Source organism: Podarcis cretensis (genome assembly GCF_951804945.1).
Source record: "Podarcis cretensis genome assembly, chromosome: 7".
Classification (NCBI taxonomy): Eukaryota; Metazoa; Chordata; class Lepidosauria; order Squamata; family Lacertidae; genus Podarcis; species Podarcis cretensis.
The window spans coordinates 61,220,508-61,364,686 of record NC_137176.1 but is presented as its reverse complement, the minus strand read 5'-3'; the positions used below and the strand labels follow the sequence as shown (position 1 = coordinate 61,364,686).

General features: G+C 41.3%; 2 protein-coding genes across 4 annotated transcripts; one reads left to right on the top strand and one right to left on the bottom strand.

Moving 5' to 3' along the window:
• Window positions 1-52,755: 52,755 nt before the first annotated feature.
• On the bottom strand, window positions 52,756-67,380 carry GDAP1 (ganglioside induced differentiation associated protein 1). The gene is made up of 9 exons (XM_079983168.1): window positions 67,295-67,380; window positions 64,204-64,241; window positions 59,593-59,681; window positions 57,260-57,529; window positions 56,280-56,472; window positions 55,076-55,249; window positions 54,625-54,719; window positions 53,590-53,704; window positions 52,756-53,195 (listed from the first exon to the last, which is right to left on the bottom strand). The coding sequence occupies exons 4-9, from the start codon at window positions 57,374-57,376 to the stop codon at window positions 52,813-52,815; spliced, it is 1,077 nt and encodes a 358-aa protein (XP_079839294.1). The 5' UTR covers window positions 57,377-57,529; window positions 59,593-59,681; window positions 64,204-64,241; window positions 67,295-67,380; the 3' UTR covers window positions 52,756-52,812.
• A 10,001-nt stretch (window positions 67,381-77,381) lies between these two features.
• JPH1 (junctophilin 1) lies at window positions 77,382-143,893 on the top strand. Of its 3 annotated transcripts, XR_013840513.1 has the most exons (7): window positions 77,382-77,905; window positions 88,556-89,312; window positions 127,768-127,886; window positions 133,576-134,216; window positions 138,216-138,297; window positions 141,320-141,415; window positions 141,603-141,831. XR_013840513.1 is itself a non-coding variant. In XM_079983098.1 (6 exons), the coding sequence occupies exons 1-5, from the start codon at window positions 77,527-77,529 to the stop codon at window positions 141,398-141,400; spliced, it is 1,977 nt and encodes a 658-aa protein (XP_079839224.1). In that variant the 5' UTR covers window positions 77,384-77,526; the 3' UTR covers window positions 141,401-141,415; window positions 143,227-143,893. The 3 variants fall into 3 exon arrangements, 2 of the variants coding, with proteins under 2 accessions (XP_079839224.1, XP_079839223.1); XM_079983098.1 differs by lacking the exons at window positions 138,216-138,297; window positions 141,603-141,831 and adding an exon at window positions 143,227-143,893 and having other exon boundaries at window positions 77,384-77,905; XM_079983097.1 differs by lacking the exon at window positions 138,216-138,297 and having other exon boundaries at window positions 77,384-77,905.
• The last annotated feature ends 286 nt before the right edge of the window (window positions 143,894-144,179 follow it).

Here is a 144,179-nt window from a genome sequence, read left to right as displayed (position 1 = left end):
GTGTCCTATATTCGGGGGTTTGAACCAATATGGTAAATCCCTCTCTTATTTACCAGAAGATAGTGGCACCACCAAGATCAGTGGTGTAACTGGGGCTGGACCCTGGAGCTGAAGTCCAGGGTTCTGCAGCTCCAGAAGCCTCCAAATGGTGAGCATTGGGTGATGGAGAGGGGACCATGCTCAGGGTCAACACCTGGGTGAGCATGGGCCTACAAGGATTATTCCCAGCCTGGCATCTCCTCTCAGCTGCTGTCAGAAAACATTTGTTGCTCTTCTAACACATAAATGCTCCATTTTGAGGCTGTCAGTGACACACCCTTCAGTTTCTTGTTTGTATAGACTTTCCCAGAAATCATCCTTCATGTTATTAATGGAATTTACCAAGAAGGACCACTTACTGTTTGCCTGGCCAGGAAGCAGCGATTGTGGACCAGCACAACCATAGCTGAGCTGGATGTGATCTTCTGCTCCTTAAGTGGGTGAGGGATGATATCATTTTCTCCTCCCCCAGCTATGCTGGCTGCTAGGGTTCACCTACATTTTTTGTCCCATCCCAGGCAAGCAAGGGGGTGGGATGGCTTGGGCAGGAAACCAGAGGGAAGACTTTGTCCCCCTGTTGTCCCTCTGGTCTGCTTCCTAGGCATAAAAGGAGACCACACCTGGACTTGGGTGCTCAGTGGTCATTGGATTTCTCACCTTCCCACCCTGTGCAGCATGTTATGACTCGGCCTAAAGGTGAGTGGGCAGGTCAAGCTGAAGACCTTGCTGTGGAAACACTTGGTCACCAAATTTGGGGCCAAACAGAAAATTTCCTGGGACAAATTTGGCCTGTCTGGAGATTTTGCCTATCTCATAACAATTCTCCAAAGTTGTTGGTGGATAAGGTATTGGGGTGGATCGTTATTCAAGGTGGAACAGGTGTTGGGTGCCCCACCCCACACACCAAGGAATTGGTGTACCCTATTAAAGGGGGGCCAGGGAGAAGCGCTACTGTCTGGATGTCCAGACAGGGGCCAATGGGCCATAGCACCCCGCAAAAATGGCAATCTTGTGGAGCTCACTCCAATTCGATGTACATCGTAGGGTGATCCATATACCAGGGTCAACCCTGCCAAGCAATTAACCCAATGCCTACACCAAAACCAACTGACATCTGTAATCAATAAAGTTGTGGCTTGTTTAAATCCCAATAAATTGTCCTGTGGTTATTGCATCTTCCCATGCCTTGGCCCACACCAGCCGTGAGCTCACGGCATTTGGGCCGCAATACATATGCAGCGTTATTTGCTGTTCATTTCACATTTTTTCCTCTTCATACACTTCTTGGATGTTGCCTGAAGAAACAGAAGAAACATTTTCATGTCCATTTCAACCCATCGTCGCAATTCTTACAACAAGATTATGCGACATCAGCAGTAACTTATGGTTCATCTGTAAAATCTCTCCCCTTGACATTTTGCTTCAGACTCAATAAATGCTGCATCCAGGCAGACTGACTTTCTTTCCCTGAACTTGATCTGCCAATAAATAACTAGGCAGTTTAATGAAGCCAGCTAGCTGGGGTTTTTTTTGCAGCATGATTCTGAATACTATGTTGGCCAATACCAAAAATTACTCTTCTAATAAGCAAATTCCAAGAACTGGGTTTTGTTTTTTTTAACTATCTAGTTTGTAGTTTACCTCATCCCAAAGTCTTAGTGTTGGCAGTAGAGATACTAAATGCAGATGATCTGACAGGGGTTGGGGGAGACGCTTTTCTAAAATGGTTTCGGCAGTGGTTTTTCACAGGTGTCTCTCAAAGGAGCTAAAAGTGTTCACAACAAATGCAGAAGTTAGAGCTGCTGCATCACAGAAGTTGAAGAATCATAGAATTCTACAGTTGGAAAAGACCCCGAGAATCATCTAGTCCAACCCCCCTGCAATGCAGCAATCCTGTCCACAGGATTGGGTGAGCTTGAAACATCAACCTTCTGGTTAACAGTAAGACACACTGACCCACTACGCCACCAGCAGCTTAGTTAACCTGACAACAAGACTAACAGCCAGTGTGAATTTTCAGAGAGAAGGCTATGAGTTTCTTTTGTTTTCATTTATATCATCATGTAAGGGATGCGGGTGGCACTGTGGGTTAAAATACAGAGCCTAGGACTTGCCGATCAAAAGGTCGGCAGTTTGAATCCCTGCGACGGGGTGAGCTCCCGTTGCTTGGTCCCTGCTCCTGCCAACCTAGCAGTTCGAAAGCACGTCAAAGTGTAAGTAGATAAATAGGTACCTCTCCAGCGGGAAGGTAAACGGTGTTTCCGTGCGCTGCTCTGGTTTGCTTAGTCATGCTGGCCACATGACCTGGGAGCCGTACGCTGGCTACCTCGGCCAATAAAGCGAGATGAACGCCGCAACCCCAGAGTCGGTCACGACTGTACCTAATGGTCAGGGGTCCCTTTACCTATTTTTTATATCATCATGTAGCCCACTATGATTGCTTATCTGATGTTGCAGTGTTATCACACAGAGTGATTTCTGATTGGCTGGGATCACTCCAGAAAGGTGGGGGGGAGTGTTGGAAAATAGTACTGACAAAGAATGAGTGAGGAGAAATAGAATCTGCAAACAGTGGTAGGAAAGGTACAATTTAGATTAAGATGCCTTAACATTTCTTCCACCCAAAAAGCACTCCTTGTAGTTTACAATGGGAATTTTAGGAAATTTATTTAATGCTTCTCTTATAAGCTACTACAAATGCACCACTCCTCACAAATATCCAGTAATATTTTTTTTCTTCAAATGTTGGATGAGGTCAGTGAATCTTTGCAACAATCTACTTTTGTATCTGTGAATTACTGGTATGGAATTACTGTCATTCCTACTGAGTCTCATCAGTTTGCCCATTACTACTTGATACTACAGAGTTTCAGCTCAAGTCCTCTCTTTGAAGGCTCTGAGTTTTGTGATACCACAAGTGGGACCTACAACAAAATGCTGCTGCAGTGTGGAATGATCCTGTTCAGTGTTTCAGACAGACCTCCTTTCAGAATATTCCATATCACTCTCCACTCCCTCCCCCAGTTTTCCATCCATAGCAGAAACTCTTCATTCCATGAGCATACTCATTTGGGGAAGGGTTGTGGGGGGGTTGTGGGGGGGGAGTTATCCATCCTAGTCCCACCCACCCATCCACACAAATATTTCTGCTTTTGCAAAACTTGGAGTTTCCACAATATATCTTCCTGTTTTCTCAGAACCCTATTTTGTCTACATAGCTGCCATAATTCAGCATCTCAGTTCACGATTTTTGTACACAGTAAGCAGGCACTATCCAGTTCTAGAGAGCACTAGGGATTTTGCAACAGCTCAAGGAAGGCATACAAGGCAAAAGTGAGCCTTGTATGTTTGTGGGCAAAATCAGGTGAGCACAGCCCTGCCTAGAGCGTACTTTGAACAGGATGAACAGATCTACGCTTTCATTGTCTCTGTCATCCATTGCCACCTCCATAGCCCCAGACCAAGAATTTCCCTTGGAGGAAGACAACAGTGTGGGGCAGAGCACCTTTTCCCAACAAGAACTGGGATTACTGGTCCCAGATTCCTCAACAAGAAACTGATGCTCTATGCACCATTGCCCTCAGACAGAATATCTACTGATTATTGTCTCCTTACAAGTTCTGCTGACTTGAATGGTCCATGCAGACCAGTCCTGTGCATGTTTACTTACAGGTCTGGTGAATACCTTAGTTTTGGTACATCTCTGCTTAAAGCCGATCAGTTCCATAGACTTCTTTGAGACTTTGGCTTCATTCTGTGCACTTTTTCTTGGATGTAAACCTCACTGAACTAAGAAACAACAGCTTCAAAATAAATATATATAGGATTGATCTGCGCACTTGTACTTTGAGATAATTAGGTGGTGGAAAACACTTCAATTAATTTATAAGGAAGAGAAGCATGGCTTTGTCTCAAAAACTTGGGCCAAGATGTTCTGCCAAAATCTGCCGGTATTTACATTGGCACTACATTTCTCAGGGACTGATAGTTTGACTAATGTCATATTGTTGGTAAGATATGAAAGTGCTCTGTGACTTTTTAAAGAACACTGTGTCTTTTCGTATCGCCTTATGTATCGCTTTACTTTTCCAAAAATGCTGTAAAACACTCATTTGTTCCTAAAGATGATACATTTAGCTGTGCTGAACACTTGCGCCAATATGTTCTAATGGGAATCAATTATCGCTTGCAAACATTTTTGATTCAGTAAATAGACACAAAGTTGTAATGGAATATTGCCTGTGTATGCCACTGTCCACCTTACTTCAGCAGTCAGTCACTCAGATGTCCAGGCCAGTTTAAAACCATCTAGGTGCTGAGTCTGCTGCCAATATGTAAGCAAACATGTTGATAACATAGGATATAAAAATGCACCACAAGCAAAAATGGCAGGTGCTAAGAGGTAGGCTTCAGGGGCCATACCAGACCCTCAGGCTCAGGGTTCACCAACTCAATATGAACTTAAGTGAGTTAAGAACATAAGAAGAGTCTGAGGGATTAAGTCAACGGTCCCTTTAGTCCAGCATCCTTTGCTCACAATGGCCAATCAGATGCCTATAGGAAACTCGCAAGCAGCACAAAAGCAGTCTCCCTCCCTATGGCTTCCAGCCACTGATATTCAGAAACATGAATGCCTCTGACCATGGAGGCAGGGTGTCAGGATGCTGTCAGCGGCTCCCAGCTGGTTGCCCAGGAAAGTATAAAGATAATGAAAAGTTTCTTACAGCCATTTTTTTTTCAATCTTTACAGAGAGAGGCTATAGAACCCAGCCACTTGGATAACGGCACTGTCCCAAGTGAATCTCCATCCTCCATCTCTCCCACTTCCTCATTCATCATTCATCATTCTCATCATCTCCTCCACCCGTGCCACTACGTGCCCTCTGTCTTCGAGCTCTTTGCTCTCCTACTTTTAAGGCTTGCCAGGTTCTGGGAGGTGGAGGGTCTGGAATGCTTTCTAATGAGAACGTGTCAGCAAGGTGTTGCTCTGGCTCTCCCATGATGTCCCAACTTTTCCCCTTATCGGCGTCTGAACTGTCACCTCCCTCAAACCCCTGTTATAAATCTATACTGTCTTTCTCTTCTTACTCCCTGGAAGTGTCAGCATAGGGAGGCGGTCTCCACCATTCCTTCTCTGCCCAGTCACTGACACAGAGCATAGATTTAAGAATATTTAAATTTCAGACTTCCCTTCCAGACAGATGCTATATTGTGGGTATATTCTGCAACATGATCTTTCAAACGTAATAATGGATCAGTGGTGGATCTAGTCTGCTTTAGTTTGTCCTGTGATGTGTCCCCAGTGCCACCTCCAGAAGGGTTACGGTGCAACAAAATCAGAACAAAGAATATTTGTGGTATTGAAGGTTACAGGATTTCTGTAGGAAGATATGGAATGTGCACTTATTGGAAATGAAGCAGTGTGAATGCCCCCAAAAATCTGAAGATGCAAATAGTATTGAAATGTCCTGTCCAATAGTATATGACCACCCCAATAGCACCATGAGCAAAGATCATCGTGAATGCACACAAAAAAAAGATGAAAGGGCCTTCATTCATTATATGTCGTTCATTTGGATCTTTCACATCCAGTCAGTACTCCATGGCTGTCATAGCGCTTTCGCTAATGCAGCAAATATTAGCAATGTGGTAGGGGTAGAGCTCCTGCAGAACCACAGTCCTGACTCTGGCAAATATCAGCGGAGGATGCTGATTTTTAAATTGATTTTAAAAGACAGAACATGTAGTCATGAATCTCCTACTTCTTTGTCTAATTTGGCCGGATACCTCAGATAGTGTTTGGCTCAAGAAGGTCACGCAGTCACTTTTATGGCTGAACTCTCCAAGTGTGGTTCTTGCAGTTCTAAGTCAGACACTCCATCTCTCAAAATCTTCCAGCTTCTAATTTTCATTAAGTACAACAGATGTTTCTCCGGCTAAATGCTATCCAATTCCAAAATCTGTCTTTGGAAAGCTATATAAAACCTGTGTTTCCTTTTAACATTTCCTTAAAATAAAACAAAAAGCACTATAAGAAGGAAAAACAAACAATTGTTGGACACACACTTGTTTCTGTTATATATATTTTTAATACACCAAGACCAGATAGCCTCTTTAGCATCATAAAGGCCAGCCAAAATGTAGACTTTGATCTCAATCTGTTGACAATTCAGTTTTGCTTCCCTTGACATCTGGTCTCCATCGTCCACCCCACCTCCATGCACACGCTATTTCTCGTGCTAGATTTTTGTCTCTGATGGGCATTTTATTTCAACCATTTGCATCACTACAATGTCTGCTCCGGGTGCTCCATGTGCTCTATAGACATAAAGTATGCATAAGCAGTGTGACAGGTAGAAGTGGAGACGAAGTCATGGAGATGACCAGAACCCATGAGATCCACCAGTTGAAGCTAGGTGCAAAAGATCCACACTTAGAATTAAATAATTCAGAGCTCAGGGATTTGTTCTGAGTATCAGACCACAGCTGAGCTCATAATCCTTGCACACAAAAATCATTTTCCCTCCCCGGCTTTCCTCATTCAACAATACCATTTTTCAAGAGGGGTTATTTTGTTGCCACGATCAAACAATTGGGAGTCAGAAATCCTTGCCAATCTGCTTCACATGCACTAGTAGCTCCTAATCTTTTCCCCTTGCCTGCTATATGCTACCACCAGGATCAGGGGCAGCAATTTCTGAACACCAGTCACTGGATAACAACAACAGAAGAGGGCTATCACATCCGAGTCCTACTTGACGACTGTGGGAAGGACTAGAGAGGCCTTTGGCATCATCCAGCAGTGTTCTTCCTATGTTCTTGTGTTCTTGTGATGGTTAGAAACTAAGGGACTACCCTCAGGTGTCTTCAGAATAGGGTACACGATGTAAGGCAGTAGTGGCTTTACCACAACAACACTCCGCAAGAGCTGAGGGTCTGAAACAAGGGTTTCACTGCACCACTATTGAGGGTGGTGGTTCCACCCTGTGTGTCAGGAACATAGCATCCCTCTGGAAAACAAGGTGCTCCTACTATGAATATTATTGTTTTATGTGTGGTCCCCACACTGCTACACTGAAAAATAATTTGAATTACAGCTAAAATTAACACAACTGATCATGTGGTATGTTGCAAAAGTTCGCTCAGAAAGGTCAGAAGTTAATGGAACTGGGTGTGCATTGAACCACCCTGTGCTTCCTTACAAAGCTGTGAAATGCGAGTAGACAATGTTTCACTCTAAATTAACATTTTAGTTGGAGAGGCTGAAATGACCTTGTACCAAAGAAGGCATTTTCCATTCAACATCCCTGCTGTTACAGGACTCGTACAGATAAAATAATGGCCTATGCTCCTGGGTACAATTACAGTCTTGGTAATCATTCATTGAGGCTGCAGTCCTAACTTAATTTATCTGGGTGTAAGCCCCATTTAATTCAACAGGACTTATTTGTTTGTAGGTTAGAACTGTGCTGTCTTAGTCCTGGAAACCTCACTAAATTCCAAAGAAATGCATGTTTTCTTGAATTACATCCATGCTGTTTAGAATTTATCCTGGGTCATTCTTGCACTAGTCAAATTCATGGTGCTTTGACAATGAAAGAAGAAACTAATGAGCTCCATACATTAATCCTCCAATGGATTAATGATTTGCACTCCCTTATCCATATTTAAACTGGCAATGTATTGATGTAAATACATACATATTCCATAAATTTGGGGATTTTACCTTCCATATAGCAACTGTCAACTTTGCCAGGGAAAGGCATTGGGTTGGATCCTTAGTCTAACCCAGGTATGAGAGGGAGCCGCTCCCCTTGGACATGTCAAAATCTCAGGGTACCCCAGTAAAGAGGTCTGGGTTGAAGTTTCCATCTGAAGGTCCAGACAGCGGGTGATGGGCCAAACTGCCATTTATAACAACAACAACAACCATATAAAAGCAATAAGTCTTAAAGAAGAAGTTAGTATACTATTTACTTTTTTTTACTTTTATAGCTATTAATAAATAACAACTTGCTACTTTTGATTAGTCACAAAGTGTGCCTGTCTAAAGTACCACAGCTACTGGGTTGCAGTTTAAGGGATTGGCAATCTGTATAGTATATGGTGGCAGAGGTTACAGTGGTCCCTCAGGTTACAGACGCTTTAGGTTACAGACTCTGCTAACCCAGAAATAGTACCTTGGGTTAAGAACTTTGCTTCAGGATGAGAACAGAAATCGCATGGTGGCGGCACAGCGGCAGTGGGAGGTCCCATTAGCTAAAGTGGTACCTCAGGTTAAGAACAGTTTCAGGTTAAGAACAGACCTCCAAAACGAATTAAGTTCTTAACCTGAGGTACCACTGTATACAGTTTTGAAATATGCTAACCTTGGTGAAAGTGGGAATAAAACAGACTGGTTTTCCACATATAAAGCAGGATAATTCTCCACACCCCACCAGTGTTTCTAAGGTTTCAGATGGTTCTAAGTCTTGCTGAATCAACATCTTCCCAATCTCAACTAGCAGGGAGCTACCCAGGGTCCTGATTGGCCTTTGCCCTTGCGCTGTACTTCTTGTAGCAATTAATAGCCTTCTCATCCAGCAGTGGGTCGTACTGCAAAGACTTATTCTTGCTCATTCAACATGGAACTGGATATGAAACTTTTTCTGAGTTGTCAGTCAGAGAGAATTAAGAAATAGCCTGAGCAGAAGGCCAGTGTAGATCATGCCAAATAAAGCCTAAATCTATACATGAAACCTCACGAAGTCACTTATTATTAAAACACTGCTTATCGCTTCCTATTTGCTCAGGTCCGTTTGATTTTTTTATGTCTTTTCTTGTTCTATTCTAGTTTTAGGTTCTGGATTTTTTTTTCTGCTTGTCATATTTTGCTGTTTGGTTTTAAATTAAATTTGTTTGCTGTGGGAACTAATTTTATTCATGATATTGTACACCATCCGGGAATATTTTAATGAAGAGTGGTTAAGTAATTTGGAATAAATGCTCACCCCAGTTAGAAGGCAATGATCCAATTACTCAAAGCAGATAAATATTTACATAAAATAAATACTTAGCTCTTCAATCCTAATAACACATATATTTGAAAGTGTCATTAAGAGAACAATCCAAGACATGTGTAATCAAATGCTGAGTGGAGTTCAATCGTAACTGTGTATAGGAAGAATGGGAACCCATGGCTCTCCAGATGTTGCTACGGTGCAACTCCATTGCCCCAGACAACTGGCCATGCCAGCTTGGACTAATGGGAGTCCAGTTATATCCAATTAATGTTGAAAAACATCTGGAAGGTCACAGGTTCCCCATGTGTTTTGGATAGCCATCTAAGAGGTGTTTCAGATGGACATCGAAGAAGACCAAGCCAGTCACTTTGTAACTCAGTATGACCTTCCCATTTCTACAATTAAATCACGATGAACTGTCATGCCAGACAAATGGTAATGCTTTCTATTTTTAACCAAGTTTTTAAGATTCGTTGGCTTTGGATAATAGCATTTTCATTTACCTCATACACTGTTCAAACTGCAAGTTGTTCTTGAGCCAAGAGGAATCACAAGGATGGCTTGCAGCAAAAGTGTTGTGTTCTTTACCAGAACATGTGCTGGATACTCACAACATGGGGTCCTCTGTAGCTGTTTTGCCCTCTCCCATCGCTTCGTCAGATAAGATTCTTCTAGCTCTGGAGGAAACAGGCTGGGAGAGAGTGTAAAAAGAACCATGCTGGATCAGGCCCAAGGGCCATCTAGTTCAACATCCTATTTTCACTGTGGTCAAGCAGACACTTAGAGAAGGCTGCAAAAATCACCTGGTTGCAGCAGCACTCTTTACATGTGGGATTCTGAACAAGTGGTATTGATAATTGAGAGGCAAACTGCCTCTGACAGTGAAGCAAGAACGCAGTCGTTTTGACTAGTAGTCACTGATAGCATTATCTTCCATGAATTTGGTCTACTTTGCTTTTAAAGCCATCCATGCAGGTGGCCATTTCTACATCTTGAGAATGGATACCATTGTTTAACTATGTGCTGTGTTTCTGTTGCATTTCCTTAATCTTCCCACATTCAGTTTCCTTGGATGACCTTGAATTCTGTATTTATTCATGCAGTACACAGCTGTTGATCCATAACAATTGGGTAGTTTGTACCAACAAAATTATACTCAGAGTAGACATTGAAATCAATGAATGTGACTAATAAGCAGAGAATGTGACTAATAAGCAGAGACATCACCTTGCCAACAAAGGTCCGTATAGTTAAAGCCATGGTTTTCCCAGTAGTGATGTATGGAAGTGAGAGCTGGACCATCAAGAAGGCTGATCACCGAAGAATTGATGCTTTTCAATTATGGTGCTGGAGGAGACTCTTGAGAGTCCCATGGACTGCAAGAAGATCAAACGTCTCCATTCTTAAGGAAATCAGCCCTGAGTGCTCACTGGAAGGACAGATCATGAAGCTGAGGCTCCAATACTTTGGCCACCTCATGAGAAGAGAAGACTCCCTGGAAAAGACCCTGATGTTGGGAAAGATGGAGTGCACAAGGAGAAGGGGACAACAGAGACTGAGATGGTTGGACAGTGTTCTCAAAGCTACAAACATGAGTTTGACCAAACAGCGGGAGGCAGTAGAAGACAGGAGTGCCTGGCATGCTCTGGTCCCTGGGGTCACGAAGAGTCAGACACGACTAAACGACTAAACAACAAAATAAGCCAAATGATTCACTGGGTCTATCCTGAGTACAGTGGTACCTTGGGTTAAGTACTTAATTCGTTCTGGAGGTCCGTTCTTAACCTGAAAGTGTTCTTAACCTGAAGCACCACTTTAGATAATGGGGCCTCCCACTGCTGCCACGCCGCCGGAGCACAATTTCTGTTCTCATCCTGAAGCAAAGTTCTTAACCCAAGGTACTAGTTCTGGGTTAGCAGAGCGTATGTAACCCGAGGTACCACTGTATAGCTTAGCTGAATAGTCCATATTCACTGGATGGGTTCATCAAGCTTTAGAACCTCAGACCAGAATTGTCCATACAAGAACCTTCCTCAGGGTAGGACCATGTAGCCTAGCAGAGATGGTCCTACTATTAGGCACAGTTGGGCCGCTACCTGATGCAACAGATTCTGCGTATTATGAAAGGGCAGTAAATTGTTTGCCCTAATAATGAACGGGACTCTGTAATTTGCATGATCTCCATGCCCCACTCATCATAACAAAGGTTGTTTCACTGGTATCAAATAAAATGAAACATGTGTGATCACATATTAATGTTTGGCCAATTGGATTGTCAGATGGAGTCAAACATAAGCAGTGAGCAAGACAAATGCACAGTACAGTTAGTGCAGTCCAGCTGTGGTATTGCTAAGTTTTCCTGAAACTAATGCGAACAAAGCTATATTTGTTTTTTTCTCAATGCCTATTTTCATTAGAGCTGCACAGAACTATTCCAAAGCAGAGAGAATTCAAAGGAAGCAATGTCCACTGTTATCTTAGCTGAGATAGATACTGGTATACAAAATGTTTTGCACATCACTATCCATCATATATAGAGGGGCCAGTTCACTTTTCACTGGTCATATTACCTAGTGGTGGGAAGATAATATTCTCAAGCCCTCTGAGACTAATGTTCCATCCACTCCATAATTCAGAACTTTCTTATCTCCTTGCTGTAAATTTATCCTACAAATGACAACTTTTACATCCCCCAGAGTAGATCAGGGCTTTGCTGCCATTCTATCTTGTAAGCCATATAAAGAATCCTTCTTTTATTCCAAGCTCATAAAAATAGTAATGGCACTTTGTGAATCTTGTTTCCTTCATAAATATGCCTCATGCAGCATTACATCTTTCAAAGTTACATTTGGCAGTATCTTAGGTTTAATGAATAGCAGAAAGAGGAGAGGGGAGGAAGCCAATGTCTGAGGTGGAGGGGAGGAAAAGAAACTTCTTTTGTTTTTCATTAAAAATTAAGCAATGTCTGTTTACTAGCTTTGGGATTCGAGAACCAACATATATACAAATTATTATTGTTTTGCATGTGCTGCTTTTGCTTGATTGGTGACATCCTTTAATTAGAAGGACGCTGCTCACTGCAAAAAGAGTCTTGGGTTTCTTTTACTGATGACAGTCACATCTGTGTGCTGTAAAGTATCAAGCCAGTTTTTGTAAGCTTCGGGGAATGTTTATATTGCACCAACACCCCTTATTGAGAGACCAGACACAAGGTTTGGAGTTAACGTGGCACCAACTTTATTAACGTTCCCGCTATTAGAATAGAATCAGAACTGTGTGGGCTCCTGTAAATCTGAGGCACAGAAACCAAAAATCCAATTCTCAGGTTTGGGGAGAGGCCTCCCTTTACTCTGGGCCCCAGAGTAGTTAACTCCCTGTTCCTAGCTGTTCATCACCTTAAGTGTGGCAAGAGAATGCCAACCTCCTCCAGCCTTGAGGCATTGAGTGGTTGAGAAGAACAACCCTCAAGCAGGACTTCTGTCACTGCCCTCTAGACTTGAGGCATTGATGAGGCATTTTCCGAAAAGGTGCCTCAGGATGCTCACTAATTTATCCTTCAGCACTGGTTAACTTAACCCCACACTGTATCCATCACAAGAAAGGGAAAGCCAGCCAATGATCCTTTTTATATATAAAAAAAAACCCATGGTAGTGTGATGTAAACAAAAGGAAAAAAGAAAACCCTGCAGTGACCAATCAGAACCTCAGAAAGCGTTCCTAAATGGCCCCCACTAAATCGTGATGAAAACATTACTCACACTGGCCTAAGGGCAGCTTGGTGGGTGCTGGCCAAGACCAAATGAAACCTACCTCCCCACCAAAACAACCAGTAAGCTTTGAAGGCAATCCTCATGGTTCTCTCTCATGTCAAGGGGCTGAGTGTAAAAAGAGCTCTCCTTCTAACCAGCTAAGCAGCAGGATGGGAATGAGCATGATTGTGGACAGAAGAATAAGCATGCAAAGAAGTGAACATTTGGGGGAGTGGAATAAATTAAAATTGCTAGGATCTTTTCTCCTTGCAAATCTACATTTTGTCTACACTCATATAGTGGGACCAGAAGTAAATTGCATGATTTGTATGCAGGTTTGATCCCTGGCATCTCTTGGTAGCACAGATAAGAAAGACCCCTGCCAGAAATTCTTGAGAGCTGCTGCCCGACAGAGAAGACAGCCCTGGCCTAGGTGAACTAAAGGTCCAAATCACTGCAAGGCAGACTTGTATGACCTAGATGTTTTGAGGTCAAACAATTTGAGAAGTTTTTTTTAAAACCTACCCTCACTTTCTGTGGACAAGGAGGAAAGAACAGCTGGATAGAAAGCATTATTGGAAGGAAAGTGCAAAGAGGAATGAGGACAAAAGTGAATGTGGGTGGGCTGGGTGGAGAAGAAATGTGGGATTTGGAAAACGTTTAATGCTATTTAAAAGAAGAAGAAGCTCGGCAAATTGAAAGGGTCTGGTCCATTCCTTGGTGAAGTCTTTGGGTTTAGAGAATCAGAACTTGTGGCTCTGGCAGAAACACTAAAGGAGTTTTAAAAGCCCACAGCCCGCAAAGAGAAATATGTCTGTCTCCTACCAGTAAGTTTTTGTGGCTGAGCAATGACTGTCCAGCATGCTGGCTCTTGCTTTCCTGTTAACCTGCAAGCCACCTCCTTTCCCAAGATATTGTGTATTCTCTGCTCTCGTTCAGTTGGAATATGTGCAACCTTTAGCATTATCATGCCCCAAATTAACACTGGAAACTCAATAAAGGCCACACTTCAGATGATTGCTCAGAATAAAACTTTTGCTTTGGTTGGCGATTGTTCATTTCATGAGGGATATTAACATTCACCAGTGCTTATTCCAGCTTTAAGATGAAACATAGTTTTATGTGGTATGGTTGTTTTTCTGATGGTTAGGATGATGGCTGCATGGCCTTGGTGATTCTCTACAGACTACATCAAAGCATGATCAAAAGTTGACAAGGCTTGGGAGAGTAATAATTTAGGGGGACCCCCTAAGAGATTATCAATTCCATCAGTCCTTTGTAGAGATTAAGCATCCCCCAAGTGATTACTAAATGCTGTACTAAGTTTTAATCATTAAGAAAGAGAAGATTCTGTTTCAATACATAGTGGTACATAGAAGGAATATGTTAGAGCCAATGCTCAATTTAGAAGGTTGGTATTCTTTCAGCCACAAATTTGGAGGACATGCTTGTGTGAGCGAGGTTCAAATTATATCTAATGTGCCACTGTCATACTCATTGTGAGAAAGTAGGAACTGTACCTTTTAAATACTGAATGCTATCCAATGCACTCATTCCATTAGCAGACAGATTTATGCTTGTACAATGGAACGTGCCTTCCTCTCCTCCTCTCATGAATGCCCCATGTTCTACCCAAAACTGCTCTGGGGGGTTGAGGGGGGTCCCAGAACAGATTTATGGGGTCACCGGGAGAAAGAGTTCCATTGCGCAAATGTGAGCCCTTGCACTGATTGACCAAGTTATTTGACACTATATTGGATAACGCCCAATGTCAGTAAAGGGGTGCAGCGCCTTGTATTACCGTATATTGATAATTAATATGCCACACCTCACACAAGTGTGCTCTCCAGATCTGTGGCAAACATTTTGCTATCATACAGAGCTTTGTTTTGTTTTTCTGCTCTGTGATGCAAATAATAATCAACTGCAGCAGAAATATAATGCAAATTGTTTGCCAAGAAAAGTTTAATTCTGCTATTTGCAAGGGGGGTATACAAGTTACTCTTAGCATTCAAAATTTAAACTTCTTAAATTTGCATAATTAATTTTGGTTCTGGATGTCAGGAGGAGAGACAAGAAATGATGCACCTCTGCTTTCATTGATTGGAAATTCTACACTTTTTCTGTGCTCCCATGAAGGCACAGAATTTCCTGCTCCAGGACGATTTGGAATCAGAATAGTCACAGCAAAAGGCCATAATGTTCCCATATCCCCTTGCATTTAAGAACCTTGGAAAAGTTAGGCTAGTCAACCTCATCAGCAATGGTTTCTTCTCAGTAGCATTTTGAACTGGGGCCATTTGAAGCTCCAGTAGTGCTGCTTCCATCCTTTCTCCTTTAATAACTTCTGAAGTTGCTGGCAGATGCAGATATTACATTTGGCTACCCTTTCTTTGATCACCATAGGACTGTCTGGCTATTAGTACTTTTTGAGCTGTTGCTACGTGCTGAAGCCAGCAATCACGCCTCAAAGAGTCATTCCCAGACACCGTTAAGATAAATGACAGGAACTTCTTGGAGCTTTTGTGGTAAGGTGGCCTACAGCTCTGAGGTCTTCCTTAGGCCAACAGGGCTTCTTTCTACAGATGAGGAGGGCAAGAAAGAACCAGATAAAGGGATCAAGGGACGTAAGTATCCTGGCACACACAGTAAACAATATATAAGGCACTGTTAGTAGGATAAACTTTGATGACAGGACACATGGACCTCTGAACTTTGTAATGAAGCTGTGCAGGATCTTGCCAAGCCATTCAAAGCAATGCTCTTCTTACCATTGTTTGCATTGAGAAGCTCTTGAGTGCTCAGCCAATCACAACAGACACTTTGCTAGTTATGTTTCAAAATAGTTCAAATGTGCTTCTCTCTCTCTCTCTCTCTCTCTCTCTCTCTCTCTCTTTCTTTCTTTCTTTCTTTCTTTCTTTCTCTTTTGTAAAGATCTATTCCACTTCATCTTCCTTGACCTGTATTAAATTCAGGGTAGCTTTGGAAAGTCAAATGAAAAAGAGGGTGATAAATACAGTGTCAATCTGCTCAGGTATTGAAAGCATGTTAACAAAACAAGGGAGGAGGGGTCCCAGGGATGAGAGCACTAGCTGCTCCCCATAACAATTCAAGTCACCTTCCAAGCTTGTGAACCAAGGAGCCTCCCCTTACATCAATAACCCAGATTTTCCAGCAGCTCACCATGAGTACTAGAGTTCCCCATGCTTACCTCAGAATAGTAATAATAATAATAATTTTATTATTTATACCCTGCCCATCTGGCTGGGTTTATCCAGCCACTCTGGGTGGCTTACAACATATCTAAAAGCATAACAAAAACATCAATCCTTAAAAACTTCCCTAAACAGGGCTGCCTTGAGATGTCTTCTAAAGCTCAGATAGTTGTTTATTTCCTTGACATACCAGGGAGGGTATTCCATAGGGAGGGCACCACTACTGAGAAGGCCATGCCACTGCTGAGAAGCCCCTCCATGAGGTTGGCCAGAATGCTAAAAGCGTAAACACTAACAATATATTAAATGCTCATCCAAAAATAATTTGATATGGACCAAGTCCTACCCACTCCACTAAATTCTTATTTCTTATTATGCCACAAGTAGAGAGCTGATGCAGAGAAAATATCTCCAGATTACTCAGCCATGCAAACCGTGACAGTCTGGTAGAATGCAGGGAAGGAGAATTTCAGGCCCAAGGACAAATGCTGCCTCCAACTATCACTATCTGGTCTTCTGGATTCTCCCACTCTAAATACCATTTTTGCCTGGCTGGAGTGTGTCCTTGACCTTTTGCTTGCCTGGATGTAAGATAGAGAGTTGTGTGAGCATATGTGTAGAAAGTAGCCTAGGTAACATATACTTCTTATGCTCTGTGCACTTTTGCCTCTGGGCCCGCCCACCACTGGCTTGTGGTCGCTGGAGGGCTTTCCTGGAAGGAAATGCCCTCAGGCTGAAAAAAGGTCACTCACCCCTGGTATAAAAGAGGCTGTGTTACATCAGGACCAGAGTGACCTGGCTTCGAATCTCCATTCAGAGTGAAGCTAACTTAGACTAGTCAATATTTCTCAGCCTAGTCTTACTCCTTGTTGGAAGGATGAGCGAGAATTGCAATTTATTAGATAGGGCCTCTAGCATGCACTTTGCATGGGTTCCATCCCAGGTCCCATCCCCAGCTGTTCTGACTAAAGTATCCCAAGCAGAAAATCTAGGAAAGACATCTTGCTGAAACCTGGAAAGCTGCCATGGCCCAGATTAAGCAATGCTAGGCTTGCTCATTAGAGCAAAGCTCTGATTCAGTAGTGAGGCAATTCATGTTTCTAGGTTATGGTTGAGAGAGGAAAGCATTTTTATTTTCCTTGTACTCTGGGTCAATAAAATAGTCACTCCAACTGTAACAGGAAACTCCTTGCAGATGTTGAACTTGTAATCCTGTTTGGACCTGCTGTTTACATGCCCTCATTTTTGTTGATAATTGAGCAAGAATGTACAGGGCATCTCTCTTAAGCCGTGAGAACACAAGTGATCATGTAGCATTTCTTCAATGACATCAGCAACGCTTATCCACTTGCAACATTTGTACTGAATCATATGCATATACAGTATAGTTTCCAAGCATCAGAGAAAGTTAGGAAATACCCTTCCAACAACAGAGGCTGCTGGGATGTGCAGGAAGAATAGTAGTCACATCCTTCAAATCTAGAAACAACTATCTGGCCTACAAGGCCTACCTAATGCTATAACCACCCAACCTTTCTCTGTCATTATATCAGTTCATCCCTGGGTCAGGTTCTGGGGCTTTTGTGGGGGGGCTTTGTAACTAAACACATAACTTTTGAAATTAAACCCTAGATTTGCGAGATTCTTTCTAGTCACTTTCTGGCTTCTGACTCCATTATGTTATCTCTGAAACCAGTGGTTCTCGAACTTCTTTCTCTGGGCCACACTTTCAGAATAAGAATTTGCTCACACCACACCCATTTTTTTTTATCAATAAGAAATACACTGGGAAACAAAAAGAAACAACTCCTAGTAATGTTTGATTTAAAATATAGAACACAAGTACGGTACTTTATAATATGATCGTGGGACACCCAGAAAGTATAAAACAATGCAGCTACAAGAGGACATGAATCATTCCCAGAATATAATATTGATTGCCCTTGAGTCTTCCCTCCACGCTTGGCCATTTTCTCCTGCCAGACCAGTGTAGTACTCCACACCCTTTGAAAACCACTGTCTTATGCATCTTTAAAACTCTCTAGCCAGCAATGGATAGACATGGTAAGGGGCTATCAATTTATTTGTATGGAAAATAGGACAGAACCATACTGCTCTACCCTAATTCTACTCAGATAGAAAAATTGGAGAAAGTGGAAATGAAGTATGAACAACTCAAGTGCAACGTGGTGAAGGAAACCCACATCTGGCCAAAGGGTAGGACAACTGCACCTGGCCACAAGGCAGATCTTAGAATTACGAGGGGTCTTGGAGGTCATCAGGTATAACACCCTACTCAGTGCAGGATGCCATGGGTCAGCCCGAGTACTTTTGGCTGTGCAATGGAACTTCTCCCCCCTGTCCTGTTCCCATGTGCACCTAAATGAGAGGGTTGAGGGAAAATCTAATTAAGATTTAGGGGGTGCCCAGCAGGTACACTGGGCAAGAAAGGGGAGGGGGATTTCTGTTGTGCAGCCAAAGGTGCTTGTGGAAGTAGAACTGTTTACTTGGATAAGATCCCATATTCTCCAGAAAAGCAGTCAGAAGTCAGAAGCCAAAAATCCACTACAATTCCTCTTAAGGTAAAAGGCAATGGTTAAGGACCCCTGGAAGTTTAAATCCAGTCAAAGGCAACTATGGGGTTGCAGCGCCCATCTTGCTTTGAGGCCAAAGGAGCTGGTGTTTGTCCACAGACAGCTTTCCGGGTCACGTGGCCAGCATGATTAAACCACTTCTGGTGCAATGGAACACCGTGATGGAAACCAGACCACACGGAAAAGCTGTTTACCTTCCTGCCACAGTGCTACTGATTTATCTACTTGCACTGGCATGCTTTTGAACTGCTAGGTTGGCAGGAGCTGGGACAGAGCAATGGGAGCTCACCCCATCGCGGGGATTCGGACCACCGACTTTCTGACCCTCAGTGCTTTAGACCACCTGCTTAACCCCTTTCTTATATGAAATAACTAGTCCCACCCTTCCAGCCTCATACCAAAGGGAGGAGGGAGAAACATCATCATCATCACCATCATTTATATCCCGCCTTTTCTTTACATCTTTCCCCAGGCATTGTCTGTGGCAGCCGCTAAACTGAGGAACTGCCATCCAACAGAAGTTGCATTGGGCAACTTCATTGCATGGTTTTCAGTGAATGCTGAAGACACACTTCTTCACCCTGGTCTCTGACACCTGAAATGTATATAAAACAGCACCTACCTTAATTTTTATGATTATATTCTGTAACTGTAAGTTTTTTTACTAGTTTTAATGTTGTATTTTAAATTGGTTGTACCCTGCCACGGGACCTTACAGTGAAAGGTGGGGAAGGAACTATATTATTGTTATTGTTATTGTTATTGTTATTGTTATTGTTATTGTTAATGTTAATGTTTCAAGGGTGAAATATGGGGGAGCCAGGAAGTTTTGTATACTGTGGCCAAATCCAGAAGAAAATATATTTCATGAATACCCCATCATTTTCAAACAGTAGCTTACATGAGCCTCCGAATTCCTTCTATTTACCAACACTAATTCCAAGGCTTTTCTATAACGCTAACCATGACCCCTACGTTTAAGGTGAGAAAGACCTCTTTATACAGGACACAGCTTTATTTGTCTTGAATTGGGCCCTGATCCTAAACTTCGGAATTAAACCATTGTGTACCAATTCCCTGCCACGACCAAACTTCTTCCTTCTCTTTCCCTGCCCCTTCACTCAAGCTTTACTCTATGAACTCCAGCAGCTGCTCATCTTTTTACAAAGTGCTCTTCATGCACAGTGCACTGAGGCTTTTATAAGTCTCTGCCAAGATTTTGAGATCTCTCTTCTTCTCACCAGCTAATCCAAAGTTTCCACCTGTATCTCTGGGCTATCCCTAACAATTCCGACCAAAAGGAACTCTCTTTTAGAGTTCTGGCACACATTCTAACATCAAGGCTTCTCCTTTTTTCTTGTCATGCTTCCCAAGAACAAAGGGAAAGTTCAGAACACACTTTTTTCTGTGCATGGAGAGAGTAATTGGAGTAAACAATCAAATGCTGGAGCTGGGCGAGCCCTATTAGTTATTATACAGATGTTATCTTCTAACACAATATTATTTAGCACTCTGCAAAAAAAGAATAATTAAGGACTTGAACTTTAAGAGCACACACTAATTGTATTGTGTTGCACTTAGAACTGTGTGTAGCTCTTGTGTGTGTGTTTTTCCTAACTGAATTCAGGTTTCTTATATTGATATCTGTCCATCTGTTATGAGTCTGTCTTCAGAGTCCTCTCATGATTTCCCTTGAAATCTGTCGAACGAGTTTCAGATTTCAAACTTGATCATGGCAGCTCAGACTTTTGAGGAATCAGACTATCAGCTACTCAAGGGTCTTGCTGTCCTCGTCAACTTCACTGAAGGTAACATCTGAGGGCCATCAATATTAAGCCAGGCTGATGCACCTTCAAATTCCTTGCAACTTTACCTGATGGGCAGCCCTCTGGCAATCATTGCTAGAGACCCTGCTTGAGGATTAAGCGCTGGGCTTCGTTGAATAGGCACCTGCTGTACCGGAGCCCCTGAACTGTTTCCTGCTGTAGTTGTCCTTTACTGCAACCTGGTCCCACCTACCCTGGAGACTGGAGCTGTCCCAGGTCCTGCAATGTGTAAATTTGTCCTGCTCATAGATGCTGTTTTCTCTGAGCTGATTGCCCCCAGACTTTGTCCAGAAACCTATAGACCAGCTTTCTTCAATTTTCTGCCCTCCAGATGATTTAAACAACATCTCCCACCATCTTCAATCACTGGCCATGGTGGCTGGGGCTGATGGGCATAGTAGCCCAAAATATCTGGTGGGCATCAGGTTGGGCATGGCTGCTGTAAACTCCCAGCTTCGCCAGAACATGACAGCATTTCTCAGCTGAATGTGAGCAAAGGGTCAATGGAGAGATGAGATTACTTCATTGCTGTGTGAAAGACAAAACTGATGTGACACTAATTGTATGAATTTGTGTCATTAGAGGCTTCTCTACCATTAAAAATAGCAGCTGGCAGGGTCAATGTGGAAATAGATAGGTATATCCATTGCCAGATGTCAATTGTGGGACTCCTTGACCTTCTAGTCTAGAAGTTGTGTCATGTCTTGACCGCAGTGGCTGCTGTGCCTCTTTCCTAGCTGTCGTGTTTGTACAATACTATGTACATAACAGCTATAAGCCCAGATCTTACCTGATCTATTTCATCAACAATTTTGGCCTTGGAACAGCCTCACAGCAGACATTGTTAATACTTTGTATATCCAGTGATTATGAGTTTTCCTGTTACTTAGCCAATAATGATGGATCTTTCCACTACTTGAGCACAAAAGAAAAATTAAAACATTGCTCTGCTCAGGCAGTGGAAATAAAACTATATTATTCTGTCAGCAGCACTATGCAGCAATACTTTCAGTAATAAAAATATTGATAACTGTGTTGGTCTTATTCAGATGCCTGTTATAGTCTCTGTTTGAAACACCCTTCTGAATGATATAAAGATTTGCCCTGGGAGACCTTTATCATCATTCACTAAAAAGTTGGCATTGTGGATATGTGAATTTCCAAATACATTTTCTTATCCTGCACAGATCTTCTGAGAAAAGCTGAAATGAAGATTTCAGTATTTTAAATAGTGAGGCATCCATAGGTCAGATCTAAATATGTTAAATAGCTCTGAAGCTGGATGGTCAAATATTTGCCTCAGATGCTACATTGGGGAGTTCACGCAATTAAACACAATTCTGTGTGTGCAACCATATGTAACTCCTTGCTGCATTTTAATAGTTAATGTAGCAGAAATTTGTCACTTTATTATAATCAAGAAGTATATTTTTTATTTTAAAAAGGCTTCAGAGCAGACTTGGGTTTTCTCCTCTTAGTTTAAAGGAAAGGATTTTAGATGCAGACTATGAGATTATTCCATTTTCCCTCTTTTTCTTAGAATCATCTTTTACATAATGCCTTCCAGACTGGGACTGGTTTTTTTCATAAACAACACTGCAGAATAGTAACAGATTTGCTGCAGGTTGCTCAAAGGTGGGCTTGGGGTTGGTTTGTTGGTTTGTTAGTTAGTTAAGCTTACAGGGTTTGCCAGCAGCATGATGCAAGGTCACTATATTTTTTTATCACTGCTGGCCAAGCTTTGCCTTTTTGCTTGCAGCAAAGTGTGCTGTTGCCATTTGTTTTGAGCACTTTTTAGGCAAATTTATCCATGAAGCAAAGAAACAACCTTATTTTGACATTTGGCAAGAAGAAGAAGAAGAAAGAATCGTTCCCTGACTCAACAGCAAAAAGTAAACTAATCATCTTGTCCTGAAGGTCTGTGGCCAAACTTTCCAAACCTGTTTGCCTAATCTTAGAAATTCAGTGTCATGCTTCTATAACTGACCAGCATTTTCCACTGTTGGTCTTGTAAACCTATATGTGTTTGAAAATCGGACTCTTTATATTTAAGGTAATGCAGTAAGCCTAGGCTGCTAGTCCTGAAGCCAGAGGCAGCTTCAAGGAAACAAGGAAAAGATAATGATAAAAGGGACAGAGAGGAAAATTAGAATTGTAGAATCATAGAATTGTAGAGTTGGAAGGTGATAAAGGGTCGTCTAGTCCAACCCACCTCCAATTCAGGAACTGCCCTAGAACCTGTTTTAAAATTTCCAGTGAAGGAGAGACCACCTCCTTCTGACTGTCAAGCAGCTCTTCCCATCAGAAAGTTTTTCCTAATGTTATGTTGGAATTTCCTTTCCTGCAGCTTGAGTCCATTGGTTTGGGTCCTGTTCTCCAGATCAACAAAAAACAAGCTTGCTCCATCTTCCATGTGGCAGCCCTTTAGATCTTTGAAGATGGCTACCATATCACATCTCAGTCTTCTCTTCTCCAGGCTAAACATATCCAACTCCCACAACTGTTACTCATCTTGGTCACACACACACACACCCCGCACTTAAATATTTTCTAAGGAGAGTGTGTGGCAGAATAAACTTTCCTCATATATTTCAGTCTCCCCCCCCCCCAAAAAAAAAGTATATCATTTATATTCTATTTCTACCCAAGACAGGGTGGACAGGCCATTTTTACAAGGTGGCCTTTCATATTCTTTCATGGCCTATCCTTTTTTGTATTATATTGCTGTTTGATTTTGGCTGAAGAGAAAAGCAGAGAGAGGCAGAGAGAAATCAGTTTAGATAGGAACAGGAAGTGGACTATTCCAATGCATAAACTGATAGTACTGGTATAAACTGATATAAAATTTAAAAAGAAGAATACATAAATATTATTATTATTATTATTATTATTATTATTATTATTATTATTATTATTTCTACCCTGCCCATCTGGCTAGGTTTCCCCAGCCACTCTGGGCAGCTTCCACCAAAAGATTAAAACTACATTAAAACATCAGTCATTAAAAACTTCCCTAAACAGGGCTGCTTTCAGATGTCTTCTAAACGTCAGATAGATGTTTATTTCTTTGACATCTGATGTGAGGGCGTTCCAAAGGGCGGGCGCCACTTCCAAGAAGGCCCTCTGCCTGGTTCTCTGTAATTTCGCTTCTCGCAATGAGAGAATCGCCAGAAGGCCCTTGGCGCTGGACCTCAGTGTCCAGGCAGAACAATCGGGGTAAAGACGCTCCTTCAGGTATACTGGGCCGAGGCAGTTTAGGGCTTTAAAGTTCAGCACCAACACTTTGAACTCTGCTCAGAAACATACTAGGAGCCAATGTAGGTCTTTCAGGACCAGTGTTATGTGGTCTCGGTAGCCACTCCCAGTCACCAGTCTAGCTGCCGCATTCTGGCTTAGTTATAGTTTCCAGGTTACCTTCAAAGATAGCCGCACATAGAGCGCATTGCAGTAGTCCAAGCGGGAGAGAACCAGAGCATGCACCACTCTGGCAAGACAGTCCACGAGCAGGTAGGGTCTCAGCCTGCGTACCAGATGGAGCTGGTAGACAGCTGCCCTGAACACAGAATTGACCTGTGCCTCCATGGACAGCTGAATAGCACTGGATCCAGACACAGAGCACAATCCTTATTATTTCTACTCAGAAGTCCTATTGAATTCAGTGGTGTTTAGTCTCAGGTAAGTGGAGTTTAGATTGCAGTCTGAGGGCGCATCCACACTTATATTTTGCCCCACATTTTCTAGGCACAGGTTCATGCTTTTCTGGTCAGCATCTGAGCCCTTGGAGGGGGGGGGCTGTCACTTTCTGCTTTTCCCTAGAAAAGCTGATCTTTACTGCTAAATCAGAGCAAATGGCACTTTGGGTTTTCTGCATATTTCTGTTTACTCCAATTCAGTGATAAACAGTGGGGTTTCGTGGGGAAAATGATGAGGCAAAAAAGGAGAAAGAACTTGGAAATGAACCAGAAAAGCTTGGACCTGTGCCTGGAAATGTGGGGGGAAGTATGGATGAGCCCTTAGAGTAGATCTTTATCTGTATGATGTCATTGTAGGTTGAAAGAATTTAATTTTCAAAAATTGAAAAAGAGTTGATCTACTGAAATCAATGAGACTTAAGTAAGCCATGATAAACATATTTATTTCACTGGGTCTACTCTAAGTATGACTAAGCCATCTGGATCAAATATACAAATCACAACTATGGACCTTATAATTTAACCTCTATCTCTGAAGGTTAGTTCAGTGTATCCCAAAAGCTTGCTTCCAGCAGAATAATGGATCCAGTAAAAGGCATTATCTCATGTCTTCAAGGTTTCAGATTTACAAAACAGCATTTTATTTGTAAGATAATTTGTAGCCCACCCTCCAGAGCTGATTACAGTCAATAAATTTGTATGTACTGCCTTTATATTCTTGCAACCCTTTTATTGTACTTGAGTAAACAGAACTTCTAAATAAGGTAGTTGAACTTATCAACAGATTATTATTTTTTTCATTTTATGGAGACTGTTGGCAGATGTTGGTTTTTTAAGCTAGCAAGTATATCTCTAGAGGATGTAGCTCATATTACTTTAGTACTGTACCAGTGTTTTTCTATCAGTTAAAATAAAAATCAATTATGTGGAGCTGTTTGCACTGAGGGAACTTTGGGTGAACGAGAAAGCTGATAATCTGATGTTACTTTTGGAATAATGTACAAAAGCACAGCACTTGGCTTAAAATTCTCAGCTCAATAACACAAGAAGTGAACAGGTTGTTCCTTGCATGACCATAGCCAGAACGTTAATACTCTAGGAACCCCGTCCATTTAAACAAGTAAAGTTTAGAGTTCATTGGGTTTTTTATTATTAAATTATAGGAGGTTAACTTTTTTAACTACCTTTGGAGTGTTTTTATTATGGAAAAGCTGGTTTCAGAGTAAGAAAATATTACTTGCTTGCTGAGGACAGACAAACAGGTAATCAGGAAGATATCTAGGTCTATCAGGCACCCATTCTACAGAGAGATTATACGATATTTTGATTCCATACTTTCTAGTGCTTTTCCTCATCACTTTCCTTACTGCAAAAGGTCCAATGTTTTTTAAAACATGGAGTAGGAGGAGGGAATTGCCAAGGTGTAAAGGGAAGGGGCTTTGAGCAGGTGTAAAAGGAGAGGGGTGGCAAGGGGTGGAGGTGAATAAGCGTGATTGGAGAGCAATACAAGCAGGACTGCAGCACCTAGTAAAATATAAAGATTAAATAGTCAAACCAAGCACAACCATATTCTGACCTTCAGACAGTAAACAATGGACAATACACCTGACCTGGCAGGGCTTAGGTAAAAATACAGAGGAACACATCAGAGTTCACCTCCTTTAAAGCAGTCTTCCTCTACTTGGGACCATGCAGATATTTTGAACTGCAAATCGTATCAGCCCCAGCCAGCATGGTCTGTTATGAAGAGAACCCTCTTTGCTCCTCTTGCTGAAACACACTAACATGGCTAACCCTCTGGGAAAGAATCCCCATGTAAAGTGAACAGGAAATATAATAAATGCACAGCATTTTTTCATCATTCCTGCGGGGTGGAGCCAACAACAAACCTGGCAGGCTACAGTTTTATTAATGCATCAGATATGAAATACTTTAATGTGTCAACATGTTAAGAGGTCTGCATAGTGCATAGTGGTTTTATTCATATTTTATTGTCATTTGTAAGCCATCCTTGCCCCCCAAATGGTCCAAGTGGAAGTATACACGTTTTTTAAAAGTCCTGTCCCTTTAAGCATTTGCCTGAGGTTTATTCTGTGCATGCTGCTCTATTTAGGGGGCTCCTCCTATAAAACAGGGAAGCTCTGACATTATCATGTATGCCACATTGTGCTTGTAAATTTTTCGCTTTCACAAACAAAAGATCAACTCCTTGTCTCCAGATTCTCATTTGTTTAAAATTGTGTGTCTCTCTCTGACACCAGGGGCTCAGGGGGGGAAACACACACACTGTAAACGTTTCATGCAGCTTCATTCTAGAAGGTTGGCACCCCAGCCAAGATAGAGCTGGCTCTCTTTCCTTCTCCTCCTTTTTTTGGAAGCAGTTATGTTGCATGTTATGGTCCAGTTGCAGATGGGCTCCTTCCAACACTCTTCAAGAGCTGTTGGCTTATTTGCCTGTACTTCCAAGATCTCTGAAATCACCCACAAGGCCATTTGTTGCACAGGAAGGATTCTGAATGTTGAAGCATACATTGCTCTGCTCAAAGAGAAGGGAAGGGACGAAAATGCAGGGGTAAGATTAAGAGAGGTGCAATATGTCCTGGCAAACAGTCATGTTTCTTGCACATTAATCCAAAATTCAAGTAGATGATGTGCTGTTTTGAAATACTTTCCCCCAGCTGCCAAGACCTGTATTTGACAGTTTGCTAAAGCCATGAGTATTGTATTTAATTATCTAAATAGAGGAATGCTATGTCTTAAAATTAAGACTTTGGGAACAAAACAGAGAGGTTTAAAAGGAAATGGATTGTCTCAAAGTAGGATGACAGTATGCTGGACTTCCTGGATATTACAGCAGTGCTAAGCACACTAGCAGATGAGTGGATTCCTTTTAAGTCAGTGAGTCCTATTTCTAAGGAACAATGCTGAGGCTTATTCCCATCAGAGCATCGTTTTCACCATGCCACCAATGAACTAGTGATGCAATTGAGTTAGGAGCATTTGACTTGCACATTCTTTTTGATGGAGGACATCTGGTGATCAGAGTCTTGGAGGTTAAGCCAAGGAGGCTGGTTTCAGATCCCAGTTTTGTCATAGATTCCAGGAGTGATAATTGATTGTTTGTTTGTTGTTTATTGAAATCTCTTGTAATCTCTCTCTCCAGCAATCAAGGCAGCATTCAGTAAGACATGAAACAAAATGAGCTCCACAGCAATGACAACAATCTGAAGAGGCAGCATTGGTGAAAACAAACAGATATGCCGGCTAAACCAAAAGCCAAAGGAAATGAATGCCTCTTGCTCCTAGCCCTGCTGAAGTTTAATAGAGAGCAGGAATTATAGATAAAGGGAAGTACATGCTACAGTGTTGAGTGGAAGACCCACAACAGAGGGGTTTGAGGAGGCCTGAGCTGGTGGTGAAAAGTGGACATGAAGGATAGTATAGACAGAAGTGCTATCTGAGATTTGTGGAGCCTAGGCCATGGACACGTTTATAAGGAAGCACCAGGACCCTGAATGATGCTGTCAAGAAATGGGGGTTGAACTAAATGGTTCTCGCTGTCCCCTTCAACCCAGTAATTATATATCTGTAGATTTGATTCTGCAGAAAAAGAAACTGCTAAAGAAGTCAAACTGGTTAGGGAAGTTTAAGCAGGCATTCAACTAACCAGGTGTGCTATGAGAAGCCAGTGCAAGGTTTCTCACTAGCACAATAGGGCCTTCCTCACCTCCCCAAAACCTGCTCTGGTGCATTAGAAGATCCCCAGAACAATGTATGTTGGGAGGAAAGGGGAAATCATTCAATCTGACAAAAAGGAACACTGGTCAGAAGAATGCAGTTTTATATTTCCTCTTTAACAAGTTCCCCTTTGTTGGTGGAATGGGTCTTTGCAAAACTAAAGAGACGGCCAAGCACAGGTAATGTTTTGCCATGGAAATTAAATAGCTAGAGATCTTTTTGGGAAGGGGATAATGTCTCTCTTTCTCCTGTCTCCTGTCTTCCTACCCCACCCAACTGGAAGTGCTTCTTTGTTTTGGGGAAAGTTATGTGCTTGTATAGGGACGCAGGTGGCGCTGTGGGTTAAAGCCTCAGCGCCTAGGACTTGCCAATCGAAAGGTCGGCGGTTCGAATCCCTGTGGCGGGGTGCGCTCCCGCTGCTCGGTCCCAGCGCCTGCCAACCTAGCAGTTCGAAAGCACCTCCGGGTGCAAGTAGATAAATAGGGACCGCTTACCAGCGGGAAGGTAAACGGCGTTTCCGTGTGCGGCTCTGGCTCTGGCCAGAGCAGCGATGTCACGCTGGCCACGTGACCCGGAAGTGTCTCCGGACAGCGCTGGCCCCTGGCCTCTTAAGTGAGATGGGCGCACAACCCCAGAGTCTGTCAAGACTGGCCCGTACGGGCAGGGGTACCTTTACCTTTACCTATGTGCTTGTATAATGTGAATTTGAATACGTAGTGCTCTTGTGATTTTGCATTGTGTGCTTTGTTAGCACTTGAATGTTAAGCAACAAGGAAGGTGTATCTACAAATGGTATTTGCTATATATGTGGCATTCATCCTGATTGACAGAGGCTTGCAAATTGGGAGTTCTCTTAGGCCTGCAGTTTGGATTCACCTTTGGAACTGCAGTGGATATACGGTACATTAAAGCACTCATATATCTTCTTGAGTAAAACCAGTGCTATTTTTGCTATTCCTCTTGGAATGGCAATAGTGCCTACCTGAGAGGTGCTGGAATTGAGTTCCAGTGAGTTCTGACTGGAAAAAAGCCCATTCCCAAATTTGCTATTGACCTACCCTTCACTTGATCCATGATCTGGGAAGAAAAGATAAATCCCTTTTTTCAGGCACTGTTGTTCCAATTTTCCCCTCCCACCACTCAGTGTTGTCTTGATGCTGCAATCCTATACCATTTACCTGGGAGTGGGACCAACTGTGGGACATTCTGAGTAGACATTATAGGACTGAGTTGGTAGCGTCACATATTTCTTGGTCTGAAGTCCAACAACTTTCCCACCATTAAAAAAAAAAATCCATGTAAACATTCAGTGTGATGGGTGTGTCATCTCCTATCTTCAACCACAAATCCACAGACATCTAAACAAACCTTACAGACCATTGGTGGTCCACGGACCACACTTTGTGAACCTTTTCTCTGAAAACCATGCTAGTCCTTTGCTCTGATGTTTAATGTTTTGTTTCTCCACCTTTTATATGTTTTACTTTGGGTTATCAAGACCTGCAAGAGAACTGTGTAGTGAATGCAGAACAAATCAGATTGGGGTGGAAGGAGAGAGAAAAGAAGATAAGAAAAAGAAATGATGTAATTGACACAATTATGCCAAACTGTTTATTAATGGCTTCATGGTTACAGTATGAAATCAATAGCATAGCATGCATACTTGCTCTCATGTCAGTGCCAGTATTTAATTAGTTGTGGTAAAATGTTCAGATTGAAGGACACGGAGCATACATTTTTCTGATGCCAGATATATTATTACTCTAGGATCGAAGTTTTAACAAGGCCTTTAGTAACCTCATACTTAAAGCATTTGTTTTGGCAGAAACCCTGCAGCTTAAAGTATATGTTGGAGAGATGGGATTTTAAAAATATACACTCCATAGTTTATGCATAATCACTGAAATCAAAATAGCCCAGCATATTTCTTTGGTTCACAACCTAGTTGTACAACATTGCTATTTACTGTGATTTACTGTTGCTTATGTAACCTTTATTGCCAGAGGTCAGCGATTTTCAGATGTTCTATGAAGAGGAGGCAGTCATTTCTCTTTGCCCAGGACACATGTGCCAGCTCCAACTCTTTAACATAGAAATCGCTGATATACGGCCCCAATCAATGGAACTCTTGTCTGTCTGGTGCAGATGACATCATGGTTCCAAAGCAATTGACGGGCTACAAGAGTCTCCCCACCTTCCCTTGCCAGTGACATATTATTCTGCCACCTTCAATACGGTCTACTCTGCCCAATCGCTCTAACCCTAAATGAGATGTGTGTGTCATTGTCAAAATATGGGCTACTGGAGACAGTAAGAAATCATCCTTGGCCTGAGAAAATTGAGCACACACCAGTCAGCCATGTATCCCGCTATTGGAAACATCAAGTGAGTGATTAAATAGATGTGGACATATATCATGCTTTGCCAAAGGCATTCCTGCTTGGTTTCTGAGAAGGTGAGATGCATATTTTCTGCAATGCCTAGTGTGGAAGGAAAAAAATAATATGTTCAGCTGTTTTACAGATCAAAGAGCAAGACAGATATTTCTGGGTCAATCCCAGAAATATCTGCAAAACAGTTAACTCCAAGAATCAGTCACCCAACTAGGGATTTCAAGCTATAGTGACTTCTCTCTCTCTCTCTCTCTCTCTCTCTCTCTCTCTCTCTCTCTCTCACACACACACACACACACACACACACACAAACACACACACACTCACTGTCTCTTTCTTCTTAATATTTTGTAGGTGCAATCCAAATATAAAATAACACTTTCAAAGGCCACAGTCCAGACGGTCAAGGCAAGTGCCCTTCATTCTTGTTGAAAGTCAAGTAAGGTCAAAATAATCCCACTCCAACATCATGACCGGAGTATCAGTAGTACGAGGCTTCCCAAAAGACAATAAATCGAATGCCAAGAAGATGAGAAGCATCTTTTTTCCAGGCTTTACTAATATTTCCTCAGAATATTAGAAGAAAGGGGATTTATTGGGTCAGATTCCTGGATGACAATTAACCTCTCTAGATGTTATTGGATTTGGAAGCAGTTCTTAAATTTTCCACCTGAAACAGTGAAATTCTGGGCAGTCTTCTGCTGTTAGTCCTTAGTCCTAGTCAGCCATTCTTCTAAGGGCAGAGTGGGGTCATGTTTTCTGGACCTGCCTCCAATGTCAAATCCTTATTTTCCACCCCACCCACCCCTACACCATCCATGTATGGGGGATGTTCTAAAGGGGGGAGGCTGCTGTACATACTTAGGAACCCTGCACTATTCAGAATAGCGCAGGGTTTTAAATTGTACAGGACTGTCTTTAGGATTTAAAACACAAATCTTTCCCAGTCCTACTTGGAGATTTTGGGGATTGAACTTGGGAATTTCTGCATGCAAAACCACTCAGCTGCAGCCCTTCCTCTTTGGAGATGAATTACCTCATAAGCAATTTCCCTTGAAATGAAGAATTGTGCAAAATAACCAATGTGACCTCCAAGTTCAGTGTTTTGATGTGTTGTATATGTTGCTTAGTAGTTTAAAGAACTTGGCAACTTACACGGCAATTTATCTATTTTATTTTATTTTGGTATGTTTTCAAAGTTGTAAATAATGTAATGGTGCTTGCTGTTATCTCAGTACGGTAATTCCAAACTTCTTCTTCTTCTTCTTCTTCTTCTTCTTCTTATTATTATTATTATTATTATTATTATTTCCCCCACAATCAGGACTCAAGGTGGTTCACACACACACAAAAAAAGATAATAACATTACCTCTTTTATGCAACTCTCAAAACTAATACAGTTGATTTTATTAGAAACCACTCTGTTTCTCCATGATACAAGCACGATTGTTCTAAAATGAATTCCTATACTGTATTAAAGTTGGATATTGCAGTACAGTATATGCAACTTTACTTAGCAACAGCCGCCGCCAGAGGGAGCTCAAAGATAGAGTGACAGCAAACATTCATTCAAACAAAATCCAGCAAGGGTTAGAGTTGGTGATGAATTATGGAGCTACATAGAATTCTGCCCCATATTTGAGCTTCATTCCTGCCAATTTGGAGAAGGGTTTAAGGAGCTTGTGGTTGTCGGAAGAGTCGAGAAAGAGAATCTCAGGACTGTATTGCAGCATATCTATTATTTAGTCGAGGTTCATCCATCAAAAGTGAACAGGACACTCCCCCAGCAACGCCATCCAGCATGCCTGCCTTCTTCTTATAACCACTCCTCAGCTATCAGCTTTCTCTTCCTTCCTTTGTGTCCCCCTTGTAGAACTCAACAGAGGAGAGGATGGGGGCAAACCTAGTATGAGTTGGCTGTGCCTGGCTATGGCTCTACCTTCTTTTGGCCTGCCAGTTCCAGTTAGCACTAGTCACCACTACTATTATTTACATATTTCTGATATGTATATCCTGCCCTTTCTCCAATAAGGCTTTCTCCCACCATTGTTGTTGTTGTTGTTGTTGTTGTTTCAATTTAGATCCTGCCCTTCATCCCAAAGGAGCCCAGGACAGCAGACACAGCAACACCAAAATTTATCTTTACCCTGTGAGTTGGCTTGGACGTTAGCACTACCTAGGGATTTGTATCCAGGTCTTTCAACACATTCAACCACTATACAGTGGTACCTCAGGTTAAGTACTTAATTCGTTCCGGAGGTCCGTTCTTAACCTGAAACTGTTCTTAACCTGAAGCACCACTTTAGCTAATGGGGCCTCCCGCTGCTACTGCTGCTGCTGCTGCTGTGCCACCACTCAATTTCCGTTCTCATCCTGAAGCAAAGTTCTTAACCCGAGGTACTATTTCTCAGTTAGCGGAGTCTGTAACCTGAAGCATCTGTAACCTGAAGCGTCTGTAACCCAAGGTACCACTGTAGCAGGAATGGACAATCTCCCCCCAACCCGCCCCCATCAAGGAAAATCTTTCAGGGGTTGCATGTTGATTGTGAGCCTGGCTAATAGCCACAGCCAAGAAAAATATTATCCCCTCTCCCTACTCACCTCTCTTTCCCCCCACTCTTCTTCTTCCAGGAGTCTGTCAGAGAGGGGACAGTTCACTCTTAACAGAACTGACTACTTGCAGAGGACTTTTGGAATTACGCTGCAGGCCACAACAATCCCTAGGGCTACAAACTACCTATCCTTGCACTATGCCACCAGACTGCTGTTCTTTGTGCAAAATTGCAGCTTTTAGTCAGTATGTTCCCAAGCAACAATCCATTTGTTGAAAGATATGCACATCTAAGAAAACGTACAACCCAATTCAAAGTGGTATGTGTGCACTGATGTATATGTAAACTGCTGTATGTTCAGCAAGCATCCCATTTAATCCCGGTGGATGGAACCAAACTGCCATTGCAAAGAAATAATATGTGAACGGATTGCTCTTCCAGCTGAAATGAATGGCAAAGCTATTCTGAGAAACACAGGTGTGTTTGAACTTATGGATCAGGAACAGATCACTTGACTGAATTGGAAACTTTCTGGATATCAACCATGTTTTCTACAAAATGCAACTGAGATGATTGCTACTTCAGTATCTTGAAAATGACATGCCTACTTGTCAACGGTGAGAAGGAGCTATTTAGCTATTCATCTGAGGTAGTATTGCACAGGAGTGGGAAGGCATGAGTTAAGTTAGTTTCACCCTTTGTCAGAGGCTCACTCGGAAAACAATAGTCTGTTCTTAAAGCTAATTTTGAGGCCTTGAGCCAGGAGCCACACAATAAATTTGTAAACTCCCTAAAGAGGAGATGTTGCCATTGAAATATGCTATTTTTAAACGATTTGGTCATTTTAATTTCTGCAGTGACTAAGTACCTAGATAGACAAGGAAAAACAATGTTTTCAATAGCTATCCTCATTGGCACCATATGGTTCATTTATTAGGAAAGAAACCCTCAAGTTTCAGGGTTCTAGGCCAAAATGGGTAAGAGCCCATTGGCACAGAAATCAATCCTAACTCTTTTTTATTATTACTGCCCCAGAGCATCAGGTTATAAACTGCTGTCAGCAGAAGGTTTTGGGTTGGTTACAACATTCTTCAGGGAACTGTTATAGGCCTCAAAGTCAGAGACCATCAGCCAACCAAGAGCAGCAACAATTACCTCAATGGTTCTTCCTGCTGAACCACAGCACGATTGTGATTAAACAATAATTGCAACAATGACAGCTCAATGGGACTGCTTAGTATTCTAAAAGGTTTCCATAAATGCAGATTAATTGGATAAGGTTGTGAATTAGGAGGCCAGTAATTCAGCCTGTGTATCTTTGGTGCCTGACAGGTTCATGGAATTATTTGCAATGTTTTCAGAAAGCCCCAGGGTCAGCCCAAAGCAGTGCCTTGATTCCCAGCCTTCCAGTACCAAATACGATGCTTATTTGGGCTGATCAAATATGTTAGATATGTAGGAGTCCTATAAATATGTAGTATCAGATCCTCTGGGCATTTTGGTTTATTTATTTATTTTGTATCCCCCATAATTTTCCTCTATGGAGCTGAAGGTGGTCACATGGTTCTCCTCATTTAATCCCCACAACAATCCTGTGAGGTAGGTTAGGCTGAGAGGAGTGACTGGCCCAAGGTCACCCAGTGTCAGGCGTCAGGGAATCTGATCTCTTCCACGGTGGCAGCCAAGGAGCAGATAAACAAGAAGAGTTCTTACCAAGTAATTTATTCCATAATTCACAGAGAGACACGAAGAAATGCAGTCTCCCTAAGATAGTGGCATTGCTCCGAGTAAAGTCCCATCCCCTCCATCTCTCCTATTCTGTGTCACCCCTGTGTTGAGCTTTCTGCCTCTGAGCTTTCTATTCTACTACCCTCAATGCCCGCCTAGTCCTAGAAGCACTGGTGGAGGAACGGGGGGGGGGGGCGGGGAGAGCCCACCGCCCCCGGCACCGTCAGGGAGGGGGGTACCATCGTGACTGCCCCCCCAAACATGCGCCGCACACCCCACCACCATGCCGGGCACCACACCGCCGCCTGCCCTCCGCCCCCAGTGCCAGAGCATGCAGCTTCACCACTGCCTGGAAGGGGGGGTCAGGAATGCTCTCCAAAGACACTGAGTCTATCCACTGTCTCTCCCCTGATATTTCTTCTTCCTGCTGTTCCTCTCCCAATATTTCCCAGCTTCTCCCCTCTGCAACCTCTGAACCTTCTGCAAACCACTGTTTTAAATTTATACTGTCCTCCTGTTCTCAGGAAGGCTCAGGAGAAGGGGGGCGGCCCCCACCATTCCTCCTCAGTCCAGCCCCTGACACCCAGTGAGCTTTATGTTGAGTGGGGATTTGAACCCTGGTCTCCCAGTTCCTAGTCCAACACTTCAACCACTACACCACAATGACTCTCAATCTGAGCCCCAGGTTGTTGTTTTTTATCTCTTGCCTTGATCCATGAAACAAACATCTGAAGGTTGGGTGCTTTCTGCCGGCGCAAAATTAGCCCACATGTGTGTCTTTGCTCACTCAGTTGGGCCAAATTCATACATTTCTCACCTGGGGACATCCTAGTAAATTAAAGATCTGTACAGCACAATGAATCCATCTCCCAAGGAAAAGACTTTTAAAATTAATAATATGCAGCGCTTTTTTCTTTAAAAAAATGTTTAGGGGTACTCTCATTTTCCTACTCATATTGAAATACTGCCTCTCAATGAGGCCAAACTTAGATTCACAAAATGTTTAGGGGTTTGTGTACCCCTGCGTCCCCCCAGAAAAAAAAGCACTGATAATATGCAAAACACATATGTGCATTCTTCCGTAAAATATATTATAATGAGTTTGGAATTGGGCTGGACATCTTCTTAGGTTCCCTTCCAGCCTTTTTGGTTTTATAGCTGTAAGACTCTAGCCTGCAGGAAAGGGGGACTGCTAAAATAATCAAACCAGTCTGTTTGCTATGTGAATAGCCTGGCCAGGTCCATTAACTATCTGCTTTGTAATGTAAGCTAGGACAATGAATTGCCACAGAACCAAGCCAGAGATCCTTCTAGAAATTGAGCAGAGGTGGGGGCATGTGTTCCTTCTTCCAGTCCCTGGTTGGAGGCGATGTCGTTGAGGTATTTCTGTGTGAAGTAGAACACAATAAAGAGCAGTATGCTGATGACACTCAGCTCTATTTCTCCTTTAGTTCTGCAGGTGAGGCAGTGGAAGTGCTGGACCAGTGTCTTGCCTCAGTAATGGACTGGATGAGAGCCAACAAACTGAAGCTCAATCGAGAGAAGACTGAGGCACTGTTAGTGGGTGGTTCCTCAGACAGATGGCTGGATGGTCGCCTGCTCTGGATGGGGTTACACTGCCCCGAAGGAGCAGGTTCATAGCTTGGGGGTACTCCTGGATCCTTTGCTGTTGCTTGAGGCTCAGGTGGCCTCAGTGGCCCAGAGTGCCTTCCATCAGCTTTGGCTGGTGTCCCAGCTACGCCCCTCTCTGGACAGGGATGGCCTAACTACTGTTGTCTATGCTCTGGTAACCTCAAGGTTAGATTACTGCAATGCATTATACAAAGGGCTGCCTCTGAAGATGGTTCAGAAACTTCAGCTGGTGCAGAATTCAGCAGCCAGTTGCTCACTGGGGCAAGGTGGTTTGAGCATATTACACCAATTCTGGTCCAACTGCACTGGCTACCATTAGTTTCCGGGCCCAATTCAAAGTGCTGGTTTTGACCTATAAAGCCTTAAATGGCTCAGGACCACAATACCTCAAGGACCACCTCTTCCCATATGAACCTACCCGGACCCTGAGATCATCTTCTGAGGCCCTTCGTGTGCCCCCTGCGCGAGAGGTCAGGAGGGTGGCAACACAAGAACGGGCCTTCTCTGCAGTGGCTCCCCATCTGTGGAATGTTCTCCCCAGGGAAGTTTGCCTGGCGCCTTCACTATACACCTTTAGGCGCCAGGCAAAAACTTTCCTTTTCAACCAGGCCTTTGCCTGACTTGATCTACATCCTATACCCTGTTTAAAAATGTTGGCTCTTTGGGGGGTTTTTTATTGAGTTGCTGGTTTTGTTTTGATCTTATGTATTTTATATTTTATGTGAACTGCCCTGAGACCTTCAGGTATAGGGTGCTATAGAAATTAAATTAATAATAATAATAGCAACAACAACAACAACATGGGTAGTCAAGGGACCGAGACTGGAAGGAGGCAAAAGCCTGAACTAAATCCAAAATATGAAACATCTCACTACCTGGATATTATTAAACCAAAATAAAATAAACACATGATAGACAGCTGTTTTTGAAGTCATGTTATATCATTTTATCCTTTGTCCTTAGCCCTGCAGCATATAAGAGCAGCTACCTGCCTATGTTAGAACCCAGGCCAGTTCAGAAGTTAGAACAACCTTTTATTGTATATTTAAATTGACTGCAATAGCATGGTCTGTATATTTTGATAATAAATCAGGTTGTTTAAAGTGCAGCCGGTGCAGTTTGACTCAAGGGGAGTCAGAATAATCACTACCTTGCCTTTGGACTTTTTCACCAAAATATGGTAGAGTACTATTGTTCTATATTCAGTAACATGCCACTGGGCTATTCTACTGTGGATTTAATATCAGTGTGAGACACTTAGGTAAACTGCCCAGATAAACTGCTAACCTGGGCAAACCAGTTCTTTGTTTAATGAATAACTCAGTCAAGGTATAAATTACAGTAAGTATATGCCTTGTAACGTAAGCTAGGGCAATGGGTTGCCCCACGGAAATTAAATAGGTGGAGATCCTTCTAGAAAGTGAGCAGAAGAAAGTGTGCCTCCCACCCCCATCAACAGTGGGTTTTTCCTGAGGGTACTCATGGGTATACAGTACTGGCACCTTTTTTTTCTAGAAGAAAAGCACTGCCCACACCCTTAGCTGTAAGTAATGTCAGCAGGGTGTTTTTGTATGAATGAGAATAGAAGACCATTCCATCTCAAAACTGGGCCTGGCTTCCTTTCTGTGTATAAGAACCTAAGAGCTGGATGAGGCCAGTGGCCCATCTAATACAGCAGCCTGTTCTCACAATGGCCAGGCAGATGCCCAGGACTTGAATGCAACACCAGCCTGCTATATGAATCCAGTTCTATGGCATTAGGGAGAGGAATTCTCCTAGAATCCTAATAGGAATCTGTTGGACAATTCATGTTGTGAGCCTTCCATCTCATGCACAGCCTGTCTATATGTTGTAAGCAATGGCATCGGTTTCTCCAGAGATTCCAAGGAACCTGGGACCCCTGAAGCCTCCCACTACTTCGTGACTGGGGTGTGCAATATAAATAGAGTCATACACACACACTACATGCAAACATCTCACAGCATTCTAATATCTGGCTGAATAATGGATTGACTTGTCTCCATTGTAGCTCTGTTGAGCAGACTGGGAAGCTGTCCTCATTCAACTCACAGTGCAATGAGCCCATTGCTTTGCTCTGGAACAGTATTTACTTTTACTCAATACTGCACATGATCTTGTTGCTTTATTGCATAACATCAGCTCTGAGCTACAGGTCCATTGCATTCTTTAAAAAAAAAATGTATACACGTTTCAAGTGTGTTCTCAAAATGTCAAGTGTGTGCACTCCTAAAATAAGGACTCAAGACAACTGTCAAGTGTTTGTTGATGTGTGAATGCCCCTCAACTAACCACTTCCATAGGATTACAGAGTTTGCATGACTTCAGGGTTTACCAATGCATTTAAAATTTTGATTTGCCTACAGAGCTTGGCATTGCCTTCCAACGAGTCTGTTTAATCCTTCCCATGTTAACTAGCCCCAGCTGTTCTTGCTGGCTCACGAGTTATTCTTTCTGAACTTGGGGTCCTTCTACAAAGAGCTGGACCATCCCTGGAAGACAATTTGCAAATTATCATTTATCATCTCTCTGTCCAAGAAAGTGTAACTGTTGATAAGTATCAGACTGCATTTTAAATGGCACATGTTCTTGCTCTCTGCTCTGAAAGAGGGTGGGTGGTGAAACAAACATTATTTTATAAGAGTATCCTAAGGCATAGTAAAGTGCAGTGGTTAGACCTAAACCCTGGCCCTTCAAGAGATCCATCATAGCAATTATTGTGTGAATAGTTTTGGTGCTGGGGAAAACCCTGTGAGAAAGAGATCTCTAGTAAGTTTAGAGGTATAAAATGTAGAACCTTCTTTTAGGTTTTAGTAGAACTTTCCTTAGAAAGAAATCTACCCTGCTTCTGACAAATTTTGAGGTATTGATTATTCCTTTTTATGGCATTTCTTACCCACCCTTCACTCTAAGGTCCCAATGCAGATTATAACAATATTAATGTACTAATAGAAAAGCAGATCATTCCAAAACAAGGAAAGCCATTCCAGACATAGGAGAACAAATTGCATTCAATAGAAGAGTTGAGTCCCATAAGACAAAATACCTTGGTCAAAGGCCAGGGTAAAGAGGTGTGTCTTCAGCATTTTGTGAAAGCTGTACAGTGAAGAGGCTGGTCACACCTCTGTGGGGAAAGAATTCCACAGTTTAGGGTCTGCCACAGAGCCAGAACCCTCTCCCGGACTGCCATTCCCTGCACTTCAGAACATATAGCTTATATGGATGCAGATATGCAGCCTAATTCACCCCCTGCGTAACTGTCAAAGGGCACGGTCTAAAGCTCTTGGATAGCTCGGCATGACTAGTGCTGGACTGGAGCCCTAAGCTTTGCACAGATGTATTTCATAAACCAAAGTTTGCAAAAATTGAGATCTAAGACATATGCACAACACATGCAAATGACCTATTTCCAGAAGCAAGCAAGCATATAAACTGTTACTGTGCTCCACACAAGCAATTGTATGCGTTATGGAAAGCACTGTGCATATTAAAAGCTGCAGACTTTCTGTAATACCATGTTCACATGCAAACGTTTGCCTTTGGAGATAATCTACAATTCAAAGACAAAAAATGAGCACAGAAAATATTCACTTCCATGCTTCTGAATAGGACTTTTCTGACTGGGGTTGGAAACCTGTGGTCTCCAGATGTAGTTGGACTCCAACTCCTATGAGCCCCAGGCAGCACAGCTAATGGTGAGGGATGGTGGGCGTTGGGACTCCAGCAACATATGGGAGCCCACGGATTGCCCATCCTTCCTGTAAAACAACTCAAGTAGTTGCCTTGGGGGGCAATATTGGGGGGGGCATAAGAATATAAGAAGAGCTTGCTGGATCACGACAGTGGCCCATCTAGTCAAGCACCCTATTTTCACAGTGAACAACCAGATGCTTATGGGACACCCACAAGCAAAACCTAGGGATCGTTCACACTTCTGCTTATCCCACCATTTTCCCCCAGGGAAACCCACTCTTTAACACTGAATCAGAACAAACCTCAGATGGGTTTTCCCTGAATTGACATTTGTTCCAATTCAGCAGTGAAGAGAGGGTTTTCCCAATAAACGGAGTGAGGCAAATAGAAAGCCGCTTGGACCTCTGCCTAGAAAGCATGGGACAAGTGGAAAGCCAATCAGATCCATGCCTTCTAGGCACAGGACAAGTGAATTTTGGACAACCCCCTAAAGCACAACAGCATGCTCCCCTCCAGTAGTTTCCAGCAACTGATATTTAAAAATATACTGCTTCTAACAGTGGAAGTAGAACATAACTATCAGGGTTAGCAATCATTGATGGCCTTATCATCCGTGGATGTACCTTGAAATGTTCCAGATGGTGCCAAGATGCAACGCTCAGCAGCAAATGTTGTGCTTCCTCATCTGCTGTGGCGCTGCAAAAGGTTCTGGGGCACACCAAATGACCCATGTGGTATATCTGCTTGAGGTGACAAAAATTGTTGGGGTACCCCCATTTTTGAAACTGACAGTGAAAATGCTTTGGAAAGAAAATTTCCATCTTCTCAAGATGTGGGACTATTTTTGAAGTCATTCAACAAATTGCAAATTCCAGCTGATCTAATTGGTTCTGAAAATGGTGAACAACCAAAGCAAAAACTTTGCACTACAGAGATATCTGATAGATTTGTGTTTGAAAGGGCTCAGAAAAGTTGCCTAATTACCACATTTAATCATTTACAATCAATTATACATTGTATAGTGAATTAAAGAATGGTGGAAGGTGTTGTGTGGCTTCTATCATTATGCTCCGTCAGGGTCAGGGTGAGAACTGAGCTCATTTTTGGCATCCTTTCAAAAAGTCCTCCAAAATGGCAGTTTGCGTGTGCAGACTTTATCTCTGCAAATGTATACAGTATAGAATTGTCTTCTTTAGGAAAATTCACTTTACTTTTTACCACCCTGTTACTTTTTGATGTTAATTCTGTGCTTTTCTGAAGAGCAGTCCTATTCCCAGAGCAAACCATTTTCTGCACATGGCGTGAGCTTTTCCGGCAATGCAAATCGCTTGTGACTTGCACTCAATTTAGTTTCCTGGCTGGATCTTGCTCAATATCTAAGGGAATTATAATTTTAGATGAGGATCGTTGGAGCTGTCTGTGCGTTTATATAGAAGCGTCCAAAATAAATTCTCAGGAATAGTAAATAAACAATGTCACAGAATCCCTGTTTTTCAATTGCCACTAATATAGACTCCATTTGGCAACTTGGATTGAAACAGGACTCCTCAGGTTGAGTTTCATTTATAAGCATTTTGTCTCTGTTGTATTCATAAAAATCCATTGCCCTTCTATTTTTCTATGCCTTTTCCCATAACGATAAACAAATAATTAACAAATCTGTTTTATTAGCAGAAAAGAAGTAATCTGAGCTGATGATTTACTGGACATCCTTCCCATCTGGGGAGAGTCTAAATAAATTGATTATAAGCTATCCCATGTTGGGGAGGGAAATGTTCTCAATAATCACTGCAGTTGATGGGATTTTTTCCACAAAACAATAATTTCATCCTGGTGGCCCAGTCCTCAAGAGTGCCATTTAGCTGGGATGTTGCTCTGCCATGCAAATTTGCTTCAGAAATGCCAGCATCACTGGCCATTACCCTCCACCCCACAAAAAAAAACCAACCTTACACAATGTTCTGGATTAGTGCTGTGCTCAACATTTCTCCTGCTTTTTTAAAAAAAACCACCATTATCCATCAATTTATGAGAAAGGAACTTACATTTGAAGATGTAAATTTCTGCAAAAATCTTGCCCACGGGATGAAGGATTTCTGTAGTGCTCACCTTAGTTTCAAGATGGCTAAGGGGTGTTTATGAGTGCATTTCCTTTCATTCTGCATTCTGGAATTGGTGGGGAAGATCTGCCATAACCTCTACATTCAATGAAGGGATAGTATTTGAGAAAACTCATAAATACATGAATTTTAGCAAGGGCTGGAAATAATACCAGCTAGCTTCCTCATGAGGTCAGCCTGGCAACAGCTCACTTGAAGAAACCAAAAGCTGATATTCCCTGGTTTGCCTGATAATGGCAGTGCTTTTTTTTCTTGGGGTACTTGAGGGTACACAGTGCTGGCATCTTTCTATCTAGAAGAAAAGAACTTGTTCAAAGTGCATCACTTACTATAACAACTTCATGGTGAGTACCGGCACCTTTTTGTCTAGAAGAGAAGCACTGGATAATGGTAAGCCACTGGAAAGACATCAGACTCTCTGCCCAGTAGATTTTGGAGTAGGATTACCATTGGCAACAAGGGGGAAAATGCCTCTGGCAATGGGCTAGAGAAAATGGGCCAAGGAGACTGACAGGGTACTGAAAGTGGAAGGGGAGGAGTTGTTTTCTGCAAGTGTTGCTGGGAAGGAGGAAGTGAGCAGAACTCCATGTGGGAACTGAAGGGCAGCAGCCATGCTGGCTGGCTGGAGCAGGCTGTTACAGAAAGACACAGGGGTGGCACTCAGGATGCCCCTGAATCCAATGCTACACTGCTGGGTAGAACATGCAACTCTTGAGATGCAAATGCTGTGAAGTCTCTCTCCATAAAAACTCAGGTTAAATATGTGTGAACAAAGCAATATTTCATAAAGAAGCTAGTGTCCATTGTGCCTCATTTTTTCCCCAAGGAAACACAAACACCGGTTAAGTACCAAGCTCCCTGGAATCTTGCTACTGCTCAACAGAGATTGAGGGGTGGTTGGGCAGAAACACTATGCTCTCTAAAGTGGTCTGCACTCTAAAGACTTCCTGTGTGCCTGTGTTGCCAGGAAAAAAAGTCATGGCATCTCCAGCTGGGTTTTCCTGTAAGCCCAGTAATGGAAACTGACTACTGTGTGTTCATTGTTTTTGTTTTTAGGTGGTATTTTTATTGACCATCTTTGCTAGGGAGGATGGGAAACATATTTTAGCAACATCTGGAGGGCCAAAGGTTCTACATTCCTGAACCCTATCTTCCTATATACATAAAAATGTAAGGCTGTCATCACACAGCCCCCATTAGATTTGTAGCGCCACATCACAATCCTGGATTTGCATGAAGAAAAACCCAAAAGGCCAAGAAAAATAAGCTTCATGGTTACATGAAGTGGGAAGGATATCAATGTAGGGTTTGTAGAGGCGAGGGCTATCAATTGCTATTAGCCATTATGGCTATTCTCTGCTTCCACAGTTGGAGGCAGAAATGCTTCCAAAATTATAAGAGGGGAGAGTGCTTTTGTGCTTGAATCCCCTGCTTGCAGTTTCCCCACAGGCTTCTAGTTGGCAACTGTGAAACCAAGATGGTGGACCATGGGCCACTGGCTTGATCTCACAAGCCCTTCTTGTGTTTTTATGGTCTTAATGTTGGGGAAATGGCAGTGGGGTTGGCAAGCAAATGAGCTGGGACACCACCTAGTATATCTATTTTAAAAAAACCAAATGTGGCAATTGGGTAATGAAGCCTCTCACGTACAAAGAATACACTCCTGCATTGCATGAAGTGAATTCAAAACAGGGGGTGCAAACCAGATGTATTACTAAATGTATCCCTTGGGACTGTGTCAGGTTTTTGTTTTTTTTAAGTCTTTTGTTTGTTTTGTTAGCTGTTAAGTACTCCATGCTGAAACTTTTGCTGAAACTTTAGCAATGTGCCATTATTTATTTTGATATTCTTCTCACAAGCATTTCCTGGAAGTTTTGAGTGGATCTCTCTACAAAGAAATCAAGGCCCTTCTCCCTGTGCATGACTACTGCTAGTACAAATTTTAAAAAAAGCTATAAACTACAGGATTTTACTTGACAGCTGAAATCTCCCATTTATAGAGATTAGAGGTCTAGGGAAAAAAGCTAAAGTAAACTGTAGCGTTCTGCTGTCTTAAAACGCACAAAACACAAAATTTATGATGCTGTTCTGGAGACAATCCTAAACATACTCCACAAACTCTTTATAAAAGGAGTCATTTTCCCAAAGAAATAACTCTGTGTTCCAAAAGTTTGGTTCAGTACATGATGCCCATGTTCAAAGCTTAAATGAGTTAAAAGCATCACAGTTCTATGCTTACCATGCAATCCCCATTTTAAAAGAGACTATTATGTGGCTCTTGATGAATTACAAACAACTGGGCTGTTTTTAAAGGATGCTTTTTTCATGTGATGCTGTACTTTATGGTATAAATACCATCACAAGTCACATTCAGGCTTGTTGTAAGCAAATTCAGAAGGGGGGGGGGAGGAAACGAAGTTGCGTGAACATGCTCCAGATCTGATTATGGAAGCAGGAGATGTTCTGTGTCTCACTGAATGTTTTACCATCACTGAAAATTGATTCATTAGGGATGTTGGTGGCTTTGACAATTCCCCCAAAGACAGCATTCTGTCTGTCTGTCTGTCTGTCTGTCTGTCTGTCTCTCTCTCTCTCTCTCTCTCACACACACACACACACACACAAACTACATATTGTGTCCTTTTTCTTTAACTTTTAACAAAAAGGAAGAAATGTTATGGCTTTGTCCTTAAATGTTAACCTACAAGAGGGGTGAAAGTGACATGAAACAGCCTAGAACGATATTCTGACATTGCACAGGCAGGTAGAAAGTTTTGGTTCTTTAACATCTCTTTTCATTTTAGTTGTTACACTCCAATGATGCTGTGGGGGGAGGGGGAATTTGTAGAAACCTCTTGAATTCAGCGCAGCTGGATATGAGTCACATCCATTACTCTGCCCACTTTTGCACCTGACCCCACACCTATCACTGGCACGGTGCCCCTGGAAAGTTTCCCACATCAGGATGTGGCCTTCCAGCTCAAAACAATTCCCCACACCTGGATTAAGTGATTGATTTGTGGACTGACATCATCCCCAAGCTTTCAAGTGACAGACACACCAATTCAGTACACTTGACATCCGCAAAACTTGCCTGATGTGATATGAGCCTCATGGAGAACAGTGCGAGGACCTCCAAGAGTTGGAACTGGATGCCCTGGGGGAGAGCCAAGAGCGGGACCCCAATACAGTGGTACCTCAGTTTGAAAACAGCCCTATTTAAGAACTATTCTGTTTAGGAACTCCACAAAACTGGAACTTTACCTTGCTCTAAGAACATAATCCGAATGGTGGAAGGGCACTGGCAGTGGGAGGCCTCATTAGGGAAAGTGTGCCTCAATTTAAGAATGGTTTCAGTTTAAGAACAGACTTCCAGAACAGAATAAATTCATAAACTGAGGTACATGTCTGAGCCCAAGGAGGGGAACAGTTTAACTAGAGAGTAAGGTGCTAAATACAGAGGAGGTTTGACAGTGAAGCAGTGCCAGATTTACGTATAAGCTAAACAAACTATAGCTTAGGGCCCCACTTTCTTGGGGGGCCCCAAAAAATTTAAAGGGAAAAAAAATTTGATGAAATACATATTTTGTTGTGTTCAAATGGCTTTAGATACCTATTAGGTCCATAAATTACCATATAGCATATAGGTAAAGGGACCCCTGACCATTAGGTCCAGTCGTGGCCGACTCTGGGGTTGCAGCGCTCATCTCGCTTTACTGGCCGAAGGAGCCAATGTACCAATGTACTTAGTCATGTGGCCAGCATGACTAAGCTACTTCTGGCAAACCAGAGCAGTGCACAGAAGCGCCGTTTACCTTCCCCCTGGAGCGGTACCTATTTATCTACTTACACTTTGACATGCTTTCAAACTGCTAGGTTGGCAAGAGCAGGGACTGAGCAACGGGAGCTCACCCCGTCACAGGGATTTGAACCTCCAACCTTCTGATCGGCAAGCCCTAGGCTCCGTGGTTTAGATCACAGTGCCACCCGCATCCCATATAGCATATAGTCAACACAAAAAGCAGTAACAATTTGTTGTTTACAAAGGACAGCTGGACATATAAAGGGCCCTATTAGCTTCAGTAGCTTAGGGCCTCATCAAACCTAAATCCAGCCCTGCAGTGAAGGGTTCTGCTCCTGCGATATCAGATGCCTCTAGCCAGGCACCTACTAGAGTGGAGACACTACTGCTTCCCCTGGCATTGAGGAGCCTTCCCCTTTGGGGGAGGCAACAAAGTAAGTTGGATACTGAGTCACTGCCAACCCCACCTCCATCACCCAAGGCATGAAAATGCCAACACCAGTGCGAACAAACCTCAGAGATTCAACCCACTCCAAAGAGTGCCTGTTTGCTTGCCTAGTCTGGAGACTCTACCCACTTGCCATATTAAGAGCTGTCTCCTGCCCACTCTTCAAAAGGAAGCAGGGCAAGGGAGCATGTTGCTGTTGGATCAATGTCTTAGCTTGCAGTTAGCCATGAAATTCACTTGCTGTCCCCACCTTTATGCTTCCAAACGATACTGCCCTGTTATTGTTAATATGATTTTGCAGCCCTGCAGCTAAGATGGGAAGTGACTAGTCCACAAGAATTTTTAAAATGACCTTCATTTGTGGAACAAAAATGGCCGTAGAAGCAGGGAAAGAAACTTTATGGCTAGCTGGAGAGGTAGTAGCCAAAGGTAAGAAGCCCATTGCTGTTGAGATTAAGGACACAAGTTACTCTTATTTCCTCTCTTTTTTCCTATTGCGTGTTATTGTTTGTGACTGGAAGATGGCTCAGGCCTGACCAACCTGTATATATGTTCTTGATAAATTAATGTACTCTTTTAATGAATTGCCGTGATCTGACTTGCCACAAAGAGGCACTTCTATATGCCTTTATGAAGATGTGCTGTATTGCTTTGGTGATTCCCTAGCCACTTCCCTGTATCTATTTTCAAAACACAAGGAGAAAGTAACATCAGCAGCTGCTTTTAAAAAGGTCCCAAAATTCTGCGAAGCTTTCCGGCAAATGTAGGCTTGGAAAACACTGCCATCTGGTGGTATTTTGGTGTGTGTTTTTCAGAGAAGACAGTAAAGGTCACAATAAGTGAAATGACATTGTACACCCAAGGAATTAACTTTCACCGTTCAGAAAAGTAAACACCTTAACACAGAAGGAAATTGACTCTGGACAGATTTAGAAAGCATGAGAGAGGGCGCATGAAGTGTCCACTTTCACTACTGATAGTCAAATAGTAGATTTGCCATAGCAGATAATATTTGAATGTTGCATTTCAGAATCACATCAATATGATGTGTCATTGTGGCTGTCCAGTTCCAGAGTTTCTGCTATGCATATGTATAGCAGAATGTTACAATACAGTAAGTGCTGATTCACTGCAGTATATTAGCAAGAATGTTAAAGCAAAATTTCAGTCATTCATAAGGGCTTTTCTCCGGGAGTTAGGTCCATTGAAAATAATTAAGGTTACTTCCAACTAAAGCCAGTTAGCACTGGAGGGGAAAGATGCTACATATAAACAGTGTTGTGTGGTCAAATTAAACTATGTTTCTGCAAACAGAGCATATCCAGTTCATCAGTTTTGCCAAAATAACTGGGTCATGGAGTTAAATTATATTCATCTGTTTCTTACTGCCTCCAAATGTTTCCCAAATAAAAAAAAGAAAAGAGTGTTTCTCATTATTGCGACTGAGCAGAGACTCAGAATATATTGTTAAATCATTATTTCTATGAAATAGTAACCAGAAATTTCAACAAGTGAATTGCCATTTCGGTGTTGACAGTAATTTTAAATTGGCAGGGTGGTACCTCCCTGATTACATCTGGTACCTTGTGAGTTGATCATCAGGTTCCATAACAACTGTTACAGAGACAATGGCCCATTCAAATTAATGGGTATAGGCACTCAAGAATTTAACACTCCAATCCTATTGAATTTTAGGCAACAAATGTTTACTTAAGAAACAAGAGTTTCTCTGTGTTTGATATTTGGCTGGAATTTAGTTCCATCTGGGATTTAGTCCCGTCAAAACTAATTTCTTAATGTCTTTAGATGAGGTTAGAAGAGTTCAAAAAGTTCCGAGGAAAGGCATGATGCCAATAAATTTGGCATTTGAAAGAAAGAGGAAAATGCTAGATTATTGGTGAGTTCCTTTAGAACAGTCTGGAGATGTGATTGGTGAAGGGACTGCTCATGGAAAACTAAGTCCTGCCCTTTTGCAGGCGTTGAAGAGTATCAATAATATTTGTTATTGTTTTGGCCCATTTTCATATACAGTGGTACCTCGGGTTAAGTACTTAATTCGTTCTTGAGGTCCGTTCTTAACCTGAAACTGTTCTTAACCTGAAGGACCACTTTAGCTAATGGGGCCTCCTGCTGCCACCGCAGCGCCGGAGCACGATTTCTGTTCTCATCCTGAAGCAAAGTTCTTAACCCGAGGTAATATTTCTGGGTTAGCGGAGTCTGTAACCTGAAGTGTATGTAACCTGAAGGGTATGTAACCCAGGGTACCACTGTATGACTATTAGAAATGCTTTCCAGTTATTGGTACAATATGAAGCAATAGGCATTGTTGTGCCTTGAACCACTGTCCACAACACAAAACTTCATTTGAGACTTCATTTGAAACTTTGGTCATTAGGTAAGGAAGATGGTGGAGATGGATTCTTCATAGAATTATAGAGTTGGAAAGGGCCATGAGGGGTATCTGGTCCAGTTCCTTACAATGCAGGAATCCTCTGTCCAATGAGGGGCTCAAACCCACAACCCTCAAATTAAGAGTCTTGTGCTCTACTGACTGAGCTATCATCTAGATAAGTATGTAACCTAGCATGTGGTGCCTATGTGCCCCTCCACACTGAGATTACATTGGAAAGAAGCCTCCCATTGTAACCAATAGAAGGCTTTTCTCAAGCCTAATTGCAGGACAGTGGTGGGTTGGGGGACTCACAGATGAGATTGATTAACTCTCCCCTCTGCAGCTGTGACTGCCACTCCCACTGTCAAAAATAATCCTCCGGTCGCTGCATTAGGCTTCCCAAAAGCCTTTTACTGTAGCCAAAAGAAGGCTACCTCATGCCTAATTGCAATGGAGAAGAGGCTATTTTGGAGGTACTAATGGCTGCAGTGCTTGTGCAGTACCCAGACAGTTTCTCCAGATTGTAAATGGGCTCCAAAAAGGTTGACAACTCTTGCATTATATGCTGACTTGGCTGAAAACCAGTATGGTCTTATGTGTCAGCTCGTGTATCCATGGCCAACACTGGCAGTTTCCCACAGCTGTTGCATGATGATGATGATGATGATGATGATGATGTCAGGTCCCAGAGAAGGTTACAACACTTTAAAATACTGTATTAAATGTTTAAAAGTTTGCAAAGAATACAATCACCAAAAAATAGGGAAGGTCCTAAAACTACACAAGTAAACCTCAAGCACTCACAGAACAGGCTGCCCAGTTGGAAAGGCTGGGGTGCTCTCTCCTAAGTAAACCTGATCAGAAGCCCTGGTATATAGAGGGCCAAGAAATACAGGACCTTGAACAGCTCTGAGTGAGCCCTGCTGGCTGAAACGCTATCCTATTAAGGTAGATGTAGAAAGGTGTCACAGCAGTGAGATGAAGCCAATTGGAGCCTTATGCAGACTGACAAAACCTGTGGCATGGTTGCCCCTGCCCTTCTAGAGGAACCACATGGGTTGTTAAAGGATGTATAGTAGTAGAATTTGTGCTTCAGTATTGTACGTGTGTGTGTGTTTGTGTGTGCCATATTGCTTTAGAACTGTGTATTAATAAAGCATTAAAAATATGTCCTGAGTCTTTCTTGGGTCAAAAATAAGAGGGCTTCATGCTCTTGGGCTGCCTAAAAAGAAGAAGACACTGGGCTGGGTAACATACACTGCAAGGTCCCAGGATCATGAGCCATGACACTGCTCATCGATAGAAAGAGAACACTATACCCAGCCTATCTCAAGTCTTTGCTTTCTGCTGCTTCAGTTTCTGTGTGCCTGCAGTACAAGAAGACAAACTGGTCTGCCAGCAAGGTCTCTTTCAGAACCCCCAAAGGATGTCACTTGACAGTGACAATCCAGCCAAACCACAACCCGCCCACCTAGAATGGAATAGGATATGTGACCAGCTAGCCCAAAATGAAATAAACAGCTGTCAGGAGTGGGATTTTTAAAATAGCTAAATGCTATCTCCTTTTCTGATTCTAATCATTAGCGAATTAAATTGGAAGATGTAGGGATGGGATCCCAAGTTTTCTCTGTAAACTTAGTCAGACATTGCCATTTACGCACTGCGACTTCTCAGATTTCCCTTTCCAATTGCATCTCCCTTGGCAACTCTTTGTCAGCCATGTGCTTATGTTCTGCTTGCAGGTTTACCAAAGGCATCTGGCTTGCCATTATGAGACTAGCATGCTGGACTACATGGGCCATTGGCATGATCAGCAGGTTTGTCTAGGATGAGGAGCTTCAAAAAGCAGAGCATATGTAGGAAAGTCAAGTTTGATGAGTTGAAGAAACAACTGACTAACAGTTGTGTGTGTGAAACCTAAGTTCACCAATGAAACCTGTAGGTGGCTTTAGAAAACTTGCAATCTCTCCACCTAAGCTGTCTCATAAGGTTGTTATGGGGCTACTGTTATATCTGGGAATAATTCCCATATCGAAATTGGTGATATTTACTTGTGGAGGTAATATAAGCTCTTGGAAGGAGGGTGGGTGCCTAATAAAACAAATATATGGTGTCATGCCTTAACAATGCCCTTTGTTAGAGCAAAGATTAGTGCAACTGAACATGGGGTACTGAACAAAAAGGCTTGGTGTAAAAATGCTGAGAAAACTTTCCCTTGGTTTTCGCACATACAGTCTGACAATGCAATGTTTGTGATCTGAAAACGAACTCTTTTCTAAATCAAATTTGCTGCAGGAGGGCGGGGATTTGCATTTCCCTGTATCATATGGCACAGTATGCTTTCCTTGAGTCATCTGGGTTTGTTTTACTCAAAACAAATCATTTGTCCTGCAGCCACCTCTGACACAGTGCATCTTGGTTCAACCTGCTTTATTTATGTAGCCTAAGGGTTACATACATATGTGTGAACACTTCCCCCTCCAGGGGAAAAGGTTGGGTAATACAAGTGGCTTCTTCTGATGTCCTCTGGAGATAAGGGCTCCTCCCTTCCTTATATTTGGAAGACCTGTGCCACAGAAAAGAAGATCCTGTCCCAGGGTTGAATTCAACTGAGTCCTACTCAAAGAAGACCCACTGAAATTAATCAGCCAAAGTTAGCTGTTTCCATTAACTTCAGTGGGTCTACTCTGAGTAGGATTAGCAAGGGATATCAGACCCCAGTGCCAGATAGCCTTCACACCCTTTCCAGATCTAAAATATAATTACCCCACACTACTAAGACTTCATAACCAAACTGCTGGTTGGTAAACCAGTTTTAATCAGAAAGCAAAATACAGTTGATTGGACACAAATCTGTTTACAAATGTTTATGTGTGTGTCTTTTCTGAAGAAATTATATTTGTGGAGAGGACATTTTCTGAGGCACATTATGGGCTACATTCATACACAGGCACAAAAAATATGCTTACATTAAAAGAAAAGCAACACACCTATTGATTTACACTCACAATATCCAATGCATGATGCACAGTGCTTCAGAATAGACTGATGATGCATGACACTCCTGTGCGAAGAATAATCAAGGCACAAATTCAATCAAGGTGTCTCCTCCTAATGGACAATCCACAGAGGTCCAGTGCCTAACTGTTATTTGTGCCTTGGAAACCCGTCTGCTATGTTCCTAATAACAATCTACTTTTCATGTGCTTTCCTAATGTGATTTAAATGTGTGCTGCTCTGACAAAGTACATTCAACTAACTGGTGTTTTAGGAAAATGTGTTTTAATCCAGCCATGGTGCAACATATAATTGATGTAAAGCTCCTCATTTTTAGAAGGGCCAAATTTACATAATATATAAGTGGTGGATTAGCAGAGGGCTGATCACACTGAATGATGAGAAATGTTGAATTGCCAAAAGACCACATAAAGTAAAATATTAAGGAATGGCTTTTGAGAGAGAGAGAGAGGGGGAGAGAGAGAGGGAGAGAGAGATGGGAGAGGGGGGGTTGTGTATTCTTTCCAACTGCATATTGCCATATGAGCCACAATTTGAAAAGGAAGTTATATCAGCTAGAATCTTGAGTACTGGAAGCAGAAAGAAGCCTGGAGATTATCCCATTATTTTACAACCCCCCCCCCCCCCGCAGCTCCAAATGCCCGCCTGAACAGCATGAGTTGAGAGGATGAGAAGTTGACCCAAATCATGTGGAAGTTAACCCAAGTCATTACATGAGCAGAGCACCATTTGTGCAATGTGTATGGTCCTTTCCCCTCCCACAACTTTGGGTAATCCAACCTTCTTCTGGCACTATGCCCCATCCTGTGCTGCTCAGAAGGGTCCCTCAACCATCCAGAGAGATTTTTTTTAGCAGTAGAAAGGGAAATCCCATTCCATAGTTTTCTGCTCCCAGTACTCCAGATCCAAGCTATTCTTTCATTTTTCTTCAAGATTTCATTTATATAAGTACCTGTGCGACAGCAGAAATCTACTCATATGGGGTAGCCAATATGGTGCCCGCTGATGTGGCTGGACTACAACTCTCATCATCCCTTACTAATGGCCATGAGAGTTGGCTGGTGAGGATTGTAGTCCAACCACACCTGGAGGGTGCCATTTTGTGGCCCATTACATCCTTGGTGTAATTGGTGGTCCTTTCATAGTTTGGCAAGAAACATCTACAGATAACTTTGCCTTGCTCTAATGGATGACAGCACATTGGGAAACCTCCTCCGGAGACACACCAAAGCAAAATACCCAATTCCAGCTAAGAAGCCAACCAAAAGAGTGGTGCCAAAAATCCTTGGTGCCCTCTTCTTGGCCACTCGAAATGCAGTTGGAAGAACTGCAGAGATTAATATGTTGTTGACATGTCCTAAAACCTTGTGGAATGCTTTTCTCTTCAAGACACGGTCATAATAGGCTTCCAAGTTAGGCCGCTTTCCATTCCCCCAGTTTCTCCTTGCCAGTCCAATGAACTTCAGTCGATGCAATGTAACAGCAAGGGATACATCGGCCAAGCTGAAAAACTGACCGCAGAGCCAAGGCTGGTGTCCATTTTCTAATCAGAATGAAGGTTAAAAAAAAAGTTAGGGGTTAATAAAAAGTAATAAGATGAGAAGGACCTTGGGTCTTATGTTTCTGTCACTGTTTTCTCTATGATGCTCAAATAGCCATCAGCCCCAGATTGTTCCTGGAAAAGGCATTAAATTGTTTGTTTATTTGCATTTCTAAATCTTCAATCTTAAAGCAACAAAAGTGCTTGAACAAGAAAACACTGGGAACCTTTGACTTAACCAATTGCAGTGCTTGGAATGAACTAGTTTCTTTTTAAAATGAACTTTCCATGTGCTGATCAAATGTCTGATGTGCAGCGCCAATATATCGAACAACATGCAATGCTTTAACTGAGACAGCTACACACTGACCAAGAACTAAATATGAAAATTTCCTACCTGGAGTCTCTTCATTCCTTCTTTGCAGCTCAGTCTCAACTTGATCCAAAACTTTTTCCAGCTCATCCAATATTTTCTGTAAATACTTCATGTTATCATGATCCATCAGTTTAGACTAAGGAAAATAAATAGATTATATATTTAATCTGCAGTCCTATTTCCTGGGAGTAAGCCCCATTGAACATATTGAGATTTACTTCCGAGGAAGCATGCATAGTATAGTGTCATAAGCCAGGCATCTATGCAACCAGTAGTGATCAGTGGAGTGTCATAGCTAGAATAGCACTGCTCACCTGACTTTCAAACACAGAGTGTTGTTGCTGGTTCCTGAGAGGTGGAGGGGCAAGATATGGGGAGTGCAGTGTGGGTGCAGCAACAAGAGTGTTCGTTTGGCATGATCACCAGGCAACACTCTGCTGAACTCTCCAGGCCCTGCCCCTCTCAGGAACCAGCAGCAATGCTCAGTACAGTGGTACCTCGCAAGACGAATGCCTCGCAAGACGAATGCCTCGCAAGACGAAAGAGTTTTCTGTTTTTTGAGTCGTTCCGCAAGACGAATTTCCCTATGGGCTTGCTTCGCAAGACGAAACGTCTTGCGAGTTCTTGAGAGTTTGTTTCCTTTTTCTTAAAGCCGCTAAGCCGTTAATAGCTGCTCAGCCGCTAAGCCGCTAATAGCCGCTAAGCCGCTAATAGCCGTGCTTCGCAAGACGAAAAAACCACAAGACGAAGAGACTCGCAGAACGGATTAATTTTGTCTTGCGAGGCACCACTGTATTTGGAAAGAAAGTGAGCAAAACTGGAACCCACTACTGGTTGCATAACAACACCAATACAAGCATAGAGCAAACAAGCAACAGTAATAGCAAGGAGTGTGGCCACAAAAGCAGAGCTATTACAAAACATTCCCCTTAACCTTGACTTCTTCTGAAGATACATACATGCAATGACAAGAAATATATCACATTAATATCACATCCAAAGGAACAGTAGCATTCTAAGTTGGGTTTTTGACTGTCAGATATTGTCCATTCTTACTTTAAGACGTTTCTGCTTCGCTATATAGGCATCTTGAAGATCTGGGTTTTCTTCTGCAAGTTTCTTTAATTCAGACTCAGTATTGCCTATTTGGCCTGAAGAAACAATGAACTCATTAAAAGCTAATAAACCACGTCCATCAAAATACTTCAGTACAGCTATATATTAGAACATATCAGTTAGAAACTGTTTGATTTAAGAACTTGCCAAATGTGTGTTGTCTGCCTGCTCCAATATCTGACATACTTTAAGTATAAACACCTCTCTATCACTGATGCAGATTTAACCCCTAAATACACTATAATTAATTTGATGGAAAACAGTATTTTTTAAAAAAAATGGTTTTGTTATTGTCAACGGAAATAGTTTTATGATAAACACACAAAAATAGAGTTAAAGCATTCTATCTAACACTGCACAAGCAGAGTTCTCGTCAGACAATGGTACATACTACGAATTCTAGTTGTGGCGTAAGCTGGGATCATAGAATCTACTGCTAATTCAGGATGTAGGATGCATCCGTGTGTATAGGCATCCATTGGCAAGGAATCCAGGAGCTCTCTGTAGTGCTGAACCCTGGGATAGTACATGCTCCCTTCTTCTGGAATCAGCCTTGGAATGTTTTCTGGGGTGAAAAATTAGATAGATAGATGATAGATAGATAGATAGATAGATAGATAGATAGATAGATAGATAGAAATACAAAGATGATGGTGAGAACAAAATTGAAGGATCAAAGTTTAAAGTCTTAGTCACTGCAATACTGTGATTGGAGAAGGCTCAATTGCAAACCTTAATGCTTTCAGGCAATAGTAGGAGAGCACTATTACCTCATTCAGTGGTACTGCACAAGCTTTCTTTGCAGGGGATCCCAGGTTCAATCCCTGTTGCTTCTAGTTAAAAGGATCAGGAAACAGCTGATAGGGAAATCTCCTGCCAAAGTCCCTAGAGAGCTACTAGTCACAGTAGACAATAATGGGCAAATGAACTATGAGAGAGATGGGAGTAATAAAATCATAACCCATGTCAAAGAGTGGCTATAATTTTTATCCCAAACCCATCCCACAAAGTTTCCTAACCCCATTTTTCAGTGTGCCACAAGGACTAAACTGCACATTATGTGACCCTCCTGGAAGCATTTGGGCATCTGTAGACAATCGGTAAGGGGACGCAGGTGGCGCTGTGGGTTAAAGCCTCAGCGCCTAGGGCTTGCCGATCGAAAGGTCGGTGGTTCGAATCCCTGCGGCGGGGTGCGCTCCCGCTGCTCGGTCCCAGCGCCTGCCAACCTAGCAGTTCGAAAGCACCTCCGGGTGCAAGTAGATAAATAGGGACCGCTTACCAGCGGGAAGGTAAACGGCGTTTCCGTGTGCGGCTCTGGCTCTGGCTCTGGCCAGAGCAGCGATGTCACGCTGGCCACGTGACCCGGAAGTGTCTCCGGACAGCGCTGGCCCCTGGCCTCTTAAGTGAGATGGGCGCACAACCCCAGAGTCTGTCAAGACTGGCCCGTACGGGCAGGGGTACCTTTACCTTTACCTTTAGACAATCGGTAACATTTAGGCAATTGTTTGGGCACCTGTAAACAAATCCTCATGCAGCAAGGTGTAATTCACACCCAACATTTACATTACGAAAAATCACCAAAGTACTCTTCTTACCATTCACAAAAGTTTCTTCAAGATAGTCAACAATCTGAGTTGCATCACAAATGATGTTTTCTCTGTGGACAAGTACAGGGACTTCTCCAGATGCATTTAAACGCATAAACCAAGGCTCGTTGTGTTCACTCAGTGGAAGGCTTACATCATGCTCTTCACATTTCAGTCCCTTTTCAGCAATCACCAAACGCACCTGAAAAATATATATGAACATTCTTGTTGACGATTTACAGCTGTCCTATTAAAAATACGCATTTCCTATTAATAGAGTTTGGAAATACAGATGAAGAATCTGAAACTAACAGCATTATTAAAACATTATACATATAACATTAATTAATTAATTAATTTGTTGTTGTTGTTGCTGCTGCTGCTGCTGCTGTTTTGAAAATGAGTAACATACTATTTAATTTGGTTCAGCATTGCAGGTGGCTTCTGGTAGGGACATGCTCACAACATGATACCCATTAATTTCCTAAGTGCACTCTGTGGTCTCTGTAAAGAAAACCATGTATGAAGAAGCAAGCAAATATTGTTTCTCCCTTTTGCTGATCAATTTATTTATTCTTGGAAACAGCTAACTGTTTTAAATTGAATAAAATTCTATGACAGGTAGTCAGTGTGGTCCATTCTAGATGTTGTTGGACTACAGCTCCCATCATCCCTGACCCTTGGCCATGCTGGCTTGAGCTGGTGGGAATTGAAGTCTAATAACATCTGAAGGGCACCACATTGGCTATCCCTAGACTATGACAATTGTAAGGGCTCTGAGGCCTGTTTAAGAAGCACACTGGCCTCACCTTTCCCTACTCTCCCTTCTCCCTGCTTTCGTCTCCAAATTCATTCTCACAGCTGCATTTAGATAAACAGAGTGTCCATCCACACCCAGCAACCACCTTTTAGGTGGGCAAAACGTGCAGAGGGAGCTGTCCGGGTTCTGAAATCTGACATTCTTAGAAACAGCCACACTAGCTACTCACCTTTTGGGAACTGAAGGACTGAGTCCAGTGATAGAGGATCAGTTTGTCATCTGTCTTCAAATATACTTCAGCTGGAGGCATTTCCCCTGCAGCCTGGTCCTCCTTCTCTTCTGCCATTTCACCTTTTCTCTCGGCTCAACTCACCACTCCGAGATTCTACTATGAGATTTTGTTCTCTCGTCGTTACTGAGTCTGCTCCATGGACTGAGCATGCTCACTGCTGACAGATGAAGCTGCTGTTCTGACGATGCCCTTAGACTCCCTTAGAACCTGAAATGGGAGAAGTGTTGAAATTGCCATCAGTTTGAACCTAGGGAGATTTAAAAGAGGCACAGAGGGAGAACAACAACAAAAGAACCTATATAAATGCAGAACACAGAGAATTGGAAGAGGGTTCTCTTGTATCCTATTTTCTAATTTGCAAAAAATAAAACATAAAAATGAAGGCAAGACATTGTGATTCCAGTCAAGAATTTAAATTTGAAGCAGCCGAAACCTGATTGCCAGACAGCCCTCGAATAATTATTTTATCTGATTTTCACATGTTGAGAAAGGAGGTAAGTTCCACAAAGAGAAGATTTTTAAAGAGAGCACAGGAGGCTACACTAATCGCTTGCAAGCTCAGCCTTCCATTCCTCTGCTTCTACAATTTGATTAAACTCTTTCCTTGAATTTTAATGGTTCCTCATTACAGTCCATGTTGATTAATTTACCTTGCTTTTGTCAAAGAAGGTTGCATATTTTTTTTTTCATATTTCAGCATTGTTGTTGGTGTTTAGTCATTTAGTTGTGTCCCCATGGACATGGCCCCATGGACCAGAGCACGCCAGGCACTCCTGTCTTCCACTGCCTCCCGCAGATTGGTCAGGCTCATGTTTGTAGCTTCGAGAATACTGTCCAACCATCTCGCCCTCTGTCGTCCCCTTCTCCCAACATCAGGGTCTTTTCCAGGGAGTCTTCTCTTCTCATGAGGTGGCCAAAGTATTGGAGCCTCAACTTCACGATCTGTCCTTCCAGTGAGCACTCAGGGCTGATTTCCTTAAGAATGGATACGTTTGATCTTCTTGCAGTCCATGGGACTCTCAAGAGTCTCCTCCAGCACCATAATTCAAAAGCATCAATTCTTCAGCGATCAGCCTTCTTAATGGTCCAGCTCTCACTTCCATACATCACTACTGGGAAAACCATGGCTTTAACTATACGGACCTTTGTTGGCAAGATGATGTCTCTGCTTTTTAAGATGCTGTCTAGGTTTGCCATCACCTTTCTCCCAAGGAGCAGGCATCTTTTAATTTCATGGCTGCTGTCACCATCTGCAGTGATCATGGAGCCCAAAAAAGTAAAATCTCTCACTGCCTCCATTTCTTCCCCTTCTATTTGCCAGGAGGTGATGGGACCAGTGGCCATGATCTTGGTTTTTTTGATGTTGAGCTTCAGACCATATTTTATTTCAGCATTAGCATTAGCATGCATTTAATGATGTCAAATAAAATTTGCACTGCTGACAGCAGGGTGGAAATTACAAACAAAAATAAATATGTTTTAAAACCTAGGGAGCAGAATTGTTTGTGTGCATGAATGAGATGTTTTATTTTCTGTAGTCTACCATAGTCAGCCTATAAAGAAAGGTGGGGAGCCCTTCAAGAATACTAAAAAAAAAAAGAGCAATGTTAAGTAATGTTAAATAGACTATATGCAAATACAATAGGGGATGTATTGTGAGACACTGTCTACATCTGGCTAAAAAACCGATGTTCTGAATAAGGGCAACATTCAGAAAGTGAAAAATGGTGATGCAAAATCTATAAACACAAGACCAAAATTTGATGATGGAACTCTAGATTACCCAACTTCCTTAATAAGTGTCAAACTGCAATCCTGTACTGAATTAACTTGGGAGTAAGTCCTATTGAAGTCAATGAAGCTTTCTTCTGAGTAGATATGAATAGGATTGCATTGTCAGAAACAGAATTTATATTTGTTTATATTTATATTATTTATATTTATATTTATATTTATATTTATATTTATATTTATATTTATATTTATATTTATATTTATATTTATATTTATATGCAAGGGTATCACTAATCAGACACATTAAATCTAGATGAATAAATTATAGAAACGTAGCCAGAAAAAGGAAGAGTTCTATAACAATTTAAAACAGGGATTGGGAACCCTTGGCCCTCTGCATGTTGCTGTACTACAAGTCCCATCATTCTTGACCACTGGCCATGCTAGCTGGAGCTGATGTCCAACAACCCCTGGAGAGACATAGGTTCTCCATCCCTGCCTTAAAGACAAATACATATACTGTGGTACTAACTTACTTTGAGAAGAAACAGCTTCTGATGAAGTACACTCTTGCCTATTATCAAGATTCCTCGAGATTTCTTGCTGTTTCTAGAAATCACACAGCCTGTAGGAGTGATGAACATGCATCCAGTAAACAACATGTCCCTGAATGACCACAAGAGGTCTCCATATTTCGAGAAATGGTTGGGGAAATGGAAGGGATTTGGGAGTTTTTTATCTGTGTGAAGTTCAAAATGAATGAGTTTTAATTTTTGTTAACCAATTATATGCTTTTTGAATCCATATATCTTTGTATCTACCTCTAACTCAGGGTGGTTTACAACAATGTAAAATCATAATACAATAATACATATATTAAAATGCAAGGCATACACACAAAGAGGAAAGTTTTACTTGAAACCCCCAATGTGCATATAAACTATACTATGTGACATAATTATGAATCATGTGTATATGTGTAAAGCAACAACAACAAAACCCTGCAACTCCAAACACATCTCTATTCTACATGACACTGACCAATGTAGAATCTGCAATCTGCTTGGCTCTTTTCCCATGTTTCCCTTGGGAATTTTCCTGGGGAAGAAACCCCAGCCATTTTGGAAGGTGCTTCCTGTATTCCCAGTTGTACATAATTCTGTACAAAAACAAATGTCTAGAGTAATGAACAGTCATATTGTGTGCTATCATATTGCACTAGGAGCTTAAGAAGTCACAATTCAGATAAGTTCTTTAAAAAGAAAAAAGACTACTTTTACTACTATTCACTGCTCCACTCAAATCATAAATGTGAAAATGTGATCTGGAAGCAAGGGAATACAAGGATGGACATGGAGAAACAACAGCAGGGCTCACAAATGCACTACAAAAGCCATTTAGCTGCTATTATGAAACTTTTGTTTTTGTTTTTTTAAAAAATAATATTTATTACTTTTCCAACAATTTAAACACTACAAAAAACAAGAACAATACAATACAATACACAAACACTACATAACACTAACACATTAAACTAACAACACAAAACAAAACAATTTAAAGCACATCAAATAATTTCAATATCTTATTTCCACGACCTCCTCACACCTCCCTTTTTGTATTCCACTTCTGTTAATTGTTTCAGCAATTCCTTTCCATCTTCCTCTGTTTTCTATCCTGTAATTATCTTAGTACATTCTAACCTTATTTTCCCTTTAATACTCTATTAATCTGTTTATACTTAATTCCTTATAACATTTCTACTAAAGCCGTATAACTTCATTCCAACATTTTTCTAACATTCATCTTTAATACTCTATTAATCTATTTATACTTAAATCCTTATAACATTTCTACTAAAGCCATATAACTTCATTCCAACATTTTTCTAACATTCATTAAATTTACAGTATTTCCATAAATAATCCTTAAACTTTTTCCAGTCTTCTTCCGCCGACTCTTCTCCCTGGTCTCGGATTCTGCCAGTCATTTCCACCAGTTCCGTATAGTCCGTATAGTCCATCAACTTCATCCTGGTGATCTTCTATCCGATGCTCTTGGCTCTTTTCCAAGTCCCTTCTGCAGATCTTCTTCATATTTATACAAAACCTTTACTTTATCTTCTACTGATCTTATTTTTATTTTCCTTCCTTTGAAACTGAAGGATAGACCTTGGGGAAACTCCCACCTAAAGATGATTTTGTTCCTTCTCAGCAGGGCAACAATATCTCCGTAGTTAGGCCTAAAATGCAAAAGACGTCTTTAAAAATGTCTACTCTTGACTGTTGTACTTCTAGGTTCTTCTGGTAATGCCAACCCAAGATTCTATCTCTCTCTTCTTTAATTCGAAGGGTGATCAAGCAGTCTCTTAATCTATTCTTCTCTTTTTTCCCTCCTCTTCCAAGTCTGAAGGCCCTCACAATTCTAAAATCTTCTTGGCCCAAGTCCAAGTCCCAAAAGTCAGCAGATTCCTGTATGAGAAAATCTGTCAAGCTTTCCTTCTCCAATTCAGGTAGTGCTCTGATCCTCAAATTCATCTGTTTTTCTTTGAGTTCAATCATAACAGGCGTCAACTTATGTTCATCAAGTTGCCTCTGTAGGGCTGGGACTCTCTCTCTCTCAAGTTGTGTTACTTTACATTCAGCAGCAACGGCTTTCTCCCTGGCTTCCTCCGCAGTCTGCCATATCAAAGTAGATTCCTGTATCAATTTCTGGATAGTTTCTGTATTGGTATTCACCTTTTGTCCCAAATTATTTATACTTTCTGTATTTAAGTCAATTTTAGTAGTTGCAGCATCCACCTTCACGTTTATCGCGTCTGTTTTCTTGTTAAGCTGTTCCACTGAATCATTTATCCTATTTAATGCAACCGCTAAGGCCTCTTCTGTCGACATTCCTCTTGATTTTGAGTGTACTGATGCAAAAGCAGCAGCAGAAGAGGCAGAGGGGCCTGATGTTGAGCCTCTCCCAGACCTTAATGTTTTTTCAGCAATTGACTGGTCTGTTTTTTTCCTTTCCATTTGCCATAACACTTAAAAAAATCAAGGTCAGTCCCAGAGTCTCACAGTTCTTTATCTTGCAGCTGGAAATTCCCCTAGCCCAGCTCTTGTAAAGCAACCAGTTTCAAAGGCTTCCACTAGTTTCTATTTATATTAATCCGTAATGTCCTCTTTTAAACACAGTTTCCAACAATCCAAAGTTAGTTTCAATTTTCAGTTACTTTTACTCCTTTTTAGAAGCAGCCGGAGACAATAGAAATAATGTATTTCTCTTATTTAGCTAGCTGTCAATGAACGTTCTAAACACTGTCAATAAGCATTCCAAAAGATGTCAGTCCTGCTAGCAGCCCGTTTCCAGAGTCAGAGCGGCAGTATTTTAGCTCTCTTCGCTCTCTCCTGCAGGCATACTCAATCCACAACTTTCCCCCCTCTTCTCCTGCCTCCAAGGGGGGGGGTTAATGTTCTTTACCAGTGGAAATTTAGTCCTTTACAGTAGGCTTTCCAAGACTTCAGCTTGCAGCCTCATTGCTTCAGTCTATTTACAAAAGGGGAAGGCGGACTTCCTGTATTGAACCTCCCCGTTACGATGCCAAATCAAACTTTTTAAAAATCCAATTCTCCTGCTTCAGCTCTACTCACGGGAAATTACTTTAAGATCAAATTGTCCACAGGAAAAAGTCAGCGCTCTCCGGCAACAGCTATGCGGCTTCGCTCCGTGGAAGAAGCAGACGATTCGAAGCACCGCGCCGCTCACCCCACGTCGCTCTGGACCCCCAAAACTGGGTTTCCCCGCGAGTAGGGGAGGCGCAAAAGGTGCCCGCCGAATCCCACACTCACAGGCTTCTCCCGCCTGTGATTTTTTACGGGTCTCCGCCTTCGCCGTGGCGGCCAGACCCAGATTCCCACGGGGCAAATTCCTCCCGATCAGAGGAATTCCGCCATTACCGGAGGCACCAACTCGGAAGTCTATTATGAAACTTTTGTATCCCTCATGATGCATAACATGGCTTAAGTAGCATAATACCGTACTCCAGTTTCCTAGTTGTCCGGATTCAAAGTTAAGACTCTACCCTTCAAGTCCTAAATATACTTAGCAGTGACATCCACTGGGTCCCATAGGACTTTCTCGTGTGTTTTTGCCTTTAAGAGAGGGGCCAGGCAATTGCTTAGGATTTTTCCAAGCTCTCTTACACACTTGCTTTGTAATCTCGGCAAGTCACATAAGGTCCTGTTATATCTGCAATGTGAGAGTGGTATGTAAAACTGGACATCTTACCTACAGATCTGCTGCCTGTGTGAACTGAGCCTCAGATCTGATTACTAAGTACAAAATATGGGGATTGCTACATTTTGTTTTAATAAAGAGATTTTATCTCAAAGACTACAATTGAAAAAAGATTTATAATGAAATTACATTAATGATAAATGCATTCTGCTGTTCTTACCTTACTTTATCCTAGCCTCTTTTTTTTAATAAAAAAAAAAAATCCCAAACAACTTATGTACTCACTATGGCAAAGCTTCAAATTTAGATTGCATTTCATCTTAGAAATGCAGAAGAGCAAAAACAGAGTCATCCTATACATGTTTCCTCATGAGTCTCAACAAGTTCAGTGTAACATATTTCCTGGAAAGTGTGGTAAGGATTGCAGGCTGACTAACCAGACAAATGAATGCATGTTCTCTTAAACTAAAATATCATGATTATAACTAGATGAAAAATCATATGAGAGAAGTAACTATTGTGATTTAATTCATATAGCAACTCAGCAGAAAACATTTATGATCTCTAGGAGTCACCCTGCTCTGAAACAACTCATCTAGGGTGACAATCTAAATTAATTCATGGATCTACTCTGTTTACATGCTCTCCCACTGAGACCCCATTGAACTGTGTAGGTGATTTTCCTGTTGCTTGTGATATTATTATGCTTATATTAAAATCACACTGTCCACAGAAGAATCAGAGCTACCTAAAAGGACAAAACACTTCACTATCCCACAATTTTTTTAATTTAAAATATGATCACCACAATTCATTTCATTTGCAAATGAAAGTTAGCTAATTCAGATTTACTAATGCAGCATTTACTGAAGACTCCTTGGATTAAAAATATCCAGTTAGAAAGAGACAGTGAAAATACAAACCCTGGACTTGTAAGTGAGAATGACGTTGACTGTGTGCCCTGTGTGAGAATGGGAGGGAGAAATTAATAGAGCAGGCAACAGCATGTGTCTGAAATAACAACGTGCATTCAGCAATGCCACAGTAGACTATTATATTAGCATGGAAAGAAGCAAAGCAGAAAACCCTCAAGAGAACATCTAGCTATTTTTTTCAAATTATATAGAGAAAAGTAAACCCAAAAGGGAAAACATTTTATCATATGTATTGTATTGTATTGTATTGTATTGTATTGTATTGTATTGTATTGTATTGTATTGTATTGTATTGTATAACAGTGAATTTTTTATGCATTCTTTTATACACCAGGGAAAAGAAAGTTAGCAGGAGGAGAGAGGGAAAGCAAATCCCAGTTCATCCACTATCAGAAGAGGCATCTGCCCCCATCTTTCCCTCTGAGAAAGAATGAACTGTGTACATAGGAGCTAACACAATAAAATATTTGAGGGGGCTGGGCCCCCACAAAATTGATGGCCATTCCAGACCCTCGAAGTGTCCCTATTCTCCAGGGACATCCCTGATTTAGAGAAGCTGTCCCAGTTTCTGATTTGATTCCAGAATGTCCCACTCTTCCTTAGGATGTCCCTATTTTCACTGGATAAAAGTTGAAGAGTATGGAGTTATCTGACCCCCCGAGCCATCTGAAGGCAATCCTATATAGGAAAGTTTTTAAAAATGTTTTATTATGTTTTTATATATGTTGGAAGCTGCCCAGAGTGGCTTGGGCAAGCCAGTGGTAAGGTATGAGGGGTATAAATAGTAAAATTATCGTTATGGAATTTGTTGTTTAGTCGTTTAGTCGTGTCCGACTCTTCATGACCCCAGGGACCAGAGCACACCAGGCACTCCTGTCTTCCACTGCCTCCCGCAGTTTGGTCAGACTCATGTTTGTAGCTTCGAGAACACTGTCCAACCATCTTGTCCTCTGTCGTCCCCTTCCCCTTGTGCCCTCCATCTTTCCCAGCATCAGGGTCTTTTCCATGGAGTCTTCTCTTCTCATGAGGTGGCCAAAGTATTGGAGCCTCAGCTTCATGATCTGTCCTTCCAGTGAGCACCCAGGGTTGATTTTCTTAAGAATGGATACGTTTGATCTTCTTGCAGTCTATGGGACTCTCAAGAGTCTCCTCCAGCACCATAATTCAAAAGCATCAATTCTTCGGCGATCAGCCTTCTTGATGGTCCAGCTCTCACTTCCATACATCACTACTGGGAAAACCATGGCTTTAACTATACGGACCTTTATCGTTATGGAATGGTACGTCCCTATTTTCAACAGAGAAATGTTAGAGGGTATGCCATTCCCATTCAAATACTTTGTGTGCACTATGTCATGTGATCATTTATGTGGGGCAGGGCTTACCCGAGCCCCCACAATATTTTATTCAAGTTGGCACCCCTGGCTGTGTCCAACAATGATGCTCACTTAGGCCAAATCCCTGCTTAAGAGAGCTTCATCTGTCGGGGAGGGGATGATGGAATTATGCATCCAATGCCTTTATTTGATTGTGTGTCGGCAGAAGAGGAGCACTGCTGGGTCTATCTTGTCCAGCATCCTGATTTCCAGCACAGGCCGGCCAGGATACTCCCAGGAACCGGAGTAAAGTTACACCAGATCCAAACTCTATTGTTCAACTTACACCACCTTTTTTGCTGGCTTAATTTATGCTGGGTTTCCAGGTCACATGACAGAGCTGAACAGAGTTAGAATCCAACCTAAGTCCCCCCACCCCCTCTAGTCCTGCCCTCACCACACTCCTCTTTCAGGATTAACGCCAGTTTGGGATCCACTGGGCCCAGCTCAGCCAGCTGGGTCAGGATGGGGGAGATATGCCGGCATGCGTCTGGCTGAGCCAAGAAGTAGGAAGAACATGAGAAAGCCCTGCTGGATCGGTTCAAAGGCCACCATCCGGTTCTGACAGTGGCTATCCAGATATCTATGTGGGGCTATTTGTGATTCAGAAGCTGCTATTCAGAGGCATACTTCTGGCAGTGGAGGGAAGTCCACCCACGATTTCCTTCCATATGTAACAGCCAGTAACATTGCCAAAGAGCAAAGGAGACCAAAGCAGTGTGAGAAGATGGATGAGGAGAAGAAAAAACAAGAGAGATAGCAAGGCTTATGGGCAAGACTGCATCATGACTGCATCCAGTCAAAAACTTGAATTGCATGCCATCAGTAAGTTTTGCAATTTGTAGCTAAGAGCACATATGTTTCAAGGAAGATAAGCACGTCTTATCCTGCCCATTCTACAACAATACTGCTGGATGTCCATTTTCCAAATAGGTGAGATGAAAACATGTCTAGGCCCCTCAGTGAGTCTGCGGCTGAACCAGGAATTCATTTGACATCAATAGCCAAAATGCTATTCACAAGGCTAATTTCCTCTTCCAAAAAAAAAAAAAAAACCCAAAATAAAGGCAGCCTGCCCTCTGAAAAGTTGTCAAAAACCAAATTCTTTTCTCATATATCACTGATCTCATGTATCATTGCTCCAAAGTCAATGCAGCTATGCTCTGTAACTTTCTGATTACTCAGGGTTTTGTCTATACCTCTACACAATACAACTGTGCAAAACTGCAGGTTGTATTTAAAAAAAAAATCAAAACAAAGGAAGAGTTAGTGATTGGAGGTGGTGATATTTTAAAAAGACATATACCGGTATTTCATCTTTTTAGAATTTATATTTCACAGGCATTTCTCAGCCAACTGAAAAGATAGCTGGAAATATTTGTGCATGGTGGATAAATATAGTGCTCTCCAGTGCTTTTTTTTCCTTTTTTAAAAAAATGGTATTTGAAGAAGTGTCCTAAGGTGCTACTGGACATATACATATATCAAAATGGCTACCTACCTGAATCTTTAAAAAAAAATGTTTAGGGGTACTCTCACCATTTTATACTTCAAATCGGGGAAAATAAAAACAGTAAATAGACAAAAGTACAAAGATTCACACATTGTTTAGGGGGCATGAGTACCCCTGCATACCCTCCGGGGGGGGGGAATCACTGGTGCTCTCTCATTTGAAAGCATTTTTAAATTAGTGAGAGAGATACATGGAATATTGAGAGGGTTTTGTCTACTCCATTTTGTGTTAACACTTTCATACTTCCACCACAGATGGTTGTGTAACACCAAAGAGAATATTAGAGGCAGAGAAAGAACCCTTTCAGTCTTCGCTTTTCATTATGCAAGGAGTTGCATGCTTCTGTCAGTGCCACAAATAACAGCAAGCTCTCACGCAGAACACACTCCCATATCTTGAAACACTGAGTCAGCTGCTGCTTTAATATATGGCCCAAGAAGTTAACACTCTCTGCTCGGGGACCATACGCCCTCCTCCCGTTTTTGCTTGATGTCAGCTTGATCAGGACAGGAATTAAGTCTCTCTTAACCACAGCTACTTTTGCAAATGTTTTATCAAAGCCTTTGAATGCCTGGCAGCCAATGGCCCCACTGGGTACTGGGAATGTGATCTGGGTCTCCGAGTGAAGGAGCAGCATGACCATATTTACGGCTGTTGCTATTCTAGGGCAAGCATGCTGCCTCCTCTCTCCTTGGCACCAGAAGCACATTGCCTGTCCCTTCGTCTTTCAACACTCACTTCTAGCAAGAGAGGATGAAGTGAAACATACAGTTTACTTGGGAGGAAAATTGCTTGCATGCATCAGTCTTTTTAATGGTGGGGGGGGGAGGGAGAATCTTAACTGGATACCCACCCTAGGTATCCACTGTACACAATAACATGGTTTAGTGGCAATTTAATACGCTTCTTATATTTAGGCATTATAGATCTATAACTCTTGCAGCCTGTTCTTTGCTTATAAAATACAGCTAATCTCAAGTGTTGGGTCATACAGGTTCAAGGCTGTGTTGGGTTATCATCACCTACCACATCTTGGCTTGCCGTCATATTTAGCAAACTGTATAAAGCAAGCATCAGCATGCTTGTTGGGTGCTGCAAACACTGCAAAATTCCTACATGTGAAACACTTTTCTGTAGGTATTAGCATGCAGCACCGTTGTAGATTTGCCACTGTTAATGCTCACCTGCACATCTGTTTTACTGGAAAGTTGCAGTGAGCAAGAGCTTCAAAAATGAGGTTCAGATCTGTGTGATTGTCATGTCTCATGCTCTGTTTAGAGGTGGAATATTAATTATTATCCCTGTTTGCATTTCATTTCATTTCATTTCATTTACTTCAACTTTACCACCAGATGAAGTGTAGCTGATGGGTCTCAAACCTTTGGTATTTGCCAACATGTGAATATAGGCTCCAGTGAATTGAGTCAAAGAGACCAATTGTGGGTGCTGTAGAGGGAAATGAGGGACAGATGGGACTCGTCAACCTGGGAAGGCAGCCCATCTAGAAGAAGGAAAACTCTGATCCTAAACCTTTCTGCCTTGTGGCTATATTCATTCATGAGAAAGGCTTGGGAAGTAAATTCTGAGGAAAAATCTGTACATGCTGCCAGGTGAATCTTCTTTGGGAGAAGAAAAGGCTAAAGTGTAAGTCTTACACAAATCCAGACTGGAGTCCCTAAAACAACGTCTTGTATGCCTCCTTCCGGCAACACCTTCAGCGAAGCTAGTGCCAAACATTTTGCTCTGCTATCCTTTGGACCACATCAGTGAGACCGAGAGGGGGATACTGTTATCTGGGCAGCCCAGGACCTCCATACACACTGTCCAGGCTTCCACCCCAAAGAGGTCACTTTGGTGCTGCTAACACAGCAAAAACACAGCAAAAACAACACAGGAGGCAGCAATTATAAGTTACTGGTCTCTGCAGACACAGCAGGCACTGTGAATTCTCCAGCGGTTTGACTTCACCTCCAGAGGTGAATTCCATTGCCTCTTGAGACAGGTGAATGCCAACAAATTTGTGTGTGTGTAAGAGAGAAGGGTGTGTGAAAGTTAATGAGCTAGAAACCATGGTCCCTCATCTTCTTCAGAAACCTCCACTGAATAGTAGAAGTGCAATGAACTTGTGTCTGTGTGGGTGCAGGAGGAGCAGACTACACACTTGCCCTATATTTTGACTTACTGGTGTATATATCTCATCTCATCAAACCTTTTATTAGTGTCACATACAACATCCAAAACAAATCAATACAGAATTACCACTTCCCCAGTGGCACAAAACATTTGCTAAAAGAAAGGAGGCAGAGCAGTCTATCGTCACATCTCTTGGTCTCCAGGGTGGTCAGACGTCTGCAGTGTATTTCGACGACAAAAAACCAAATAGAGACATTTAGCCACTAACTTGGTGTGCTCCTGATCATTCCCCAACTTAAGACTCTACTATGAAGCGGCAGCCTTCTGCTGGTTAAAAGATTGGCTACTTCTTGGAAACGCAGACATTCTAGATTTGGAAGGATTTGATAATAACTTTGGTTGGCATGCATATATCTGGTATGACAAGGTTAAAGTGTATAAGGGGTTTAAAAATCACATTGTCAGGAAAGCACTATATAATGTTTGGATACGATACAAAGATTTATTGGAAAGTAAAACTCCCAGGTGGCTCTCACCGATGGAGGCCAAGGAGGTAAAGAAACTTAATATGAGAACTAATTGGCCGAAATACTCTGAAATTTTAGAACAAGAAGGTGGTGAATTTAAATTACAAAGTTATGAGAAAATAAAGTCCAAGGTGCGAGATTGGCTCCATTATTTCCAAATAATGGAGGCCTACAAACAAGACAGGAAAATTGGTTTCCAGGTGGAGAAATCGAAATTAGAAACAGAACTGTTAGAACCCAATACTAAGAATTTATCAAGAATGTATAACTTGCTGTTGAAGTGGAATACATTAGATGAGACAGTGAAGTCTGCTATGGTTAAATGGGCACAGGACATAGGTCATGACATTATGTTTGCTGACTGGGAGCAGTTATGGACCACAGGTATTAAATTTACGGCATGTAATGCCTTACGAGAAAACATTATGAAAATGATTTACAGGTGGTACATGACCCCAGTCAAGCTTGCGAAGATTTATCATTTGCCCAATAACAAATGTTGGAAATGTAAAGAGACTGAAGGTACCTTTTTCCACCTTTGGTGGACCTGCCCAAAGATTAAGGCCTTCTGGGAAATGATTTATAATGAAATTAAGAAAGTGCTTAAGTGCACCTTTAACAAAAAACCAGAGGCATTTCTCTTGGGTATGGTTGGCCAGCTGGTGTCGAAGAAGGATAAGAATTTCTTTTTGTATGCTACTACGGCAGCAAGGATTCTTCTAGCAAAGTATTGGAAGACACAAGAGCTACCCACGCTGGAGGAATGACAGGCGAAAGTGATTGACTTTATGGGATTGGCAGAAATGACCGGCAGAATCCGCGACCAAGAGAAAGAGACTGTGGAAGAAGATTGGAAGAAATTTAAGATGTATCTTAAGAACTATTATAAAATTGAGGAGTGCTAAAATGCTGAGGGAAAAGAAGACGTAGAATTGCAGCGGAAAATTGTGTTTAATTTTAGGGTGGAATTGAAAAAGAGAATCAATTTTCATTTAAATTGGTTAAGAAGGGTTGCTGAATAATGGTTCAAAATCAAGGATGCAAAAAGGGAAAGGTATGGGGAAGTCCGGGAAAAGAGGGTTATGGAAACAAGGTTAAGAAAAAATGATTTTTTTTGTATTTGTTTTTATGTTGCTTTTGTTTATGTTAAAAATTTGGAAATTAATAAAAATTTTATTTAAAAAAAAAAAAAGAAAAGAAAACGTATGACCTCTGACTCTGGTTTCCGTTTGGGGATACAGAGTTGATCTAGAAATTGCTGGTGGAGATCAGCATATAGTTTACAATTGAGAACCATATGTGTAAGGGTTTCCACCAGCTGGTCTTCACATGGGCAAGTTCTTTCTCCTTCCACCCTGCCTGAGAACCTTCCCCAAAGGAGGTTTGATGGATTTGAATTAAACCTGGCCAGCGAAAATGCCCTTCTTTCTTGAGGGTTAAGCAGAAATTCAAGATAATTATGGTTAGTTTCATGTGCCCAAGAAAGTTGAAAATAAAGAGAGGAACATGTTTTCTCTGATGGTGTATATACCCATCACATCCTACAGGTTCAGTTCAGGTCATTTGTGATTATATCAAATTTAGGATGCACAGACAATCCCATGTTGCAAAGGACAACTGGCAGACTTTCAAGCACAGCATGAAGCCGCTCTGCAATCATATGCACATTTATGTTCTGCTTGAAGGCTTCCCATAGGCATCTAGTTGGCTGCAGTGAGAACAGGATGCTGGACTTGACGAGCCTTTTAGTGTAATCCAGAAGGGCTCCTCTTATGTTCTTATAGGGCAGCACGGAGACAGTGTTGATTGCAGGATGCCAAACAGGCCTCATGTGCCAGAATAGAAGTGGACACACCTACAATAAAGCATGTCATCCCAGCCCAGGAAAATTGGCTTCACATCCAGTAAGTCCCATTGAAGTAGCAAAATATACTTCTGAGTAAGCATGCTTAGGACAGTACTATTAATAAACAATGAAACTTCCTATGCACTAAGTCCTATTGAATGCACGGGGGCTCAACCCAGAAAAGCATGCCTACTGTCAGTTCTCAATGTCAGAATACTTCTGTTCCATGTTTTCTAAAAAGCCTGTCGTGGCTGGGTCTTGGATATAATCTAACAAGAAATTAGATATTAGTGTCTGCAATGATGTATAACCATCTGCTCTCTGTGTAACCAGATGTTGTAAACTCAAGTGAAAATGTTGAGCATTAGCTTTCTGCATCACACAGAAAGAGAGTAAATATGATGAACTAGATGGTATAGTTCAATGCTACATATTTCTATCCCATATTTACTGCTAACAGGTAAGTATCCTTGAGATATTAGCCTCAATTAGCTCTAGAAAGCTCAGTGATTGTTGCCCATCTCCGCTCATGAGCTCACCTGCAGAACCAGAGAAAAATAAGGGTTTGGTTCTTCCCAGCATGATATATACATGTGAGCAAACTGGAGGAGAGGAAAACAATACTTAACAAAAAGCATATGAAAACAGCGGGATAGCTGAGTGGTTGACATGACGGTTGATGCAAAAGTAGAACCCTATGTAATCAATGTGTTTGAACACGGTTGGTAGAGCATCTGCCTTGCATGCAGAAAGTCCCATGTTTAACCCCGGGCATCCCCATGTAGGACTGAGAGGGATTCCCGCTTGAAACCATTGAGAGCTGCTGCCAGTCAGTGCAGACATTACTGAGCTAAATGGACAGATGGCCTGATTTTAGTATAAGGCAGCTCCCTGTGTTCCTATGTAATAAAAGCAAATGATTCTCATTTGACCTCGCGAGTTACTTCCCAGTTTTCCACCTGTGTAATTCTTCGCTCGAAAAACTTCAAGAAATATATCTGAATAAATATGTGTGTGTTGTAGTCAACTAGGTTCTACTCAGAGTAGACTCACTGAAATTAATGAAATTAACTTCGTTATGTCAATTACCTGGATGTAACCACGTTGTGCGGAGGGACGCAGGTGGCGCTGTGGGTTAAAGCCTCAGCGCCTAGGGCTTGCCGATCGAAAGGTCGGCGGTTCGAATCCCTGTGGCGGGGTGCGCTCCCGCTGCTCGGTCCCAGCGCCTGCCAACCTAGCAGTTCGAAAGCACCTCCGGGTGCAAGTAGATAAATAGGGACCGCTTACCAGCGGGAAGGTAAACGGCGTTTCCGTGTGCGGCTCTGGCTCGCCAGAGCAGCGATGTCACGCTGGCCACGTGACCCGGAAGTGTCTCAGGACAGCGCTGGCCCCCGGCCTCTTAAGTGAGATGGGCGCACAACCCCAGAGTCTGTCAAGACTGGCCCGTACGGGCAGGGGTACCTTTACCTTTACCTTTAACCATGTTGTGCATAACCTTGGCAATGCCTGCCTTTCTGAGGAAAGGTCTAAGCTGGTGCTACACTAATTACCTCTGTTTCCCTTATTCAAGACTTTTGTTTTTATCATTCTACTGCATGAGGAGATGAGACTGATGCTGGCTTTCCTAGTAAGTTTATGACTAAGGTAAGATTTGAACTGAAGACTTCCTCGCAGCCCACACTTCTGGCAAATAACAATGCCAGTTCACATTGTTCTACAAAATGCACATGTCTTCAACAGGGACTCTATTGTTTTTCCATTTGTGAGACTATCATTTAACCCTGGACACTGCTATTCCTCCTTGGAGAGAGGGACTGACATTTGACTGCCATTCCACGTACAGGACTGTCATTTAACTGCTATCCCACTCTGAACACTCAATCCTTCTCGTTCCCATGGCAACCTACATTCCAACATTTCTCCAAGGCCCCCTTCCTATAGTTTTTTATTTCCATTTTCCCCCTTGCCTGCCATAGTTTTCCCTACCTTCCATTTTGGTACACCAGTGCCTCTGTATTACCCCCTCTATTGTTCTCTGACCCCTACCCATTCCTCAAGTCAATTCATCTTTCCTTTCTGTTGCTGAATAAGCTCTGGCTTCTGCAAAAATATTTGCAGTCCCAGAAGGAAGTACCAATGAGGTCAAGGTAGACAGACAGGTAGTTTATTTTGTTTTGGCCATAGGCCATCCGCAACAGAGGTTATTTCCAGCACTTATAGAAAGCCTTGTTCTCCTGACTTATCTTTATTGTTCTACAGTCACTGTTCTAGCACCCAGTTGTTTGTCAAGCCCTGTTTCGTGGGAATGCTAAAAGCTGACTTTTGATTGAGATAGGAACTATACTTCATCAATTTATTATTTCCAGATCTTACCTACATATGTAATTCCCCACCTGCCACCGCCGGCACCATTTGATTCTCACAGCAACCACTTCATTTTTTAAAAAATCTCTAAACAGTTTACATGACAGTCACTTCACATAGAGAATGTTATTTTTAAATGGTCCCCACCATAAGAAACAACTGTGGATCTGTCCCGTGTGTTCCTATACATTTTACAGTTTGGACTTTCTTACTGTAAAACACTTTGATAAACTTCTTACATCAAGCAATTTTAAGAACGTAAGCAGAGCTGTGCTGGATCAGGCCCATCTCAGGGGCTGACCTTGGTAATATGCTGCCCTGTGAGAGGCCATTTGACACCCTTCCCCCAGCCCTCACAGGCTTTGGGAAGGAGGTGCAACGCTCCGGCAGGGTCCTAGAGCCCTCCTATCTACTTCCCAAAGTCAGGTAAGTGCCCCCCCGCCCCCCCCTGCCCCCCTTGGTACAGAGGACTCTAGGACCCTGTCAGAGCCCTGGCACCTCCTTCCCCAAGCCATATATGCACCTACTGGGCTTTGAGAAGGTGCTCTCCTCAGCTGCAGGCCCTGTACAACTGCACTGAGGACACTGCCCTAAATCCGCCTCTACCCATCTTGTTTAGCGCACTGTTCTCATGTGAATCCCACAGGACATAAATGTACCATAGATATGATTACAGGGTCCAATGCTGTGCCAGAAAGTCTACAAATTGTTCTCTTTGTGGCAACTTTGGACTGTCTGTATATACTAAGTTTGTTAATACAGTGGTACCTCGGGTTAAATACTTAATTCGTTCCGGAGGTCCGTTCGTAACCTGAAACTGTTCTTAACCTGAAGCACCACTTTAGCTAATGGGGCCTCCTGCTGCCGCCGCAGCGCCGGAGCACGATTTCTGTTCTCATCCTGAAGCAAAGTTCTTAACCTGAAGCACTATTTCTGGGTTAGCGGAGTCTGTAATGTGAAGCGATTTCTGTTCTCATCCTGAAGCAAAGTTCTTAACCTGAAGCACTATTTCTGGGTTAGCGGAGTCTGTAACATGAAGCGTATGTAACCTGAAGCGTATGTAACCTGAGGTACCACTGTAATCACAAGCATTTCATGGTTTTCCCACAGCAAAGGACTCTACTTCCTACATTGCTCCATCGGGAGAACTACCCCTTCATCCCTGTTCTCTATTTGAGAACACATTTATCCCATGACTGCTAAGCTCACTCAGGTTCAGAAGACACACTCATCCAAATGTTGGTCTAACTGCTGCACCATGCTGAAATAAAAGGACTGGGGAGGAGCAAAGTAGGTGTGGGTCCTCTTCAGGAGCCCACACCTTAGCTTGGCTTATAAGAACATGAGAATGTTGGATCAGGCCAGTGCACCTTTTCTAGTTCAGCATCCTACTCTCATAGTGGCCAGCCAGATGCGCCTGGGAAGCCCCAGCCAAAGCAGGACCTGAGCATAAGACCACTCTCCCCACTTGGGATTCCCAGAAAATGGCATTCAGAGGCAGTGGATCAAGAACAACATGGAAGCAGAGCATTTGCACCAGGCCAAGGCCAATTGGGGGACACGGGTGGTGCTGTGGGTTAAACCACAGAGCCTAGGACTTGCCAATCAGAAGGTCGGTGGTTTGAATCCCTGTGACAGGGTGAGCTCCTGTTGCTCAGTCCCTGCTCCTGCCAACCTAGCAGTTCGAAAGCATGACAAAGTGCAAGTAGATAAATAGGTACCACTTCGGCGGGAAGGTAAACGGCGTTTCCGTGCACTGCTCTGGTTCGCCAGAAGCAGCTTAGTCATGCTGGCCACATGACCCGGAAGCTGTACGCCAGCTCCTTTGGCCAGTAAAGCGAGATGAGCGCCACAACCCCAGAGTCGGCCACGACTGGACCTAATGGTTAAGGGTCACTTTATCTTTTCCTTTAAGGCCAATTGGATCACCTCTGTTTCTACATTTGTTGACACTCTCAGAGAATTAGTGAGATGGATAACTGATTAAATAGTCAACAAAATGAGCACAGCAGGAAGAAGAGTTTTAGCCAGCACAATCCCTGCTATGCTCATTTTCTACTTGCAGGGAGGTGTGTTGTTTGTTATTTTAAACATTGGGGACCTTCACAAATGGAATACCTCACCTATAGACTGAAGTGCGATACAGTGCATTCTGCTACCTCACCTTATTGCATCAGATACAGTGACTGGGGCACCTTCCTTTGTTGGGAAGATTGCATGTGATTACTGATAGAGGTCAAAGGCAATGGATGGTTTAAGGTAAACAGAAATCACTCTGGAATGTATGAAAGGGAAAAACCAGGCCATTGACAGTTTGGCTCCAGGGCTGGCGAACTTCCAGCACCAGTCCCCACCACAAGCTATCTTCACACAACTGGGAATTAAGCAGTAGGAGGGTTCAAAGCAACGTGAAACCTGTCATTTTAGAAATTAGCAGGTTGCTTCAAAAACCACACACAGACAAGTTCTCTCAGAAGACGGGAGGAGCCTACTAAGGATCAAGCTTGCTTGTGCCTAAAAGCTTCTGAACTGAAAGCTTTCCTTTTTGAGTCCTAGATGAGTGAAGAGACGTTGCAGAGCGTCCATGGTGAAGGAAATGCACTCTGTGCATGCTCAGAGCTCCTAGCTTATTATTACTTGATATGCTCTCAGCCCAGAGTCGTGCCCGGCATTGCAAAGCAGCTATGGGGGTCAAACCCAGTGGCGTAGCGTGGCTTATCAGCACCCGGGGCAAGGCAAGTAATTTGCGCCCCCTAACCCATGGATTTGCGCCCCCTAACCCGTGGATTTCCCTAACCCCCAGATGTTGCGCCCGGTGCGGCCGGCCCCCCCCTGCACCCCGCACGCTACGCCACTGGTCGAACCCACAAGTTGTTCTTTAAGTGCTGAACAAGTGCATCTACCTACCCCACACAGGTTGCACATCCACCATACATTGCAAGCACATTGAAAGCACCTGTTTCCTTGCCTCCAGAGAATCCTGGGAACTACTAGTTTACCTCACAAAGCTACAGCTTCCTTTGCAGGATTCGGGGGGGGGGGGGAGTGTTATGTGCTTTAAATGTGGTTTAAACGTATGGTATTATGGCTCCCCCCCCCCCGTGGTCTCCTGGTCGCTCCCTCACACCTTTGCCTGTGCTGAGGCGCCGGCAACACCCCCTTCCCCCTCAAGCGGGATCCGCCTCACGCGCGCACCGGGATTTGTTTTTTTTTAACCTCCTTTCCCCGGCTTCAAGAGTTCCGGAAACTGCGCGGCTGCCTCGCTCGCCTGAGGCACCTGCCCCGCCTCGCCCCCTCCCCTTCCCGCCTTTTTCCTTCTCCCGGGGCAGGAGCCGGCCGGCGGCCGGGCTTGGGTGGGGCAGGAGGGGACGGCGGAGGGGAGGAGCGCGGCTGAGGGCGGGCGCCAGCGCCGAGCCGAGGAGCGCTGCCTGGGACGGAGCGCTGGCATTTGTCGCGGGAGCCTCGGCAGGGGACGCAGCGCAGCGCCCCGAGAACAGCAGCGGCAGCGGCGGAGGAGCCGAGCTCGGCCCGGGCGCGCCCCGCTCCCCCTGAATGACGGGCGGCAGGTTCGACTTCGACGATGGCGGCACCTACTGCGGCGGCTGGGAGGAGGGCAAGGCCCACGGGCACGGCATCTGCACCGGGCCCAAGGGGCAGGGCGAGTACGCGGGCTCGTGGGCGCACGGCTTCGAGGTGGTGGGCACCTACACCTGGCCCAGCGGCAACACCTACCACGGCTACTGGGCGCAGGGCAAGCGCCATGGCTTGGGCGTGGAGACGAAGGGCAAGTGGATGTACCGCGGCGAGTGGTCGCACGGCTTCAAGGGCCGCTACGGCGTGCGCCAGAGCCTCACCACCCCGGCCCGCTACGAGGGCACCTGGAGCAACGGGCTGCAGGACGGCTACGGCGTCGAGACCTACGGCGACGGAGGTGAGTGCGAGAGGCGGGCGGGCGGGCGAGCAGCGGCCGCCAGGGGGCGCGCGGAGATGGCGCGCCACGGCTTCCACACGTGCGCGTGTCCAATCCCTGGTCGCCGGAGTGCAGCGCTGCGTTCGGCAGCTTCCCGAGTTAGTGCGCTCGCTCTCTCTTTCACTCTTTATTTTTCCGATCTTATGGTTTGACAAACGCGGGTAGCAGGTGCATTCTTTGAAGCGTCCCGCTTGCGGAAGGAAACGCGCGGCGCTCTAGGTTCGAGGAGCAAACGAGGAGGAAGAGAGCCTGCAAAAGTTTCGCCTTCCTCACCGCGAGGATTGCTCAGAGTCCCGTTTTCTGTAAAAAGTATAGATCCCACCACCGTGCATAGGTGGCAACCGCCGCGAAGCCGATGGCCCTTTGTAGCTTCATGCAAAAAGTGAGAGGCGGCTGACACCCTGCTGCTGCTGCTGCTGCTGCTGTTGATCTTCCGCCATCTGGGAATGAAACAGGCGCCGATAAGGGAGTATTAGCACATTTGTACGGCTTGTCTTCCACAGGCGGTTTGCAGCGCAGACAAGAGATAATGCCCCCCCTTTTTTTTTTTCCTTTCTTTTGCTACAATCGCACAGTTCAGTTCATCAGATACATCCGAGTGTGGGCTGTTGTCCACCAAAGTCTATGCCACAATATATTGGTTAGCCTTTAAGCTGCCATAAGACTCTTTGTTGTTTTGGCTGCAGCATGCTAACCACAGATATTCCTCTGGAATTTCCAAATTGCATTAGATCCTCCCTTCTCCTATAAGCTGACATTAAAAGAGTGAGGAAAGTCCACCCTTTCTGCCACTCTGATTGTTTTGACAGTATGTTAAGTTGCTAAGGGAGATCTAATCTGCATTAAATCATTTTTGAGTAAGCACCCTGTTATCTGCTTGGGCACATAATTGCAGTAGGTGTTGTGGGATGAACTGAGTATGGGCTGCCTGACTTAAATTTAGATGGTTGCCTAGGTTGCCTTCAGACATCCTTTTCCCACCTCAGCATTTTCGTGCAATACAGTTGCTTAGGTCTCTCCTGAAAATCCTGAACGCAGTTTTTAGCTTGCTCAACATCATGAGTTTGAAGCTGCATGTACACCACACATTTAAAGCACACACGCTCACACACCCCAAAAAAGAATCCTGGAAACTGTAGTTTACCAATCACAGAGCTACAATTTCCAACACTCTGAACAAACTACAGTTCTTGGGATTCTTGGAGGAGGCAGATGCATGGAGTATTTAAAATTAACTTTTACAAGGGAGAGATTAAATGTTACGGTACTGTGTTTTCAGGATTGTTACTTTTCTTCACCAGCTGATAGAAATATTTCCAATATTTTACCTTTCTGGAATGCAGAACCTTTTTGCAGTTTGTTCTTCTGTGCCTGACAGCCAATTCACACAGTAGCAGTAGTGTGTTAGCCCTTGACACCATGCTCCTGAGCCTGCTACTGGGTAAACCTCATTCTGGTTTAAACGGAAGCTGTGTCAAGATAGCGCTGGTACCCTAGAGTGGCATCAGGCTAGTTATCTTTTCTAGGCCACCCTCCCTTATTTCTTCTGGGGAGTTCAATCAATAATTAAATCTCAACAAAAGCAAGGATCAAATAAAAAGCCGCTGTAAAACAAATAAAATCCGAAACAAAACAGAAATGTGATGAAATGACAAACAGGAATAGCTTGGGGCCAGGCAAGCTCACCAGGAGAGTGCATGCCATAGGCAGGGTGCAAAAACCAAAAGACCCCTCTCTGCCATTGCCATCCGCTTAATCTTGGGTAGTGGGCAGAAGGTCCTCAGATGAAGGATAGAGGGCATAGTCATATTTGTGTGGAACAAGACCATGTTCCCATAGCAATTAGGGATTCATAGGTGGTAACCAGGACTTCAAATTGTACATTGTTAGCCGCCCTGAGCCCGGCTTCGGCTGGGGAGGGCGGGATATAAATAATTTATTATTATTATTATTATTATTATTATTATTATTATTACATGGCAATAGGCTGGCAGCTTGTGTAGATTTTTAACTACTGGTGGGATGTGATCACTATAGATGTTTACAGTCAGCAGCCTAGCAGCTGAATTCTGAAGTTCCCAATAAATCTCCAAAGGCAGCCTCATGTGCAACGTGTTTTAGTAGTCCAACTGAAAGTTTACCAGGGTACGGAAGCAAATTGTGAGCAGAGCATCTGCATCAAAAGAAGTTGGTGCACCCAGCCATAACTGATGAGTTTGACAAGACCGAATAGTTATGTTTTGAGAGCAGTGAAGATGGTTATTGTTCTGAAAGCACTTACAACATATTTTACCATCGATATCTGAAATGTGAACTAGCCTTGCATCTAGGGGGGAAAGTTCCTAATTTCTTCTGGCAGGAAAGTGAGCATAACAGGGGGCATGAAACAGGAGTTCATTTAGGTCAGTTAAGAGTACATCTTGTCCAGATAAATTGTTTCCCTGACATACTGTACTTGGGTCATATTGAGCACTGTACAAAAAACAAAAATAGGCTGGATCCTTGCCATTTACAATTACAAAACTCATCTAAAGCTGTTGAGCTGCTTCTGATTTATTCCAGCCCAAATGTATAATTGGATCAATCTCTTTAAAATTTCAGTGCACTGCATACATTAATCACACAACCACCTCAAGCTATGGGAGAGGCAGGATAATAATATTTAAAGTAAATAAAACTTGGGCATGTTTATCTTGCTTGTGTTAGCAATTAATGCTGCATAACTAGTATGTAGGAAGTTTGCGGTGGTACATTATTCCGCAAAATGTGGTTGGCAACACAAAAAAGCCAGTGTTTTAATATTCTAATCCAATTGCCCTTCATTTGGATAGAATTGCCATTGATTTCAACAGAACTTACTTCTAGGGAAGTATAGTTAGATCAGTGTTTCTGAAGCTTTTTTTTTTATGAGCCACAGTTTCAGAATAAAAATTTCCTCATGCCACACCATTTTTTATTGATAAAAAATACACTGGAAAACAAAACAAAAGAACTCTTAGCAGTGCTTGATTTACAACACAACTGCTTTAGAGCATGATCAGGGGACATCCAGAAAGTATAAAACAATGCAGCTAGCTACAGAAGAACATGAACAATTCCCAAAACATAATTATAAATGAGCCTCTTACACCTGTACCATAAGTATGTATACAAAGGTATCACTTGATGTTCTCATTTCGAAAAATTATCTATCCATATTCCGCAAATAAAAATAATTATTTTGATACTATACTATACTACACTACACTACACTACACTACACTACACTACACTACACTGAAATGCTCAAATGTTTCTTTGATTGTCCTTGAATCTTCCTGCCACATTTGCTAGCCTCTCCTGCCACACCCTTTGAGAACCACTAAGTTAGGATATTAGCCTAACTGCCCTGTTCTCTGCATGTTTATTGGCACACAGTGGGACTTACGTAATTCAGCGAAGAAGCGAACTGCATATTGCATATTAACGTACACAACATTCCCCAGAACTTCTTCAAAAAAGAAAAGAAAAAGCTGTTTCTGGAGCAGGAAAGTGGCCACTGCAGCAGGGGAAGGGCATATGGCTCTTCACTTGCCCATCATTTCCCTGCTCTACATCATTTCCCACATGCAGCTAGCCTACCTGGCCAGTGTGGGTTGTTTTCATCATCACTCAGAGAGGATGAGTTAGCTCTTGACTGGTGGTAGAAGAAGAACAAAAGTCCATATATTGCCAGCTTCAAAATATGACTTTTTATTTTAACATTGCAAGACAAAACCTCAATTTTCTGGCAGATATCTCTAGTTTTAGAGCATAAATCTGAGTGGTGCTTCAGCATATCCTTTGTGTTAAATAGAGACTAGCAACATTTTTAATGGAAAATGTTCAGCAGAATCCTTTGTGCAGGTTTACTTGGAAGTTAGTTTGACTGTAGTAAGGTTTTCTCAGCGTCAGAGTTCTTTAGTCAAAAGACTAGTTCCTAATTCTCATCCAACTGGCTATGCAATTTTATTCGCAAGGCTGGATTGTATAGTGATCTGCGTGGTGGAATGTTGTGTGCTTTAAAATCTAAGGTTCGTGTGTTAAACATCATTAATGAGAAGTACCAAACATGCCTTTCTGTCGTGTTTGTGGGTGGCCGCTTTTTCTCAGCTGTTGGAAGAACAATATGTGAGAATAAAATTCAGGGCCGGTCAGAGGTATGTGCCTATCTCTCCAGGCACCGGCTGAATTCTTTCGACCTCCCTCCGGCGACTCCCGGTAGGAAAAACACACGAGGTCCGTTCCGGCGATTTTCCTCAGGCTGTGAGAAAAACACACCAACTGCTCTCCTCCTCCCTGCTCTCCAGCATATCCCCAGGGAGGGGAATCAGACACAGACAGAAATGTATCTACATGTTTTATTCCTGTCTTCAGCAGTTACACAGAAAACATGTCTGCTCTCATCAACAAACAGAGAGAAACTCCAAACTCCACCCATGTACATCCTGTACAGGTCATATGACACACACTGAGCTCACATCCTGTGCTCAATAAGGAGAATGGACTGCCCCTTTGTTTCCATGGCAACAGTCACATACATCCTGTCTGGCTTTGCAGCCACAAGCAGCTGACTGAGCTGCTATAGCCTTTGCTTGCTGCAGCATTGCTGCTTTAGAATAACATACTCCCCCTAAAGTATCAATGCGTGCTGCGAGCAAAGCGTCATCCAGAGAAGAAAACAAACAGTTGTTATACTTATAACACTCCCCTGTTGTTTCAGTTCCACCCTTGGAACTACCCGCCACTGGTTTTACCAATGTACCTCTCTGGTTGTGTGACTTCCAAGGAATGAGTGCTTCTGCATTACCTTGGTTAGCAACTTTCTGTTGTGCCTTTGTCTCTGACTCAGACACAGCTTCAATCTGACCTTGGTCGTTTACAACAGCAACACATGCAATAGCTAGGTTTGCAAACTCCTTTGAATACCTTTTGGGTGGTACACCCTTCGTTGCTCTCTCAGACCTACGTAAGAGGTGCTGCTCTTCTCTGCTTTCTGGTTCAGCCTCTGAACTCTCTGAAGAACCAGTACTAAGCTTAATCAGTGGTTCATCCTCCTCTTCTGAGGGTCTAGTCATTGTGTGAGATTTCCTCTCAATGACTGTGACAACTGAGCTGTCTGAGCTATCGCTGTCATCATCAGTACTACTGAACTCAATAAGATCAAACTCATCATCATCATCATCAGAATCATCATCATCTCCTGTGGGAAATGTGTGAACAATCACTCGCTCCTGTTCAGGAGCACTCTCTAGAAATTTTGTGAGAATCACCTTACCAGATTCAGACAAAATTACTCTGTAGAGACCCTTTTCATAACCCACAAAAATGCCTCTGGCATTCTTTACTCCACCTGGAGCTTCTGTTCTCACATGAGACCCGAAAACCTTGAAATGGGCAACAGAAGGTTTTCTGTGGAACAGTTTCTCAAAAGGAGAACTTCCCAATTCATTTGAAAACTTTCTCAACCACGTGTAACAATATGACATTAGCGACTCAGCCCAGTACTCATGTGGCAGATGCGAACTAAGCAATTGCGCATGCATTCCCTTTTGCAATTCTTTGTTCACTCTAACACAGACACATCTATTCCAAGCTTCTTCGGAAGCTGCAATTTTGTGTCTTATCCCTTTCTTCTTCAGGAACCTCTGGAAATCCTGTAAAAGAAAAATTGGCTTCTCATCTGTGCAAAGACAATCTATGTCAGCATCATGCATATTTTTAACCTTGTCACAAAACTCTTTAAACCTTTCTAAGGCTTCTTTCGGTCTCTCCAAAAGATAAATCCAGACAAAACCTGTGAAAGAATCAACACATATTAGGTAATATTTTGCATAGCCTCTAGATGGTGCTAAAGGACCAATCACATCAGCATACACCCGCTGAAATGCCTTGTCGACCCTCGAGGTGACCTGCTTGGCGTTCTTCTTGGCTACACCTGCAAAAGAAATCATGTTAGAATCACAAGAATTACATTCCATGTAATCACTTTGATCAAAAGTCAACAAATACAGTCCATCTTTCTCTTTGGCAGAAAGATACAACTCTCCATCTTTGTAGATCTCGCAGTGTTGATCATCATAGGACAGTTTTAGTCCCTTCTTGGCAATCTGCGAAACGCTGAGCAGATTGTACTTCAACTCTGGAACCAAATAAACATCGTTTATAGTCAAGTTCAGACTTTTAAGATACACAGTCCCAATTCCGGTGGCTTCCAGCTCTCGACCGTTGGCTTGTTGTACAACGAAGCTTTGCTTCTCAAACGACGAAAACAAATCCCTACGATGGGTCAAGTGAACCGTCGCTCCCGTGTCTAAAACGAAGGAATTCCCCACTTGTGGTGTGGCTTTTAGGGACATCAAAGCCTTTGCAGGCTTCGCCTGTGACTTGGCATGACTTCTGCCTGACGCCTCAGACTTCGTGGAGCTTCCCTTGGCTCCTTTGTTCTGACGTGACTTCCTGCAGTTCCGCTGAAGATGCCCAGTCTGTCCACAATTGTGGCATCGGACAACGTTCAAAGCTACAGTATTTTCTCCAGTAGCAACAGCAGTGGGGGTGTCAGAACTCCGTTCTTGTCTCCCCCTGTCCTTGACTTCCAGGGCAGCAAGTCTGTCATGTTCGTTCAGAACCACGGCAAAGACCCTGTCCGACGTTAGATCTTGCGCTGGGAGAGACCCCAGCTGACTGGCAACTGTTTTGTAAGTCCGATTCAGGCTGTTTATCACCATGAAGCAAAACACTTCCTCCTGCAGACGGAAATTGCGTTCCACCATCTGCTGACGCAGAAATTTCATTTCCGTCAGGTGCGCTTGAACATCTCCATCAGGCGCAAGCCTCAGGTTAGTCAGCTTTTCAAAATACAGCAACGCTGAAGAACCTGCATCTCTCTGATGTGTCCTTCTCAGCGTGTCCCAAACATCTTTCGCGTGCTCTAAATCTTGTATATGAACAAGCTGAGAGTCTGACACGCACAGAATTATAGCGGTTCTGGCCTTCATATCCTGTGACTCCCAAACAGGCGTTGGTGCTGCAGGGATGGGGTTCTCAATCACCCTAAACAGTCTCTGATTCTGCAGCAAAGCCTTCATCTTAATAGACCAAGATGCATAATTGTCACTGGTCAAAAGGGGTGGAGAAGGCAGGCTTCCCTTCTTGACATCCATTTTGAGTCCTTGCATTGACTCTCAAACACAAGCCTCTAAAATCCAATAGCTGGCTTGTTTACACTCTGTGCACCTGGCAGCAATAACACTGGCGGCTTGGAAAGTCCCCCTTCCAACAGTTCCTTTGTAAGGGCCTAGTCAAAACACGAGCTGTTTGTGCCTATCTGGGCATAGCCTGACTTCCAGCCCTTATCTTGAAACTGGCCTGCGTTGCTAAGCAACCACATTCCTTTCCTTGGACAGGAAAAACCACAGGAATGTTTGGAATGCAGACTCTTCTCTCTCGGAGCTGTTTTTCCCAAACGTTGCTCCCATGAAGCAGAGAATTAATCCATCTGCATTCACACTCTTAAGCCCGAAAATCTCATACCTGGGCTCCGTAGCTTGGCTTTCAACTTCTTCTGGTCAGCTTCTAGCTGCAGAGAATCAGCCTCCATCTCAGGCTTCCATGGAAAGGGATGAATACAGTCTCCTTGATGCAGACTCCCATGGATCGTAGCAACCGTCAACTGCTACCAATGTCAGAATTCAGGGCCGGTCAGAGGTATGTGCCTATCTCTCCAGGCACCGGCTGAATTCTTTCGACCTCCCTCCGGCGACTCCCGGTAGGAAAAACACACGAGGTCCGTTCCGGCGATTTTCCTCAGGCTGTGAGAAAAACACACCAACTGCTCTCCTCCTCCCTGCTCTACAGCATATCCCCAGGGAGGGGAATCAGACACAGACAGAAATGTATCTACATGTTTTATTCCTGTCTTCAGCAGTTACACAGAAAACATGTCTGCTCTCATCAACAAACAGAGAGAAACTCCAAACTCCACCCATGTACATCCTGTACAGGTCATATGACACACACTGAGCTCACATCCTGTGCTCAATAGGGAGAATGGACTGCCCCTTTGTTTCCATGGCAACAGTCACATACATCCTGTCTGGCTTTGCAGCCACAAGCAGCTGACTGAGCTGCTATAGCCTTTGCTTGCTGCAGCATTGCTGCTTTAGAATAACAGTTTTCATCATCACTCAGAGAGGATGAGTTAGCTCTTGACTGGTGGTAGAAGAAGAACAAAAGTCCATATATTGCCAGCTTCAAAATATGACTTTTTATTTTAACATTGCAAGACAAAACCTCAATTTTCTGGCAGATATCTCTAGTTTTAGAGCATAAATCTGAGTGGTGCTTCAGCATATCCTTTGTGTTAAATAGAGACTAGCAACATTTTTAATGGAAAATGTTCAGCAGAATCCTTTGTGCAGGTTTACTTGGAAGTTAGTTTGACTGTAGTAAGGTTTTCTCAGCGTCAGAGTTCTTTAGTCAAAAGACTAGTTCCTAATTCTCATCCAACTGGCTATGCAATTTTATTCGCAAGGCTGGATTGTATAGTGATCTGCGTGGTGGAATGTTGTGTGCTTTAAAATCTAAGGTTCGTGTGTTAAACATCATTAATGAGAAGTACCAAACATGCCTTTCTGTCGTGTTTGTGGGTGGCCGCTTTTTCTCAGCTGTTGGAAGAACAATATGTGAGAATAAAAAGTAAATATTAACTATGAAAGATAAATATTTTATTGCTAAGGAATACATTTGCCAAAATATCAAATGTTTATTTCAAATGGGTTTTTGTAGTTTGTTGACATTGTTTTAAACAAAAGAGAACCCTAATCTGCATCTTGCTTGTTTTAATATTTGTAGTTCATATATTTTATACACTATATATATTATAATCTTTAAACTATGGGTTGTATCCAACTAAGGTATGGATATTGAAATCAATTGACTTATTTGCATTGTTAGTTATTTCAATGTGTCTATTTTGAGTATGATTCATAATTGGCCAGGAGTGTTCAGATCTGGGTACTGGAATGTTTCTTAAAATACTTTTCAGGTGACATGAATTTTATTTTTTTCTGCACCAAGGATATGCAATAAAATATGTGTGCTGTAATCCTAGAGCCTGCTGTATATTAAATAATAACTTAAAGAAATGAAATACAAAAATGTATAGCAAAAACATTTTTAAATCTAGGCTGAAACTTTTTTGATATATTTTGTTGCATTGATTGATGGTTTAAAAAAATGGGAATGATAAATCAGCACTGTCAACAGAAAATGAAATAGGAAACCATATGTAAAAAATGTACGTCAAGATATGCATAAGTTAATTGTATGACCACTCAAAATCACAGGCAGAGAGGCTTCATTTCTCCAAGAAAGTGTCCGACAATACATGTTATGCCCAAATTATCGAAAGTTTGGGATGAGTAAGGCTGCAATTGTATGCATGCTCACATGAGAGTAAATCTCTTTTAAAATCAATTGGCCCCAGTGAACAAGTTCAGCATTGTCTTTCACATATCATTGAAGGCAATAGAACATGTTAGTTGCAACTAACTTAAATCCCGGTGCTTTAAATTAGTTGAATTTAAAGGCATTGGGGTTTAGATGCAAGAAGCTTACTCAATGGCCTTGGGAATGAAGCTTCAGACATGAAGCTCACTGAGTAAACATAATTACTTACTTACGTTACACCATGATGCTGTTAACAGCAATGGAGATCCTGTGGCCCATGGTTCAAATTAGGACTGCCAGGCCTCCAAATTTGGCCTGTGAGGCTCTTTGGGGCAAGCCATGTTTTAGGTGTGGAGATCTGTTATCTCAGATCTTAGAACTTACTACTGCAGTGTTAAGATGAGAGATAAGCCTTTGCTCTTTGACAGCAAAAGGCAGCAGGCAAAGGCTTATTTCTTAATGCTGTGGTCCCATAGCCAAATAGGGTTGTTATGAGGGCATAACAAGTTAATGGCTCATATACTTTCACTGAGTTCTATGAAGGGTGCCTTTGTACATGAGTCATTCCCAATGGATGCAAATGTGATAAATTTGATACCTCATTATCATTTGCCAACATCCAGTGAGATAATTTAGGGTAGCCTGTGGATTCCTAACCTGGTGGCATATCTCATCAGGAACAGGAAAACTGGTAGGCCTCGCTATACCATAGAGTTCAGCCTGTGATGCTACCAGTAGACTCAAGGTAAAACCATCCCATTCCAGACTGGGGACAAAACAGAGTGAATACTATCTTCTGGTGGGCATGCTGAAATGAATGTCCACCAGTTGAATTATCTCGGGTTTGTGTTTGTGCTTATCACATAGGAATAATTTTAAATACTTTGATCAGCAGATTCCATGCCACATTAGAATAAGCATTTGAAGCAATGTATATGATATATATAGATCATGGATCACTTCCTAATTTGTTTAGGCTTTTTGTTATTTTCTATTTAAATCACTGGGAGGGGGGGAGAAGCCTTTTCAGGCTGTGCTTATATAGTGGTGAAAATACGCAAGATGAATTTCCAGCACGGCTGACAAACTAAAATCGTTAGATGTTTATTCATTTTCCTTGTTTTTTCTTATTTCTTTGGAAAGGTACATACCAGGGACAGTGGACAGGAGGGATGAGGCATGGCTATGGCATGCGGCAAAGTGTCCCCTATGGCATGGCAACTGTGATCCGTTCTCCCCTCCGGACATCTCTAGCGTCACTACGTAGTGAGCAGAGCAATGGCACTATTCTACATGATATTACTTTGGACAGCCCTGCTGGAACAAGAGGAGGGTTTGTGTTGAATTTTCACAGTGATCTCGAAGGAATTGGTGGTAAGAAGAAAGGAGGCTTGTTCAGAAGAGGATCCCTTCTCGGTAGTATAAAACTTAGAAAATCCGAATCAAAATCGTCGATTTCTAGCAAACGCAGCTCTGTCAGGAGCGATGCTGCTATAAGTAGGATTAGCTCTAGCGATGCCAATTCTACCATTAGTTTTGGAGATGGGGATTGTGATTATTGCCCAGCGGAAGACCACGTTGATGCCACCACAACAGAAACGTACATGGGCGAATGGAAGAATGACAAGCGCAGCGGATTCGGTATAAGTGAGCGCTCAAATGGTATGAAGTATGAAGGGGAGTGGCTAAATAATAAGAGGCATGGATATGGATGTACCATGTTTCCAGATGGCACCAAGGAAGAGGGAAAGTATAAAAACAATGTTTTGGTCCGTGGAATAAGGAAGCAGCTTATACCCATAAGAAACACAAAAACTAAAGAAAAGGTGGAGCGTGCCCTCGAGGGTGCCCAGCGGGCATCTGCCATGGCAAGAACTAAAGTGGAAATTGCAACCTCAAGGTAAGCCATTTCAAAGCATTTTATTCCTTGCTCTAGTGACACAAACCAGAAACATTTTGTTCGCTAATATATTGGCCAAAATGGTGCAAGTGCAGGTTTCAATTACATTTTTTACAGTGGAATTGCATAGTGTGAGCCATGGAAGATAACTCGGTTCAACAGTTTTGAGGAGGCACTGGAATGAAACAGGCTTATTGGATTGAACTAGATTGCTGTTGCATTATAAGCATTTATTTTAGGGTGTCTTGAGTGGACAGATCCAGTTAGGAACCATAAATGCATTCCCCATCAACTGATTCTCAAATATTCTTGGAAATATTTCTAGCTCCTTGCCCTGTGATCACCTATGAATGCAAAGTGTATCTCATCTTAATGAAATACCATAGCATCCTCTAAGGATTCTCCATATGGGCAAGGCCCATAACTTCTGAAGGAGACCCCATCATGACAAAAGTAGTGGGGAATTGGTTTGACATTTGGATTAGTTTGCGTCACTGTTTCAAGAAGTATGTGGGACGTAGGTATTTGCCATAGATGTGACCTGACAAAAGTATCTCTTGAAAGCCATATTGATTTGTTACATGAGTGCTCTATAAATGCAACATTGTATTGGTTTTTAATCTTTTATTTTGTAAGCAGCTGCTTTGGAAGCGTTAATGCTGAAGAGTGGGATACAAAATGAAAAAGAAATATATTTGGTGTACAAATTAATACAAAGCTTCCCGAGTATTTATTTCAATACAAATTGTTTTTGAGGGCCAATTCATGCTTCTCGCTAGTTGCAGCTGCCACCTGCTGGCTTTATTTATTTATTTATTTCGTTTCCCAATAGCTTTCCAATTCTTTTTTCTCTTTCAAATTCCCTTATGTAGGACACTATTTCCATGATTGTAGAACCTATTAATGGAAGATAAACATTTCAAACCATAATCCTACAAAGCTCTAACGGTATTCTCAATTGTAAATTAATTCTTTGGTTAGAAAAAATGGAATTGATGAGTTCTAGGAAAACCAATTTTGCAAGAATGATAAGGATAGATTGCTGGAAAATGATACGGATTGCACTATCCAAAACATATTTTCATAATATTATGTGAAATTATATGGTGGGGAATATTATGGAGTACTTGCATTTCAGTCTTAGCAAGAAAATATTCTATAACTGAATTTGAAAGGATGTGTTTGTATTGCACTATTTTAAAAAATGGCCTTGTACAATTGACCCCTGACATTTAGAGTAAATCATCCTGCTTGTAGGTAATAAATCTTAAGTGGTACATTCACTGTACATGCAGCAATGGGTTTGGGGGTTTTTTAAAGTAAGAGCTAGGCAGAAGGTTCATATTTGAATTATGTGATGAAAAGCAATTTTTAACAAATCTTAATAAGCAAGTGCATATAGAACTCTGGTTTAAAAGTCTGCACCTTGAAAGGAAATGTACACGATTATGCAATTTGCCCTCCAAGGAATGTTGGTACTTGATTCCCTAAAGAAGTAAGGAAGAACTTGGCAAGCATTATCAGCTAGCAAAGTGTTGCATCAATAGCTTAGTCTAAAATGTGTTCAAGGAACCATCTTATTAGACTTCAGATTAACAGCTCAAACCACCTTTTTAGTTTTCTCTTAGTAATGTATAATTTGAAAAATGGCCTGCTCTCCCATTACCTTTGTAATGTTTGCATTTTTTAAAAGAGGAATTCAGTTTTTGTTGATTTTTTTTTAAATTTTTGTCACCAAGGATTTGTGGTGGAAGGCCACATTTGCAAGTAACACTAATGTATGCTTTATCAAGCTGCGCTGTGGATGAATTCAGTGCTGTCCCATGTAGCCTGAGCAGTCCCACTTCACTCCTCCCTTTGTGATAAATAAAGAGGCTAGCTTACAGTTGCATCAGAACCCGAAGTGTGGTAACTATGACCACTAGCCAGCTTGAAGTCATGGTTTGTTGTAGACTTAGCAATCCTGGATTTTTTTAGGGCAAAGCAAACCACAGTCCTGGGTTTGGAAGTTACACTAAGCTACCCTCTGCAAGGTTTGTTTACCTGCTCATGGAAGGGAAGAGCAAAGTGTGGCTGCATGCACAGTATGGCGCAGTAAATCATGTTTTTACATCTTAGTTTTGTGTACAAATGCAACCATTATTAGTTTTATATGTCCTGAATCAGGTCATTGATTCATCTAGATTCTAGACCACTGCTGTCTGCTTTGACTCACATCCACACTCCTGGGTCTCAGTTAGTCTATGCTAGTCCTGCCACAAATGCATCTCTTTCAAGTGGATAGGTCAGGAGTTGGAACTGTGGACTTCTGTATGCAAAGCATGGGCTCTATCGCTGAGTGATGGTTTCTTCTTCCCAAAGACATAAAAGGTCCCCCTATGGACTTACTTTTGAAAATACTAGATATACAGAAGCAGTATTCAGTGGAGCAGCAATCCTTGAATGTATTCCATACCTCTGGTGTGAGACAGCTTCTTTAGTGCTAATAATGGGTTGACTTGAAACAGAATGATTAAAGATGACTATTGAAAAGTTGAATTGAGGGCCAAACTAGATGTTGCACTGTGTCTAGTTTTTGACAGGTATCTCTGTGTGTGTTATTTTAAAAAGCTGTATGCCGTATACTGAGAGTTTGGCCAAAGGAATGGCAGGGGTGCTGATTAACCCTTTCACACCTAGCTGTTGTTTTGCTTGAAATTGCTTGTGGAAGAAGATATGGAAGCTGCTTTTATATCTATCAGTCACTTTTCTATGATGTCTGGAAAAGCAGCATGGGGAGAGTTTGTTTCTGACTGGGTAAAAGGGAAAGTGGGTGAAGGTGTTAGTAAGAGTAATAATCTTAGTAATAGGAAGATAAGAAGTAATCAATTGCTTCATTAAAAAAGTAATACTAGGGCACTTTTCCATAGCCTATGAATATGCATTAGTTCAGGGGTTGCCAGTATGGCGCCCTTCAAATGCTGTGTGTAGGAACACTCCTCAGCCCTTGCCAATGGTCAAGAATGATAAAAGGCTTGCAGGCCTTGCATTATGGCTTGCAGATTTTGGAATGTAAATGTGTATACTTTCAGCTCTTGTCTCCTTCATTACGTATTTGCTGAGTATTACAGTGATAGGCATATTACACAGCCAGACACTAGTACAAAAAGAGTTTTAGAGTTAATCCAAGTCTTTGGTCAGGTGGCAGGATTTAAGCTGAACAAACAAAAAACTAAAGTTTTGGGAAAAAATCTAACAAATGTTGAAAGAGAGAGTTTTCAAAATGAAACTGGGTTAATGGTGGCAAAGAAAGTAAAATATTTGGGGATCAATATGACATCTAAAAATGTGAATTTATTTAAAGACAATTATGACAAATGTTGGACAGAGGTAAAGAAAGATCTAGAAATATGGTCGAACTTGAAGCTTTCCTTGTTAGGCCGAATTGCAGTGATTAAAATGAATGTATTGCCTAGAATGTTATTTTTGTTCCAGACATTACAAATTGTGGATAAACTAGACTGTTTCAAGAAGTGGCAGAAAGATATATCTAAATTTGTCTGGCAGGGCAAAAAGCCCAGAATAAAATTTAAGATACTTACTGATGCAAAAGAAAGAGGGGGGTTTGCCCTGCCGGACTTAAGACTGTACTATGAATCGGCAGCTTTCTGCTGGTTGAAAGATTGGCTACTTCTTGAGAATGCAGACATTCTGGATTTGGAAGGATTTGACAATAGGTTTGGTTGGCATGCATATATATGGTATGACAAGGTTAAAGTTCACAAGGGTTTCAAAAACCATATTGTTAGGAAAGCATTATACAATGTTTGGATTCGATATAAGGATTTGCTGGAAAACAAAACTCCTAGGTGGTTATCACCAATGGAGGCTAAGGAGGTGAAGAAACTTAATATGGAATCCAAATGGCCAAAATATTTTGAAATTTTAGAACAAGAAAGTGGCAAATTCAAATTACAGAGTTTTGAGAAAATAAAGTCCAAGGTACGAGATTGGCTCCATTATTATCAAATAATGGAGACCTTTAAACAAGACAGGAAAATTGGCTTCCAGGTGGAGAAATCAAAATTAGAAACAGAATTGTTAGAACCCAATACAAAGAATTTATCAAGAATGTATAATCTGCTGCTGAGGTGGAATACAATAGATGAGACAGTCAAGCCAGCTATGATCAAATGGGCACAGGATATAGGTCATGATATTATGTTTGCTGACTGGGAACAGTTATGGACCACCGGTATTAAATTTACGGCATGTAATGCCCTAAGAGAAAATATTATGAAAATGATTTACAGGTGGTACATGACTCCAGTCAAGCTTGCGAAGATTTATCATTTGCCCAATAATAAATGTTGGAAATGTAATGAGACTGAAGGTACCTTCTTTCACCTTTGGTGGACCTGCCCAAAGATTAAAGCCTTTTGGGAAATGATTTATAATGAAATTAAGAAGGTACTTAAATGTACTTTTCATAAGAAACCAGAGGCATTTCTCTTGGGCATGGTCGGCCAATTGGTGTCAAGGAAGGATAAGACTTTTTTTATGTACGCCACTACAGCAGCAAGGATTCTTCTAGCAAAGTATTGGAAGACACAAGAATTACCCACATTGGAAGAATGGCAGACGAAAGTGATTGACTTTATGGGACTGGCAGAAATGACTGGCAGAATCCGTGACCAAGAGAAAGAGACGGTGGAGGAAGATTGGAAGAAGTTTAAAGTATATCTTAAGAACTGTTACAAAATTGAGGAGTGCTAAAATGCCAAGGGGAAGGAAGATGCAGAATTACAGCTGAAATTGTTTGATGATTTAAGGGGAAATTGAGAAAGATAATAAGTTTAAATTGGCAAAAAGGGTTGCTGAAAAACTGTAAAATAAGGTTACAAAAAGGGTGAGGTATGGGGAAGTCCGAGAAAGGAGGCTTATGAAAATGAGGTTGAGAAATTATATTTGTGTGTTTGCCTGCATTTTGTTGATGTTTCTATGTTGTTTTGTTTTAAAATTGGAAAATTAATAAAAATTATTATTAAAAAAAAAAAAAGATAGGCATATTACACAAGCTGGTAAAAATAACTTTACTGGGCATCTTGGCCCAGTAAAGTCCAAGTAAGTTTGAAACATGACTACAATATGAAATTAAATACTGGGGTTTAACAGGATTAAAAATATATATATATTTCTCTGATTGGAGTGTTCCTTATGTAGGCAGGTGTAGAGTACAGCCAGACAGAAGACATTCTGAACCCAATTCACTAGGGGTAATAGTGGAGGATGAAGGGTGCTTTATGCAATAATTATTTTTATTTCTGTAACTGTCGTCGGCATGGATATTCTAGCCTTGCAATAACAGTTCTTGCTCACACAGACACCAGGAGATGGAGTGACATTAATGATGGAGAAAGACCCCCAGTTCTTTGCAGTTGGGGATATGTGAGCTGTGTGTTCACAGTCTTATGGCAGTGCAAAGATTCTTACTGCTCTGTTAGGTCTTGGTGCCAGCTCACATATTAAGCAGAAGTCCAAGATTGCCACAGAGTGAACACTCAACAGGAAGCTGCAGCCAGTCACAGGTCTCTGACAACTGCACTTATATAGCAAGTGTTTGCCTTGTTCACACAGAACATAATTAGGTAGAAACATAAAAATATCTTAGGTGTACATCTATAAGAAATAGTGTGCAGATTTACCCCGTGAACATGACATGTGAAATCATCAGTTTACAACTTATGTGGCAGTAGATTCTAGTCAGCTAGTATATAATATTTTTGCAAATAGAATATATAATATTTATTTGGAAGCCCAGATCTGTAACTTCGAGACCCTGCAGCAAGTTGATGTAGATCTTGTTACCATATAGCTAAGAGAGACCACAGCACCACCCACATCCAAACCACTGAGCCTCGTGGGCCTGACGATCAGAATGTTGGCAGTTCAGAATCTGCGCAATGGGGTGAGCTCCCATTGCTCTGTTAGGGCATCTGCCAACCTAGCAGTTCGGAAAAAAGCATACCAGTGCAAGTAGATAAATAGGTACCACTTCAGCAGAAAGGTAAATGGCGTTTCCATGTGTTCTGGCACTCATCACGGTGTCCTGTTGCACCAGAAGCGATTTAGTCATGCTGGCCACATGACCTGGAAAGCTGTCTGTGGACAAACGCTGGCTCCCTCAGACTGAAGCAAGATGAGCGCCGCACCCCATCGTCACCTTTGACTGGACTTAACCATCCAGGCATCCTTTACCTTTACTTTTTACCTTATAGCTAAGACAATTAGTATACCGTATTTTTTGCTCTATAAGACTCACTTTTTCCCTCCTAAAAAGTAAGGGGAAATGTGTGTGCGTCTTATGGAGTGAATGCAGGCTGCGCAGCTATCCCAGAAGCCAGAACAGCAAGAGGGATTGCTGCTTTCACTGCACAGCGATCCCTCTTGCTGTTCTGGCTTCTGAGATTCAGAATTTTTTTTTTCTTGTTTTCCTCCTCCAAAAACTAGGCGCATCTTGTGGTCTGGTGCGTCTTATAGAGAGAAAAATATGGTATGTAAAAAGTGAACCAGGATGAAATATTTAATGGTAAAAACAGGATATATTAAGGATCACCTGATTCCTTATATCCTGGTCTGATCACTGATTTTTTTGGGGGGGAGGAGGGATCTTGGTTAGCAGTCCCCCATGGCTCAGATACATGACTCATAACTGCAAGAAGCTGTCTATACAGTGTAGAGGGCGCAAGCTATAGAACTCTCTTCCAGCTGAGGGGAGACAGGCACCCTCTCTGCTGAACTTCAGGTGCATGACTAAGACTTTCTTCTTCCAACAGGCATTTTAAGAAGGTATTTAGTTTTATTATAAATTGTTATTACCGTATGTTTTGTGACAATATGTAGCAAAAACCATTATACAAGGATGTTTGCATCCTTGCTTCTCATGCCAAAAAGGGGGGGGGGGAGGGAGGAAAGCAAATGGCATATGAAGAAGGGAGAGAGATAGCATAACAAAACTCTATAATACCATGAATGAGTTAAAAGGAGGGTGGAAATCATCATTTATTTTGCCATTCCAGAAATGTAAAAACAAGCCCCACCTCTCTTGATGATTAAGTATTGCATTTCTTTTATATGTAATTTTTATCATTAAAATAGTTCGCCAAGTTTTCCTTTAGCAATCAGTTAAGGTAGTGGGATCTTTATTTGTCCCCTTTTTGTGCAATATACTGTTTTGCTGTTGTTAGCAGTAGCAATCAGTTGTAAATCAGTATTAATGACTTAAGGGTGAAGCATCAAAAGGAGAGTTGTTTTAGGGTTTCTTGGGAGATCATAACCTGTACATATTCATGTAGTATTCAGTACTTCTGTCCAGAAAGGTATTTTTAAAACATCTTTTTTTTTTACTCTTAAATATCCTTAGAGCAGGATAAAAATATCCTAAATTATGGCTAGTATATTAGTATTCCTTAATATACCGGTATATATAATTACTGCACGTTTTATGGCTCCTTAACATCTAAGATTTTAAATAAATGTGCACTTTTTATTTCAGAGCAAGTAAACCATGGACACTAGCTTTCATTAAAAAGATCCTTCTCTGTGGTGACACAGACCTGTAAGGCTGGAGAGAGAAAAAAATACTCCACCAAGCAGTGGAAGCAGAAATTGCAGAGAAAACATATTGTCTGAACCCAGCAAGTTACACTCATTTGCATGTTGGATAGAGTTGCACTTTTGTGTTTTAATGTAACTGTAGTAGGTACAGTGGTACCTCAGGTTACATACGCTTCAGGTTACAGGCTCTGCTAATCCAGAAATAGTACCTCAGGTTAAGAACTTTGCTTCAGGATGAGAACAGAAATCGTGTTCCGGCGGCACGGCGGCAGCAGGAGGCCCCATTAGCTAAAGTGGTGCTTCAGGTTAAGAACAGTTTCAGGTTAAGAACGGACCTCTGGAACGAATTAAGTACTTAACCCGAGGTACCATTGTATAAAGTAATGAGCAGAAATATGACTAGGCCACTTCTGCTTTCTCACTCAGTAAGAGTGCTGGTGCTAGTTTGCCCCAAACATAACTGACCCATAGTGGAGCAAGGCTCGGAGAGCTGGTGTTTTTATCTTTGTGAAGGAGAGAAGATTGAAGGGCTGAACTAGTCTCCTGTTGAATACTACAATTACTGGCTGAAACACTACTGGCTGAATTCATTATTGTTGAAATCCACCTAGGAGGGGAAGCTTGGAGCCACCCTTGGACCTTGCTTAGCAATTCCTTTTAGCTTGGAACTTGCAGAGCCACAGAAACCATCCTCTCTTGCCACTTGCTGAGGTCTCCTCTTGAGGCACACCCTACTTACTATACTACTGCTCCCTCCCTGCTTCTTTATGGAATGATCTCCCCTTGGTGATTAGGCAGGCATCAGTTGTAGAGTACTTACAGCATGCTATTTGCTCAGGCATTCCCAGGCCATTAGTGCCAGTTTTAGCACCCAAATATTAATATTTTACTAGCATGTTTTTATGGATGTGTTTGATGATTTGTTATATTGTTATATAACAATATTTCTTATATTGTTTTGGTTGTAAATTACATTGGTATTGTCAGGAGTGAAGGGGGTATAGAAATAGTTTTGTAAGTACATAAATGTAAGTTTGCCAACTTTTTTTTTTCATTTTTAGAAAAGAGGCCTTGTTCCTTCACTTTTGTACAGATCCTATATTAGGCAATTAATAACTAGTTCAGCCTTTGGCAACCTGGTGCCTTGCAGATGTTTTAGACTACAATTCCCATCAGACCCAGCAGGCACACGCTGATGCAAGTTGTAGTCCTAATTAGGAAGGCACCAGATGAGTGAAATCTGAACAAATGTGTTTAGCACAGCCCTTAAGCATGATGGTTGGCTAAAATGAAAAGAAAATGGGTTTGAATCAAGCCATATTTATTTTAAGCATCCCCCTACACAGCTTTTAATATAACATTCCTAAGGCAGCTAACATATTTTAAAACCAGTAACAATTGTTTAAAGCAATACAATGCTTGAGGCATTTAAAACCCCTAAAAGGACAAACGAAAAAAATTGTTTTTTTACTGGATACTGAAAGTCATCAGGCATGGTGTCAACGACAGGAGCCAGGATGAGGTCAGTAATAACTCACATGGTGTCAGTTGTTAAGTCTTAAGTCAAAAAAACAAACAGCTCAGGAGGCCAGGTCTAGTGAGCACAGCAACTCTTTGCGGTAGCTCTTGCTTCCCAGTGCTCTTTAAGACTACTCCCCTGGTTCCTTCCCAAGCAGTCTGAGACTCCTCCATCTTGCTTGTCTTTGCTCCACCCTCTTCATACCTCTTTGGGTTCTAGTAGACCAGGGGGGAGGGGAGCTGGTCACCGCAGGAGTGGGAGACAGACTGACTTCTTTACCAGCCTGACTCTTCTCTGCCTCTTGGGTCCCCTCCTCTCCAGCCTCTTCTTCTGTCTCTGATTCTTGACTGCTTTCTGCCATAGAGTCTTCCTGCTCAATAAACCCCGTTACCTTTTCAGCTTCCAACAGCTCCTCCCAGTCTGCTTCCTCTTCTCCCTCTGACCACTCATTGTCATCCCACCACCAATCCCCTGGCTCTGAGCCTTCTTCCCTTTGGGGTTCTCCAACTAGTACCTGCCACCACCACTCCCTGATACATGGAGCCAAGTAATTAGATAAGAGTGAGAGCACCATGAGTCAGTCCTCTAGCACAGCAGGTGCATATTGAAGCAAGACATCTGTCAAATGTACATGTCTTAGACCAGGTGTGTCTAAATTGTGAGCTTCCAAATGAATCCCCTCATCCCCTAAAATTGGCAATTCTGGCTGGGGTTGTTGGGGGTTGGAGTCCAACAAAATCTAAAAGGCTTCTGCTTCTCCACTATTGTCCATTTGTGACTCTCATAATTAAAACAAATGGGTTGTATTCAATGTGGTGTTAAGTAGATCATTGCATCAGTGCAAGGATTTCTTCTTGCACAATTGAAACATCTCCCTATCTCCTCCCACGTATGTCCCTTAAATCTGTTCTGGGGGTTCCTTCAACCCTCCAAAATAGATTTGGGGGCGGCACAGGAATTTTTGTTGTGCTAGTGGTAATCCTTGCATTAGTGCAACCTTTTACTTTCTTCTTGAAAGCAAGCTGTTAGTCAGAACAGACAAAATGTACTCATTTCTACATGTTTCAATTAATTTCGTTAGCAGTTGCAGTTAACATATGAGCCAAAATTGGTTCCAATGCTTGGAATGTCAGCTGCAAAGCAGAATCAAAGTTATGGCCCTGAACCCCGATTTTCTGGTCAACTCCATTACCAGCCAACTATACTTCAGTCTTGTGTGGAGTGAGCTTCAGTTTGTTGGCCCTCTTTCAGAACTTTACTGACTTGAACACCTGTTTAGAACATCTTCCTCACTTGAATTTGATGTAAATGAGAAATAGAGCTAAACATCATCAGCATACTGATGGAACTTCAAATCCCCAAACGACCTCTCCCAGTGGTTTTATGTAGCTGTTAAACAGCAGGGGAGCCAAGGTGGAAACCTGCTGAACCTCGCAGCATTAATGCCATCAGGCAGAGCAGAGCAGCTGTCGTGCAGCACCATCATCTGGAAACTATCATTCAGGTAGGAGTGGAGTCATTGAAATGGAGTGCCTGCAATTACCGGTATTTGGCCCTCCATTCTCAGATGTGGTGTGCTAAAATTGCAGACGTATCAAAAACTGTATTTTCAGTTGCCTTGGGCAATAGCATTGAAGGAGGTTTGTAAAAAAGACTGGGCAATTTAACTGCTGATCTACCTGCACTTTGGCACACCTGATTTCTAAGCCACATTATATCAAGCTGTAGTCATAGTAGCAGACGTACCTCTACTTCCTAGCTGCCATGTAACTATAATGCAGGTTTTGGCAACAGTGCACCCAAGTCTTAAGAAAATCATCCGTTCCCTCAATTTCAGGATAGTTTGTTAATTTTAAAGAACTAGCAAGATTTAAAATGGTGTTGCTTGATAACAAATTTCTGTTTGTGAACTTAGATTTGTAACGCGCATTCTACTTGAGATTCAGTCACCAATAAACATTAGCAACCAACCCTGCCAACCGTGTGGAATTATGTGCAGGGCAGACAACTTTCCACTCTGGATTAAGCTGACGCTACGAGTCTCACTTTACGCAAGAACTAAACTGGGCACTTGTAAGACTAGTGCCTAGCAAATCTTTAAAATGCTTTACTTATTATAGATGCAATATGAATTTTGTGTTTAGGAATAGGATTCAGCTGATGCCGATGGTATTAATATAAGTTCGCTTGCTTTTGTACCGAGCTGATAGAACCTTTGAGCACAATGCTTGTAAGATATGAAAATGCCAAAGTTTACCCACTTTGATTGGTGGGACTGAGAGCAAATGCTATTGATTTGTTGTAACTTTTAGATGTCATATGCCCTAAAAGCTGGGCTAGAATTCCTTTAACTATTGCTTGTTTATTTTAATATGGACATATTGAATGAGTCAGAAAACTGTTTGACAACCAGTGCAATTGATTATCCTAGTAGCTGCATTTTGTACCAACTGCAATTTCTAATCGGCCTTTAAAGGCAGCCCTAAGTAGATAGCATTGCAATAGCCGAATCTGCTATAACAAGTACATGAGTAGCTCAGACCAGGTAGGGTCATATACTTAACCAATGTAAACTCATTTGATTGAGCTGCATGCTGTATAATTGAATTTGTGGTTCTATTGATTGCTGCCTGTTTGCCAGTAAGATCCAGTGGAAAAATGGTAGAATTTCATTCCAGTCCTAGAACAGTTACAGTCGAACTGGCTGACCTTGGGTAGAATTAGTTCCCTTTTCTTCAACAGGAATAACAGTGGCATACTTAATGGAGAATAATACATTGATACCATAAGCCTAAGCAATAGAGTTTCTGAATAAAACAGAAACGTGATGTAAAGTGCAAGCACCTTTTGTTTTATTTTTAGTCTGACTTTTCAGTCACATCTCAGTTCATAGAGTTTACAGAATCAGGTCATTGGCTTTGTACTGCCCTGGTTCCTTTAATGTAAGTGAAAACGGCTGATTAATCTCATCTCCAAAATTGTATATAAAGATATTGAAAACAGAAGGTACTGTTGCTAATGGGGGGGGGAGGGAATCGTAAGCTTACACTTTTGACTGAGAGAGCTTAGCTATTTGAATATTTACTGCTATTTATTCCTTCCACCTCTTCCAATTGCCATCCAGAACTAAACCACTGTGTTATAGGACTGTGAGAGACTGCTGTGCCCTCAAGTATATTTGTGCAGTTCCCATTGATTTCTGTGGAAGTTGGTCATGCATATGTCAGGACAAAATTAGATTGATTTGAGCTGCAACAGCAGAACAAACAAAAAAAGAAAACATGTTCACATTATAGAAGTCGAGGAATTTGATGGTTGAAGTGCACATTTTCATAAATAAAACTGACTGCTTGCTAAATATTTTGTAGCTGTGCAACTCAGGCCCACATTCCTCTTCCTTCTTTTATAAGTTTTTATCTTAAATCCCAACCCCAATTTTAAGCTTTGACAAACTGTCTATTTCATTCAGAATCCTGTTAAAGTCAAAGGGATATGAGTGAGTACAATGCTCAGCGCATTGATCAGTCTCTTTGGCTGGTTTGAATTCTTTCTCAGTAAGGGGGTCAAAAATGTTAAACAAAGGGATATGTCTGTTTTAAACTCAGTGTTCAAGGTGACATTTTCACTGTTTGAATATTGGCTATCCAGAGGTCACTAGGCTTTATTGTTCCACCACATTTATATGGGGTGTTTTCTGGGGACTAAAGTATTGTTCTGGTTATGATATGAATGTCATTATATTCAGAGATGAGTAGAATCTATGATCTCCTGGAAACTAGGGCACCACTGCATCTCCAGAGTAATAAAGAGCTGATCATTAACTTTTTTATTTTTTGGGGGGGGGCAACTTCATTACCCAAAGAGCACAACAAGTACATCTACATAACAAAGGAAATGCACAGCATAGGAAATACATGCTATTCATATAATGTGGATTTTGTAATCAAAGTGTCGTGCAAACATGTACAACATGCTACCAAAGCTTCCATCACATCACCTACTTCAGGGATAGGAAACCTGCGATCTTCTAGCTGTTGTTGGACTAAAACTCCTATTATTCCTGACTAGCTGGTTAATCTGCTTAAAGCTGATTAGATCCAAACAACATCTAGAGGGCCACAAGTCCCCCCTCCCTGTCCCCACTGGATCATAATTAAAAAAACACCAACCACTTTTTAAAAGTTCACTGGACAATATTGTAAGAATGTTAGCAGAGGAAATTTTCTTCTCCACCACTCATTGCTGCAGCATAGATTCTGTAATGAGCTCTTATTTGTGCAGACAGACTCTCCACAAGACTTTCGTCACTTCCACTCTAGCAGTCTGTCAACTTCCTGTATTTTCCTCAGCTCAGATGTGTATCAAGGAGCCAGATGGACTATGCTCAGGGGAAATGGATGCTTAGGAATGATCATGTCAACTATGAGGATCATTCTTGCAATTCACATAGTGACTAGGGATTTGACAGGCGCTGAATAAGCCTTACCAACAAAAAAATCTCATCAATGTCTTCCAGCCCTGCAAAGTAGAATAGTTTCTGTAGACCCAAACCTGAACAAGAAGTGATCCAACCATGACATTAAAAAAAACAACAACAAAAAAACCCTTCTTAGACCATCATCTTCTTGCCTGGTAGGGGAAAAAAACACAGATCAAGAATATGTCATGAAAGCTATGAAGTCTTGAGTCAACCTGGAAGTGGTGGTCTTGATTATGGATAGTGAGTTTCTCCATAATAGTCATATTGGAAGTTTTTAACACCAATCCAGAGAGCACCTCCATCAGCTTAGTCAGAGAAACTGGTGGACAGTGATGTGAGACATAGTTCAACAGAATCAATACTTGTTGTAATAATCTTTCGTAAACCTTTTTGAGTGATCTGCCTGAAGAGTGGTATATAAATAAATAAATAAATAAATGAAATCCCTAATCTGTTTTGTGCACTGATCAAAAGATACACTCCTGCTCTCCATATGGTAGATGGTACTTGCCACTTGCCACTAACTACATTTTTGAACTTAAGAAATGGGTGATAAATAAACTAAGAAAGCAAGTGACTGTTACAGCAATTTGCAGTACTTAATACATAAATAATGTACATAAAAACATAGGAGCACAATTTTCTTTTTCTTATTGCATAAATGGTCTTGAAGGATGCTTATTAAAGACCCAGTGTCTTTAATTGGCTTCCCATGAGATAAACAAACAAACTTGGAACTTTGGGTATATTTACATAGTTGCAAGGTTCCAAGTTTCTTTAACTCAGCAGGGGGCCGGTCCACTGTCCCTCAAACCTTGTGGGGGGCCGGACTATATTTTTTTTTGTGGGTGGGGGGGGGAATGAACAGATTGCTATGCCCCACGAATAACCCAGAGATGCATTTTAAATAAAATTACACATTCTGCTCATGTAAAAACATGCTGATTCCCGGACCGTCCATGGGCCAGATTTAGAAGGTGATTGGGCCGGATCCGGCCCCCAGGCCTTAGTTTGCCTACCCATGGTTTATCTTACAGGAAGCCAATTTGCTTCTTAAGTACCACAAATGATGATGTTGTTGTTGTTGTTGTTGTTGTTGTTGTTCACAGCTGAAAATATGAAAATAGCCAGTGAAACAGCTACAGAAGGCAAACACATTTATTATGCAAACTCATCCTTAACAATTGGCACCTCCATCCTACCAATTCACACAGCGCTTTTGAGACATGGGCCAATAATAGTTAATGTAGTTATGGAAGCATCCTGTGTAAAATAACATAATACCATAATTACACTGTGCAATCAGAATATGTGTGTGCATTATTATTGCTTTCCGCTTTTCCTGTGTTGATAGCTGCATTGATTCAATGGGATTACATAGCACTCCAGTGTGGATGAAATACAAATAGCAATGGGTTGTTACTTGTTTGTCAGATGTATTAAGAAGCCATCATGCTTTATCAAAAAGAAGATTATGTTAGAAAAAGTGAACTCTGGATTAGCATGTAACAGAATGAAAGCAATTAGCTATTTAATGGGATACTGATAATTCTAGATATAGCAGCCCAAAATTCCAAGTAAGGAGTGTTTAATTCCCATGCTAATTAAAATAAAAGATGAAACATGAGGTCATACAAAAGAACACTGGGTGATCTCCAGTATTAGCCATACTGAAAGTAAACCCACTAAACACAACATATTTGCTAATCTGAGAATGTCTTAGTTGAATGTTATTCAAAACCTATCAAACCTATCAAACTTCCTGCTAATTAAAGCCATTCTCACACAGAAGCATTGTTTAACTATTGTGCAATGAGATATATCTTCCTGGCGTTTATCCCCTTCCAATCCCCTCTTTGGTAAAGTTCCTTTGGCTGCAGCAAGCACATGTATGGCAAACAAAGGAAGGTGTGTGTGTTTGAAAAGTGAAGGCAGCAAAGCTTACAGGCTTCTGTGAACATACATTTGCACCAATGACAACCTTAGAAACTCCTTTAATAAATACAGATGGACTTTTATTTTGATGGTGAGTTTAATTTTTCTTCTGGTTCCTGCACGAACTTCAAATAAGGTTAATTATTACATGACTGCAAGAAAAGACTTTGCAAAACTCTGCAAAATAACTAACTAGATATTTGTATATACTAGGTATTTATATTTAACATTTTATTTTTTGAAAGCAATGATAAACATCCCTCTATTTCATCTGTTTCTCACCCCAACCCCCAGTAAAGGAATTTCCCAGCTACCATAAACTCTCAATAAACTTTCAATATATTGAAGTAAGCCAATTATAGGGAGGGAAATAGAGGGTGAAGAGAGTGGGGATGGGAAAGGCCTGAGTGACAAAGTATGAACCAACCCAGACCCTACACTCGTCGTCTGAGTCCGCCCTTATTGTGCCTCCTCCACAAGAGGTCCGTAGGGTGACAACATGAGAGCAGGCCTTTTCTACAGTGGCTCCCCACTTGTGGAATGCTCTCCCCAGGGAGCCTTGCCTGGCCCCTTCATGACATATCTTTAGGCACCAGGCAGAAACACCCCTCTTCTCCAAGGCCTTTGGCTAATTAAACAATCATAGATGCCTTTTGAACTGGAGGCAAGGTATTGTTTTGTTTGTTACTGGTATGCATTTTTGTGCTTTTATATTGCAAACCACCCTGTGATCCTCGGATGAAGGGCTATATAGAAAATTTAATAAGTAGTAATAAAAATATATGAGACAGATGAAAGCAGTCCATTTCATAGTTACATGTAATGGGGAAAAATCAATTTCCACCTTGTGGGGAACCTTTTTATCCTATGAGCTGCATTCACATATGGGAAGCCTTCTGAAGACTGCAAGCCACTGGTGGCAAGAGGCAAAAGCGGGTGGAGCAATGGATGTGACTCTTACCTTGGTACAATAAATAGGCCATGGAAAAGCCAGAGGTTTCTGTGCACGCAACCACACACCAGCCAAGCAACCAAGAAGCATTATCACAGTTCAAGAACACGTTTCAGCCAGCAAAAGAGCAGCATGGAGCAGGGCTGTTGAAGGGTGTGGCCTGGGGAGGGCTCTGAAGGCCAGAGGGATGCATTTGGCCCCCAGACCTCAGGTTTCCCATCCCAAAGGAGTAGCCAGTGTGGCATCCTCCAGGTATTGCTGTATGGAACTCCCATCAGCCATGGCCATTGGCCTTGCGGCTACGGCAGATGAGATTTGGAGTGCAACAGCATCTGGATGACACCACCCTGGCTATCTGTGATGCAGATGTTCAGCAATAAAAGGTGTATTTGTTCTGTAATCTCCACCGCTTGTGTCCAGAGGGGCTCCCCTCCCCCCTTTTAACTGACAAAACCAATACAGTGGTACCTCAGGTTACATACGCTTCAAGTTACAGACTCCACTAACCCAGAAATAGTACCTCAGGTTAAGAACTTTGCTTCAGGATGAGAACAGAAATCGTGCTGCGGCGGCGTGGCGGCAGCAGGAGGCCGCATTAGCTAAAGAGCCAGTGTGGTGTAGTGGTTAAGAGTGGTAGACTCGTAATCTGGGGAACCGGGTTCGCGTCCCCGCTCCTCCACATGCAGCTGCTGGGTGACCATGGGCTAGTCACACTTCTTTGAAGTCTCTCAGCCCCACTCACCTCATAGAGTGTTTGTTGTGAAGGGAGGAAGGGAAAGGAGAATGTTAGCCGCTTTGAGACTCCTTAGGGTAGTGATAAAGCGGGATATCAAATCCAAACTCTTCTTCTCTTCTTCTTCTAAAGTGGTGCTTCAGTTTAAAAACAGTTTCAGGTTAAGAACGGAGCTCCGGAACGAATTCAGTACTTAACCCGAGGTACCACTGTACATCTTCAGTCCATTGGTATGCCATTGGGAAGGTTTCTGTCTTCTGGTGCTGAAATATCAAATGCTTAGCTACAAGCTAAGGAGTTCATATGCCTCCCACAAATGGAACAGCTTATGTGTACATTACTGCTCTCTGGTGGGTCAGCAGAGAAGTCTGTCTAAATAAGGAAATGAATGAAATTTACTTATCAGCATTCAGCAGGAATATAGCTCACTGGCAACTGATACAGTAACCCATCTGGATGTGAGGGCGACCTGGCTGCAACATCTGTCACCCCATCGATCGCCAGGGTTGATTCGGCTGATCCGGCTGGCTAGGCTCCATCTGCATCCCTCCCAAAGCTGTGCGCTCGGTGGAAGAGGACGACCATCCCAGATAGGAGAGTACTGTTCTTCGGTCAAGGGTATACGATAGCTGCACTCCCCTGCTAGAATCTCCAAACAAGTAGCCCATCTTTCTGCTGCTATCACCAGCTGACTTACTTATGCCTCATGTACATTTATCATCCAACTGTGTTTCTGGGTTGGGTGTAAAACATTTATAGTCTACATTCTAACTTCTAGCTAAATGTTAGTATTCCTGCCCTGCAGGGGCCGTACTAGATGGCGTTTGGGGTCCCTTCCATCCCTACAATTGTATGATTCTGTCTCAGGTTTACCTTATATATTTATCCTGAAAATCTGGCAGAACTGGACTGTTCCATATCTCAACTGTATGGCTGCCAGTACCAGCTAAATCAGAATACACTCTGTTCTAATATCCATAGTGCACACTGCTATAACACAAAGCAAGTCAGTGATGGCAGTAATCTGATGCCCTTACTTCATTCCCAGGAATCTTGTTGTCTAGCCAGCAGCTTCCAATGAAATCAGTGACAGAGCTTCTGTAAGGCCTCCTTTGTTCTGTTAACATTAAGAATGTTTTTGTTTCAGATTGCTGTTTAGTGCCAGAGTTTGTTCCACTACCCCATCTGATTTGCGTGAATGTTCTATTTAATGCAATTATTATTATTATTATTATTATTATTATTATTTATTTATTTATACCCCGCCCATCTGGCTGGGCCTCCCCAGCCACTCGGGGCGGCTTCCATAGAAAGCAAAAATACAATAAAATATCACACGTTAAAAACTTCCCTGAACAGGGCTGCCTTAAGATGTCTTCTGAATGTTTATCGCTTTGACATCTGCTGGAAGGGCGTAATGCAAGAGTTAGGCCAGAGTAACTTCTTTCTCCTCCTATTCCCCAAGGTGGTCAGTTCCAATGCTTAATAATTTGTTTATATTTTAAATTGTAATAGGGTGGTTTTTAGTCATAAGGATCTCAAGGTAGCTCACTGATTATGCCAAATTCCATTGTGTTGCTTCTGGTGTTTGTTTTGTTTTTCTTCTATGTTGTCTCTCTCCTTGACGTATAATCAGGAGCCTAAAGGTTATCATACATGCTGTGGAGTGCTGATGATTTGAAACTTGCTGCTATGTTTAAGACACAGGCATATGTGTGTGTAATACATAGTATTTGCATTTATTTATTTTTGCTTGGTTCTTAATTTTTGTTCTATTTTTATTATTGTTAGCTATCCTGGAGCTCTTTTCTACAGAAAAGGATAATACAAAAATGCACAAATAAAATACACCCACAATATTCATGTGTACAATACACTTCACTGTGTTTCACCATCACAACAATCTAGGATTGGTCATTCTTTTCCCTATTTCACTAAAGCCAAAACAGTGACTAAGGCAGGACCATTGGATTAATGCATCCATGTGTGGGTTGAAATTAATTGTGCCCTAAACATACAAGTGTCTAGCTATGCTTCATAATTTCTTGGATGATGAAACCTTGGAATGGAATTATTGTTGTTAGAAGTTTGATTGCTTACCTACCAGTACCTTTTACCATTAGGTCCCAGGGTGGGTTACAACAATTAAAAAATGCAAAATGGCAGAGCTAGTAAAGAAACTGGCAGGTGTGATTTTAGCTATTCTGGGCTCAGCCACTTTTGCCATGCATTTTCTAGGCACAGATCTGTGCTTACATAGTTGTGTCCAAGGGTTGGTTGGTTGGTGCAACTCAGGCCCAAATTCCTCTTCCTTCTTTTATAAGTTTTTATTTTAAATCCCAACCCCCATTTTAAGCTTTGACAAACTGGGGATGAGCTATCAAGAACACACTGTTAAGCAGTCAGTAGTATGCCTTTTTATTGTTAGTTTTGCAGGGTGAGGATGCTGGGATTACCAAAAAAAAAAAAAGGCACTTAGCATTTTGATAAAGTTAATTAGCCTTGTCAAGCAGGTGTATTATATCTTGATTTTAGCAAGGCTTTTGACAAGGTCACCCATGATATTCTTGTTGGCAAGCTGGCAGAATGTGGGGGATTTTTTGGGGGGGGGGGACTATACCCAAAGAATGCTAATGAGTGGCTCTTTTTTAAGATGGGCTTCACATGATGTCAAGTGATTAAGTTCAAGCCACAGCATTTGCAGCTTGAATTAATCTATGTCTGCAAGTGAAGAATTAGAAATGCTTCTGGGTCTTCCTTAGTGTCTGCAGCTTGAACTTTCCCATGCTTGACGTTGTTTGATATCAGGTATGAGAAAGAAGGGTTTGGGTCTCACAAAACTGCCTGGTGGGTCAAACACCTAGGGCTGACACCTAATCAGCACCACAAGCTAAAGGTTCTCCACAACTGCTTTAGCATCTGCTCTGAGGTCAGCTTGCAACACAGAGCTATCTATAGGATTGTTACCTTAAGTTATTATAATATGGCAGCAAAACATCTATTTGATGTTCCCACCGTCCCTGACCATGACTGGGGCTGATGGGAGTTGAAGTCCAACAACATCTAGAGGGCCACAGGTTCCCCATCCCTGCTAAATGCACACATTCTTGTGAGTAATGCTGTGGTCATGGTGTTTCTAGCTGCATTTATACATCATGATCAGCCATGGTTTACCATGACAGGAACAAGCCTCTGCAAGCAGTGGATCTGCATTCTCCTTCCTCTCATGCTTGTCCAGTGCAGCCATGAGGAGTTCACTTCCATTTTTATTTATGCAGACCTTATTGATACAGCTTGGACAAACTGTTTAATCTTAGCTATGATTTGTTTGAAACAAGCCAGCTTCAAACCATGGGTTATGAAGTTTAACTATGGTTAAAGGTTCAGATAAACTGACAATTCACATGTAACACTGAGCCAAACCATTGTTTAGCACAAACCAGCAGGTTTCTAACAGAGAAATAATCACTGCTTATATGACTATGCACAATTGAGGAGGACAGAGATGGAGACTGTTTTTAGTGGCTCAGAAACAGACATTAACTGATGTACGGATGTGAAGAATCTCAACTTTACAAGTGAAGTGAATTTATTCCGCTCCATCTCTTCCCCAAAAGATACCTTAACAAACTATATCTTCCAATCCTTGGCAAGGTTTTTTTTTCCTATTTTGACATACAAATAAAGTATTTTTGAAATGAATTGTGGACATCATACTGATAAGCAGGATTTTTTTCCTCTACCGCTTCACAATGTTCAATAGATTGCTTATGTAAGTGCTGTGAATACCTCTTAAGACAACTGATGCGTACAGTGAGCTCTGCGATTTACGTGACTAGCACACAATACCATCAGTGTAAATGCAGACTTAGTTCTAGCATGGCACTAAGCTAGATCTAATATATCCCAAATGTCAGAGCTGGATTTTAAAGTAATTCTGCTTTCCCTATAATACATATTGAGGATTTTCAGTATCCAGAGGCATCATCAGATGAAAAAAACCAAATATTTAGCTAGGCAATATCTAGAAGGGTTGCTTCCAAGATCAGGCTTGCTCAGAGAAAAAAACACCATAGTTGAAGATTCTGTAAGCTTATTGCCTAGAGAGTTTAAATTATTTTAGCCGGAGCTCAGCTGTGACATTTGGGCTATGTTAATTGAAGCGTAGCACCATGCTAGAATCTGGCCTGCATTCATACAGACTGTGTTGTGAATTCAGTAGGACTTCTGCTACAGACTTTAATGTGATCAGTTTCTCAGCCGTGGTCCTCTGCTCCGAATATGAATCCATTGTTTCAGATCAGCATAGGTTTTGATCTGGAACAGTTGCCTTGGGGCAACTGCCATTTTGCTATCCCAAAACAACTTCAAATGCTTTTCCATTGCCATTAATCAAATGGCAATCCTTAAGTCTCATGAACATAGTCTTAAATCAGATAAGCGTAATCTTTTTTTGTGTTGATGTGTGGGTTGCTCTTTTGTGCTGAGCTGTGGTTTGTTGTATAGTTAGTGCAGTATTGTTGTATATGCAACTACATAGGAAGCTGCCATGCCTTACTTCCCTTGCCCAGTATTGTCTCTTCTGACTGGCAGTGTCTGTCCAGGATCTCTGGCAGGTGTTTTCCCATCACCTGTTACATTAATTGGAGGTGTAATGGACTGGCCCTGGGACCTTCGATGTGCAAAGCATATGCTCCATTCACTGAGCTGTAGTTGATACACTGTGAATTAGGTCAATACAGAGGATTACCTATGTAGGCTCTTTGATAAACCACAGTCTCATCATGCTGGGTGAATTTAAATGTTTGCCAGCCATCAGGAAAACAATTTATATCCCTCATAAATATTCGAAGCTTAAAGATGGTGCAAGAGTGCTTATCAATTTAATTTTGAAATAATTTGGGGGTTTTTTGCATTTGTAAGGAGGCTAATGAGGGGTTTAAACAAAATCTTAGAAGTTGCTTACATACTGCAGCATCTTTTCTTTTTAATATACAGCTGTTTTAAAATTAAATAAATCTAAATGCAACTTTGCAAGCTGTTCTGCAATTACTCCAAAATTATCAAGCTGCTGGGTAATTAAAGTGATTTCAAATATGCCTTGCTGTGCAGTGTCTTGTATAATTATGTTGCTCATCAAGCATGAATGTACATCTAGGTGTGTGTGTGTGTGTGTGTGTGTGCGTGCGTGTGTGTGTGTGCGCGCACACACACACACGCCTTTATAAACTGCAAATGTATTTTCACATTTTCTGCAGGCTTCATTATACCAACTGCATAAATGCAGGAAGAGACCATGACAGGGGAGATTATTTATTTAATAATCTGGGTTGGGGAAGGCATTTTGATAGTATCTATTTATTTAAGTTATATAATTCATTGTTACAATCCGTTAACAATACTCCCATGGCAGAGAACATGAATCTAGATGAACAATGTGTTCCATTTGTGTTTTTGAAATGAATGATAAAATGTAAAATAGGGAATACCGGTACTTTTACATTAACTGCCAGTGTGTCATGTATGCGCATGTGTGTGCATGTGCATGTGCATGCACCCAAAAAAATTCTGCAGTGTTACAGATAACAGTAGCTAGCTTGGTCTTTTGCGTGAATAAACCAAGAGCAACTATTTTGAATGACTAAGCAGAGTAAATCTAGCCTTGCAAATAATTGTGGGAGATGCACTATCATCCCATGGCTAGTGTATAATGGCTGGGAGGCATGGGGCTGGGGGAGATATTGTGTAGCTTGCTACATGTTCACTGCCACCATCCACCAAAGGCCTTTAAAATAACACATTTGCCCTGATGTATTGCTGACTGACAGCAGATTATCTCCCATTCGACCACAACCTATGGAAAGGACTTTCCATCACATCCAGTCCAATGAGTTCTCTGGCCATTGGGCAGATAGTGGAGGCAGCAGACTTTTATGATGAGGTCTTTCTACACATCACCTCTATGAAGGCACTACTCACAGATACCAGCCCAAGCAGCATGGGTTTCATAGCAGAGGCAAGGCAGCAATCACTAAGTACCTCTCTGGGATGACTCAAGTGAAGCAGCTTGCAGAACAAGTTGGGAGAAGAGGTATAATGGAAATCAAGATTTATTCCATGCTTTATTTAGACCCACCCCCTCCACCTGCATCAGGTTTTTAGATCCCCACTTCCTATTCCTGATTCCTTTATTGCTATTTGATATATCTACTGTGAACTTTTTCTTGGGAATGCTAACTGTGCAATTGCATCCATTTATTTCAATGAATCTTGCATGGCATAAATTCCATAAATTTGTGCCCTGTTGTGAAATAATTGATGCTTCTACTTACATATTCAAAAACTCTGTTTTTCTTGGGTGTTGCCAACTTGTTTTGTTTTTTTGTTGCTTCTTTCCTGTTAAGCAAGTTCTGGTCATTTCCTTTATAAAGATATGCTTCAGATTTTATCTGGAATTGGTATTCCTATCCTACCTATTTGAAATTAGCCTCCCACTTCTGTTGTTGCTGTTCCTGTGTTGTTGTTTTTAAAGACTGAGTGCATAACATTTATTCATATTTTTAAAAGATTGTTCTGTTGTTATTTAATGGAGGTACCCATACCTCTGTGTACTTCTCAACTTTGAAGACACATTTAAAACATTCATCTCCCTATGGGGGTAAAAAAATTAAAGCTTGGTAATTCAGAATTGTGTGATCCCAGCTATAATTAAATGCATTCATAAGAACAGAGAGTCACACCAGTTCCCAGTTTTGCCAACTTTAAAAATATTTTTTCATTTGCTGATTAAGCAATATAAAGCAACAGTGTGCCGTTCAGACGTTTTCCATAAAGCCTCTCCTCCTTCAGAAGGGGAGGGATTGTGAGCGGGAGACGATTCACGCGTCATGCAGGGGGCATTCTGCCCCCTGCCCTCTCATCATCGCTGGTGTGCCACACCTCCCAGCTGGGCACCCAATCGGGTACCACCGCAGGGGGCATGGTTTAGCCGCTCAAATGCAGCCGTGCCAGCTCTCCCCGCCATTGCACTTCAGATTTCCATGAGTCATAACAGTCAGTTACATCTGCAGCTCATTTTAGCCAGCTTATTTGGATTTAAGGCATTTCTGTTTGTTGGTTTGTTGGTTTAAAAACACCTGCATTTGTTACATATGTTATTTTGACTACAAAATTACGAATTTGAATTCAGCTACAACATTGCCACACAGAAGGTTGTTGAAAAAGCTTCAGTTAAGCACATAACCTACATGAAAACTCAGTTTATCATCCTATAGAAAATAGCAAGTTTGGGCAGCATTGGAGAAACGTTATTCATCAGCGCAAGGATATCTGCTTGTGCAACATAACTCCACCCCTCCTCTCTCTGCACATATCCTGTGCCATCCCAAATCTGCACCAGAGGGTTGAGGGAACTACCAAAAAATATATAGGGAGGCACGGGGAAGGATAGTGGGAGAAGTTTCCTTGTGCAAGCAGAAATCCTTGCAGTGTCAGAGTTACTTAGTTGGATACTGCCGCTTATTTTTAATTGGAACAACTCTGAGAGTTTACCTTCCCCATCATGGTATTTGCCTGAATAGCAAGCAACTCAGGGATATGCATGTTTGTCCTTGCAATAATACCCATATCTTTTCTCTCACCTTCATGCCAAGGTGAATAGTTATTTAAGATCCCTAAATCTAGGATCAAAACAAAGCTGTTTAAATGGGCAAGGAGAGATATCTAGTGCTTCTCCCCACTTTCTCTCTTAAGAGATAGATGGTTGCTATGGTGATTGCTGCTCCCATCTCATCAGCTATAACCTGGTTTTCCACATCAACTGAATCACTGCAAGCAAAACATTATCTTTATTCAATCATTAGATATAATATTGTTATATTACTTGTCTTAAGCATCAACATATTCACTTTAAATATTAGCTTGCCTAGCATATATGCATATATAGCATGCTTTTATTCAAATAATCCCAGGTTTATATAGAAAAACTTACACTAGAGCACTTAAAGAAGAGTTTAGGGGTAGGAAGATCAAACCATTAGCTGTAACTTAAAAAACAAAAACAAAATATAATCCCCAACAGACAATATTGTGTAGGGAAAACTACACATGAAGCATTTTTCCCATTACTTCTGGTTCAGCTCTACCGTTTTAGGAAGAATTATATATGCACACACAGAGACACACATAAAAATCTAGAATTTTCAGTTCAAATTTCATTGGTTACATTTCTGGGATTTGTAAAGTGCATTGAATTGTTGTATGAAAATAAATAACACGGCATGCCAGTCATCATCTGTGTTCTACAGCTTGAAGTCATTTCCATCAACTTAATCTTCCCTCTTCAACTGGAGTACTCCTTATCACAGATTCCACTCTTTGCTTCCAGCAGTATTTCAGAAGAGTTCAAAAAAGGTTGGAATTCACTCCAGTGCACTGACGGTGACTTAATAACAAGACATTCAAATTACAAGTTATCTCTTAGTGGTGGTGTGTTTCACTCAAAGTTATTTCCTAGCAAGGCAGTGTATATCACTTGTCATTCAATAAGGCAAAAAATATTTTTAAAGGTAGATGACTCTGACCTTCATGGGTTGATGCTATTTTCCTTCTTAAATATTTAAGGTGGGTTGGTACAATTACATCTGAATTACCATAATTGGGTGGATCTGCCCTTAGCTGCCAAACTGACTGGTGACTGGTTGATGCTGTTTCAGACTTGTAATGTGTGTGGCCTCTCCTTTCTGGTGTGGCCAGTTGCTACTATGAGCCAATTAGGCAAATACATATTGTAGTTTAAACATATGCAGGCAATATGCATGCTAACTGGGTGTATTTGACTGTCTGTGTGGCTAATTTTTTAAATAAACTGCAGAACATGTGATTGGAAGTGTATATTAAAAGATGCTGCAGTCTTAGAGAGTCAATCACTTTGTTTTGCTTACATTTATACATTAGAAGCTGAATTAAAAGTTAAAGAAAATAGAGTAAACCATTCAGCTTAAGTTAAAATGAAATGATGCTTCAGGTTAATATGGAAAGGTCATAACACATCTCTACAAAAACACATCATGTGTAATAATGATGCTGATGATAATGAATATTTTTGGAAATGTATGAATATCAAAGCAAGCAAGATTTGATGCATTCTGAACCCAAACAAGGAACTAGTAAGTGCACGAATATTTCTTTTTGCATGCATGGTATGTTTCTGTAATTTTAATTTCAATTTTCTAACCATAAGCTATTTAGATATGCTACTTAATTACTGAAATTATTTCACCTGTGACTTCATAAATACATTGGGGTTTTTATATCATGAAACTTCTGGAAAGTATGATCCTGTGACTGAAATATTTCAGGATTGTGCTTTGCATTGTAGATTAACTACTGACTGGTTTGTAAATGATTTCTTGCCTTGCTAAAAGGACCAAACCCTGTAATATAAATTTGTTGTTGTTGTTTAGTTGTTTAGTCATGTCTGATTCTTCATGACCCCATGGACCAGAGCACGCCAGGCACTCCTGTCTTCCACTGCCTCCTGCAGTTTGGTCAAACTCATGTTGGTAGCTTCGAGAACACTGTCCAACCATCTCATCTGCTGTCGTCCCCTTTTCCTTGTGCCCTCAATCTTTCCCAACATCCGGGTCTTTTCCAGGGAGTAATATAAATTAGTGTTGTGCTGTTGTGCTGTCTAATGCCAGCCTTGATTGAAACTAGTGCCACAAACCAGTGGCATTGAACAAACTTACTGTGGAAGAATATCCTGATCCTGATCCTGATCCTGATCCTGATCCTTCAGTTGCCTCTTTGCTTTCTCTTGTATGCAGTAGAACCACCTAGAGTTAGGGTTATTACCTTTTCTCCTGGCAGAACTCTCTTGCTTTCACAAGTGCCAGCCAGAAAATGATTAGCCAGCATAAAGATGCAATGTCTACATCCACTGTCAGAGGCAGTATGCCTCTGAATACCAGATGCAAGGGTTCTCAAGAGAAGAGAGTGTTGTTGCCTTCAGGGACCTGCTTTCAGGCTTCCCATCAGCATCTGGTCACTGTGAGAACAGGATGCTGGAATTCCACCAAAAGGGATGCAGACAATAAGGTAGTGGTGATAAACTGGACCCAATCCGCGAGCTGAATCCTTACCTACTATGGATGCTTTAGTGGAGATCCCTGCATTGCAGGTGATGGGACTAGATGACCCTCACGGTCCCTTCCATCTCTATGATTCTATGAAGGGCAGATTAGAATTTTTATAAATAAGTAATACTGTCAAAAGGCTATCTTTTAGCTGAATATTTCTTAGCTGAGTAATATTTCATAGGCTATATTATGGCTCATCCTTTGCACAAACATAAATAGAAAATTATTCAGTGTTGTTTCAACAAAATTCTCTTGGTGTGCTTTGATTCTAAAGAAAGGTATTTTGAATATCCATAATGTTTTGATCTTTTGGGCGGTTCGTTGACTGAATTCCCATAGCTCAATTCTGCCATCTGGCCATTGCAGAGTGGGGGAGATCTCCAAAGGATTTTTGGACATTATTGCATAGACTTCCATTTCAGATTAATTGTGACAAATTGCAGTTAATCTAAAGCAGGCTTCCTCAACCTCGGCCCTCCAGATGTTTTGAAACTACAATTCCCATCATCCCTGACCACTGCTCCTGCTAGCTAGGGATCATGGGAGTTGTAGGCCAAAAACATCTGGAGGACCAAGGTTGAGGAAGCCTGATCTAAAGCACAAGTGGAAGCTTCCGATTGCCTCACATCTGCACCAGAAGAGGAAGAGGAAGCATACTAGCCACAGACTCAGTAGAGCTTTTTCCTATAATGCTGAACTAGGGATTACCAACATGTTGCCCATGAAGCTGCAGGGCCCCTCCCATACAGAAATTATACATGAAACAAGAACTCTATCATAGCCAATAGAATTGGTTGCCATGTGTATGTTTTGCGTGGTTGCAGTGTATGTTTGGTGCCCTCAACAGCTTTTCCCATTTGTAAATGTGTCCATTTACAGTCCCTGTCAACTATTACATCCAAATAAGGCCCATATCTCAATAGACTACTGTGATGGAAAGTGGAGCTTTCATGTTTATGAACATTAAGATAATGAGCATTAGGATTTAATACATTTTAAAACTGAGTGAGGTTCAGATGCAAAACACTCCCATTAAGTGTAAGCATAGGGTTATTAGAAGCTGCAAGCATTTAGCTGATAAATTACAGCAATAAATAAATCACTAATTAAGACTGTACTTTTCACTCTTTGTGAGTAAAAATCTTGGATTGAAAAGGAACTTCTAGTATTATGTTTATTTTATTTGTTAAAGTTTTCTTTCAAACACACTCGAGTTTGCTGCTGGTCACGAGATTAAGTGTAGTTGCTTTTTCCTTTAACCAAGAGGCATCTGCCTTGCTTACTCAAGAGGTGCATATTACAAAATTGGAAACAGAGTTCCTATTATCTGTCTTTCCATTTCTGTCTCTGGGCCATAATCCTGGCTATCTGATTTGCCGTATTTTTCTGTGTATAACACACACACACACCATGTATAACACGCCCCCTAAAAATTTAGAAGATGGGGGGGAGATTGCCCATCACTCACCTGCCTGGCCAACGGTAACACTCGCACACGGAGCCAACAGCCTCCTAACGCCTGTCCCCTCACCAGCAGAAGCAGCCTCTTGCCCGCCTAATTGCCGCAGCAACACCCTTGCCAAAGACACCAGTAACACGCTGCATAACATCTCCAGTTCGCGCCATCATCCAATCCCAAGTCTCCCCTAGGCACTACCCATGTATAAGACAACCCCCTATTTTAAACATAGTTTTTCAGTAAAAACAAACAAACAGCCTTATATACAGAAAAGTACGGTAGTTTGCTTTTTTGTTTTTTACCCAATGTATTCTTAATATTGCTGCATTATCCAGCCATGGCTTTATTTCATAATTTGTGATTGTTTAGTTGGAGTTTAGTTAGAAACTGATTTATGGTTATAGACAATTTTATTTTTTGCAATAGTGGAGACTTAAGGTAATTTCAGTTCTGCATTTCTTTAGGGCAGGGTTGCATGTAAATGCCTCTCTGTTTATTTTTATTTTTTTGGTCTCTAGGTTCATAACTTTTAGTTAGTCAATTATATGCATTTTAATAGATTGAGTAATTGATTTAAATTTATGAATGAGTTTACACCTGACTAAAACCAATAGGTCTGAAACACAAATCATACTTTGCTTTTTAATTATAGAGGTATGCTGTCCTGCTAAAGTAAATAATCTTACCTGTGTTTATCACAGCCTGAAACAGTAAACTTAACCAGATGTCTTATTCCCTTTTCTGTTTGTTATTTCTTGCTCTGGGTGGTCAGCCATGGTTTAGTCTCTATTTTAGAGCCAGTACTGTATGTGGTTAACCAATTTGGGCAGAACAACTTTGGGTCTCTGTGCTGAAAAAAATTAATCACAGAACCGCTTTGCTTTTAGTTATACTTCGCTTCTTTACCTTGTCAAGATGTTGATGTCATCCACATAAAGGAAAATGTTTAACTTCTGTGGCATTTCACATTTGCAAAGGTGCTTCTTAATTGGGATATTTTTCATTTGTTTTATGTTCCTCCCACCCCATCCTTCCTCCTTGAGCATTCATGACTATTATTATTTTACTGAAACATTTGAGTGTAATTTTTTTTACACATACTGTCTCTACTTTGCTGGATTAACCCACTGAACAAAAAAAATAAAAATTATGAATGTTTTGTTTTACTTTTGCAAATAAGTGGAGGGGGAAATGGTCCACACCAAGCTTTCTCTATCCCTGTTAAGTGTACCCCTTGCTATAATTCCAAAACATTGTTGCCCATATTGGATCTCTTGTTCTAGCTCTGCTCTGTAAACCACTGTTGTTCATTTTAATGCTATGATGTGTTCATAGTAGTGGAGTAAAGATCCATTTTTTTCAGGATCAAACTATTCCCCATTGGCCTCTCAATCTTTCAACATGGTGTTTCATTTAAAGCCATCAGGCCTCTATGGGCTTTTATCCTTTCCAGGAATCAAATTAGCTGACCTTTTTTAGGTATCCTAATCACCTCATGAAAATCTTTCAGGCTCAAGCCTACTAAACATGAATGCCTTCCAGAGTCAACACTGTGCAGCAATCTCAATATTCATCGTTTCCCTTTTTAGGATCTAAATCTGAGCAACTTCATAGAATCATAGAATTGTAAGAGTTGGAAGGGACTCAGAGAACCATCTAGTCCAAACCCCTGTAATCTCTCCACTCTATGAAAAAAGGTGAATTCTATGTAAGGAGTCACTAGAAAGAGGACTTAAAATAAAATTGCCAATGTCGTAAATGCCTTATACACAGTCTTAGATGTATAACTGGAATATGTGTATACGTCTGGTTGACGCATCTCCAAAATGATATTTTAGTGTTGATAAAGGAATAGAAAAGGCAGCCAAAATACCTGGAACAGTTTTGACTATGAGAAAAAGTTACAATATCAGAAGCATTTTAGTTTAGGGAAAAGACAAGTGACGTTCAAAGGAAATGATAGAGCTGAATAGAATTATGCATAGTGTTGAGAACATGGACAGAAGAAACTACTGTACTGTACTGTGCTTCTTTACATAGCCCATAGTTAAAATATGGGATTTGCTCCCACGAGCTGTAATGATGGCCACCAACCTAGAAGGCTTCAAAAGCAAGTTAGAAAGGAGGTTCTCCCATACTCATAGGGTTGGCTACTGCAAGAAACAGGATGATGGCCTTTGGCTTTATCCTCCACGGTTCATCTTAAGAGATGCAACTGATCTGCTTGCTAGAGAGGCCTCAACTTGAAGATGAAAACTATACCCCTACCAGCTAGCAATGCTGATGGTCTATGCAGTGTCTGTTCAAACATCATGTGGAAAGCAAGTTCTCCTTGGAACTTGTGGAAAGGAGAAGAATATGCCTGTTGAAATGGAGCCTTCCACATCTGGCAGATTTACTAATGCCTCCATCAAATACACTAGCTGTCCATGGCTTATCATTACACGTAAACACAGCCACAGTTAATGCATTAGAAACATCTGCAGAGACAGAACTGAGTCATGAAATCGTTTTTTGATTAACAGGTAAAAAGTAAAGGTAAATGACCCTGGACAGTTAAGTCCAGTCAAAGGCAACTGGGGTGTAACGCTCATCTCGCTTTCAGGCCGAGGGAGCCGGCGTTTATCCACAGACAGCTTTCCGGGTCATGTGGCCAGCATGACTAAACCGCTTCTGCTGCAACGGAACACTGTGACGGAAACCAGACCACACGGAAATGCCATTTACCTTCCCACCGCAGCAGTACCTATTTATCTACTTGCACTAGTGTGCTTTCAAACAGCCAAGTTGGTAGGAGCTGGAACAGAGCAACAGGAGCTCACCCCATTGCCAGGATTCGAACTGCCAACCTTCTGATCAGCAAGCCCAAGACGCTCAGAGAGCCACTGCTCTGTGCTGTTGCATCCTAATAGAGAAGTAGACTCTTTAAAACTCATGGTATAATGAATGTATTACTCTGTAGAGAGCTCTGACTCTTTGACCTAAAGTAGATATTCATTTCTGAACAATTTTGGGCTCTCTACTTCGAAAATAATGCTAATGTGATGATAGGCTGGGTCACTTTGTACCTGGTGTCTCACTAAAGCACATTAATCATTCAGCCATTTGATGTAGGTTGATCAGTCCACTGGCATAACTAGGTAAAGGTCATGTGGTGGTCATGTTTTAAAATTCAGTGAAGCGTTTCAATGAAAGTGTACAGGACAGAGCTAAGTACTCGCTTAATTCAGAACATTAGAGTTTGTTTTAAAGGATCTACTTGAAATGTATTTGGATTTGTGACAAAATTTCCATTTGCTTAATGGTAACTAGTTTGCAGTGTGTTGCAGTTTTACTTTACTTGCTGAAGAAAAAAACCTTTCCATCATCCTATCCAAACATAATGTCTTTTCAGATCGGTGGAAATTATGTGCTTGTAAACAAAGGCTGATCATGGGAAATAACACTTTAAAATATTGATATTCAGCGTTTGATACCAAAGGCTTGAGTCATTTATCTCAGCTTGGAAAGCATGCTTTATTAGTAGAACTTTATTATAGGGAACAAACTGGACTTTTTGGAGCAGTGAACACCTGTTAAAAACAAATGAGCAGACCTACAATTCCTGTATACAAAGGCTTTTAATATACTTGTTATGATCAGGAGTATATTGAGGTATTGTAATGTTTTTTTGCAATTCAATCACCAAGACATAGGTGTCAATGTTTATGTTTGAGAAAGGGCACAGGCTTAATCTGGCACCTCAGGTAGAGCTGGGAATGTCCTGTGACTGAAATCCTGGAGAGCTGCTGCCAGTCAGCATAGACAGAACTGAGATAGATGGATCAGCGCTCTGACTCCATATAAGGCAACTTCCTATATTCCTGTTAGGCAGGTAAGGATAGGTTAGACTGGAAATTGTCTATAGGTGTTCATGGGGGACCATATGACCATGAAGGTGGAATTCGTTAGGCTGTGATTCTTCACATCTTTTATAAAAGTTACATTTTGCTTTAAGTGTCAGGTAACTATAGGAAATGTTGATAGATGATAGATATAGGTAAGTAGGTAGGTAGATGGTAGCCAGATAGATGGACAGATAGATTTGAAGTTGTATTGTTGCATGTCACTAGGCTCCTGAAATTCCACTAATTTAAAGAACTCAGTACATATCCTGTTGTGGCGTAATAAATAGATGCATAAAATGTAAACACTACCCCCTGCTTGTGAATTACGTGAAGATGCCTGCATAGTAAAATTCCCACTAAGTGTACAATTAAATTGGCTTACATTTTGTTGTGCTCATCATGGCGCATATGTATGTTTACTCATATTGTAGTAAACCACGCCCAATAGTTTGCTCTCAAACCCATTACACAATCGGAAACAAGAGAAGAGAAATGCATTCTTAGGATACTGCAGGCTTTTTTAAAATGTGAAGATAGTGGATGAGCTCCAGTGTTGCTCCATTCATAGATGCATAACTCTCTTTCTCTGACTGAAAGCTTACACCGTGAACAGTGGATACCACTCAGTAGCAACAACTTTTAATAAAAGTTTTATTTAAGGCTGTTGGTAAGCTAACATTTGGTGAACTGAACAGCCAGCTTGCCAATGACTAAATCATATGCCTTATTTCCCACAAATTCTTTCTCGGCTTGTTGCTTTGCAATGCAACCCACCCTGTTTTCACAAGTTCTGTATTTCTTTCTCCAACCAGCTCTTCCTTCTCTCTTCCCTGAATCTCGTACAGTGGTACCTCAGGTTACAAACACCTCAGGTTACAAACACTTCGGGGTACAGACTCCGCCAACCCAGAAGTAGCCCCTCGGGTTAAGAACTTTACCTCAGGATGAGAACAGAAATCGCACGTCGGCGATGTGGCGGCAGCGGGAGGCCCCATTGGCTAAAGTGGTACCTCAGGTTAAGAACAGTTTCAGGTTAAGAACGGACTTCTGGAACGAATTAAGTAGGTAACCAGAGGTAACACTGTACTTGGAGGTAGACTTTGCAGTCACTTAAGCCTGCTGCCAGCAGTCTATACTTGCTGCTGCTCTCTCCTTTCCTATTCCCTGTTTGCGAAAAATCCATGCTAACAACAGAGGTAGCATGTGATTCTGTAGAGTTAAAAGAATTATCACTTTGACACTGGTCAGTCTTTCTCTTAATTCATTCACTGGAATTTGCCTCCTGGTATCAAAAGATGGGAGAAAAGCTATGACATCATGGCCCTGCAATACTGTGAACAATTTAGGGGTGGGAGCATGCGTGCACAGGGCCAAGCAACAGCTTGAAGGAACAACTCCAACCCCACCTAGTCTTTAGAATTGATTTCAATGGATTAAGGTGAAATTTTAAGCTAGATCTTTAATGATATATTTGATCTTGCAAACAAAAGCAGGAAACAGAATTGTGAGTCTTCTCTTTCTGCCTTGTTAAAATCTTATAAAGAAGTAAATAAAATTGCCACCAAGGAAAGGAAACCTGGACTAGGAGAAACTGCTTCTGCAGCAGCATTGATGAAGGCAGTTAATGGAAATATTGTTATTTACTTACAAGACACGGTGGTGTGGGAAGCAGTGCAATTGATAATTTTTGTTGTCTAACTGGCTTTCTCCCCTCCAAGTAAGTATTGGGCCTTTATAGGATAACACAATTTAATTATTGTTACAGGATTCCATTATCATAATGGTATTTTACCTTAGGCCATTTATATATTGTTCATTGTTAATGTTATTTGTTTTATATTTTTGGGCACATTTGGAACCTTGATGAGACTCAAGTATACTGGAAGTGATATATTTATGTGCTGGGCATTTGGAGTTGGGTAATGCTTTTTACTATATCTTTAATTTTAATATTTACCTGTGTAGTGTTGCAGAATATATGCCATTTTCAATTTTATATGGATTAACTTATCAAAGTTTATACACTGAGTGTTAAAGGGTTGGAGCAACCAAATTATGGGAATATGGGTTTCAGATTTTATTAGAAAAGATAGCCCTCACATTATTTTTCTAAAAGAGATACATAGATATAATCCACATACACAGGACTGTTTTGATTTCTCAAACCTGGTGTATGTGTGGCTTCACTCGTCTGTGCTGTTAAGTAAAGGGACTTGGCCAGCATTGAATTCTGGGTGCATATTTTAACCCCCAACAAAGGCATTCAGAATCTTAATTCATACCTGGAAAATTCATTCCAGGTTCTCTTAGTGAAATGTGGGAAATAGCTCAACATACTCAAAACGATCAATTGATTTTAATATATTTTAATTCTGGAGCTATTTTAAAAAGTGAAAACTGAAGAGGTTCTTTTTATAAGACGAGTAGATATACCCATAACAGTGATGACAGAAACAGCACATTCTTATTCCATCTGTCAGTACTTTCTGTACAAAGATGTGACGCACAAGAGTTCTGATAAATGTCCCACTGTGTAGGAGTCTGCACTTACCAGAAGGATGATCTGTTCAACAGAACACAGCATCAGTAATCCCCTGCTTGGTGCTGCTAGACTTAGAAGAAAAGGCCTGGCATTGGACCTAGAACCATATTGTCCAAAATTCTTTATTCTCTAAATCACTTCTCTCCCAGGAGCTTGTTTAGGCTCAGGATAACTCAGTCGGTACAGCATGAGACTCTTAATCTCAGGATTGTGGGTTCGAGCCCTGGGTCGGGCAAAAACTTCTTGCATTGCAAGGGGATAAACTAGATAACCCTTGTGACCCCTTCCAACTCTACAATTCTAGGGTTCCATGGTTCTGTGAAACAGCAACTGCAGCTCTGTGCATGGAGAAGTAAGGGTCACCTTACCTTTCTCCTTACATCATCCAGCAAAGTCTGAGGCAAAATTGGTGCTTTTCATTGTTTACCAGCCATGCATACACCTGTTCGCAAGTCAGTATAGACTGGTGCAAGTGGTTCTCTGCAAGCAAAAATTTCCATTCTTTCAACAGAAAAGAAATAATTTTTCAAACTCTAGTATGAGTATGGAAAAATCCAGTGAAGGTGAAGGGAAATCATCCAGAATAATACATATATTATATTGTTATGTAACAGTTTGAGTAAAAATCACCTGTAAAACATTGAAAATACCAGTCTATTATATGCACATTAATACTTCATATATAAAAATAGACACCCAGGGTTGAATTCAGTTAAGTCATTGCACTTGTAGAATGACTTCCACTTGTACAAGGGAACTTCTCCTCCCCAAATTTTGTTAGCATAAGAAGCCTTCTGATGAGGCAGGAGAAAGGAGGGACTCTAACTTCCAAATGTGTATCTATGTTACATGCATGCAGAGCAAATTGCATGTGTGTACAAATGGTTTTACTTAACAGTGGTAAATCGTTAATGTGTGAAGCAGCTCTTGAATGAAAGTAATTTGCAAAATAACTCAAAACAGAGACAACCCCCCCCCCCCGTGTATAGCAGAAGCAGCTGAGATTCAGAATCAGAAGGGAGAAAGGAAGTCTTACGGAAAGAATGGCATAAATTATAACAAACCTCAAATGCCACTCTCTACTTGCTGGTTTGGCAGAGAGTGAGAGGACAAATGTCAGGAAGAATGGGTGAGAGCCAAGTGCTATGGGAGGCCATAGAGGGAAAAGAGAAAAGCAGAAGGCAGGGGCCCAAGCATAGGGTGAACAGCAGGTCAGGGCAGAAAAGAGGGACTGCCAGAGCTTGAGAGTTTTAGCATGTGTTGAATTGGCATAAATGTCAATGATAGTTAGAAGAACAGTAGAAAAAGATAAAGAGTGAAGATAAATGGGAAATGGTGTGATAACTTATTGAAGCTAGGTTTTAACATAAAAATCAAGACAAGATTTGTGTTTATGAGCGCAAAAGGCTGTTCCCTTGCTTGCATATGTGATGACATACTGCTTCGGTATATGTATTTTTATATGTATTGTTGACAGAAAAGGTTGGTTACACACAAGTGCGAGACATGAAAATGTATTGGAAAATGAAGTAAAGATAGTTTGCTACGTGGATGGGAAATAAGGAACTCTTGTGTTTGTGGGCAGGGTGGGAATAACAATACATCTTCTTTTTCACACTGAAGGGCTGTTTTTGCCTTTTGAGAGATTTGTATTTTGACCGGCTTTGCATCCGTTTACAATATTTATTCAGTCAAGTTTCAAAAGCTTTCATACCTGGAACAGTCTAATGTTGTTCCTTCCAGACATTTTGGACTCCCATCATTGCGGCTATTGGCCACGCTAGCTGAGGCTGATGGGACTTGTAGTCCAAAAGATCTGGAGGGTGCCCCAGTAGGCTAAGCCTACTTTATATAGGTTATAGCTAGGAAGCCCATTGATGAGCTGGGCTTCTGGACTCTGCCCAAAGAGAAAGGAGGACCCTCCACTCATCTTCTAGTTGGGGCTCTGGTGGTTTCTCCTTCATACCACACTCTCAAGGTACACAAATGTGTATACAGTACTAAAACACCTTTCAGGCACTCTGCTCCAAAAATTATTGCATGGAGGGAGGGAGAGCAGAATCACATCCCTGTCTGCAATGTCTTTAATGCACAGGAAAGTAAAGGTCAGAAGAAGGGACCATGCTCTGTACATGTAAGTGCTTCTGTAATTTAGAAGCCTCGTTGTACAGAGTTCTCCATCAAATAGACTATCCTCTTCAAACCTCTCACTCTATCCACATACATACACATAGATGAAGGGGCTGGGTGGGATATGAGGCAAGCTGGCATGATGATGTGCTCACTTGCTCGCTCTCACTCTCCAAGAGAGCTGCAATTCCTAGCATCCTAACAAACTTCAGTTCCCAGGATTCCTTTAAAAGGACTCACATGGAGAAGAACAGAAGAAGGCAAATTATTTTTACATTTTGTGATTTATTCACATGCTTCTTGGGAAAATGGTATACTGTTATATATTCTCATACTGTCTGCCTCTCACCTTTTATACTTTACCTGTGACACATGTTACCAGTACAGTTCCTCCTGTTATTCTTCCTTGATCTTTGGACCGACTGTGTCAATGTGATTGAGGCAACAACAAATGCAAGCAAGGGCAAATAAGGTTTCAGATGTGCACCCATCTTTTTCTTATGTTACTTTTTCGGCTGCTTTTGTTCTTCAAACTGATGCCCAACTATTTATAGCTCTCTGCCCCCATGAATTTGATCCATGGTGCTGAATGGTTTGTGTCAAATGCTCAGGGGAGGGGATCCAGGGGGTAGTAGCCATGTTAGCTTATTGTAGTAAAAACGACACAGTGGTCCACATGAACTTTTGGCATAGTAAATTTGTTAGCAAAAACAACAATATTGTGGCATTTTAAGCACTCTGCTACCTTTACATTGCTCTGCTTTTTTTCCTGTAGCGGCAATATGCCTTGTGTGGTATATTGCATATTGCCTTTAAAATTGGTGTGTTGAATTTTCTGTAGTAGCTATCAGTGACTACTAGCCACAATGACTATGGCTTATTTCCACTGTTGGCAGCAATAGGCTTCTGAATACCAGTTGCCAGGAATCACAAGTTGCTTTGCTTTTGGGCTTCCCAGGGGCATGTGGTTGCCCCCTGGGAGAATGATGCTGGACTGGATGGGCTTTTTTCATATTTATATGAATTACTTGTATTGATACAAAGGACAGCTGTGCTCATACACATTTTTAATGCCTTCTACAGAACTGCGCACGCAAGGGCTAAAGCTGATGCTGCAGATCAAGCCAGCCAATCTGCTCGTCAGGAGTGTGACATCGCCAGAGCAGTTGCCAGAGAACTTTCCCCGGGTTTCTACCAGCCAGGTAACATGGGAATTGAGTGAGTTTGCAGGCAAATGATGTTTTCTGCATCATTTTAAACAGATGGATGGGGGGGCAGGGAGAAAACAACCCAAAATTCCCATTGTACCAGTTGATTTTTGTTGCACAATCAAGTGGACATTATGTCACAGCTTCCACAACATTGCAATGCTCTGGGTTTTGTGATTTGCAGAAGGCATGAGGATTTACAGAAATAAACATGTTAAGGCACTGCTCAACAATCCCTGCAAAAGTGATGCTGCAATAGATACAAAATATAACCATTTCTTCACTGGCCCACATACTGATCCCAGTGACATGGCAGGAGGCTCTTTAACCAGCAGGTCAAAGATTTGTGTCATGAAACTGGAACATGGCTTAAAGAAATACAGTACCGTGATAAAAAAAATGTTCTTATCCATGTCTTCCTCTGAATACCAAAGAGTGGCTTAATAGTTCCATTTCAAAGGCTAACATGGAAAGGAAAGAAATGACACGTTCTACAGAATATCTGCCTGAAAGGTTCATGTGACCTTTGGCATATATTCTTGGGTCCTGATTCATATTCAGCTTCTTAATCCAGATATTAAGCAAGATACTTAACGTGTCCTCAGAGGACTGTTCTGTCTAAGTTTATGCATGTTTGAGGTGTTGCATTATCTGAAAGAGAACAAGCTAATACAGTGTAAGGTTTCCATATCTGTTCCATCATGAAATCATTTTTAAAAGGACATTACTTAGGACCCATATTATTGAGCAATATCATCTTCATACTAGGGTAATGCAGCATGAGGCTGAGAGATAGTTTGTCTAAGGCCAGTGAGTTTATAACTGACCTGAGACTTGAACTGGAGCCCTCATTCCGAATGCTACACCAGCTGCCTGAATGTATATCGGCATTTCTACACAAGAAGATATATGAGCCTGTAGTAATGCCACTGTAAAGCTCTTGTAATTTAAAGCCCTTGCTATGTTACTTATTTATAGATAGGTGCTTACTTTCTTCATGTTAGAAGTTTGAAATATGTTTTCACCTTTTCTAGAGCCAGCTAAAATCTACTCTGATATAATAATATGTAGCTTAAAACATTTCTGATGTAACATATGCATAAATGATGTCACCTGTTTAACAGACTCTTATTTACCAAAAACAAAAACAAAAACCAAACACCCAGCCTTAAGTACTTGGCAAATAAAAAAGTTTTTAAAAATTGGAATTCTAAATGTTTCAGAAGAAAGAAAAGAATTTCAAAGTTGTTATCCACAGATAACCATTTCCCAGTTGTTTCTGTTTCCTAAGTCAGTTAGATTGTAATAGCTCCAAAGCTTGCTGATAGGTGCTACAAAAATTCAATGATGCATCAGATAGCCTCAGTCCTCCCTGCCAGTCATAGACCTTAGGACAAAACTAGATGAGACAGTGGAAATGTGTGAGCATATGCTGACAAATTGGTGCTATGGGAGTGAAGCTGCTAGAAGGAATAGTAGATTTGATCATGGAACCTTGCCATATTGCCTAGTTTAGACCTTAGGCAGCTGAATGCTAATAAGCTAGAACTAGAAGCCAGAACGTACATCTTCCACGTAGGTAAGCATAGTCCAAGCCTTCGTATTTTTTTCCAAGTCAGGGGGACGCAGTAGGTTTGCTGGATGGATTGAGCTACCCTGAAGCTTAAATACACATCACACCTTACCCATCAACCTGCTCTTCATTTGTGACATCAGCACAAAAATCTGACAGTTCCCATTTCTAGCCATGGCAGCTCTCTGCACTTCCTGACTGTAGCTAGGCAACAGTCTCTTTTTGTGTCAAATTGTCCTGAAAGACAATATTGTGGGGAAATGTAATTTTACCCTTTTCTTGACTAGAAATGCTTAGCATGAAAAGCAAGCAATCTGTCCTTTAATGAGTACACATCTGCACATAGGAACTCCACAAGACTGTGGGGTTTTTTATGGAAAGAAAAGAAACTGAAGACAGCTAGCATCTTGCCTTATTTGAGCGTCTTTTTCCCTTTGAATGCAAGTGAGCGCAATCCACTTAAAGAGTCAATATATACTGAAATTAAAACAGTCTCCCCAGTTTTCAAAGTACCAACATCAGTTAGCTCATTGGCTGAAAATATTACCTATGAAACAAATGTGTCAGTTCTTACACTAAAACTGTGTCAGTTCTTACACTAAAACTGAATATAAGGAATCTCTGCCAGATATTATGAGTAAAAAAATATTTATTGGTCTAATTTTTAAAGCTATACAACTGTTTGTTGCTTATGCCATCCTTGCAGTAGTTTGTCATATTTTTACTGTTGTAATCTTTTTACTGAATGTCAGAAAATGTTGCATAACTAAAGTGAGCAAGAGGGAGTTACTTATTTTTGTTACTCAGCTATTTGAATCATTAGAAAAAATATATAAACTTCATACGCGCTATGTGATAATAAATGTACAGGCACATCAGGTGTATTCTAGGGGCAAGATGTGGAATTGACACAGTAGCAAAGAGCTCGCTGAGTTGTCACAGTAAGCTAGCTAGGGTTGCCATATTTCAAGAAGTGAAAATCTGTTGACCTTTACTTAGGAGAAAATCCCGGATGAAACGCCACTTTTTGGAAATTCCCCCCAGATGTCACTTCCGCCACTGAAATCCCATTAATGTCTGGGGAAATCTGAGCATATGACAACACTAAGCTAGCCATAAAAATGTAAGTGCATGTGAACTAAATGTGGGGAGGAGTGACTGCACACAAAGGTTTTGCAGTTCAGTCCTCAGCACAGTGTTGCTATCAGTCAGTACTGAGACAATACTAAGCTAGATGGGCCAACCGTGATTTGATACAAAGTCCTATTCTCCAATGGTTTGTGTACATTGAGGCTCCTAATGTCTCACTGTCCTTTAACACACAATGCCATGGGCATGTTTAGTTTCTTGAAAATGCTGTCTGATAATTGCATTCACAAAATATGTCTCTCCGGCTTCTCATGAAAAATAATGTGCCCTTTGAAAGAGTGCAGTTTTAAACAACATCAATTCTCTTCTTGGATTCTGAGCCTTTCAAGGAACAGCACATTCTAGTTTTCTTTAGTCTTTTCTATGAAACTCTGGAGGCAAGTTGTGTGTTTTTTCAAAAGCTACATCTCTAGGGAAAGCATTAAGCATCGTAACACGCAATTGAAAACAAGTTGCCAGCACTTTTCTATCCTTTCTTATACTGGCACTTTAAAATCTCAGGAGATGAGTAATTGGAGGCTTCTGCATGGAATATTGCCAGACACATTCATTGTCTTTATTATAAATATATATTTATAGCTGCCATAAATATTTGTCCTAACTAGGAACCTTGCTTACAAACTCTGTCTGTGAAGAGGGTTTTCGTGTTATATTAATTTGTTTTAAGAACACCATTTTAATTGTGATTCCCAGAATTTTCCTTTGCATAGTTAGGATTTATTTCTGTATTTGTTTTTCTCAATATGCTTTTAGGTTATATGATGAGACAGAGCTGGTATACAGTTATAGTGCCTTTGCATTCTCTCAGCATTCTTTCCTGTTTATGGGAATTATCTCCCCAGGAAGCCTGTCTGGCACCTACAATAATGTATTTTTGGCACCGAAGGGTGATTTTTCATTTTAGCAGGCCTTTTTTATTTGATGAGCAACTCTTCTGCTGCAGTAGTTTTTAATCTGTTGTTTTATTGATGTTATTGCGTGTTCATTGGGGGTAGGGGTGAACACTCTGTAAATAATCACTGAGGAGTGATATATAAACATATGAAAATGTAACCTAACCTTGAGGACCAGGTCATTGTGGCCATAGCTCAGGGGTAGAGCACGTGCTTTGTTTGCAGCAGGTTTAAGATTCAATCCTCAGCCTCTCCAGGCAGGAATGAGAGTGTCTCCTTCCTGAATCCCCCTGTAGAACTGCTGCCAGTCAGTGTTGACAGTACTGGGCTAGATGGGCCTGGGAGTCTGACTCAGTATAAGGCAGCCTCCAATTTCCTATGACTAATGAATGTAAACAAATAAATATTAAATGAAACACTGAGAATTTCATTCATGGCATGTCCCACAGAGGATCCTAAGGTCCATGAATAATAACAGCTTAAAGGTCCCGGGCCCTAAGGAAGCCAGACTATCCTCCACCAGGGCCAGGGCTTTTTCAGTGATGGCTCCGACCTATGTTCCACAACTGTTGAATTTCAGGGCTGTGTGCTGGTAATTATTGTACTGTTCTTAAGTCTTTAGGTCTAGAGACTAATTCTGCAGCTTCTAAAATTATGCTGGTTGTTTAAGATAGGGCTTCTAGAAACTTTAGAAGAATCAGGCTATGGTAGATGCATAGGAAATGAAAAAAATGAATTTTTGTTGTTGCTGTTTATTGAGAATGCATGGCAGAATTTGTATTTGTTTAAAAACCAAAATAAAAATGTGTTTTAAAAAAATGCATGGCAGACATATGTAGCAAAACGTTGATATAAAAATTGAAATTCGATTGTGGTTTTCACCAACCGTCAGTGATGATAAGACAAAAAGCCCAAAGAGGGATAGAGAAGTAGAAATGGTACTAGTAAAGTCTCCTTTGGAGAAAGGGTTCACTTAGGTCCCTTTTCTTGCAAGCCGGTGGTAGAAAATTGGAGTAAATGTTGCTCAATCTGAGTTAAAACTGCCAAAAAGCAAAAGAGAAAGAGATAATAATCAAATGGAAGGAAGAAACTTGATCAAGCGTAATACTGTGAAACAAACTTAGAGGTGATAGGAGTCAGCAAATTAGATGAGAGACGTGATCCTACGCCCATTGAAGTGAACTGGCAAACACTGCAGGCTCAGCCCATGTATTTGAAATGTGATACAGCCACAAAAGTGCTAATGCTATTTTAGGCTGTGTATGCAAACGCAAGACATGGAGAAGCAAGGTGATAGCCCTCTTCTTTGCCTGCATCTACTGGCTCTGCATGGGTTACTTGGTACTTCAGTACTGGAAAGATGCAGACAAGAAGGAAATTCAAAGAAATAGTAATGCCAGAAATGAAGCTGCTTGACCCTGGAAGCTGCTTCGGGAAGAACTGACTTTGAAACTTGCACATGTTACCATAAACAATGCTTTCAAGTGGTGAAAACTTGCAGTGTAAAAACACTTGGCATTTTGCCACAATTCTGTTTCAGGCTGCCCTCAACTCACTCTCCTGTTTTAATTTTGGTATACATGGGCTTACTTTTTGAAATCAGGATGTAGAAAAGAAAGTGTCATATCAGAACTTGTGTCCACATTTCTTTTTCTGGGGTGGAAATGGGAGCAGAGTCCTGGGTTTCTCTGATGTCTTGCTCACTGATTTGATTTCAAAATGCAATTTCTGATGAAACGTTTCCAAGTGCATTTGTTGACAGAGAACACAAAACAAGGAAGCAGCAGCATTTGAAAGCTGCATCTGTAAATACAGTACTAATGAAAGCTTTTCCTATGTTTTAGCTGAAAGAAAGGCATAAAAAGAAAACCACTAGTATTTATGATTTTATTTCTTCAAAAAAAAATTGTAAAAGCGATTAATCCAAAAGAAAAATATCCCACAACATCAAAAGAGAGTAAAAACTATAAGTCTGTTAGATGGAAAATGTTATTGATCTCCTTATTTTTGTTTCATTAGCTTGATACAAGTGCTCAAGTTTAATTGCTTTTGTCACTGTTAAATTTAGGTCCTGATTATATCAAGCAGCGATTTCAAGAAGGTGCAGATGTTAAGGAAAGCCCTGAAGAAAAAGCTCAGGAAAAAGCACCTACACCAAAAGAATCTCCTCACTTTTATCGAAAAGGCACTACACCTCCTGGGACCCCGGAAGAGAGCCCAAGGCAAAGCCCCCTCCCCTCTGCTGAGCCTTCCCCTGCAAAACAAGGCAAAAAGCAAAACTCCTCCTCTGAGGTCAGACTAATCCAAGAAAAAAAGAATTTACCTAGTGAAAATGTGACACCTGTGGTCAACAAACCTCTTTATTCGAAAGCACCTGTGAAGGAGGATATGATGGTAAAGCCCCAGCCAAAGTTGTCACCCCACAACAATCCTACCCACACAGAGAATGGGGAGTTGCATGATCATTACCATGGCTATTACGTGAAACCGAATCCAGCAAGGTACCCATTTGAGCTCGGGGAAGACGAGGACCATGCCAACCCATCATCTTCAGCACTTGCACTAGTAGCATCAGCTCAGAAGCCAAGCCCCAACAAATCTTGGATTCAGTTAGATGCCAAAGAATCATTAAAGAAACCTGAATCTGTTGCACCAAAGAATCCCGCAAATAATGACTTCTATTCTTCAGTGGAGAGAGAAGTCAGTATGGTAGGTACTGGGCATTGAGAGTTCAAGTCTGGGCATAGGCCAGAAACCATGTAAGATATTTCTGTTTAGATGAGTCGCCCTCTGAGCGGCCAGGCATACTCAGTGTATTTGGTGGTATTTGCCCGCTATGTTTTCTGTTTTCAGTTTAGTTTACATCTCCATCAGAATTCTCTCACCTTCAAGGGTACAAATGAGAAGCAGTTAATTTGAAGCCTAACTAGAACCCTTTCTGGATTCCTGTTCTTTAGGACTGGACTCTGCAATCCTAACTGAGCATAAACCTTTTCCCCATGGAAATACAATATTAAAAAACACTCCTCGCATTCAAGGTGTCCTATGCATTTAGCTCCTGTTAGCCTAGCAGTTCAAAAGCATGTCAAAGTGCAAGTAGATAAATAGGTACTGCTCCGGTGGGAAGGTAAACAGCGTTTCCATGCGCTGCTCTGGTTTCACCAGAAGCGGCTTAGTCATGCTGGCCACATGACCCGGAAGCTGTCTGCGGACAAAACGCCAGCTCCCTTGGCCAGTAAAGTGAGATGAGCGCCACAACCCCAGAGTCGTCCATGACTGGACTTAACGGCCAGGGGTCCCTTTACCTTTATGGAAGTTGAAAAGGTACTCAGGATAAATCAGTTTCGCAACAGGGACATTTATAAAATTAACAACATCAATCAGTTTGATCTCAGTGCTCACATTTTTCTCAACGTTCACATCAAATTAATATCTATGTAAAATATGCTCATAAAATATTTGGCAGGGATGAAAGCAAGCAGTGTGTACGGAATTCTCTCTTTCTTTCACCACACTTCAATAATACTGATAAAGTCAATGGTGACTCTTTCACTGAAAGGCTTTTACTTTTCATACACACATTAACCCTATTCAGGCACCCAAAAGTCTGCATGGGGTCTTAAACTGTAGAAGGAGGTCAGAGCACACCTGCAAGCCCCATGTTCACACAGCTTGGCTTCACTGAAGCCTGAAGAGGGCTTCTAAGTTCTGAATGTGCTTTAGAAGTCTTCCTAAGATGGAAGAACCTACAATATCAAGGTCACTGGGCGGCTTCTAAGTACCCCATTCAGATATTCTTGCAAATTCCTGCTCTAACAGCACACCTGATACCTGAAGACTGGTTGCAGTTTAATGTAATCCCCATTTTGATTGCTGCAAGTCTAAATAGGCTAGCAGGATCAGCATAGCTTGCTCAGTGACAGTACTGGCAACCCCACCACCACCATTTCTAAACCTGGTGAACTAGTAAGTATTTCTTTTTTCCTTTGCCACTACTGTGTCTGCAATACTTGGGACTCACTGGAGGTCTGCCATCTGCAAATGTCCTAAAAACACTGAGTTACTTCTTCATATTACTAACATGTCCTTCAGACATTGCAGCAGCAGCAGCACGAAAGCTCTTTACCCATGACTCCATCACACACTGCCACTAATGGGTCTGCCCATGTGCTGTAAGGCTTATCACATGGGTTTGTCCCATGCAGTTGCCACCTGGTTAAAATAAAGGGTGACAGCTGGATGGGAAGGATCTGTGTGTGGTTGACCCCACTCACATAGTGACAAGCTTTTGAATGCTTTGGCAGCAGTGTGGAATAAAGTCACAGATAAGAGGCTTCTTGAGATTTCACCTAAGGAAGGGCACCTAATGCAACATGGACTGCTGAACAAATACTAATTTTATCATCACTGATAAGCATGGCCATATTGGCAATTCAACACCAGTTTTATGGGCAACTTGGGGAGGGGGGAGGAATCTGCTTCACACTTTAAATTGGAATTACATTAGCTGGTGCTATGCCAGTGTTTCACTGGCATTGTTTGCATTCAGCACTGGGGATTGGCTTCATTTTACTAAATAGTTTTCTTTAACAGCAGACTGTGCTCATAAATCAAAACTAGAGATTGTTTCCCCAATCAAGATTTACTGGCTATCATTTTAGGGGTGTTATCCAGTGAAAACAACTTCTGTTTTCATGAACAAAGATTCATTGGGTTTTTCACACACTCACACCCTTGCTGACTACCTTGGTTCATTCATACATTGCTATGTTTATGCTGTAAATGAGAACTTGCCCATCAAAGATTATCAATTTCTTGTCTTTCACAGAACTGCTAAGGAAGCTTCTCATGTTATATTTTTATATGTAGCCATCAAATATTTCACACCTTTAAAATACAATGTGTGAACTGAAGAAATGTATGTTTGTAAGCATGCATAGGTGCTTTAGAAAGGAATCTGAGATAGACTGTTGCTCCCTTACAGTGCATCCTTTTGTAGCAAACATGGGGTTTGTACTGTGCAACAATTGAGGAAACCTTTATTTCAGGATGTGAGAGAATAATCCAAAGGCTATAATCTTTTCAGAGATGTTTGACTCCTTCTCCTTCCTGAAATTTTGGATTAACTTTTTGAATGTGCAAAGAAATCTGTGGCTAAAGCGAGTTCAGGAGTTGTCATCCTAGGACGACAGATTGTGTAAAACTGGTTTTCAGGGCACAGTAAAAGGACACCAAACCCAAACTACAGCTAATATTTAGAAGCATAAGAGGGAAAGGAAAACAGAAATATTAACTTAATGGTCATTTCACAGATGATCGTTTTCTTACATGCATGTAAGTTGCCTTACAAGGGCTTTGCCCTAAAGGGCAGTCTAGAAATTTGCTGCAACTTTTGTATAGATAAAAAATACACATAAATACAGAAGTGATACCAGTTTAACATGATGATGGTGAGACGTGGCCTTAGTTACTGAGTTGGCAAAAACATTGACAGTTCTTCTGCTCTTTGAGTTCTGTTCCAGAAAGTCTTCCAAATATCCAGATAAGGATGCAATTGATTCTTTGTCAAGTGAATGAATTTCCTTGATTGTTGGTTTGGATTTTGCCAAGTGAAATACCTGTTCTCCACCAATATAGGGACTGACACTGTGTGTTTTTGATTCCACACGCACACACAACCCACCACAGCCCAAAGGGTGTGCTTATGATTACCCCTTCAACCATCTCACACACTTTGCCCAGAAATATATATATATATAGATATATAGATATATAATGATGCAGATTGTATTTCTGCATTGATTAATAATGAAAAAACAATAAGTATAAACAGGATGATAGAAAATTTAACAGTTTATTATAATGTTATATTAAAGTAATAGTATTATTACAAAAAATACATGCATCAGGCTTATATTTTAATGTTCACAAAATGCAAGAAAATCTCATTTTTGGTTACTAGTTATTATAGATTCACATGAAGCTGTAAGACGATGACTGTGCCTTCTGTATGCAGTTCTGCTGTGTCACAGAGGGCAAAAAAATGAGAGAAAGTCTAAAAATAAAACAATTATTGGCGGTTAATGAGTAACATTAGCACCTCAGTGAGACAGAAGTTAAAATGAATACACATTTTAGCAGTACCCAGTTAAGTTAAAATGTTGATGATGGTAGCTGACTGAATTATATTGGAATAAATGTCATCATATTTAAAAAAAAAATCAAGAACAAAAACAACTATCAGGGAACTTTCGGAAAGTCACTGCCAGCCAAACTACTTCAGAGAGAATGGGCGAGTGGACTTTTAGCAAATTCCACTACCATTCCTACGTCCAGAGCACGGTTGTGGGTGGGTGAGGCTGCCGAGAACATTAGGGGAAAGGTTAGTGCCTTTATGCAAGAAGGGTATTCTGCTTTTGCACGGACACCATTGGATACAATTGAATGTGTGCTACAAATGAGGTAGCTCAGTTTGCTTTTTACTTATTTCAAAGCAAGAGATAACCTCTCTGTCCTCAGGATATCTCCTGTGTAGCTTCCAGTTATTTTGAGCATCAAAAGTATTTCCAAAATGATTTGTGTGCTATCAAGGTCTAGTTGGCACAGAAGTTTTGTATAATGTTGCTTGCAGATTTTCCTTTTGTCTTCAGTACTATTTCAACCCGGGGGGGGGGGGGATTACCTTCCTTATTCTACCTCTTCTCCCAGCCTTTTCAGAAACAGAGAACCTCCAGTGAATCATTCCGCAGAAATGAGAACCGCAAAGCTATTGGAGATACTATCTGATGAGGTTTGACAGCTTAATCAGAAGTGCTAGAAAATGTTTTGAATAAGTCTTGGAGTACTGAAATGATTTTTTGTTTATATGACAATATATTGGTAAACTGCTACCTAAGTTTATAAGGGATACACAGATTCTAAAAGAAAAAAAATAGAACTATGTGAATAAATCACATCATTGGGTTACGGGGCTACCTTATATCAAGCCAAGCAGCTGGTCTACGCAGCCCAATGCTGTCTGCTTTCATAGGTAGAGGCTTTTCAAGTTTGGAGCCGGATATTCTTCTTGTCCTGGTACCTGATGTTCTTTTAGCCAAAGAAAACGGAGACTGGCCATGGGATCAATGAGCAACAGCCCTCCCCTTCACTGTGCTCCATAAATAAGGGATATCTGCATGAAAAATAAGAACTACTATTAGTTATAATAGTAGACTAATCAGAAACTAACATTAGCTTTTTATAGTTGATCGTCTTTTTCTTTTAATATGCTGCCTCCTAACAGTGAGCCAATATGTCACTGTATTATACCGCGGAGTGCTTTTTTTTTGTTTTTTGCTTTTAATTACTTCTTCATTTTACATGCTTCCCTTTTTCATGCCTTAAGCTTGCTGTTATATAAGAGTTGTACGGACAATTGCGGGCATGCATAACACTTTTCTGTTACAGCTTCTTTCTAACACCTGTTCAAATCAGTCATGGAAAGCAGAGACTAATTTTGCCTTTTTCTATTTTAAGCCCTTGTAGAAAGCTGTGAGGCCTTATTTATGGCGCTTCACCCTAAAGCATTTTGAAGTCTCACTATTAATGTTTTAAAAGCCAGAAATAAGAGTCACATTTTTAATTCCATGGGTGGAGCAAAGTTCTCTGCAGTTTCTTTGATCAATCCAAAATGCCTAAGCAATTCAGAGCGGGGTTTTTGCTCAAGGTTCCCCATCCCATTCTCATTCTCACTCCTTGAAACTCTCCATTTACCTTTCTTCATAATCCAGTAAAGCAAAACCTTTTTATTTGAGCTTAATCCATAAATTTAGTTCCATGGTAACATTTAAAACTGCATTCACATGGTAGTTAATTTCATTTTCCTAAATGTTGATTTCCAAATTACATTTGAGCTTTCACATGATATAAAAGACACTTCTGGAATTCTAGTGGAATATAGTGCAAGTTTAGAATCATTTGGCTGTTAATTGGCTCCAAATATAATGCATCTGTAGCCCCATTAACCCAGAAAATCACAGGCATAAAGTGACAAAATTTTGGGTAGCATACTGTCATATATCACTTCCATGCTGTTTTTATGGGTAAGTCGTGAGGGAACAGAAGCATACATGATATTTATTTATTTATTTATTTATACATACATACATACATACATACATGCATACATACATACAAACATACCCCGCCCATCTGGCTGGGTTTCCGCAGCCACTCTGGGCGGCTTCCAGCAAAATATTAAAAATACAATTAAAACATCAAACATTAAAAACTTCTCTAAACAGGTGCAGAAAGAGTGGAAGAGTTGTGAAGTTGTCTTCAATGGTGTTTGTTGTTGTGCCACACCGCACCCACTGCTGTGAATGGAATTTAGCTTGATGTGCCAGTATATTGGTCAAAAAGCCACGGTTCCATAACACAACAGATACTGCGGCATGGAAGGAATGTTAGAAAAGGATAAAGTGCTAGTCAGGAAAACTAATTCAATATCTCCTGAATCTGAATGGACCCTAATAATGCTGGGATCATATTGGGATTGAAATGTGCCTTTGAAGGTTGCTCTGAGATTATGCATATGGTGCAGCAGAGGCTGCTCTCCTCAGTTTAGAGCTGAGGTATTAACTGCCACGGCAGCAATGTGTGGCATCATCCCAAACACAGCCTGTTGTGGTGAGTTTCTGGGCCACCATCAGCCACCTTCCAGAACGGGTAGTTGGTGGTATGGGAGTTTTTCACGTTAGGCCCCAGATCAATGTGCTACACATTGCAGGCACAGAGGACTAAGTCATCCTAAGGATGCCATTTCCAATACCTTCTATATAATGTGCTGCTCCAGCTGTTTGAAAGGTGAAGAAGCAGCACTTCTTCATGATCCACTTGAGGAGATTAGGATAACAGATGACTATATGCTCCTTTTTTGTGTTAAAGGAAAACCCACATATTTTAAATTGTGAGAAGTCAACAAGAAATACATTTTTTTAAAAGATGAAGAAGCAATTTTATACCTTTTTATGGGCCAAGCATGACCTGCTTATAATAATCTTTTCACTTTCACTGAAACCATTAAAATGATGTCTATATTTCAGGCAGAGGTGATGGTTAGGTTGGTTGTGCTTTCTTACCATTTTTACATCTATTAACAGCAAAACATCTCAAAGTGAAATGTTCCTCTGCAGAGGATTTGTATAATCTGGCTCAGATGAGGGAGGGGAGAATGTGTGACTGACATTGCAAGGGCTAACATTTCAGTATAGTTCTTTTGCTAATCTTTGTTTGCTTTTGCAAATGTCAGCAAATTTTGTTTTGTTTTTTTTCCACTTGCCACGAAGGCAGAAAAACCTTCCTTCAAAATATATTATTTATAGTATTTGTATAGCAAATAGATATCAAGGTGAAAAGGGATTGAAGCCTTCCACTTTTTTTTCAATCTTCACCCTCACTTCTAAAACCTATACACTGTTTGAAGCCCTTAGTGTTGCTCTGTTTTTCACTGCATAACTGGATTTCTAGGAAGAAAACTGCTCAATCCATATGATAATCACACTTTTATTTACTTTCTCCTATTTTAGAAGATGTTGCATAGTTGGGTGTCTCAAGAAATCACACTAAAGATGTGTTGAATCAGGAACAAAATTTATTGCTTTCAAAATAACATTTCAAGAGGGCAAGAGGGTACAAAGAAGAAAGAGTCACATCTTGTGTTTTTGCTATTATGACAAAATTTAGAAGCAGCATAATGTTCAAGGTTACAATTGATATATTCGTTATCTTGTTTTTTGTGAATGTAATCAAACTCCATTTTATTTCACTTTCAGGGTCCTAATTCAATCATGATTGTCCTGGTAATGCTGTTGAATATTGGTTTAGCCATTCTTTTTGTCCATTTTCTAACTTGATTGGAATTAGGAAAGGTAAGAATGGTCTCATGTTTCACCTGAAATTCTCTCCTCCCCCCAAATCTCAGTTCTAATCCTTCCCATTTCAAATGACAAAGCTTTACTATTTGCAAAGTTTAATGTTATTGGCACTTTAATTTTAGCTATGCCTGAATGTGATTCAACATAGTTACTTAATGATATAACTGTTTTGATCCTTCAGTGAAGTCATGACAACTAGTGGCGTAAGCCCACAATTCTCGGCAGTTGTGTCATCAGCCTTTTAAATGGCACGAGTCATGTTCAGACACAGGGAAGGAGGCATGGAATTAGGATGGGACACAAGAGAGATGAAACTTGGAAAACTCAGCCAGGGGCCTGAGCAGCAGTTCCTCTGCTGAGGATTTGTGGCTTTGAGGTCCTCTGAAAGCTGAAGCAAGCAAGCAAGGTGGGGGGAAAAAAACCCTCACACACGAGCGTGCACACACACAAGCTTGCGTTGGTTACTCCATCTGTTCCAGCAAAGAGTGTGACTAAACTGGAAATGTACAGAGCTGCACTTTTGATGATGGAAGCTAACAGCTGCCTTACTATTTTGCCGTCTGATGTTTTTGGTGGGGGAGATGGGAAAAGCGACTGCCAGAGGAATGTGGTCAGAGGATTCTGTTGCTGTGGAAGCGATTCCAGTATTCACTCCTATCTCATTAGAAGAAATAGTTAGCAGCATCACTCACCAGTCTTATTCCATTACCTGCTGCTTTTAAAATCTCCTTGCAGTTTTCTGGGAGATTGTGTTTCATTTGCTCATGCATGATTCTGTTAATTTACTATTTATTTAAAATCATTGTACAGCCATAATGTAATAATGTAGACCAGCCTGGAAAACTTCAGTAGCTTTCACCTGCTTCAGAAAAACAAAGCCTGTAGAATATGTGCAGTATAGATATTTTCTTAGAAGGCTCAGTTTCTTCACAATTTTTTTTTTTACCTAAGCTGGTAAAATCATCTTCCTCGAAGGCTTAGCAGGCAATATGCAACAGTGTTTTAAGCCATCATTTATATCTTCCTAGTGACAGTGGCAAACAGAATTGTTTTTTTATGCTGTGAAATTTATCGGGATGTATCGGCGTACTGGATGAGCAAGGTAGAATATTTTGATAAGTGTGCCACTCAGCAGTTTGGATCTTAACTCAATATTGCAAAATTTTGCTGGCATTTACAGTCTTGCCTGATTGCACAATAGAAACTGTTCATTAACATAATAAATAATTATTTTTAAAGGTCAGGCTTCATGTTGAATACATTCAGGTAGAGCATTTAAGTCTGTTAACAATGACTGATTATCAGTTTGATGCCTTTTAATGTTGTTAAAATGAGTCTGTAATCTTACCTCAGCCAGTTAAAACTTAAGCCTCAAACTTTCATTTGGATTCTTTGTCTTAACTAGATTTACAGTCCTGTGTTTGATGATGTGATCCATTTCACCCCCTCCCTGCTGTAGTTACTGTATTCCATATTACACAAAAGCATGCTTGTTTACTTATAGGAAAATTGTACGTGGAGTGGTCATTTTGAAAGTCATCATTTTAATTAGAAATAAAAAGTAAAGGGTTTGGGTTTGGGTTTATCTGAGAGAAAATAATACTTTTCAGGAGTTTTATCCTATTTGTAAATTATAATTATTGTTGATGTTACTATTATTATTTGCATGGTTTAATAGTGAGTTTTCTTCATAACTACATTAGCAATTGTAAGAGGCAACCCATAAAATGGAAATGAATAAGGGATGGTTTTTATAGCCTGGAACAGCTCAAAGCAGGGCAGTAATACAGTGGCATTTTTTGCAGAAGTGGGTTTGAGAATCCTGTGTTTTGACCAGTGTGGAAATCACGAAGAAAGCAGAAAGGCAGCAAATGAAACGTTTAACAACTTGTGTTTGTATGTTTGTTAAGGAAGGAAAACTTGTTTTACTTTTAAATTTAGAAAACTACTTCTTAATTGAGATTCAGGTTTTTAAAATTGTAACAAGCCTTGATGTCCTGTATAAACACACTTTCTTATCTACAGTTCACCCCAGTTAAGTTATTGCTTAAAATAATTTTGTAACTGACATTTAAATTTTATTACATGTTTATTTAAAAAAGAACATGGCTTTTGAAAATGTTTATAAATTTAAGCATGCTATTTCCATTTATAAATATGTATGATTTATAAGCTTTTTTAAAAAATGAAGCTCCAATCAAAAATTGTTGGTATTTTTCTAAAATGTGCACAGCTGTATTTTACATAAAAGGCTATTTATAGATGGTTGTATACCGTACACTACATTTTGGACAGCTCATTGATCTGCCAATGTACTTAATGATATGTCACTTTGTCTATTTAAAATTTCTTGCTGTGAATGAACTCTTTATCTAATGAGCTTCTTTATTTATAATTATGGAACCCAAAATGGATAATGTACAGTTTTCTTAACTGTATTTGCTCTAATAAAAAGAAATTGTTACTAATGTGTATATGGGTCTTCTCTTTATATATATTTGAAAGCCCGTGGTCCCCCCCCCCAACTTAACAAATGTGAAATTGATTAGCAAACAATATGTATCATTTACAAATGAAAATCTCTTGTCTTACCTGCCGTGCTTTCTCATACAGATTAAATGCTTTATATAGTTTCCAGTTCAGTGGTATGAATATTGCTTCTTTAAAGTGAATGAGTGAAAGGCCAGAGTTAACATTATAAAATTGTTCATTTATTAAATACAAAGCACCCCACAGCCCTCATTTCAAAGGCATTATG

Coding starts and splice junctions, on each gene's coding strand:
- GDAP1 (XM_079983168.1), bottom strand. CDS start 57,376: ATGGCAGAAGAGAAGGAGGACCAGGCTGCAGGGGAAATGCCTCCAGCT. Junction 55,250..56,279: donor TGAAGAAACTTTTGTGAATG/GTAAGAAGAGTA, acceptor TTTTCACCCCAG/AAAACATTCCAAGGCTGATT. Junction 53,196..53,589: donor AAGGAATGAAGAGACTCCAG/GTAGGAAATTTT, acceptor CATTCTGATTAG/AAAATGGACACCAGCCTTGG.
- JPH1 (XM_079983098.1), top strand. CDS start 77,527: ATGACGGGCGGCAGGTTCGACTTCGACGATGGCGGCACCTACTGCGGC. Junction 89,313..127,767: donor GTGGAAATTGCAACCTCAAG/GTAAGCCATTTC, acceptor TGCCTTCTACAG/AACTGCGCACGCAAGGGCTA. Junction 134,217..141,319: donor TGGAGAGAGAAGTCAGTATG/GTAGGTACTGGG, acceptor TTTCACTTTCAG/GGTCCTAATTCAATCATGAT.